Source organism: Pseudorca crassidens, chromosome 11 (genome assembly GCF_039906515.1).
Source record: "Pseudorca crassidens isolate mPseCra1 chromosome 11, mPseCra1.hap1, whole genome shotgun sequence".
In the NCBI taxonomy this organism is placed as follows: Eukaryota; Metazoa; Chordata; class Mammalia; order Artiodactyla; family Delphinidae; genus Pseudorca; species Pseudorca crassidens.
The window spans coordinates 31,703,684-31,843,629 of NC_090306.1; positions in this window are offsets into that span (position 1 = coordinate 31,703,684).

Genomic DNA, 139,946 nt, shown 5'->3' on the forward strand with positions numbered 1-139,946 from the left:
GGGCCTCGAAGTTGCTCAGCCGCCCCATAGGGGTCTGGAGGTACTCGGTGAACTTGGAGGGAAAGTGGTGCATACCCGAGAGGCCTAGGAGTCCTCCAAAGTGTACTACTTCCTTTAAAATAAAGCCTCTAAGCTACTGAGAACTCATGGAGACAGCTGCCTGCCTCCCTTTCTGCACGGCTACTAGGGGCCTACGCTGGAGGCAACTTGTCACGTTGAGGTTCCCTCTAGCTCTAGAGCTTGGCAGGCGGACCAGAGCCGCGGCCATGGAAGCACCTGGTTTAGACAGAGCAGACTCATAACGTTCCCCGAAGCACTCTGACAGGGCTAACAGGCCTGTCGAGAGCAGGGAATGTCAGGTAGCTTCAAGGCAGCATGAACGCAGCCTCCAAACGGGAAAGCAAGGCTACTTGCAGCAGGCCCCCGTTTCCGTGGGCGCACTCAGCAGACATCCCCGTGGTTTCTCACAAGCCCAAAGAGACACAGGTTACCCTGAGTTTCCTTCCCTGAATCAACTTCTCGAAGTAGGGTGTTCTGCGTCAAGCGAACTGCTTCAACCAAGGAACGCCGTAGCTGCTCCTCTGGGCCTGTGGCTATTCAAAGCCTGCAGTGCCACAGGAGGAAGGGGACGTACATGGCAGTAAGAACGCAAGCCGACTCTCTCTGGGAGGCACGGTGACTTCAGGCAGGAGGTCCTAGGTGGACTGCGAAGCAGAGGGTTTCTCTGAGTTCAGCTCAGCCTAGGGTAATGCGTAAGACTTCGACGCCATGTGGGACGTGCCAGAACGGTGTCCGTGAACGTGTGCGAGTGCTGAGTACCTTAAGCTGCTCCCAAGGAGAGTGCAGCGCGTTTCCCTACGATCGGCATACACAGAGGGGCTCTAAAGTGTTACGGGCCTGGATGTTGCTTAGCAGACCCAGGTGGGCCTGGCGGTACTCAGTGTTCCTGCCGGGAACAGGGGGCCCGCGCCAGCCTCCTAGGTGTCCAGAAAACCCTGCTGCCGTTGAAGGTGCCCAGAGCCGAGGCCACCGCCTCATGGAAACTGCTGCACGCCTCCGCTTCTGCACCGCCACTCGGGGCCTTACTTCCAGGCCTGTGTTCGTGCTGGGCGTGCCGTTAGCGACACGGCATGGTAAGATGCTGACTTTCTCCTCGGGCAGAGTGACTTCAGGTACGAGGTCCTCGAAGTATTCAAAGCACAGTGCTTTCCCACGGCAGCTCACACAAGGGCCATGACAAAGTCGGACTCACCCGAAATGCTGTCCTGAGGCTGTTCGAGGGCTCTGGAAATGTAGCGCTCCTCGCGGGACGTCCAGTGTGTAGCCCATCGCGCGGCTCGCACAGAGGGCCTCCGCGGGTGGGGGGGTTCAACCAATGGGCCTCGAAGTGCTCAGCCGCCCCACAGGGGTCTGGAGGTACTCGGTGAACTTGGAGGGAAAGTGATGCATACCCGAGGGGCCTAGGAGTCCTCCAAAGTGTACTACTTCCTTTAAAATAAAGCCTCTAAGAGACTGAGAACTCATGGAGACAGCTGCCTGCCTCCCTTTCTGCACGGCTACTAGGGGCCTACGCTGGAGGCAACTTGTCACGTTGAGGTTCCCTCTAGCTCTAGAGCTTGGCAGGCGGACCAGAGCCGCGGCCATGGAAGCACCTGGTTTAGACAGAGCAGACTCATAACGTTCCCCGAAGCACTCTGACAGGGCTAACAGGCCTGTCGAGAGCAGGGAATGTCAGGTAGCTTCAAGGCAGCATGAACGCAGCCTCCAAACGGGAAAGCAAGGCTACTTGCAGCAGGCCCCCGTTTCCGTGGGCGCACTCAGCAGACATCCCCGTGGTTTCTCACAAGCCCAAAGAGACACAGGTCACCCTGAGTTTCCTTCCCTGAATCAACTTCTCGAAGTAGGGTGTTCTGCGTCAAGCGAACTGCTTCAACCAAGGAACGCCGTAGCTGCTCCTCTGGGCCTGTGGCTATTCAAAGCCTGCAGTGCCACAGGAGGAAGGGGACGTACATGGCAGTAAGAACGCAAGCCGACTCTCTCTGGGAGGCACGGTGACTTCAGGCAGGAGGTCCTAGGTGGACTGCGAAGCAGAGGGTTTCTCTGAGTTCAGCTCAGCCTAGGGTAATGCGTAAGACTTCGAGGCCATGTGGGACGTGCCAGAACGGTGTCCGTGAACGTGTGCGAGTGCTGAGTACCTTAAGCTGCTCCCAAGGAGAGTGCAGCGCGTTTCCCTACGATCGGCATACACAGAGGGGCTCTAAAGGGCTACGGGCCTGGATGTTGCTTAGCAGACCCAGGTGGGCCTGGCGGTACTCAGTGTTCCTGCCGGGAACAGGGGGCCCGCGCCAGCCTCCTAGGTGTCCAGAAAACCCTGCTGCCGTTGAAGGTGCCCAGAGCCGAGGCCACCGCCTCATGGAAACTGCTGCACGCCTCCGCTTCTGCACCGCCACTCGGGGCCTTACTTCCAGGCCTGTGTTCGTGCTGGGCGTGCCGTTAGCGACACGGCATGGTAAGATGCTGACTTTCTCCTCGGGCAGAGTGACTTCAGGTACGAGGTCCTCGAAGTATTCAAAGCACAGTGCTTTCCCACGGCAGCTCACACAAGGGCCATGACAAAGTCGGACTCACCCGAAATGCTGTCCTGAGGCTGTTCGAGGGCTCTGGAAATGTAGCGCTCCTCGCGGGACGTCCAGTGTGTAGCCCATCGCGCGGCACGCACAGAGGGCCTCCGCGGGTGGGGGGGTTCAACCAATGGGCCTCGAAGTGCTCAGCCGCCCCACAGGGGTCTGGAGGTACTCGGTGAACTTGGAGGGAAAGTGATGCATACCCGAGGGGCCTAGGAGTCCTCCAAAGTGTACTACTTCCTTTAAAATAAAGCCTCTAAGCGACTGAGAACTCATGGAGACAGCTGCCTGCCTCCCTTTCTGCACGGCTACTAGGGGCCTACGCTGGAGGCAACTTGTCACGTTGAGGTTCCCTCTAGCTCTAGAGCTTGGCAGGCGGACCAGAGCCGCGGCCATGGAAGCACCTGGTTTAGACAGAGCAGACTCATAACGTTCCCCGAAGCACTCTGACAGGGCTAACAGGCCTGTCGAGAGCAGGGAATGTCAGGTAACTTCAAGGCAGCATGAACGCAGCCTTCCAAACGGGAAAGCAAGGCTACTTGCAGCAGGCCCCCGTTTCCGTGGGCGCACTCAGCAGACATCCCCGTGGTTTCTCACAAGCCCAAAGAGACACAGGTCACCCTGAGTTTCCTTCCCTGAATCAACTTCTCGAAGTAGGGTGTTCTGCGTCAAGCGAACTGCCTCAACCAAGGAACGCCGTAGCTGCTCCTCTGGGCCTGTGGCTATTCAAAGCCTGCAGTGCCACAGGAGGAAGGGGACGTACATGGCAGTAAGAACGCAAGCCGACTCTCTCTGGGAGGCACGGTGACTTCAGGCAGGAGGTCCTAGGTGGACTGCGAAGCCGAGGGTTTCTCTGAGTTCAGCTCAGCCTAGGGTAATGCGTAAGACTTCGAGGCCATGTGGGACGTGCCAGAACGGTGTCCGTGAACGTGTGCGAGTGCTGAGTACCTTACGCTGCTCCCAAGGGGAGTGCAGCGCGTTTCCCTACGATCGGCATACACAGAGGGGCTCTAAAGGGCTACGGGCCTGGATGTTGCTTAGCAGACCCAGGTGGGCCTGGCGGTACTCAGTGTTCCTGCCGGGAACAGGGGGCCCGCGCCAGCCTCCTAGGTGTCCAGAAAACCCTGCTGCCGTTGAAGGTGCCTAGAGCCGAGGCCTCCGCCTCATGGAAACTGCTGCACGCCTCCGCTTCTGCACCGCCACTCGGGGCCTTACTTCCAGGCCTGTGTTCGTGCTGGGCCTGCCGTTAGCGACACGGCATGGTAAGATGCTGACTTTCTCCTCGGGCAGAGTGACTTCAGGTACGAGGTCCTCGAAGTATTCAAAGCACAGTGCTTTCCCACGGCAGCTCACACAAGGGCCATGACAAAGTCGGACTCACCCGAAATGCTGTCCTGAGGCTGTTCGAGGGCTCTGGAAATGTAGCGCTCCTCGCGGGACGTCCAGTGTGTAGCCCATCGCGCGGCACGCACAGAGGGCCTCCGCGGGTGGGGGGGTTCAACCAATGGGCCTCGAAGTGCTCAGCCGCCCCACAGGGGTCTGGAGGTACTCGGTGAACTTGGAGGGAAAGTGATGCATACCCGAGGGGCCTAGGAGTCCTCCAAAGTGTACTACTTCCTTTAAAATAAAGCCTCTAAGCGACTGAGAACTCATGGAGACAGCTGCCTGCCTCCCTTTCTGCACGGCTACTAGGGGCCTACGCTGGAGGCAACTTGTCACGTTGAGGTTCCCTCTAGCTCTAGAGCTTGGCAGGCGGACCAGAGCCACGGCCATGGAAGCACCTGGTTTAGACAGAGCAGACTCATAACGTTCCCCGAAGCACTCTGACAGGGCTAACAGGCCTGTCGAGAGCAGGGAATGTCAGGTAGCTTCAAGGCAGCATGAACGCAGCCTTCAAACGGGAAAGCAAGGCTACTTGCAGCAGGCCCCCGTTTCCGTGGGCGCACTCAGCAGACATCCCCGTGGTTTCTCACAAGCCCAAAGAGACACAGGTCACCCTGAGTTTCCTTCCCTGAATCAACTTCTCGAAGTAGGGTGTTCTGCATCAAGCGAACTGCCTCAACCAAGGAACGCCGTAGCTGCTCCTCTGGGCCTGTGGCTATTCAAAGCCTGCAGTGCCACAGGAGGAAGGGGACGTACATGGCAGTAAGAACGCAAGGCGACTCTCTCTGGGAGGCACGGTGACTTCAGGCAGGAGGTCCTAGGTGGACTGCGAAGCAGAGGGTTTCTCTGAGTTCAGCTCAGCCTAGGGTAATGCGTAAGACTTCGACGCCATGTGGGACGTGCCAGAACGGTGTCCGTGAACGTGTGCGAGTGCTGAGTACCTTAAGCTGCTCCCAAGGAGAGTGCAGCGCGTTTCCCTACGATCGGCATACACAGAGGGGCTCTAAAGGGCTACGGGCCTGGATGTTGCTTAGCAGACCCAGGTGGGCCTGGCGGTACTCAGTGTTCCTGCCGGGAACAGGGGGCCCGCGCCAGCCTCCTAGGTGTCCAGAAAACCCTGCTGCCGTTGAAGGTGCCCAGAGCCGAGGCCACCGCCTTATGGAAACTGCTGCACGCCTCCGCTTCTGCACCGCCACTCGGGGCCTTACTTCCAGGCCTGTGTTCGTGCTGGGCGTGCCGTTAGCGACACGGCATGGTAAGATGCTGACTTTCTCCTCGGGCAGAGTGACTTCAGGTACGAGGTCCTCGAAGTATTCAAAGCACAGTGCTTTCCCACGGCAGCTCACACAAGGGCCATGACAAAGTCGGACTCACCCGAAATGCTGTCCTGAGGCTGTTCGAGGGCTCTGGAAATGTAGCGCTCCTCGCGGGACGTCCAGTGTGTAGCCCAACGCGCGGCACGCACAGAGGGCCTCCGCGGGTGGGGGGGTTCAACCAATGTGCCTCAAAGTGCTCAGCTGCCCCACAGGGGTCTGGAGGTACTCGGTGAACTTGGAGGGAAAGTGATGCATACCCGAGGGGCCTAGGAGTCCTCCAAAGTGTACTACTTCCTTTAAAATAAAGCCTCTAAGCGACTGAGAACTCATGGAGACAGCTGCCTGCCTCCCTTTCTGCACGGCTACTAGGGGCCTACGCTGGAGGCAACTTGTCACGTTGAGGTTCCCTCTAGCTCTAGAGCTTGGCAGGCGGACCAGAGCCGCGGCAATGGAAGCACCTGGTTTAGACAGAGCAGACTCATAACGTTCCCCGAAGCACTCTGACAGGGCTAACAGGCCTGTCGAGAGCAGGGAATGTCAGGTAGCTTCAAGGCAGCATGAACGCAGCCTTCCAAATGGGAAAGCAAGGCTACTTGCAGCAGGCCCCCGTTTCCGTGGGCGCACTCAGCAGACATCCCCATGGTTTCTCACAAGCCCAAAGAGACACAGGTCACCCTGAGTTTCCTTCCCTGAATCAACTTCTCGAAGTAGGGTGTTCTGCGTCAAGCGAACTGCTTCAACCAAGGAACGCCGTAGCTGCTCCTCTGGGCCTGTGGCTATTCAAAGCCTGCAGTGCCACAGGAGGAAGGGGACGTACATGGCAGTAAGAAGGCAAGCCGACTCTCTCTGGGAGGCTCGGTGACTTCATGCAGGAGGTCCTAGGTGGACTGCGAAGCCGAGGGTTTCTCTGAGTTCAGCTCAGCCTAGGGTAATGCGTAAGACTTCGACGCCATGTGGGACGTGCCAGAACGGTGTCCGTGAACGTGTGCGAGTGCTGAGTACCTTAAGCTGCTCCCAAGGAGAGTGCAGCGCGTTTCCCTACGATCGGCATACACAGAGGAGCTCTAAAGGGCTACGGGCCTGGATGTTGCTTAGCAGACCCAGGTGGGCCTGGCGGTACTCAGTGTTCCTGCCGGGAACAGGGGGCCCGCGCCAGCCTCCTAGGTGTCCAGAAAACCCTGCTGCCGTTGAAGGTGCCCAGAGCCGAGGCCACCGCCTTATGCAAACTGCTGCACGCCTCCGCTTCTGCACCGCCACTCGGGGCCTTACTTCCAGGCCTGTGTTCGTGCTGGGCGTGCCGTTAGCGACACGGCATGGTAAGATGCTGACTTTCTCCTCGGGCAGAGTGACTTCAGGTACGAGGTCCTCGAAGTATTCAAAGCACAGTGCTTTCCCACGGCAGCTCACACAAGGGCCATGACAAAGTCGGACTCACCCGAAATGCTGTCCTGAGGCTGTTCGAGGGCTCTGGAAATGTAGCGCTCCTCGCGGGACGTCCAGTGTGTAGCCCATCGCGCGGCACGCACAGAGGGCCTCTGCGGGTGGGGGGGTTCAACCAATGGGCCTCGAAGTGCTCAGCCGCCCCACAGGGGTCTGGAGGTACTCGGTGAACTTGGAGGGAAAGTGATGCATACCCGAGGGGCCTAGGAGTCCTCCAAAGTGTACTACTTCCTTTAAAATAAAGCCTCTAAGCGACTGAGAACTCATGGAGACAGCTGCCTGCCTCCCTTTCTGCACGGCTACTAGGGGCCTACGCTGGAGGCAACTTGTCACGTTGAGGTTCCCTCTAGCTCTAGAGCTTGGCAGGCGGACCAGAGCCGCGGCCATGGAAGCACCTGGTTTAGACAGAGCAGACTCATAACGTTCCCCGAAGCACTCTGACAGGGCTAACAGGCCTGTCGAGAGCAGGGAATGTCAGGTAGCTTCAAGGCAGCATGAACGCAGCCTTCCAAACGGGAAAGCAAGGCTACTTGCAGCAGGCCCCCGTTTCCGTGGGCGCACTCAGCAGACATCCCCGTGGTTTCTCACAAACCCAAAGAGACACAGGTCACCCTGAGTTTCCTTCCCTGAATCAACTTCTCGAAGTAGGGTGTTCTGCATCAAGCGAACTGCCTCAACCAAGGAACGCCGTAGCTGCTCCTCTGGGCCTGTGGCTATTCAAAGCCTGCAGTGCCACAGGAGGAAGGGGACGTACATGGCAGTAAGAACGCAAGGCGACTCTCTCTGGGAGGCACGGTGACTTCAGGCAGGAGGTCCTAGGTGGACTGCGAAGCAGAGGGTTTCTCTGAGTTCAGCTCAGCCTAGGGTAATGCGTAAGACTTCGACGCCATGTGGGACGTGCCAGAACGGTGTCCGTGAACGTGTGCGAGTGCTGAGTACCTTAAGCTGCTACCAAGGGGAGTGCAGCGCGTTTCCCTACGATCGGCATACACAGAGGGGCTCTAAAGGGCTACGGGCCTGGATGTTGCTTAGCAGACCCAGGTGGGCCTGGCGGTACTCAGTGTTCCTGCCGGGAACAGGGGGCCCGCGCCAGCCTCCTAGGTGTCCAGAAAACCCTGCTGCCGTTGAAGGTGCCCAGAGCCGAGGCCACCGCCTCATGGAAACTGCTGCACGCCTCCGCTTCTGCACCGCCACTCGGGGCCTTACTTCAAGACCTGTGTTCGTGCTGGGCCTGCCGTTAGCGACACGGCATGGTAAGATGCTGACTTTCTCCTCGGGCAGAGTGACTTCAGGTACGAGCTCCTCGAAGTATTCAAAGCACAGTGCTTTCCCACGGCAGCTCACACAAGGGCCATGACAAAGTCGGACTCACCCGAAATGCTGTCCTGAGGCTGTTCGAGGGCTCTGGAAATGTAGCGCTCCTCGCGGGACGTCCAGTGTGTAGCCCATCGCGCGGCACGCACAGAGGGCCTCCGCGGGTGGGGGGGTTCAACCAATGGGCCTCGAAGTGCTCAGCCGCCCCACAGGGGTCTGGAGGTACTCGGTGAACTTGGAGGGAAAGTGATGCATACCCGAGGGGCCTAGGAGTCCTCCAAAGTGTACTACTTCCTTTAAAATAAAGCCTCTAAGCGACTGAGAACTCATGGAGACAGCTGCCTGCCTCCCTTTCTGCACGGCTACTAGGGGCCTACGCTGGAGGCAACTTGTCACGTTGAGGTTCCCTCTAGCTCTAGAGCTTGGCAGGCGGACCAGAGCCGCGGCCATGGAAGCACCTGGTTTAGACAGAGCAGACTCATAACGTTCCCCGAAGCACTCTGACAGGGCTAACAGGCCTGTCGAGAGCAGGGAATGTCAGGTAGCTTCAAGGCAGCATGAACGCAGCCTCCAAACGGGAAAGCAAGGCTACTTGCAGCAGGCCCCCGTTTCCGTGGGCGCACTCAGCAGACATCCCCGTGGTTTCTCACAAGCCCAAAGAGACACAGGTCACCCTGAGTTTCCTTCCCTGAATCAACTTCTCGAAGTAGGGTGTTCTGCGTCAAGCGAACTGCTTCAACCAAGGAACGCCGTAGCTGCTCCTCTGGGCCTGTGGCTATTCAAAGCCTGCAGTGCCACAGGAGGAAGGGGACGTACATGGCAGTAAGAACGCAAGCCGACTCTCTCTGGGAGGCACGGTGACTTCAGGCAGGAGGTCCTAGGTGGACTGCGAAGCAGAGGGTTTCTCTGAGTTCAGCTCAGCCTAGGGTAATGCGTAAGACTTCGACGCCATGTGGGACGTGCCAGAACGGTGTCCGTGAACGTGTGCGAGTGCTGAGTACCTTAAGGTGCTCCCAAGGAGAGTGCAGCGCGTTTCCCTACGCTGCGCATACACAGAGGGGCTCTAAAGGGCTACGGGCCTGGATGTTGCTTAGCAGACCCAGGTGGGCCTGGCGGTACTCAGTGTTCCTGCCGGGAACAGGGGGCCCGCGCCAGCCTCCTAGGTGTCCAGAAAACCCTGCTGCCGTTGAAGGTGCCCAGAGCCGAGGCCACCGCCTCATGGAAACTGCTGCACGCCTCCGCTTCTGCACCGCCACTCGGGGCCTTACTTCCAGGCCTGTGTTCGTGCTGGGCGTGCCGTTAGCGACACGGCATGGTAAGATGCTGACTTTCTCCTCGGGCAGAGTGACTTCAGGTACGAGGTCCTCGAAGTATTCAAAGCACAGTGCTTTCCCACGGTAGCTCACACAAGGGCCATGACAAAGTCGGACTCACCCGAAATGCTGTCCTGAGGCTGTTCGAGGGCTCTGGAAATGTAGCGCTCCTCGCGGGACGTCCAGTGTGTAGCCCATCGCGCGGCACGCACAGAGGGCCTCCGCGGGTGGGGGGGTTCAACCAATGGGCCTCGAAGTGCTCAGCCGCCCCACAGGGGTCTGGAGGTACTCGGTGAACTTGGAGGGAAAGTGATGCATACCCGAGGGGCCTAGGAGTCCTCCAAAGTGTACTACTTCCTTTAAAATAAAGCCTCTAAGCGACTGAGAACTCATGGAGACAGCTGCCTGCCTCCCTTTCTGCACGGCTACTAGGGGCCTACGCTGGAGGCAACTTGTCACGTTGAGGTTCCCTCTAGCTCTAGAGCTTGGCAGGCGGACCAGAGCCGCGGCCATGGAAGCACCTGGTTTAGACAGAGCAGACTCATAACGTTCCCCGAAGCACTCTGACAGGGCTAACAGGCCTGTCGAGAGCAGGGAATGTCAGGTAGCTTCAAGGCAGCATGAACGCAGCCTTCCAAACGGGAAAGCAAGGCTACTTGCAGCAGGCCCCCGTTTCCGTGGGCGCACTCAGCAGACATCCCCGTGGTTTCTCACAAGCCCAAAGAGACACACGTCACCCTGAGTTTCCTTCCCTGAATCAACTTCTCGAAGTAGGGTGTTCTGCATCAAGCGAACTGCCTCAACCAAGGAACGCCGTAGCTGCTCCTCTGGGCCTGTGGCTATTCAAAGCCTGCAGTGCCACAGGAGGAAGGGGACGTACATGGCAGTAAGAACGCAAGCCGACTCTCTCTGGGAGGCACGGTGACTTCAGGCAGGAGGTCCTAGGTGGACTGCGAAGCCGAGGGTTTCTCTGAGTTCAGCTCAGCCTAGGGTAATGCGTAAGACTTCGACGCCATGTGGGACGTGCCAGAACGGTGTCCGTGAACGTGTGCGAGTGCTGAGTACCTTACGCTGCTCCCAAGGGGAGTGCAGCGCGTTTCCCTACGATCGGCATACACAGAGGGGCTCTAAAGGGCTACGGGCCTGGATGTTGCTTAGCAGACCCAGGTGGGCCTGGCGGTACTCAGTGTTCCTGCCGGGAACAGGGGGCCCGCGCCAGCCTCCTAGGTGTCCAGAAAACCCTGCTGCCGTTGAAGGTGCCTAGAGCCGAGGCCTCCGCCTCATGGAAACTGCTGCACGCCTCCGCTTCTGCACCGCCACTCGGGGCCTTACTTCCAGGCCTGTGTTCGTGCTGGGCCTGCCGTTAGCGACACGGCATGGTAAGATGCTGACTTTCTCCTCGGGCAGAGTGACTTCAGGTACGAGGTCCTCGAAGTATTCAAAGCACAGTGCTTTCCCACGGCAGCTCACACAAGGGCCATGACAAAGTCGGACTCACCCGAAATGCTGTCCTGAGGCTGTTCGAGGGCTCTGGAAATGTAGCGCTCCTCGCGGGACGTCCAGTGTGTAGCCCATCGCGCGGCACGCACAGAGGGCCTCCGCGGGTGGGGGGGTTCAACCAATGGGCCTCGAAGTGCTCAGCCGCCCCACAGGGGTCTGGAGGTACTCGGTGAACTTGGAGGGAAAGTGATGCATACCCGAGGGGCCTAGGAGTCCTCCAAAGTGTACTACTTCCTTTAAAATAAAGCCTCTAAGCGACTGAGAACTCATGGAGACAGCTGCCTGCCTCCCTTTCTGCACGGCTACTAGGGGCCTACGCTGGAGGCAACTTGTCACGTTGAGGTTCCCTCTAGCTCTAGAGCTTGGCAGGCGGACCAGAGCCGCGGCCATGGAAGCACCTGGTTTAGACAGAGCAGACTCATAACGTTCCCCGAAGCACTCTGACAGGGCTAACAGGCCTGTCGAGAGCAGGGAATGTCAGGTAGCTTCAAGGCAGCATGAACGCAGCCTTCCAAACGGGAAAGCAAGGCTACTTGCAGCAGGCCCCCGTTTCCGTGGGCGCACTCAGCAGACATCCCCGTGGTTTCTCACAAGCCCAAAGAGACACAGGTCACCCTGAGTTTCCTTCCCTGAATCAACTTCTCGAAGTAGGGTGTTCTGCATCAAGCGAACTGCCTCAACCAAGGAACGCCGTAGCTGCTCCTCTGGGCCTGTGGCTATTCAAAGCCTGTAGTGCCACAGGAGGAAGGGGACGTACATGGCAGTAAGAACGCAAGCCGACTCTCTCTGGGAGGCACGGTGACTTCAGGCAGGAGGTCCTAGGTGGACTGCGAAGCCGAGGGTTTCTCTGAGTTCAGCTCAGCCTAGGGTAATGCGTAAGACTTCGACGCCATGTGGGACGTGCCAGAACGATGTCCGTGAACGTGTGCGAGTGCTGAGTACCTTACGCTGCTCCCAAGGGGAGTGCAGCGCGTTTCCCTACGATCGGCATACACAGAGGGGCTCTAAAGGGCTACGGGCCTGGATGTTGCTTAGCAGACCCAGGTGGGCCTGGCGGTACTCAGTGTTCCTGCCGGGAACAGTGGGCCCGCGCCAGCCTCCTAGGTGTCCAGAAAACCCTGCTGCCGTTGAAGGTGCCCAGAGCCGAGGCCACCGCCTCATGGAAACTGCTGCACGCCTCCGCTTCTGCACCGCCACTCGGGGCCTTACTTCCAGGCCTGTGTTCGTGCTGGGCGTGCCGTTAGCGACACGGCATGGTAAGATGCTGACTTTCTCCTCGGGCAGAGTGACTTCAGGTACGAGGTCCTCGAAGTATTCAAAGCACAGTGCTTTCCCACGGCAGCTCACACAAGGGCCATGACAAAGTCGGACTCACCCGAAATGCTGTCCTGAGGCTGTTCGAGGGCTCTGGAAATGTAGCGCTCCTCGCGGGACGTCCAGTGTGTAGCCCATCGCGCGGAACGCACAGAGGGCCTCCGGGGGTGGTGGGTGTGGTCAACCAATGGGCCTCGAAGTTGCTCAGCCGCCCCACAGGGGTCTGGAGGTACTCGGTGAACTTGGAGGGAAAGTGGTGCATACCCGAGAGGCCTAGGAGTCCTCCAAAGTGTACTACTTCCTTTAAAATAAAGCCTCTAAGCGACTGAGAACTCATGGAGACAGCTGCCTGCCTCCCTTTCTGCACGGCTACTAGGGGCCTACGCTGGAGGCAACTTGTCACGTTGAGGTTCCCTCTAGCTCTAGAGCTTGGCAGGCGGACCAGAGCCGCGGCCATGGAAGCACCTGGTTTAGACAGAGCAGACTCATAACGTTCCCCGAAGCACTCTGACAGGGCTAACAGGCCTGTCGAGAGCAGGGAATGTCAGGTAGCTTCAAGGCAGCATGAACGCAGCCTTCCAAACGGGAAAGCAAGGCTACTTACAGCAGGCCCCCGTTTCCGTGGGCGCACTCAGCAGACATCCCCGTGGTTTCTCACAAGCCCAAAGAGACACAGGTCACCCTGAGTTTCCTTCCCTGAATCAACTTCTCGAAGTAGGGTGTTCTGCATCAAGCGAACTGCTTCAACCAAGGAACGCGTAGCTGCTCCTCTGGGCCTGTGGCTATTCAAAGCCTGCAGTGCCACAGGAGGAAGGGGACGTACATGGCAGTAAGAACGCAAGCCGACTCTCTCTGGGAGGCACGGTGATTTTAGGCAGGAGGTCCTAGGTGGACTGCGAAGCAGAGGGTTTCTCTGAGTTCAGCTCAGCCTAGGGTAATGCGTAAGACTTCGACGCCATGTGGGACGTGCCAGAACGGTGTCCGTGAACGTGTGCGAGTGCTGAGTACCTTAAGCTGCTCCCAAGGAGAGTGCAGCGCGTTTCCCTACGATCGGCATACACAGAGGGGCTCTAAAGGGCTACGGGCCTGGATGTTGCTTAGCAGACCCAGGTGGGCCTGGCGGTACTCAGTGTTCCTGCCGGGAACAGGGGGCCCGCGCCAGCCTCCTAGGTGTCCAGAAAACCCTGCTGCCGTTGAAGGTGCCCAGAGCCGAGGCCACCGCCTCATGGAAACTGATGCACGCCTCCGCTTCTGCACCGCCACTCGGGGCCTTACTTCCAGGCCTGTGTTCGTGCTGGGCCTGCCGTTAGCGACACGGCATTGTAAGATGCTGACTTTCTCCTCGGGCAGAGTGACTTCAGGTACGAGGTCCTCGAAGTATTCAAAGCACAGTGCTTTCCCACGGCAGCTCACACAAGGGCCATGACAAAGTCGGACTCACCCGAAATGCTGTCCTGAGGCTGTTCGAGGGCTCTGGAAATGTAGCGCTCCTCGAGGGACGTCCAGTGTGTAGCCCATCGCGCGGCACGCACAGAGGGCCTCCGCGGGTGGGGGGGTTCAACCAATGGGCCTCGAAGTGCTCAGCCGCCCCACAGGGGTCTGGAGGTACTCGGTGAACTTGGAGGGAAAGTGATGCATACCCGAGGGGCCTAGGAGTCCTCCAAAGTGTACTACTTCCTTTAAAATAAAGCCTCTAAGCGACTGAGAACTCATGGAGACAGCTGCCTGCCTCCCTTTCTGCACGGCTACTAGGGGCCTACGCTGGAGGCAACTTGTCACGTTGAGGTTCCCTCTAGCTCTAGAGCTTGGCAGGCGGACCAGAGCCGCGGCCATGGAAGCACCTGGTTTAGACAGAGCAGACTCATAACGTTCCCCGAAGCACTCTGACAGGGCTAACAGGCCTGTCGAGAGCAGGGAATGTCAGGTAGCTTCAAGGCAGCATGAACGCAGCCTTCCAAACGGGAAAGCAAGACTACTTGCAGCAGGCCCCCGTTTCCGTGGGCGCACTCAGCAGACATCCCCGTGGTTTCTCACAAGCCCAAAGAGACACAGGTCACCCTGAGTTTCCTTCCCTGAATCAACTTCTCGAAGTAGGGTGTTCTGCATCAAGCGAACTGCCTCAACCAAGGAACGCCGTAGCTGCTCCTCTGGGCCTGTGGCTATTCAAAGCCTGCAGTGCCACAGGAGGAAGGGGACGTACATGGCAGTAAGAACGCAAGCCGACTCTCTCTGGGAGGCACGGTGACTTCAGGCAGGAGGTCCTAGGTGGACTGCGAAGCCGAGGGTTTCTCTGAGTTCAGCTCAGCCTAGGGTAATGCGTAAGACTTCGACGCCATGTGGGACGTGCCAGAACGATGTCCGTGAACGTGTGCGAGTGCTGAGTACCTTACGCTGCTCCCAAGGGGAGTGCAGCGCGTTTCCCTACGATCGGCATACACAGAGGGGCTCTAAAGGGCTACGGGCCTGGATGTTGCTTAGCAGACCCAGGTGGGCCTGGCGGTACTCAGTGTTCCTGCCGGGAACAGGGGGCCCGCGCCAGCCTCCTAGGTGTCCAGAAAACCCTGCTGCCGTTGAAGGTGCCTAGAGCCGAGGCCTCCGCCTCATGGAAACTGCTGCACGCCTCCGCTTCTGCACCGCCACTCGGGGCCTTACTTCCAGGCCTGTGTTCGTGCTGGGCCTGCCGTTAGCGACACGGCATGGTAAGATGCTGACTTTCTCCTCGGGCAGAGTGACTTCAGGTACGAGGTCCTCGAAGTATTCAAAGCACAGTGCTTTCCCACGGCAGCTCACACAAGGGCCATGACAAAGTCGGACTCACCCGAAATGCTGTCCTGAGGCTGTTCGAGGGCTCTGGAAATGTAGCGCTCCTCGCGGGACGTCCAGTGTGTAGCCCATCGCGCGGCACGCACAGAGGGCCTCCGCGGGTGGGGGGGTTCAACCAATGGGCCTCGAAGTGCTCAGCCGCCCCACAGGGGTCTGGAGGTACTCGGTGAACTTGGAGGGAAAGTGATGCATACCCGAGGGGCCTAGGAGTCCTCCAAAGTGTACTACTTCCTTTAAAATAAAGCCTCTAAGCGACTGAGAACTCATGGAGACAGCTGCCTGCCTCCCTTTCTGCACGGCTACTAGGGGCCTACGCTGGAGGCAACTTGTCACGTTGAGGTTCCCTCTAGCTCTAGAGCTTGGCAGGCGGACCAGAGCCGCGGCCATGGAAGCACCTGGTTTAGACAGAGCAGACTCATAACGTTCCCCGAAGCACTCTGACAGGGCTAACAGGCCTGTCGAGAGCAGGGAATGTCAGGTAGCTTCAAGGCAGCATGAACGCAGCCTTCCAAACGGGAAAGCAAGGCTACTTGCAGCAGGCCCCCGTTTCCGTGGGCGCACTCAGCAGACATCCCCGTGGTTTCTCACAAGCCCAAAGAGACACAGGTCACCCTGAGTTTCCTTCCCTGAATCAACTTCTCGAAGTAGGGTGTTCTGCGTCAAGCGAACTGCTTCAACCAAGGAACGCCGTAGCTGCTCCTCTGGGCCTGTGGCTATTCAAAGCCTGCAGTGCCACAGGAGGAAGGGGACGTACATGGCAGTAAGAACGCAAGCCGACTCTCTCTGGGAGGCACGGTGACTTCAGGCAGGAGGTCCTAGGTGGACTGCGAAGCCGAGGGTTTCTCTGAGTTCAGCTCAGCCTAGGGTAATGCGTAAGACTTCGACGCCATGTGGGACGTGCCAGAACGATGTCCGTGAACGTGTGCGAGTGCTGAGTACCTTACGCTGCTCCCAAGGGGAGTGCAGCGCGTTTCCCTACGATCGGCATACACAGAGGGGCTCTAAAGGGCTACGGGCCTGGATGTTGCTTAGCAGACCCAGGTGGGCCTGGCGGTACTCAGTGTTCCTGCCGGGAACAGTGGGCCCGCGCCAGCCTCCTAGGTGTCCAGAAAACCCTGCTGCCGTTGAAGGTGCCCAGAGCCGAGGCCACCGCCTCATGGAAACTGCTGCACGCCTCCGCTTCTGCACCGCCACTCGGGGCCTTACTTCCAGGCCTGTGTTCGTGCTGGGCGTGCCGTTAGCGACACGGCATGGTAAGATGCTGACTTTCTCCTCGGGCAGAGTGACTTCAGGTACGAGGTCCTCGAAGTATTCAAAGCACAGTGCTTTCCCACGGCAGCTCACACAAGGGCCATGACAAAGTCGGACTCACCCGAAATGCTGTCCTGAGGCTGTTCGAGGGCTCTGGAAATGTAGCGCTCCTCGCGGGACGTCCAGTGTGTAGCCCATCGCGCGGAACGCACAGAGGGCCTCCGGGGGTGGTGGGTGTGGTCAACCAATGGGCCTCGAAGTTGCTCAGCCGCCCCACAGGGGTCTGGAGGTACTCGGTGAACTTGGAGGGAAAGTGGTGCATACCCGAGAGGCCTAGGAGTCCCCCAAAGTGTACTACTTCCTTTAAAATAAAGCCTCTAAGCGACTGAGAACTCATGGAGACAGCTGCCTGCCTCCCTTTCTGCACGGCTACTAGGGGCCTACGCTGGAGGCAACTTGTCACGTTGAGGTTCCCTCTAGCTCTAGAGCTTGGCAGGCGGACCAGAGCCGCGGCCATGGAAGCACCTGGTTTAGACAGAGCAGACTCATAACGTTCCCCGAAGCACTCTGACAGGGCTAACAGGCCTGTCGAGAGCAGGGAATGTCAGGTAGCTTCAAGGCAGCATGAACGCAGCCTTCCAAACGGGAAAGCAAGGCTACTTACAGCAGGCCCCCGTTTCCGTGGGCGCACTCAGCAGACATCCCCGTGGTTTCTCACAAGCCCAAAGAGACACAGGTCACCCTGAGTTTCCTTCCCTGAATCAACTTCTCGAAGTAGGGTGTTCTGCATCAAGCGAACTGCTTCAACCAAGGAACGCCGTAGTTGCTCCTCTGGGCCTGTGGCTATTCAAAGCCTGCAGTGCCACAGGAGGAAGGGGACGTACATGGCAGTAAGAACGCAAGCCGACTCTCTCTGGGAGGCACGGTGACTTCAGGCAGGAGGTCCTAGGTGGACTGCGAAGCAGAGGGTTTCTCTGAGTTCAGCTCAGCCTAGGGTAATGCGTAAGACTTCGACGCCATGTGGGACGTGCCAGAACGGTGTCCGTGAACGTGTGCGAGTGCTGAGTACCTTAAGCTGCTCCCAAGGGGAGTGCAGCGCGTTTCCCTACGATCGGCATACACAGAGGGGCTCTAAAGGGCTACGGGCCTGGATGTTGCTTAGCAGACCCAGGTGGGCCTGGCGGTACTCAGTGTTCCTGCCGGGAACAGGGGGCCCGCGCCAGCCTCCTAGGTGTCCAGAAAACCCTGCTGCCGTTGAAGGTGCCCAGAGCCGAGGCCACCGCCTCATGGAAACTGATGCACGCCTCCGCTTCTGCACCGCCACTCGGGGCCTTACTTCCAGGCCTGTGTTCGTGCTGGGCGTGCCGTTAGCGACACGGCATGGTAAGATGCTGACTTTCTCCTCGGGCAGAGTGACTTCAGGTACGAGGTCCTCGAAGTATTCAAAGCACAGTGCTTTCCCACGGCAGCTCACACAAGGGCCATGACAAAGTCGGACTCACCCGAAATGCTGTCCTGAGGCTGTTCGAGGGCTCTGGAAATGTAGCGCTCCTCGAGGGACGTCCAGTGTGTAGCCCATCGCGCGGCACGCACAGAGGGCCTCCGCGGGTGGGGGGGTTCAACCAATGGGCCTCGAAGTGCTCAGCCGCCCCACAGGGGTCTGGAGGTACTCGGTGAACTTGGAGGGAAAGTGATGCATACCCGAGGGGCCTAGGAGTCCTCCAAAGTGTACTACTTCCTTTAAAATAAAGCCTCTAAGCGACTGAGAACTCATGGAGACAGCTGCCTGCCTCCCTTTCTGCACGGCTACTAGGGGCCTACGCTGGAGGCAACTTGTCACGTTGAGGTTCCCTCTAGCTCTAGAGCTTGGCAGGCGGACCAGAGCCGCGGCCATGGAAGCACCTGGTTTAGACAGAGCAGACTCATAACGTTCCCCGAAGCACTCTGACAGGGCTAACAGGCCTGTCGAGAGCAGGGAATGTCAGGTAGCTTCAAGGCAGCATGAACGCAGCCTTCCAAACGGGAAAGCAAGGCTACTTGCAGCAGGCCCCCGTTTCCGTGGGCGCACTCAGCAGACATCCCCGTGGTTTCTCACAAGCCCAAAGAGACACAGGTCACCCTGAGTTTCCTTCCCTGAATCAACTTCTCGAAGTAGGGTGTTCTGCGTCAAGCGAACTGCTTCAACCAAGGAACGCCGTAGCTGCTCCTCTGGGCCTGTGGCTATTCAAAGCCTGCAGTGCCACAGGAGGAAGGGGACGTACATGGCAGTAAGAACGCAAGCCGACTCTCTCTGGGAGGCTCGGTGACTTCAGGCAGGAGGTCCTAGGTGGACTGCGAAGCAGAGGGTTTCTCTGAGTTCAGCTCAGCCTAGGGTAATGCGTAAGACTTCGACGCCATGTGGGACGTGCCAGAACGGTGTCCGTGAACGTGTGCGAGTGCTGAGTACCTTACGCTGCTCCCAAGGGGAGTGCAGCGCGTTTCCCTACGATCGGCATACACAGAGGGTCTCTAAAGGGCTACGGGCCTGGATGTTGCTTAGCAGACCCAGGTGGGCCTGGCGGTACTCAGTGTTCCTGCCGGGAACAGGGGGCCCGCGACAGCCTCCTAGGTGTCCAGAAAACCCTGCTGCCGTTGAAGGTGCCTAGAGCCGAGGCCTCCGCCTCATGGAAACTGCTGCACGCCTCCGCTTCTGCACCGCCACTCGGGGCCTTACTTCCAGGCCTGTGTTCGTGCTGGGCCTGCCGTTAGCGACAAGACATGGTAAGATGCTGACTTTCTCCTCGGGCAGAGTGACTTCAGGTACGAGGTCCTCGAAGTATTCAAAGCACAGTGCTTTCCCACGGCAGCTCACACAAGGGCCATGACAAAGTCGGACTCACCCGAAATGCTGTCCTGAGGCTGTTCGAGGGCTCTGGAAATGTAGCGCTCCTCGCGGGACGTCCAGTGTGTAGCCCATCGCGCGGCACGCACAGAGGGCCTCCGCGGGTGGGGGGGTTCAACCAATGGGCCTCGAAGTGCTCAGCCGCCCCACAGGGGTCTGGAGGTACTCGGTGAACTTGGAGGGAAAGTGATGCATACCCGAGGGGCCTAGGAGTCCTCCAAAGTGTACTACTTCCTTTAAAATAAAGCCTCTAAGCGACTGAGAACTCATGGAGACAGCTGCCTGCCTCCCTTTCTGCACGGCTACTAGGGGCCTACGCTGGAGGCAACTTGTCACGTTGAGGTTCCCTCTAGCTCTAGAGCTTGGCAGGCGGACCAGAGCCGCGGCCATGGAAGCACCTGGTTTAGACAGAGCAGACTCATAACGTTCCCCGAAGCACTCTGACAGGGCTAACAGGCCTGTCGAGAGCAGGGAATGTCAGGTAGCTTCAAGGCAGCATGAACGCAGCCTTCCAAACGGGAAAGCAAGGCTACTTGCAGCAGGCCCCCGTTTCCGTGGGCGCACTCAGCAGACATCCCCGTGGTTTCTCACAAGCCCAAAGAGACACAGGTCACCCTGAGTTTCCTTCCCTGAATCAACTTCTCGAAGTAGGGTGTTCTGCGTCAAGCGAACTGCTTCAACCAAGGAACGCCGTAGCTGCTCCTCTGGGCCTGTGGCTATTCAAAGCCTGCAGTGCCACAGGAGGAAGGGGACGTACATGGCAGTAAGAACGCAAGCCGACTCTCTCTGGGAGGCACGGTGACTTCAGGCAGGAGGTCCTAGGTGGACTGCGAAGCCGAGGGTTTCTCTGAGTTCAGCTCAGCCTAGGGTAATGCGTAAGACTTCGACGCCATGTGGGACGTGCCAGAACGGTGTCCGTGAACGTGTGCGAGTGCTGAGTACCTTAAGCTGCTCCCAAGGAGAGTGCAGCACATTTCCCTACGCTGGGCATACACAGAGGAGCTCTAAAGGGCTACGGGCCTGGATGTTGCTTAGCAGACCCAGGTGGGCCTGGCGGTACTCAGTGTTCCTGCCGGGAACAGGGGACCCGTGCCAGCCTCCTAGGTGTCCAGAAAACCCTGCTGCCGTTGAAGGTGCCCAGAGCCGAGGCCTCCGCCTCATGGAAACTGCTGCACGCCTCCGCTTCTGCACCGCCACTCGGGGCCTTACTTCCAGGTCTGTGTTCGTGCTGGGCGTGCCGTTAGCGACACGGCATGGTAAGATGCTGACTTTCTCCTCGGGCAGAGTGACTTCAGGTACGAGGTCCTCGAAGTATTCAAAGCACAGTGTTTTCCCACGGCAGCTCACACAAGGGCCATGACAAAGTCGGACTCACCCGAAATGCTGTCCTGAGGCTGTTCGAGGGCTCTGGAAATGTAGCGCTCCTCGCGGGACGTCCTGTGTGTAGCCCATCGCGCGGCACACACAGAGGGCCTCCGCGGGTGGGGGGGTAAAACCAAAGGGCCTCGAAGTTGCTCAGCCGCCCCACAGGGGTCTGGAGGTACTCGGTGAACTTGGAGGGAAAGTGATGCATACCCGAGGGGCCTAGGAGTCCTCCAAAGTGTACTACTTCCTTTAAAATAAAGCCTCTAAGCGACTGAGAACTCATGGAGACAGCTGCCTGCCTCCCTTTCTGCACGGCTACTAGGGGCCTACGCTGGAGGCAACTTGTCACGTTGAGGTTCCCTCTAGCTCTAGAGCTTGGCAGGCGGACCAGAGCTGCGGCCATGGAAGCACCTGGTTTAGACAGAGCAGACTCATAACGTTCCCCGAAGCACTCTGACAGGGCTAACAGGCCTGTCGAGAGCAGGGAATGTCAGGTAGCTTCAAGGCAGCATGAACGCAGCCTTCCAAACGGGAAAGCAAGGCTACTTGCAGCAGGCCCCCGTTTCCGTGGGCGCACTCAGCAGACATCCCCGTGGTTTCTCACAAGCCCAAAGAGACACAGGTCACCCTGAGTTTCCTTCCCTGAATCAACTTCTCGAAGTAGGGTGTTCTGCATCAAGCGAACTGCTTCAACCAAGGAACGCCGTAGCTGCTCCTCTGGGCCTGTGGCTATTCAAAGCCTGCAGTGCCACAGGAGGAAGGGGACATACATGGCAGTAAGAACGCAAGCCGACTCTCTCTGGGAGGCACGGTGACTTCAGGCAGGAGGTCCTAGGTGGACTGCGAAGCAGAGGGTTTCTATGAGTTCAGCTCAGCCTAGGGTAATGCGTAAGACTTCGACGCCATGTGGGACGTGCCAGAACAGTGTCCGTGAACGTGTGCGAGTGCTGAGTACCTTACGCTGCTCCCAAGGGGAGTGCAGCGTGTTTACCAATGCTGGGCATACACAGAGGGGTTCTAAAGGGCTACGGGCCTGGATGTTGCTTAGCAGACCCAGGTGGGCCTGGCGGTACTCAGTGTTCCTGCCGGGAACAGGGGACCCGTGCCAGCCTCCTAGGTGTCCAGAAAACCCTGCTGCCGTTGAAGGTGCCCAGAGCCGAGGCCTCCGCCTCATGGAAACTGCTGCACGCCTCCGCTTCTGCACCGCCACTCGGGGCCTTACTTCCAGGTCTGTGTTCGTGCTGGGCCTGCCGTTAGCGACACGGCATGGTAAGATGCTGACTTTCTCCTCGGGCAGAGTGACTTCAGGTACGAGGTCCTCGAAGTATTCAAAGCACAGTGCTTTCCCACGGCAGCTCACACAAGGGCCATGACAAAGTCGGACTCACCCGAAATGCTGTCCTGAGGCTGTTCGAGGGCTCTGGAAATGTAGCGCTCCTCGCGGGACGTCCAGTGTGTAGCCCATCGCGCGGCACGCACAGAGGGCCTCCGCGGGTGGGGGGGTTCAACCAATGGGCCTCGAAGTGCTCAGCCGCCCCACAGGGGTCTGGAGGTACTCGGTGAACTTGGAGGGAAAGTGATGCATACCCGAGGGGCCTAGGAGTCCTCCAAAGTGTACTACTTCCTTTAAAATAAAGCCTCTAAGCGACTGAGAACTCATGGAGACAGCTGCCTGCCTCCCTTTCTGCACGGCTACTAGGGGCCTACGCTGGAGGCAACTTGTCACGTTGAGGTTCCCTCTAGCTCTAGAGCTTGGCAGGCGGACCAGAGCCGCGGCCATGGAAGCACCTGGTTTAGACAGAGCAGACTCATAACGTTCCCCGAAGCACTCTGACAGGGCTAACAGGCCTGTCGAGAGCAGGGAATGTCAGGTAGCTTCAAGGCAGCATGAACGCAGCCTCCAAACGGGAAAGCAAGGCTACTTGCAGCAGGCCCCCGTTTCCGTGGGCGCACTCAGCAGACATCCCCGTGGTTTCTCACAAGCCCAAAGAGACACAGGTCACCCTGAGTTTCCTTCCCTGAATCAACTTCTCGAAGTAGGGTGTTCTGCGTCAAGCGAACTGCTTCAACCAAGGAACGCCGTAGCTGCTCCTCTGGGCCTGTGGCTATTCAAAGCCTGCAGTGCCACAGGAGGAAGGGGACGTACATGGCAGTAAGAACGCAAGCCGACTCTCTCTGGGAGGCACGGTGACTTCAGGCAGGAGGTCCTAGGTGGACTGCGAAGCAGAGGGTTTCTCTGAGTTCAGCTCAGCCTAGGGTAATGCGTAAGACTTCGACGCCATGTGGGACGTGCCAGAACGGTGTCCGTGAACGTGTGCGAGTGCTGAGTACCTTAAGCTGCTCCCAAGGAGAGTGCAGCGCGTTTCCCTACGATCGGCATACACAGAGGGGCTCTAAAGGGCTACGGGCCTGGATGTTGCTTAGCAGACCCAGGTGGGCCTGGCGGTACTCAGTGTTCCTGCCGGGAACAGGGGGCCCGCGCCAGCCTCCTAGGTGTCCAGAAAACCCTGCTGCCGTTGAAGGTGCCCAGAGCCGAGGCCACCGCCTCATGGAAACTGCTGCACGCCTCCGCTTCTGCACCGCCACTCGGGGCCTTACTTCCAGGCCTGTGTTCGTGCTGGGCGTGCCGTTAGCGACACGGCATGGTAAGATGCTGACTTTCTCCTCGGGCAGAGTGACTTCAGGTAGAGGTCCTCAAAGTATTCAAAGCACAGTGCTTTCCCACGGCAGCTCACACAAGGGCCATGACAAAGTCGGACTCACCCGAAATGCTGTCCTGAGGCTGTTCGAGGGCTCTGGAAATGTAGCGCTCCTCGCGGGACGTCCAGTGTGTAGCCCATCGCGCGGCACGCACAGAGGGCCTCCGCGGGTGGGGGGGTTCAACCAATGGGCCTCGAAGTGCTCAGCCGCCCCACAGGGGTCTGGAGGTACTCGGTGAACTTGGAGGGAAAGTGATGCATACCCGAGGGGCCTAGGAGTCCTCCAAAGTGTACTACTTCCTTTAAAATAAAGCCTCTAAGCGACTGAGAACTCATGGAGACAGCTGCCTGCCTCCCTTTCTGCACGGCTACTAGGGGCCTACGCTGGAGGCAACTTGTCACGTTGAGGTTCCCTCTAGCTCTAGAGCTTGGCAGGCGGACCAGAGCCGCGGCCATGGAAGCACCTGGTTTAGACAGAGCAGACTCATAACGTTCCCCGAAGCACTCTGACAGGGCTAACAGGCCTGTCGAGAGCAGGGAATGTCAGGTAGCTTCAAGGCAGCATGAACGCAGCCTTCCAAACGGGAAAGCAAGGCTACTTGCAGCAGGCCCCCGTTTCCGTGGGCGCACTCAGCAGACATCCCCGTGGTTTCTCACAAACCCAAAGAGACACAGGTCACCCTGAGTTTCCTTCCCTGAATCAACTTCTCGAAGTAGGGTGTTCTGCATCAAGCGAACTGCCTCAACCAAGGAACGCCGTAGCTGCTCCTCTGGGCCTGTGGCTATTCAAAGCCTGCAGTGCCACAGGAGGAAGGGGACGTACATGGCAGTAAGAACGCAAGCCGACTCTCTCTGGGAGGCACGGTGACTTCAGGCAGGAGGTCCTAGGTGGACTGCGAAGCAGAGGGTTTCTATGAGTTCAGCTCAGCCTAGGGTAATGCGTAAGACTTCGACGCCATGTGGGACGTGCCAGAACGGTGTCCGTGAACGTGTGCGAGTGCTGAGTACCTTACGCTGCTCCCAAGGGGAGTGCAGCGTGTTTCCCAATGCTGGGCATACACAGAGGGGCTCTAAAGGGCTACGGGCCTGGATGTTGCTTAGCAGACCCAGGTGGGCCTGGCGGTACTCAGTGTTCCTGCCGGGAACAGGGGACCCGTGCCAGCCTCCTAGGTGTCCAGAAAACCCTGCTGCCGTTGAAGGTGCCCAGAGCCGAGGCCTCCGCCTCATGGAAACTGCTGCACGCCTCCGCTTCTGCACCGCCACTCGGGGCCTTACTTCCAGGTCTGTGTTCGTGCTGGGCCTGCCGTTAGCGACACGGCATGGTAAGATGCTGACTTTCTCCTCGGGCAGAGTGACTTCAGGTACGAGGTCCTCGAAGTATTCAAAGCACAGTGCTTTCCCACGGCAGCTCACACAAGGGCCATGACAAAGTCGGACTCACCCGAAATGCTGTCCTGAGGCTGTTCGAGGGCTCTGGAAATGTAGCGCTCCTCGCGGGACGTCCAGTGTGTAGCCCATCGCGCGGCACGCACAGAGGGCCTCCGCGGGTGGGGGGGTTCAACCAATGGGCCTCGAAGTGCTCAGCCGCCCCACAGGGGTCTGGAGGTACTCGGTGAACTTGGAGGGAAAGTGATGCATACCCGAGGGGCCTAGGAGTCCTCCAAAGTGTACTACTTCCTTTAAAATAAAGCCTCTAAGCGACTGAGAACTCATGGAGACAGCTGCCTGCCTCCCTTTCTGCACGGTTACTAGGGGCCTACGCTGGAGGCAACTTGTCACGTTGAGGTTCCCTCTAGCTCTAGAGCTTGGCAGGCGGACCAGAGCCGCGGCCATGGAAGCACCTGGTTTAGACAGAGCAGACTCATAACGTTCCCCGAAGCACTCTGACAGGGCTAACAGGCCTGTCGAGAGCAGGGAATGTCAGGTAGCTTCAAGGCAGCCTGAACGCAGCCTTCCAAACGGGAAAGCAAGGCTACTTGCAGCAGGCCCCCGTTTCCGTGGGCGCACTCAGCAGACATCCCCGTGGTTTCTCACAAGCCCAAAGAGACACAGGTCACCCTGAGTTTCCTTCCCTGAATCAACTTCTCGAAGTAGGGTGTTCTGCGTCAAGCGAACTGCCTCAACCAAGGAACGCCGTAGCTGCTCCTCTGGGCCTGTGGCTATTCAAAGCCTGCAGTGCCACAGGAGGAAGGGGACGTACATGGCAGTAAGAACGCAAGCCGACTCTCTCTGGGAGGCTCGGGGACTTCAGGCAGGAGGTCCTAGGTGGAATGCGAAGCCGAGGGTTTCTCTGAGTTCAGCTCAGCCTAGGGTAATGCGTAAGACTTCGACACCATGTGGGACGTGCCAGAACGGTGTCCGTGAACGTGTGCGAGTGCTGAGTACCTTACGCTGCTCCCAAGGGGAGTGCAGCGCGTTTCCCTACGATCGGCATACACAGAGGGGCTCTAAAGGGCTACGGGCCTGGATGTTGCTTAGCAGACCCAGGTGGGCCTGGCGGTACTCAGTGTTCCTGCCGGGAACAGGGGGCCCGCGCCAGCCTCCTAGGTGTCCAGAAAACCCTGCTGCCGTTGAAAGTGCCCAGAGCGGAGGCCTCCGCCTCATGGAAACTGCTGCACGCCTCCGCTTCTGCACCGCCACTCGGGGCCTTACTTCCAGGCCTGTGTTCGTGCTGGGCGAGCCGTTAGCGACACGGCATGGTAAGATGCTGACTTTCTCCTCGGGCAGAGTGACTTCAGGTACGAGGTCCTCGAAGTATTCAAAGCACAGTGTTTTCCCACGGCAGCTCACACAAGGGCCATGAACAAAGTCGGACTCACCCGAAATGCTGTCCTGAGGCTGTTCGAGGTCTCTGGAAATGTAGCGCTCCTCGCGGGACGTCCAGTGTGTAGCCCATCGCGCGGCACGCACAGAGGGCCTCTGGTGGTGGTGGGTGTGGTCAACCAATGGGCCTCGAAGTTGCTCAGCTGCCCCACAGGGGTCTGGAGGTACTCGGTGAACTTGGAGGGAAAGTGGTGCATACCCGAGAGGCCTAGGAGTCCTCCAATGTGTACTACTTCCTTTAAAATAAAGCCTCTAAGCGACTGAGAACTCATGGAGACAGCTGCCTGCCTCCCTTTCTGCACGGCTACTAGGGGCCTACGCTGGAGGCAACTTGTCACGTTGAGGTTCCCTCTAGCTCTAGAGCTTGGCAGGCGGACCAGAGCCGCGGCCATGGAAGCACCTGGTTTAGACAGAGCAGACTCATAACGTTCCCCGAAGCACTCTGACAGGGCTAACAGGCCTGTCGAGAGCAGGGAATGTCAGGTAGCTTCAAGGCAGCATGAACGCAGCCTCCAAACGGGAAAGCAAGGCTACTTGCAGCAGGCCCCCGTTTCCGTGGGCGCACTCAGCAGACATCCCCGTGGTTTCTCACAAGCCCAAAGAGACACAGGTCACCCTGAGTTTCCTTCCCTGAATCAACTTCTCGAAGTAGGGTGTTCTGCGTCAAGCGAACTGCTTCAACCAAGGAACGCCGTAGCTGCTCCTCTGGGCCTGTGGCTATTCAAAGCCTGCAGTGCCACAGGAGGAAGGGGACGTACATGGCAGTAAGAACGCAAGCCGACTCTCTCTGGGAGGCACGGTGACTTCAGGCAGGAGGTCCTAGGTGGACTGCGAAGCAGAGGGTTTCTCTGAGTTCAGCTCAGCCTAGGGTAATGCGTAAGACTTCGACGCCATGTGGGACGTGCCAGAACGGTGTCCGTGAACGTGTGCGAGTGCTGAGTACCTTAAGCTGCTCCCAAGGAGAGTGCAGCGCGTTTCCCTACGATCGGCATACACAGAGGGGCTCTAAAGGGCTACGGGCCTGGATGTTGCTTAGCAGACCCAGGTGGGCCTGGCGGTACTCAGTGTTCCTGCCGGGAACAGGGGGCCCGCGCCAGCCTCCTAGGTGTCCAGAAAACCCTGCTGCCGTTGAAGGTGCCCAGAGCCGAGGCCACCGCCTCATGGAAACTGCTGCACGCCTCCGCTTCTGCACCGCCACTCGGGGCCTTACTTCCAGGCCTGTGTTCGTGCTGGGCGTGCCGTTAGCGACACGGCATGGTAAGATGCTGACTTTCTCCTCGGGCAGAGTGACTTCAGGTAGAGGTCCTCAAAGTATTCAAAGCACAGTGCTTTCCCACGGCAGCTCACACAAGGGCCATGACAAAGTCGGACTCACCCGAAATGCTGTCCTGAGGCTGTTCGAGGGCTCTGGAAATGTAGCGCTCCTCGCGGGACGTCCAGTGTGTAGCCCATCGCGCGGCACGCACAGAGGGCCTCCGCGGGTGGGGGGGTTCAACCAATGGGCCTCGAAGTGCTCAGCCGCCCCACAGGGGTCTGGAGGTACTCGGTGAACTTGGAGGGAAAGTGATGCATACCCGAGGGGCCTAGGAGTCCTCCAAAGTGTACTACTTCCTTTAAAATAAAGCCTCTAAGCGACTGAGAACTCATGGAGACAGCTGCCTGCCTCCCTTTCTGCACGGCTACTAGGGGCCTACGCTGGAGGCAACTTGTCACGTTGAGGTTCCCTCTAGCTCTAGAGCTTGGCAGGCGGACCAGAGCCGCGGCCATGGAAGCACCTGGTTTAGACAGAGCAGACTCATAACGTTCCCCGAAGCACTCTGACAGGGCTAACAGGCCTGTCGAGAGCAGGGAATGTCAGGTAGCTTCAAGGCAGCATGAACGCAGCCTTCCAAACGGGAAAGCAAGGCTACTTGCAGCAGGCCCCCGTTTCCGTGGGCGCACTCAGCAGACATCCCCGTGGTTTCTCACAAACCCAAAGAGACACAGGTCACCCTGAGTTTCCTTCCCTGAATCAACTTCTCGAAGTAGGGTGTTCTGCATCAAGCGAACTGCCTCAACCAAGGAACGCCGTAGCTGCTCCTCTGGGCCTGTGGCTATTCAAAGCCTGCAGTGCCACAGGAGGAAGGGGACGTACATGGCAGTAAGAACGCAAGCCGACTCTCTCTGGGAGGCACGGTGACTTCAGGCAGGAGGTCCTAGGTGGACTGCGAAGCAGAGGGTTTCTCTGAGTTCAGCTCAGCCTAGGGTAATGCGTAAGACTTCGACGCCATGTGGGACGTGCCAGAACGGTGTCCGTGAACGTGTGCGAGTGCTGAGTACCTTACGCTGCTCCCAAGGGGAGTGCAGCGTGTTTCCCAATGCTGGGCATACACAGAGGGGCTCTAAAGGGCTACGGGCCTGGATGTTGCTTAGCAGACCCAGGTGGGCCTGGCGGTACTCAGTGTTCCTGCCGGGAACAGGGGACCCGTGCCAGCCTCCTAGGTGTCCAGAAAACCCTGCTGCCGTTGAAGGTGCCCAGAGCCGAGGCCTCCGCCTCATGGAAACTGCTGCACGCCTCCGCTTCTGCACCGCCACTCGGGGCCTTACTTCCAGGTCTGTGTTCGTGCTGGGCCTGCCGTTAGCGACACGGCATGGTAAGATGCTGACTTTCTCCTCGGGCAGAGTGACTTCAGGTACGAGGTCCTCGAAGTATTCAAAGCACAGTGCTTTCCCACGGCAGCTCACACAAGGGCCATGACAAAGTCGGACTCACCCGAAATGCTGTCCTGAGGCTGTTCGAGGGCTCTGGAAATGTAGCGCTCCTCGCGGGACGTCCAGTGTGTAGCCCATCGCGCGGCACGCACAGAGGGCCTCCGCGGGTGGGGGGGTTCAACCAATGGGCCTCGAAGTGCTCAGCCGCCCCACAGGGGTCTGGAGGTACTCGGTGAACTTGGAGGGAAAGTGATGCATACCCGAGGGGCCTAGGAGTCCTCCAAAGTGTACTACTTCCTTTAAAATAAAGCCTCTAAGCGACTGAGAACTCATGGAGACAGCTGCCTGCCTCCCTTTCTGCACGGCTACTAGGGGCCTACGCTGGAGGCAACTTGTCACGTTGAGGTTCCCTCTAGCTCTAGAGCTTGGCAGGCGGACCAGAGCCGCGGCCATGGAAGCACCTGGTTTAGACAGAGCAGACTCATAACGTTCCCCGAAGCACTCTGACAGGGCTAACAGGCCTGTCGAGAGCAGGGAATGTCAGGTAGCTTCAAGGCAGCATGAACGCAGCCTCCAAACGGGAAAGCAAGGCTACTTGCAGCAGGCCCCCGTTTCCGTGGGCGCACTCAGCAGACATCCCCGTGGTTTCTCACAAGCCCAAAGAGACACAGGTCACCCTGAGTTTCCTTCCCTGAATCAACTTCTCGAAGTAGGGTGTTCTGCGTCAAGCGAACTGCTTCAACCAAGGAACGCCGTAGCTGCTCCTCTGGGCCTGTGGCTATTCAAAGCCTGCAGTGCCACAGGAGGAAGGGGACGTACATGGCAGTAAGAACGCAAGCCGACTCTCTCTGGGAGGCACGGTGACTTCAGGCAGGAGGTCCTAGGTGGACTGCGAAGCAGAGGGTTTCTCTGAGTTCAGCTCAGCCTAGGGTAATGCGTAAGACTTCGACGCCATGTGGGACGTGCCAGAACGGTGTCCGTGAACGTGTGCGAGTGCTGAGTACCTTAAGCTGCTCCCAAGGAGAGTGCAGCGCGTTTCCCTACGATCGGCATACACAGAGGGGCTCTAAAGGGCTACGGGCCTGGATGTTGCTTAGCAGACCCAGGTGGGCCTGGCGGTACTCAGTGTTCCTGCCGGGAACAGGGGGCCCGCGCCAGCCTCCTAGGTGTCCAGAAAACCCTGCTGCCGTTGAAGGTGCCCAGAGCCGAGGCCACCGCCTCATGGAAACTGCTGCACGCCTCCGCTTCTGCACCGCCACTCGGGGCCTTACTTCCAGGCCTGTGTTCGTGCTGGGCGTGCCGTTAGCGACACGGCATGGTAAGATGCTGACTTTCTCCTCGGGCAGAGTGACTTCAGGTAGAGGTCCTCAAAGTATTCAAAGCACAGTGCTTTCCCACGGCAGCTCACACAAGGGCCATGACAAAGTCGGACTCACCCGAAATGCTGTCCTGAGGCTGTTCGAGGGCTCTGGAAATGTAGCGCTCCTCGCGGGACGTCCAGTGTGTAGCCCATCGCGCGGCACGCACAGAGGGCCTCCGCGGGTGGGGGGGTTCAACCAATGGGCCTCGAAGTGCTCAGCCGCCCCACAGGGGTCTGGAGGTACTCGGTGAACTTGGAGGGAAAGTGATGCATACCCGAGGGGCCTAGGAGTCCTCCAAAGTGTACTACTTCCTTTAAAATAAAGCCTCTAAGCGACTGAGAACTCATGGAGACAGCTGCCTGCCTCCCTTTCTGCACGGCTACTAGGGGCCTACGCTGGAGGCAACTTGTCACGTTGAGGTTCCCTCTAGCTCTAGAGCTTGGCAGGCGGACCAGAGCCGCGGCCATGGAAGCACCTGGTTTAGACAGAGCAGACTCATAACGTTCCCCGAAGCACTCTGACAGGGCTAACAGGCCTGTCGAGAGCAGGGAATGTCAGGTAGCTTCAAGGCAGCATGAACGCAGCCTTCCAAACGGGAAAGCAAGGCTACTTGCAGCAGGCCCCCGTTTCCGTGGGCGCACTCAGCAGACATCCCCGTGGTTTCTCACAAACCCAAAGAGACACAGGTCACCCTGAGTTTCCTTCCCTGAATCAACTTCTCGAAGTAGGGTGTTCTGCATCAAGCGAACTGCCTCAACCAAGGAACGCCGTAGCTGCTCCTCTGGGCCTGTGGCTATTCAAAGCCTGCAGTGCCACAGGAGGAAGGGGACGTACATGGCAGTAAGAACGCAAGCCGACTCTCTCTGGGAGGCACGGTGACTTCAGGCAGGAGGTCCTAGGTGGACTGCGAAGCAGAGGGTTTCTATGAGTTCAGCTCAGCCTAGGGTAATGCGTAAGACTTCGACGCCATGTGGGACGTGCCAGAACGGTGTCCGTGAACGTGTGCGAGTGCTGAGTACCTTACGCTGCTCCCAAGGGGAGTGCAGGTTTTTTCCCAATGCTGGGCATACACAGAGGGGCTCTAAAGGGCTACGGGCCTGGATGTTGCTTAGCAGACCCAGGTGGGCCTGGCGGTACTCAGTGTTCCTGCCGGGAACAGGGGACCCGTGCCAGCCTCCTAGGTGTCCAGAAAACCCTGCTGCCGTTGAAGGTGCCCAGAGCCGAGGCCTCCGCCTCATGGAAACTGCTGCACGCCTCCGCTTCTGCACCGCCACTCGGGGCCTTACTTCCAGGTCTGTGTTCGTGCTGGGCCTGCCGTTAGCGACACGGCATGGTAAGATGCTGACTTTCTCCTCGGGCAGAGTGACTTCAGGTACGAGGTCCTCGAAGTATTCAAAGCACAGTGCTTTCCCACGGCAGCTCACACAAGGGCCATGACAAAGTCGGACTCACCCGAAATGCTGTCCTGAGGCTGTTCGAGGGCTCTGGAAATGTAGCGCTCCTCGCGGGACGTCCAGTGTGTAGCCCATCGCGCGGCACGCACAGAGGGCCTCCGCGGGTGGGGGGGTTCAACCAATGGGCCTCGAAGTGCTCAGCCGCCCCACAGGGGTCTGGAGGTACTCGGTGAACTTGGAGGGAAAGTGATGCATACCCGAGGGGCCTAGGAGTCCTCCAAAGTGTACTACTTCCTTTAAAATAAAGCCTCTAAGCGACTGAGAAATCATGGAGACAGCTGCCTCCCTCCCTTTCTGCACGGCTACTAGGGGCCTACGCTGGAGGCAACTTGTCACGTTGAGATTCCCTCTAGCTCTAGAGCTTGGCAGGCGGACCAGAGCCGCGGCCATGGAAGCACCTGGTTTAGACAGAGCAGACTCATAACGTTCCCCGAAGCACTCTGACAGGGCTAACAGGCCTGTCGAGAGCAGGGAATGTCAGGTAGCTTCAAGGCAGCATGAACGCAGCCTTCCAAACGGGAAAGCAAGGCTACTTGCAGCAGGCCCCCGTTTCCGTGGGCGCACTCAGCAGACATCCCCGTGGTTTCTCACAAGCCCAAAGAGACACAGGTCACCCTGAGTTTCCTTCCCTGAATCAACTTCTCGAAGTAGGGTGTTCTGCATCAAGCGAACTGCCTCAACCAAGGAACGCCGTAGCTGCTCCTCTGGGCCTGTGGCTAATCAAAGCCTGCAGTGCCACAGGAGGAAGGGGACGTACATGGCAGTAAGAACGCAAGCCGACTCTCTCTGGGAGGCACGGTGACTTCAGGCAGGAGGTCCTAGGTAGACTGCGAGGCAGAGGGTTTCTCTGAGTTCAGCTCAGCCTAGGGTAATGCGTAAGACTTCGACGCCATGTGGGACGTGCCAGAACGGTGTCCGTGAACGTGTGCGAGTGCTGAGTACCTTAAGCTGCTCCCAAGGAGAGTGCAGCACATTTCCCTACGCTGGGCATACACAGAGGAGCTCTAAAGGGCTACGGGCCTGGATGTTGCTTAGCAGACCCAGGTGGGCCTGGCGGTACTCAGTGTTCCTGCCGGGAACAGGGGGCCCGTGCCAGCCTCCTAGGTGTCCAGAAAACCCTGCTGCCGTTGAAGGTGCCCAGAGCCGAGGCCTCCGCCTCATGGAAACTGCTGCACGCCTCCGCTTCTGCACCGCCACTCGGGGCCTTACTTCCAGGCCTGTGTTCGTGCTGGGCGTGCCGTTAGCGACACGGCATGGTAAGATGCTGACTTTCTCCTCGGGCAGAGTGACTTCAGGTACGAGGTCCTCGAAGTATTCAAAGCACAGTGTTTTCCCACGGCAGCTCACACAAGGGCCATGACAAAGTCGGACTCACCCGAAATGCTGTCCTGAGGCTGTTCGAGGGCTCTGGAAATGTAGCGCTCCTCGCGGGACGTCCTGTGTGTAGCCCATCGCGCGGCACACACAGAGGGCCTCCGCGGGTGGGGGGGTAAAACCAAAGGGCCTCGAAGTTGCTCAGCCGCCCCACAGGGGTCTGGAGGTACTCGGTGAACTTGGAGGGAAAGTGATGCATACCCGAGGGGCCTAGGAGTCCTCCAAAGTGTACTACTTCCTTTAAAATAAAGCCTCTAAGCGACTGAGAACTCATGGAGACAGCTGCCTGCCTCCCTTTCTGCACGGCTACTAGGGGCCTACGCTGGAGGCAACTTGTCACGTTGAGGTTCCCTCTAGCTCTAGAGCTTGGCAGGCGGACCAGAGCTGCGGCCATGGAAGCACCTGGTTTAGACAGAGCAGACTCATAACGTTCCCCGAAGCACTCTGACAGGGCTAACAGGCCTGTCGAGAGCAGGGAATGTCAGGTAGCTTCAAGGCAGCCTGAACGCAGCCTTCCAAACGGGAAAGCAAGGCTACTTGCAGCAGGCCCCCGTTTCCGTGGGCGCACTCAGCAGACATCCCCGTGGTTTCTCACAAGCCCAAAGAGACACAGGTCACCCTGAGTTTCCTTCCCTGAATCAACTTCTCGAAGTAGGGTGTTCTGCGTCAAGCGAACTGCTTCAACCAAGGAACGCCGTAGCTGCTCCTCTGGGCCTGTGGCTATTCAAAGCCTGCAGTGCCACAGGAGGAAGGGGACGTACATGGCAGTAAGAACGCAAGCCGACTCTCTCTGGGAGGCACGGTGACTTCAGGCAGGAGGTCCTAGGTGGACTGCGAAGCCGAGGGTTTCTCTGAGTTCAGCTCAGCCTAGGGTAATGCGTAAGACTTCGACGCCATGTGGGACGTGCCAGAACGGTGTCCGAGAACGTGTGCGAGTGCTGAGTACCTTAAGCTGCTCCCAAGGAGAGTGCAGCGCGTTTCCCTACGATCGGCATACACAGAGGGGCTCTAAAGGGCTACGGGCCTGGATGTTGCTTAGCAGACCCAGGTGGGCCTGGCGGTACTCAGTGTTCCTGCCGGGAACAGGGGGCCCGCGCCAGCCTCCTAGGTGTCCAGAAAACCCTGCTGCCGTGGAAGGTGCCCAGAGCCGAGGCCACCGCCTCATGGAAACTGCTGCACGCCTCCGCTTCTGCACCGCCACTCGGGGCCTTACTTCCAGGCCTGTGTTCGTGCTGGGCGTGCCGTTAGCGACACGGCATGGTAAGATGCTGACTTTCTCCTCGGGCAGAGTGACTTCAGGTAGAGGTCCTCAAAGTATTCAAACCACAGTGCTTTCCCACGGCAGCTCACACAAGGGCCATGACAAAGTCGGACTCACCCGAAATGCTGTCCTGAGGCTGTTCGAGGGCTCTGGAAATGTAGCGCTCCTCGCGGGACGTCCAGTGTGTAGCCCATCGCGCGGCACGCACAGAGGGCCTCCGCGGGTGGGGGGATTCAACCATTGGGCCTCGAAGTGCTCAGCCGCCCCACAGGGGTCTGGAGGTACTCGGTGAACTTGGAGGGAAAGTGATGCATACCCGAGGGGCCTAGGAGTCCTCCAAAGTGTACTACTTCCTTTAAAATAAAGCCTCTAAGCGACTGAGAACTCATGGAGACAGCTGCCTGCCTCCCTTTCTGCACGGCTACTAGGGGCCTACGCTGGAGGCAACTTGTCACGTTGAGGTTCCCTCTAGCTCTAGAGCTTGGCAGGCGGACCAGAGCCGCGGCCATGGAAGCACCTGGTTTAGACAGAGCAGACTCATAACGTTCCCCGAAGCACTCTGACAGGGCTAACAGGCCTGTCGAGAGCAGGGAATGTCAGGTAGCTTCAAGGCAGCATGAACGCAGCCTTCCAAACGGGAAAGCAAGGCTACTTGCAGCAGGCCCCCGTTTCCGTGGGCGCACTCAGCAGACATCCCCGTGGTTTCTCACAAACCCAAAGAGACACAGGTCACCCTGAGTTTCCTTCCCTGAATCAACTTCTCGAAGTAGGGTGTTCTGCATCAAGCGAACTGCCTCAACCAAGGAACGCCGTAGCTGCTCCTCTGGGCCTGTGGCTATTCAAAGCCTGCAGTGCCACAGGAGGAAGGGGACGTACATGGCAGTAAGAACGCAAGCCGACTCTCTCTGGGAGGCACGGTGACTTCAGGCAGGAGGTCCTAGGTGGACTGCGAAGCAGAGGGTTTCTATGAGTTCAGCTCAGCCTAGGGTAATGCGTAAGACTTCGACGCCATGTGGGACGTGCCAGAACGGTGTCCGTGAACGTGTGCGAGTGCTGAGTACCTTACGCTGCTCCGAAGGGGAGTGCAGCGCGTTTCCCTACGATCGGCATACACAGAGGGGCTCTAAAGGGCTACGGGCCTGGATGTTGCTTAGCAGACCCAGGTGGGCCTGGCGGTACTCAGTGTTCCTGCCGGGAACAGGGGACCCGTGCCAGCCTCCTAGGTGTCCAGAAAACCCTGCTGCCGTTGAAGGTGCCCAGAGCCGAGGCCTCCGCCTCATGGAAACTGCTGCACGCCTCCGCTTCTGCACCGCCACTCGGGGCCTTACTTCCAGGTCTGTGTTCGTGCTGGGCCTGCCGTTAGCGACACGGCATGGTAAGATGCTGACTTTCTCCTCGGGCAGAGTGACTTCAGGTACGAGGTCCTCGAAGTATTCAAAGCACAGTGTTTTCCCACGGCAGCTCACACAAGGGCCATGACAAAGTCGGACTCACCCGAAATGCTGTCCTGAGGCTGTTCGAGGGCTCTGGAAATGTAGCGCTCCTCGCGGGACGTCCTGTGTGTAGCCCATCGCGCGGCACGCACAGAGGGCCCCCGCGGGTGGGGGGGTAAAACCAAAGGGCCTCGAAGTGCTCAGCCGCCCCACAGGGGTCTGGAGGTACTCGGTGAACTTGGAGGGAAAGTGATGCATACCCGAGGGGCCTAGGAGTCCTCCAAAGTGTACTACTTCCTTTAAAATAAAGCCTCTAAGCGACTGAGAACTCATGGAGACAGCTGCCTGCCTCCCTTTCTGCACGGCTACTAGGGGCCTACGCTGGAGGCAACTTGTCACGTTGAGGTTCCCTCTAGCTCTAGAGCTTGGCAGGCGGACCAGAGCTGCGGCCATGGAAGCACCTGGTTTAGACAGAGCAGACTCATAACGTTCCCCGAAGCACTCTGACAGGGCTAACAGGCCTGTCGAGAGCAGGGAATGTCAGGTAGCTTCAAGGCAGCATGAACGCAGCCTTCCAAAGGGGAAAGCAAGGCTACTTGCAGCAGGCCCCCGTTTCCGTGGGCGCACTCAGCAGACATCCCCGTGGTTTCTCACAAGCCCAAAGAGACACAGGTCACCCTGAGTTTCCTTCCCTGAATCAACTTCTCGAAGTAGGGTGTTCTGCGTCAAGCGAACTGCTTCAACCAAGGAACGCCGTAGCTGCTCCTCTGGGCCTGTGGCTATTCAAAGCCTGCAGTGCCACAGGAGGAAGGGGACGTACATGGCAGTAAGAACGCAAGCCGACTCTCTCTGGGAGGCACGGTGACTTCAGGCACGAGGTCCTAGGTGGACTGCGAAGCCGAGGGTTTCTCTGAGTTCAGCTCAGCCTAGGGTAATGCGTAAGACTTCGACGCCATGTGGGACGTGCCAGAACGGTGTCCGAGAACGTGTGCGAGTGCTGAGTACCTTAAGCTGCTCCCAAGGAGAGTGCAGCGCGTTTCCCTACGATCGGCATACACAGAGGGGCTCTAAAGGGCTACGGGCCTGGATGTTGCTTAGCAGACCCAGGTGGGCCTGGCGGTACTCAGTGTTCCTGCCGGGAACAGGGGGCCCGCGCCAGCCTCCTAGGTGTCCAGAAAACCCTGCTGCCGTTGAAGGTGCCCAGAGCCGAGGCCTCCGCCTCATGGAAACTGCTGCACTCCTCCGCTTCTGCACCGCCACTCGGGGCCTTACTTCCAGGCCTGAGTTCATGTTGGGCGTGCCGTTAGCGACACGGCATGGTAAGATGCTGACTTTCTCCTCGGGCAGAGTGACTTCAGGTACGAGGTCCTCGAAGTATTCAAAGCACAGTGTTTTCCCACGGCAGCTAACACAAGGGTCAAGACAAAGTCGGACTCACCCGAAATGCTGTCCTGAGGCTGTTCGAGGGCTCTGGAAATGTAGCGCTCCTCGCGGGACGTCCAGTGTGTAGCCCATCGCGCGGCACGCACAGAGGGCCTCCGGGGGTGGTGGGTGTGGTCAACCAATGGGCCTCGAAGTTGCTCAGCCGCCCCACAGGGGTCTGGAGGTACTCGGTGAACTTGGAGGGAAAGTGGTGCATACCCGAGAGGCCTAGGAGTCCTCCAAAGTGTACTACTTCCTTTCAAATAAAGCCTCTAAGCTACTGAGAACTCATGGAGACAGCTGCCTGCTTTCCTTTCTGCACGGCTACTAGGGGCCTACGCTGGAGGCAACTTGTCACGTTGAGGTTCCCTCTAGCTCTAGAGCTTGGCAGGCGGACCAGAGCCGCGGCCATGGAAGCACCTGGTTTAGACAGAGCAGACTCATAACGTTCCCCGAAGCACTCTGACAGGGCTAACAGGCCTGTCGAGAGCAGGGAATGTCAGGTAGCTTCAAGGCAGCATGAACGCAGCCTCCAAACGGGAAAGCAAGGCTACTTGCAGCAGGCCCCCGTTTCCGTGGGCGCACTCAGCAGACATCCCCGTGGTTTCTCACAAGCCCAAAGAGACACAGGTCACCCTGAGTTTCCTTCCCTGAATCAACTTCTCGAAGTAGGGTGTTCTGCATCAAGCGAACTGCTTCAACTAAGGAACGCCGTAGCTGCTCCTCTGGGCCTGTGGCTATTCAAAGTCTGCAGTGCCACAGGAGGAAGGGGACGTACATGGCAGTAAGAACGCAAGCCGACTCTCTCTGGGAGGCACGGTGACTTCAGGCAGGAGGTCCTAGGTGGACTGCGAAGCCGAGGGTTTCTCTGAGTTCAGCTCAGCCTAGGGTAATGCGTAAGACTTCGACGCCATGTGGGACGTGCCAGAACGGTGTCCGTGAACGTGTGCGAATGCTGCGTACCTTACGCTGCTCCCAAGGAGAGTGAAGCGCGTTTCCCTACGCTGGGCATACACAGAGGAGCTCTAAAGGGCTACGGGCCTGGATGTTGCTTAGCAGACCCAGGTGGGCCTGGCGGTACTCAGTGTTCCTGCCGGGAACAGGGGGCCCGTGCGAGCCTCCTAGGTGTCCAGAAAACCCTGCTGCCGTTGAAGGTGCCCAGAGCCGAGGCCTCCGCCTCATGGAAACTGCTGCACGCCTCCGCTTCTGCACCGCCACTCGGGGCCTTACTTCCAGGACTGTGTTCGAGCTGGGCCTGCCGTCAGCGACACGGCATGGTAAGATGCTGACTTTCTCCTCGGGCAGAGTGACTTCAGGTACGAGCTCCTCGAAGTATTCAAAGCACAGTGCTTTCCCACGGCAGCTCACACAAGGGCCATGACAAAGTCGGACTCACCCGAAATGCTGTCCTGAGGCTGTTCGAGGGCTCTGGAAATGTAGCGCTCCTCGCGGGACGTCCAGTGTGTAGCCCATCGCGCGGCACGCACAGAGGGCCTCCGCGGGTGGGGGGGTTCAACCAAAGGGCCTCGAAGTGCTCAGCCGCCCCACAGGGGTCTGGAGGTACTCGGTGAACTTGGAGGGAAAGTGATGCATACCCGAGGGGCCTTGGAGTCCTCCAAAGTGTATTACTTCCTTTAAAATAAAGCCTCTAAGCGACTGAGAACTCATGGAGACAGCTGCCTGCCTCCCTTTCTGCACGGCTACTAGGGGCCTACGCTGGAGGCAACTTGTCACGTTGAGGTTCCCTCTAGCTCTAGAGCTTGGCAGGCGGACCAGAGCCGCGGCCATGGAAGCACCTGGTTTAGACAGAGCAGACTCATAACGTTCCCCGAAGCACTCTGACAGGGCTAACAGGCCTGTCGAGAGCAGGGAATGTCAGGTAGCTTCAAGGCAGCATGAACGCAGCCTTCCAAACGGGAAAGCAAGGCTACTTGCAGCAGGCCCCCGTTTCCGTGGGCGCACTCAGCAGACATCCCCGTGGTTTCTCAGAAGTCCAAAGAGACACAGGTCACCCTGAGTTTCCTTCCCTGAATCAACTTCTCGAAGTAGGGTGTTCTGCATCAAGCGAACTGCTTCAACCAAGGAACGCCGTAGCTGCTCCTCTGGGCCTGTGGCTATTCAAAGCCTGCAGTGCCACAGGAGGAAGGGGACGTACATGGCAGTAAGAACGCAAGCCGACTCTCTCTGGGAGGCACGGTGACTTCAGGCAGGAGGTCCTAGGTGGACTGCGAAGCAGAGGGTTTCTATGAGTTCAGCTCAGCCTAGGGTAATGCGTAAGACTTCGACGCCATGTGGGACGTGCCAGAACGGTGTCCGTGAACGTGTGCGAGTGCTGAGTACCTTACGCTGCTCCCAAGGGGAGTGCAGCCTGTTTCCCTACGCTGGGCATACACAGAGGGGCTCTAAAGGGCTACGAGCCTGGATGTTGCTTAGCAGACCCAGGTGGGCCTGGCGGTACTCAGTGTTCCTGCCGGGAACAGGGGGCCCGTGCCAGCCTCCTAGGTGTCCAGAAAACCCTGCGGCCGTTGAAGGTGCCCAGAGCCGAGGCCTCCGCCTCATGGAAACTGCTGCACGCCTCCGCTTCTGCACCGCCACTCGGGGCCTTACTTCCAGGCCTGTGTTCGTGCTGGGCCTGCCGTTAGCGACACGGCATGGTAAGATGCTGACTTTCTCCTCGGGCAGAGTGACTTCAGGTACGAGGTCCTCGAAGTATTCAAAGCACAGTGCTTTCCCACGGCAGCTCACACAAGGGCCATGACAAAGTCGGACTCACCCGAAATGCTGTCCTGAGGCTGTTCGAGGGCTCTGGAAATGTAGCGCTCCTCGCGGGACGTCCAGTGTGTAGCCCATCGCGCGGCACGCACAGAGGGCCTCCGGGGGTGGTGGGTGTGGTCAACCAATGGGCCTCGAAGTTGCTCAGCCGCCCCACAGGGGTCTGGAGGTACTCGGTGAACTTGGAGGGAAAGTGGTGCATACCCGAGAGGCCTAGGAGTCCTCCAAAGTGTACTACTTCCTTTCAAATAAAGCCTCTAAGCTACTGAGAACTCATGGAGACAGCTGCCTGCCTCCCTTTCTGCACGGCTACTAGGGGCCTACGCTGGAGGCAACTTGTCACGTTGAGGTTCCCTCTAGCTCTAGAGCTTGGCAGGCGGACCAGAGCCGTGGCCATGGAAGCACCTGGTTTAGACAGAGCAGACTCATAACGTTCCCCGAAGCACTCTGACAGGGCTAACAGGCCTGTCGAGAGCAGGGAATGTCAGGTAGCTTCAAGGCAGCATGAACGCAGCCTTCCAAACGGGAAAGCAAGGCTACTTGCAGCAGGCCCCCGTTTCCGTGGGCGCACTCAGCAGACATCCCCGTGGTTTCTCACAAGCCCAAAGAGACACAGGTCACCCTGAGTTTCCTTCCCTGAATCAACTTCTCGAAGTAGGGTGTTCTGCATCAAGCGAACTGCTTCAACCAAGGAACGCCGTAGCTGCTCCTCTGGGCCTGTGGCTATTCAAAGCCTGCAGTGCCACAGGAGGAAGGGGACGTACATGGCAGTAAGAACGCAAGCCGACTCTCTCTGGGAGGCACGGTGACTTCAGGCAGGAGGTCCTAGGTGGACTGCGAAGCCGAGGGTTTCTCTGAGTTCAGCTCAGCCTAGGGTAATGCGTAAGACTTCGACGCCATGTGGGACGTGCCAGAACGGTGTCCGTGAACGTGTGCGAGTGCTGAGTACCTTAAGCTGCTCCCAAGGAGAGTGCAGCGCGTTTCCCTACGCTGGGCATACACAGAGGAGCTCTAAAGGGCTACGGGCCTGGATGTTGCTTAGCAGACCCAGGTGGGCCTGGCGGTACTCAGTGTTCCTGCCGGGAACAGGGGGCCCGCGCCAGCCTCCTAGGTGTCCAGAAAACCCTGCTGCCGTTGAAGGTGCCCAGAGCCGAGGCCACCGCCTCATGGAAACTGCTGCACGCCTCCGCTTCTGCACCGCCACTCGGGGCCTTACTTCCAGGCCTGTGTTCGTGCTGGGCCTGCCGTTAGCGACACGGCATGGTAAGATGCTGACTTTCTCCTCGGGCCAAGTGACTTCAGGTAGAGGTCCTCAAAGTATTCAAAGCACAGTGCTTTCCCACGGCAGCTCACACAAGGGCCATGACAAAGTCGGACTCACCCGAAATGCTGTCCTGAGGCTGTTCGAGGGCTCTGGAAATGTAGCGCTCCTCGCGGGACGTCCAGTGTGTAGCCCATCGCGCGGCACGCACAGAGGGCCTCCGCGGGTGGGGGGGTTCAACCAATGGGCCTCGAAGTGCTCAGCCGCCCCACAGGGGTCTGGAGGTACTCGGTGAACTTGGAGGGAAAGTGATGCATACCCGAGGGGCCTAGGAGTCCTCCAAAGTGTACTACTTCCAATTAAAATAAAGCCTCTAAGCGACTGAGAACTCATGGAGACAGCTGCCTGCCTCCCTTTCTGCACGGCTACTAGGGGCCTACGCTGGAGGCAACTTGTCACGTTGAGGTTCCCTCTAGCTCTAGAGCTTGGCAGGCGGACCAGAGCCGCGGCCATGGAAGCACCTGGTTTAGACAGAGCAGACTCATAACGTTCCCCGAAGCACTCTGACAGGGCTAACAGGCCTGTCGAGAGCAGGGAATGTCAGGTAGCTGCAAGGCAGCATGAACGCAGCCTTCCAAATGGGAAAGCAAGGCTACTTGCAGCAGGCCCCCGTTTCCGTGGGCGCACTCAGCAGACATCCCCATGGTTTCTCACAAGCCCAAAGAGACACAGGTCACCCTGAGTTTCCTTCCCTGAATCAACTTCTCGAAGTAGGGTGTTCTGCGTCAAGCGAACTGCTTCAACCAAGGAACGCCGTAGCTGCTCCTCTGGGCCTGTGGCTATTCAAAGCCTGCAGTGCCACAGGAGGAAGGGGACGTACATGGCAGTAAGAAGGCAAGCCGACTCTCTCTGGGAGGCTCGGTGACTTCAGGCAGGAGGTCCTAGGTGGACTGCGAAGCAGAGGGTTTCTCTGAGTTCAGCTCAGCCTAGGGTAATGCGTAAGACTTCGACGCCATGTGGGACGTGCCAGAACGGTGTCCGTGAACGTGTGCGAGTGCTGAGTACCTTAAGCTGCTCCCAAGGAGAGTGCAGCGCGTTTCCCTACGCTGCGCATACACAGAGGAGCTCTAAAGGGCTACGGGCCTGGATGTTGCTTAGCAGACCCAGGTGGGCCTGGCGGTACTCAGTGTTCCTGCCGGGAACAGGGGGCCCGCGCCAGCCTCCTAGGTGTCCAGAAAACCCTGCTGCCGTTGAAGGTGCCCAGAGCCGAGGCCACCGCCTCATGGAAACTGCTGCACGCCTCCGCTTCTGCACCGCCACTCGGGGCCTTACTTCCAGGCCTGTGTTCGTGCTGGGCCTGCCGTTAGCGACACGGCATGGTAAGATGCTGACTTTCTCCTCGGGCAGAGTGACTTCAGGTATGAGGTCCTCGAAGTATTCAAAGCACAGTGCTTTCCCACGGCAGCTCACACAAGGGCCATGACAAAGTCGGACTCACCCGAAATGCTGTCCTGAGGCTGTTCGAGGGCTCTGGAAATGTAGCGCTCCTCGCGGGACGTCCAGTGTGTAGCCCATCGCGCGGCACGCACAGAGGGCCTCCGCGGGTGGGGGGGGTTCAACCAATGGGCCTCGAAGTGCTCAGCCGCCCCACAGGGGTCTGGAGGTACTCGGTGAACTTGGAGGGAAAGTGATGCATACCCGAGGGGCCTAGGAGTCCTCCAAAGTGTACTACTTCCTTTAAAATAAAGCCTCTAAGCGACTGAGAACTCATGGAGACAGCTGCCTGCCTCCCTTTCTGCACGGCTACTAGGGGCCTACGCTGGAGGCAACTTGTCACGTTGAGGTTCCCTCTAGCTCTAGAGCTTGGCAGGCGGACCAGAGCCGCGGCCATGGAAGCACCTGGTTTAGACAGAGCAGACTCATAACGTTCCCCGAAGCACTCTGACAGGGCTAACAGGCCTGTCGAGAGCAGGGAATGTCAGGTAGCTTCAAGGCAGCATGAACGCAGCCTCCAAACGGGAAAGCAAGGCTACTTGCAGCAGGCCCCCGTTTCCGTGGGCGCACTCAGCAGACATCCCCGTGGTTTCTCACAAGCCCAAAGAGACACAGGTCACCCTGAGTTTCCTTCCCTGAATCAACTTCTCGAAGTAGGGTGTTCTGCGTCAAGCGAACTGCTTCAACCAAGGAACGCCGTAGCTGCTCCTCTGGGCCTGTGGCTATTCAAAGCCTGCAGTGCCACAGGAGGAAGGGGACGTACATGGCAGTAAGAACGCAAGCCGACTCTCTCTGGGAGGCACGGTGACTTCAGGCAGGAGGTCCTAGGTGGACTGCGAAGCAGAGGGTTTCTCTGAGTTCAGCTCAGCCTAGGGTAATGCGTAAGACTTCGACGCCATGTGGGACGTGCCAGAACGGTGTCCGTGAACGTGTGCGAGTGCTGAGTACCTTACGCTGCTCCCAAGGGGAGTGCAGCGCGTTTCCCTACGATCGGCATACACAGAGGGGCTCTAAAGGGCTACGGGCCTGGATGTTGCTTAGCAGACCCAGGTGGGCCTGGCGGTACTCAGTGTTCCTGCCGGGAACAGGGGGCCCGCGCCAGCCTCCTAGGTGTCCAGAAAACCCTGCTGCCGTTGAAGGTGCCTAGAGCCGAGGCCTCCGCCTCATGGAAACTGCTGCACGCCTCCGCTTCTGCACCGCCACTCGGGGCCTTACTTCCAGGCCTGTGTTCGTGCTGGGCCTGCCGTTAGCGACACGGCATGGTAAGATGCTGACTTTCTCCTCGGGCAGAGTGACTTCAGGTACGAGGTCCTCGAAGTATTCAAAGCACAGTGCTTTCCCACGGCAGCTCACACAAGGGCCATGACAAAGTCGGACTCACCCGAAATGCTGTCCTGAGGCTGTTCGAGGGCTCTGGAAATGTAGCGCTCCTCGCGGGACGTCCAGTGTGTAGCCCATCGCGCGGCACGCACAGAGGGCCTCCGCGGGTGGGGGGGTTCAACCAATGGGCCTCGAAGTGCTCAGCCGCCCCACAGGGGTCTGGAGGTACTCGGTGAACTTGGAGGGAAAGTGATGCATACCCGAGGGGCCTAGGAGTCCTCCAAAGTGTACTACTTCCTTTAAAATAAAGCCTCTAAGCGACTGAGAACTCATGGAGACAGCTGCCTGCCTCCCTTTCTGCACGGCTACTAGGGGCCTACGCTGGAGGCAACTTGTCACGTTGAGGTTCCCTCTAGCTCTAGAGCTTGGCAGGCGGACCAGAGCCGTGGCCATGGAAGCACCTGGTTTAGACAGAGCAGACTCATAACGTTCCCCGAAGCACTCTGACAGGGCTAACAGGCCTGTCGAGAGCAGGGAATGTCAGGTAGCTTCAAGGCAGCATGAACGCAGCCTTCCAAACGGGAAAGCAAGGCTACTTGCAGCAGGCCCCCGTTTCCGTGGGCGCACTCAGCAGACATCCCCGTGGTTTCTCACAAGCCCAAAGAGACACAGGTCACCCTGAGTTTCCTTCCCTGAATCAACTTATCGAAGTAGGGTGTTCTGCATCAAGCGAACTGCTTCAACCAAGGAACGCCGTAGCTGCTCCTCTGGGCCTGTGGCTATTCAAAGCCTGCAGTGCCACAGGAGGAAGGGGACGTACATGGCAGTAAGAACGCAAGCCGACTCTCTCTGGGAGGCACGGTGACTTCAGGCAGGAGGTCCTAGGTGGACTGCGAAGCCGAGGGTTTCTCTGAGTTCAGCTCAGCCTAGGGTAATGCGTAAGACTTCGACGCCATGTGGGACGTGCCAGAACGGTGTCCGTGAACGTGTGCGAGTGCTGAGTACCTTAAGCTGCTCCCAAGGAGAGTGCAGCGCGTTTCCCTACGCTGGGCATACACAGAGGAGCTCTAAAGGGCTACGGGCCTGGATGTTGCTTAGCAGACCCAGGTGGGCCTGGCGGTACTCAGTGTTCCTGCCGGGAACAGGGGGCCCGCGCCAGCCTCCTAGGTGTCCAGAAAACCCTGCTGCCGTTGAAGGTGCCCAGAGCCGAGGCCACCGCCTCATGGAAACTGCTGCACGCCTCCGCTTCTGCACCGCCACTCGGGGCCTTACTTCCAGGCCTGTGTTCGTGCTGGGCCTGCCGTTAGCGACACGGCATGGTAAGATGCTGACTTTCTCCTCGGGCCAAGTGACTTCAGGTAGAGGTCCTCAAAGTATTCAAAGCACAGTGCTTTCCCACGGCAGCTCACACAAGGGCCATGACAAAGTCGGACTCACCCGAAATGCTGTCCTGAGGCTGTTCGAGGGCTCTGGAAATGTAGCGCTCCTCGCGGGACGTCCAGTGTGTAGCCCATCGCGCGGCACGCACAGAGGGCCTCCGCGGGTGGGGGGGTTCAACCAATGGGCCTCGAAGTGCTCAGCCGCCCCACAGGGGTCTGGAGGTACTCGGTGAACTTGGAGGGAAAGTGATGCATACCCGAGGGGCCTAGGAGTCCTCCAAAGTGTACTACTTCCAATTAAAATAAAGCCTCTAAGCGACTGAGAACTCATGGAGACAGCTGCCTGCCTCCCTTTCTGCACGGCTACTAGGGGCCTACGCTGGAGGCAACTTGTCACGTTGAGGTTCCCTCTAGCTCTAGAGCTTGGCAGGCGGACCAGAGCCGCGGCCATGGAAGCACCTGGTTTAGACAGAGCAGACTCATAACGTTCCCCGAAGCACTCTGACAGGGCTAACAGGCCTGTCGAGAGCAGGGAATGTCAGGTAGCTGCAAGGCAGCATGAACGCAGCCTTCCAAATGGGAAAGCAAGGCTACTTGCAGCAGGCCCCCGTTTCCGTGGGCGCACTCAGCAGACATCCCCATGGTTTCTCACAAGCCCAAAGAGACACAGGTCACCCTGAGTTTCCTTCCCTGAATCAACTTCTCGAAGTAGGGTGTTCTGCGTCAAGTGAACTGCTTCAACCAAGGAACGCCGTAGCTGCTCCTCTGGGCCTGTGGCTATTCAAAGCCTGCAGTGCCACAGGAGGAAGGGGACGTACATGGCAGTAAGAACGCAAGCCGACTCTCTCTGGGAGGCACGGTGACTTCAGGCAGGAGGTCCTAGGTAGACTGCGAAGCCGAGGGTTTCTCTGAGTTCAGCTCAGCCTAGGGTAATGCGTAAGACTTCGACGCCATGTGGGACGTGCCAGAACGATGTCCGTGAACGTGTGCGAGTGCTGAGTACCTTACGCTGCTCCCAAGGGGAGTGCAGCGCGTTTCCCTACGATCGGCATACACAGAGGGGCTCTAAAGGGCTACGGGCCTGGATGTTGCTTAGCAGACCCAGGTGGGCCTGGCGGTACTCAGTGTTCCTGCCGGGAACAGTGGGCCCGCGCCAGCCTCCTAGGTGTCCAGAAAACCCTGCTGCCGTTGAAGGTGCCCAGAGCCGAGGCCACCGCCTCATGGAAACTGCTGCACGCCTCCGCTTCTGCACCGCCACTCGGGGCCTTACTTCCAGGCCTGTGTTCGTGCTGGGCCTGCCGTTAGCGACACGGCATGGTAAGATGCTGACTTTCTCCTCGGGCAGAGTGACTTCAGGTACGAGGTCCTCGAAGTATTCAAAGCACAGTGCTTTCCCACGGCAGCTCACACAAGGGCCATGACAAAGTCGGACTCACCCGAAATGCTGTCCTGAGGCTGTTCGAGGGCTCTGGAAATGTAGCGCTCCTCGCGGGACGTCCAGTGTGTAGCCCATCTCGCGGCACGCACAGAGGGCCTCCGCGGGTGGGGGGGTTCAACCAATGGGCCTCGAAGTGCTCAGCCGCCCCACAGGGGTCTGGAGGTACTCGGTGAACTTGGAGGGAAAGTGGTGCATACCCGAGAGGCCTAGGAGTCCTCCAAAGTGTACTACTTCCTTTAAAATAAAGCCTCTAAGCGACTGAGAACTCATGGAGACAGCTGCCTGCCTCCCTTTCTGCACGGCTACTAGGGGCCTACGCTGGAGGCAACTTGTCACGTTGAGGTTCCCTCTAGCTCTAGAGCTTGGCAGGCGGACCAGAGCCGCGGCCATGGAAGCACCTGGTTTAGACAGAGCAGACTCATAACGTTCCCCGAAGCACTCTGACAGGGCTAACAGGCCTGTCGAGAGCAGGGAATGTCAGGTAGCTTCAAGGCAGCATGAACGCAGCCTTCCAAACGGGAAAGCAAGGCTACTTGCAGCAGGCCCCCGTTTCCGTGGGCGCACTCAGCAGACATCCCCGTGGTTTCTCACAAGCCCAAAGAGACACAGGTCACCCTGAGTTTCCTTCCCTGAATCAACTTCTCGAAGTAGGGTGTTCTGCATCAAGCGAACTGCCTCAACCAAGGAACGCCGTAGCTGCTCCTCTGGGCCTGTGGCTAATCAAAGCCTGCAGTGCCACAGGAGGAAGGGGACGTACATGGCAGTAAGAACGCAAGCCGACTCTCTCTGGGAGGCACGGTGACTTCAGGCAGGAGGTCCTAGGTAGACTGCGAGGCAGAGGGTTTCTCTGAGTTCAGCTCAGCCTAGGGTAATGCGTAAGACTTCGACGCCATGTGGGACGTGCCAGAACGGTGTCCGTGAACGTGTGCGAGTGCTGAGTACCTTAAGCTGCTCCCAAGGAGAGTGCAGCGCGTTTCCCTACGATCGGCATACACAGAGGGGCTCTAAAGGGCTACGGGCCTGGATGTTGCTTAGCAGACCCAGGTGGGCCTGGCGGTACTCAGTGTTCCTGCCGGGAACAGGGGGCCCGCGCCAGCCTCCTAGGTGTCCAGAAAACCCTGCTGCCGTTGAAGGTGCCCAGAGCCGAGGCCACCGCCTCATGGAAACTGCTGCACGCCTCCGCTTCTGCACCGCCACTCGGGGCCTTACTTCCAGGCCTGTGTTCGTGCTGGGCGTGCCGTTAGCGACACGGCATGGTAAGATGCTGACTTCCTCCTCGGGCAGAGTGACTTCAGGTAGAGGTCCTCAAAGTATTCAAAGCACAGTGCTTTCCCACGGCAGCTCACACAAGGGCCATGACAAAGTCGGACTCACCCGAAATGCTGTCCTGAGGCTGTTCGAGGGCTCTGGAAATGTAGCGCTCCTCGCGGGACGTCCAGTGTGTAGCCCATCGCGCGGCACGCACAGAGGGCCTCCGCGGGTGGGGGGGTTCAACCAATGGGCCTCGAAGTGCTCAGCCGCCCCACAGGGGTCTGGAGGTACTCGGTGAACTTGGAGGGAAAGTGATGCATACCCGAGGGGCCTAGGAGTCCTCCAAAGTGTACTACTTCCTTTAAAATAAAGCCTCTAAGCGACTGAGAACTCATGGAGACAGCTGCCTGCCTCCCTTTCTGCACGGCTACTAGGGGCCTACGCTGGAGGCAACTTGTCACGTTGAGGTTCCCTCTAGCTCTAGAGCTTGGCAGGCGGACCAGAGCCGCGGCCATGGAAGCACCTGGTTTAGACAGAGCAGACTCATAACGTTCCCCGAAGCACTCTGACAGGGCTAACAGGCCTGTCGAGAGCAGGGAATGTCAGGTAGCTTCAAGGCAGCATGAACGCAGCCTTCCAAACGGGAAAGCAAGGCTACTTGCAGCAGGCCCCCGTTTCCGTGGGCGCACTCAGCAGACATCCCCGTGGTTTCTCACAAACCCAAAGAGACACAGGTCACCCTGAGTTTCCTTCCCTGAATCAACTTCTCGAAGTAGGGTGTTCTGCATCAAGCGAACTGCCTCAACCAAGGAACGCCGTAGCTGCTCCTCTGGGCCTGTGGCTATTCAAAGCCTGCAGTGCCACAGGAGGAAGGGGACGTACATGGCAGTAAGAACGCAAGCCGACTCTCTCTGGGAGGCACGGTGACTTCAGGCAGGAGGTCCTAGGTGGACTGCGAAGCAGAGGGTTTCTATGAGTTCAGCTCAGCCTAGGGTAATGCGTAAGACTTCGACGCCATGTGGGACGTGCCAGAACGGTGTCCGTGAACGTGTGCGAGTGCTGAGTACCTTACGCTGCTCCCAAGGGGAGTGCAGCGTGTTTCCCAATGCTGGGCATACACAGAGGGGCTCTAAAGGGCTACGGGCCTGGATGTTGCTTAGCAGACCCAGGTGGGCCTGGCGGTACTCAGTGTTCCTGCCGGGAACAGGGGACCCGTGCCAGCCTCCTAGGTGTCCAGAAAACCCTGCTGCCGTTGAAGGTGCCCAGAGCCGAGGCCTCCGCCTCATGGAAACTGCTGCACGCCTCCGCTTCTGCACCGCCACTCGGGGCCTTACTTCCAGGTCTGTGTTCGTGCTGGGCCTGCCGTTAGCGACACGGCATGGTAAGATGCTGACTTTCTCCTCGGGCAGAGTGACTTCAGGTACGAGGTCCTCGAAGTATTCAAAGCACAGTGCTTTCCCACGGCAGCTCACACAAGGGCCATGACAAAGTCGGACTCACCCGAAATGCTGTCCTGAGGCTGTTCGAGGGCTCTGGAAATGTAGCGCTCCTCGCGGGACGTCCAGTGTGTAGCCCATCGCGCGGCACGCACAGAGGGCCTCCGCGGGTGGGGGGGTTCAACCAATGGGCCTCGAAGTGCTCAGCCGCCCCACAGGGGTCTGGAGGTACTCGGTGAACTTGGAGGGAAAGTGATGCATACCCGAGGGGCCTAGGAGTCCTCCAAAGTGTACTACTTCCTTTAAAATAAAGCCTCTAAGCGACTGAGAACTCATGGAGACAGCTGCCTGCCTCCCTTTCTGCACGGCTACTAGGGGCCTACGCTGGAGGCAACTTGTCACGTTGAGGTTCCCTCTAGCTCTAGAGCTTGGCAGGCGGACCAGAGCCGCGGCCATGGAAGCACCTGGTTTAGACAGAGCAGACTCATAACGTTCCCCGAAGCACTCTGACAGGGCTAACAGGCCTGTCGAGAGCAGGGAATGTCAGGTAGCTTCAAGGCAGCCTGAACGCAGCCTTCCAAACGGGAAAGCAAGTCTACTTGCAGCAGGCCCCCGTTTCCGTGGGCGCACTCAGCAGACATCCCCGTGGTTTCTCACAAGCCCAAAGAGACACAGGTCACCCTGAGTTTCCTTCCCTGAATCAACTTCTCGAAGTAGGGTGTTCTGCGTCAAGCGAACTGCCTCAACCAAGGAACGCCGTAGCTGCTCCTCTGGGCCTGTGGCTATTCAAAGCCTGCAGTGCCACAGGAGGAAGGGGACGTACATGGCAGTAAGAACGCAAGCCGACTCTCTCTGGGAGGCTCGGGGACTTCAGGCAGGAGGTCCTAGGTGGAATGCGAAGCCGAGGGTTTCTCTGAGTTCAGCTCAGCCTAGGGTAATGCGTAAGACTTCGACACCATGTGGGACGTGCCAGAACGGTGTCCGTGAACGTGTGCGAGTGCTGAGTACCTTACGCTGCTCCCAAGGGGAGTGCAGCGCGTTTCCCTACGATCGGCATACACAGAGGGGCTCTAAAGGGCTACGGGCCTGGATGTTGCTTAGCAGACCCAGGTGGGCCTGGCGGTACTCAGTGTTCCTGCCGGGAACAGGGGGCCCGCGCCAGCCTCCTAGGTGTCCAGAAAACCCTGCTGCCGTTGAAAGTGCCCAGAGCGGAGGCCTCCGCCTCATGGAAACTGCTGCACGCCTCCGCTTCTGCACCGCCACTCGGGGCCTTACTTCCAGGCCTGTGTTCGTGCTGGGCGAGCCGTTAGCGACACGGCATGGTAAGATGCTGACTTTCTCCTCGGGCAGAGTGACTTCAGGTACGAGGTCCTCGAAGTATTCAAAGCACAGTGTTTTCCCACGGCAGCTCACACAAGGGCCATGAACAAAGTCGGACTCACCCGAAATGCTGTCCTGAGGCTGTTCGAGGTCTCTGGAAATGTAGCGCTCCTCGCGGGACGTCCAGTGTGTAGCCCATCGCGCGGCACGCACAGAGGGCCTCTGGTGGTGGTGGGTGTGGTCAACCAATGGGCCTCGAAGTTGCTCAGCTGCCCCACAGGGGTCTGGAGGTACTCGGTGAACTTGGAGGGAAAGTGGTGCATACCCGAGAGGCCTAGGAGTCCTCCAAAGTGTACTACTTCCTTTAAAATAAAGCCACTAAGTGACTGAGAACTCATGGAGACAGCTGCCTGCCTCCCTTTCTGCACGGCTACTAGGGGCCTACGCTGGAGGCAACTTGTCACGTTGAGGTTCCCTCTAGCTCTAGAGCTTGGCAGGCGGACCAGAGCCGCGGCCATGGAAGCACCTGGTTTAGACAGAGCAGACTCATAACGTTCCCCGAAGCACTCTGACAGGGCTAACAGGCCTGTCGAGAGCAGGGAATGTCAGGTAGCTTCAAGGCAGCATGAACGCAGCCTCCAAACGGGAAAGCAAGGCTACTTGCAGCAGGCCCCCGTTTCCGTGGGCGCACTCAGCAGACATCCCCGTGGTTTCTCACAAGCCCAAAGAGACACAGGTCACCCTGAGTTTCCTTCCCTGAATCAACTTCTCGAAGTAGGGTGTTCTGCGTCAAGCGAACTGCTTCAACCAAGGAACGCCGTAGCTGCTCCTCTGGGCCTGTGGCTATTCAAAGCCTGCAGTGCCACAGGAGGAAGGGGACGTACATGGCAGTAAGAACGCAAGCCGACTCTCTCTGGGAGGCACGGTGACTTCAGGCAGGAGGTCCTAGGTGGACTGCGAAGCAGAGGGTTTCTCTGAGTTCAGCTCAGCCTAGGGTAATGCGTAAGACTTCGACGCCATGTGGGACGTGCCAGAACGGTGTCCGTGAACGTGTGCGAGTGCTGAGTACCTTAAGCTGCTCCCAAGGAGAGTGCAGCGCGTTTCCCTACGATCGGCATACACAGAGGGGCTCTAAAGGGCTACGGGCCTGGATGTTGCTTAGCAGACCCAGGTGGGCCTGGCGGTACTCAGTGTTCCTGCCGGGAACAGGGGGCCCGCGCCAGCCTCCTAGGTGTCCAGAAAACCCTGCTGCCGTTGAAGGTGCCCAGAGCCGAGGCCACCGCCTCATGGAAACTGCTGCACGCCTCCGCTTCTGCACCGCCACTCGGGGCCTTACTTCCAGGCCTGTGTTCGTGCTGGGCGTGCCGTTAGCGACACGGCATGGTAAGATGCTGACTTTCTCCTCGGGCAGAGTGACTTCAGGTAGAGGTCCTCAAAGTATTCAAAGCACAGTGCTTTCCCACGGCAGCTCACACAAGGGCCATGACAAAGTCGGACTCACCCGAAATGCTGTCCTGAGGCTGTTCGAGGGCTCTGGAAATGTAGCGCTCCTCGCGGGACGTCCAGTGTGTAGCCCATCGCGCGGCACGCACAGAGGGCCTCCGCGGGTGGGGGGGTTCAACCAATGGGCCTCGTAGTGCTCAGCCGCCCCACAGGGGTCTGGAGGTACTCGGTGAACTTGGAGGGAAAGTGATGCATACCCGAGGGGCCTAGGAGTCCTCCAAAGTGTACTACTTCCTTTAAAATAAAGCCTCTAAGCGACTGAGAACTCATGGAGACAGCTGCCTGCCTCCCTTTCTGCACGGCTACTAGGGGCCTACGCTGGAGGCAACTTGTCACGTTGAGGTTCCCTCTAGCTCTAGAGCTTGGCAGGCGGACCAGAGCCGCGGCCATGGAAGCACCTGGTTTAGACAGAGCAGACTCATAACGTTCCCCGAAGCACTCTGACAGGGCTAACAGGCCTGTCGAGAGCAGGGAATGTCAGGTAGCTTCAAGGCAGCATGAACGCAGCCTTCCAAACGGGAAAGCAAGGCTACTTGCAGCAGGCCCCCGTTTCCGTGGGCGCACTCAGCAGACATCCCCGTGGTTTCTCACAAACCCAAAGAGACACAGGTCACCCTGAGTTTCCTTCCCTGAATCAACTTCTCGAAGTAGGGTGTTCTGCATCAAGCGAACTGCCTCAACCAAGGAACGCCGTAGCTGCTCCTCTGGGCCTGTGGCTATTCAAAGCCTGCAGTGCCACAGGAGGAAGGGGACGTACATGGCAGTAAGAACGCAAGCCGACTCTCTCTGGGAGGCACGGTGACTTCAGGCAGGAGGTCCTAGGTGGACTGCGAAGCAGAGGGTTTCTATGAGTTCAGCTCAGCCTAGGGTAATGCGTAAGACTTCGACGCCATGTGGGACGTGCCAGAACGGTGTCCGTGAACGTGTGCGAGTGCTGAGTACCTTACGCTGCTCCCAAGGGGAGTGCAGCGTGTTTCCCAATGCTGGGCATACACAGAGGGGCTCTAAAGGGCTACGGGCCTGGATGTTGCTTAGCAGACCCAGGTGGGCCTGGCGGTACTCAGTGTTCCTGCCGGGAACAGGGGACCCGTGCCAGCCTCCTAGGTGTCCAGAAAACCCTGCTGCCGTTGAAGGTGCCCAGAGCCGAGGCCTCCGCCTCATGGAAACTGCTGCACGCCTCCGCTTCTGCACCGCCACTCGGGGCCTTACTTCCAGGTCTGTGTTCGTGCTGGGCCTGCCGTTAGCGACACGGCATGGTAAGATGCTGACTTTCTCCTCGGGCAGAGTGACTTCAGGTACGAGGTCCTCGAAGTATTCAAAGCACAGTGCTTTCCCACGGCAGCTCACACAAGGGCCATGACAAAGTCGGACTCACCCGAAATGCTGTCCTGAGGCTGTTCGAGGGCTCTGGAAATGTAGCGCTCCTCGCGGGACGTCCAGTGTGTAGCCCATCGCGCGGCACGCACAGAGGGCCTCCGCGGGTGGGGGGGTTCAACCAATGGGCCTCGAAGTGCTCAGCCGCCCCACAGGGGTCTGGAGGTACTCGGTGAACTTGGAGGGAAAGTGATGCATACCCGAGGGGCCTAGGAGTCCTCCAAAGTGTACTACTTCCTTTAAAATAAAGCCTCTAAGCGACTGAGAAATCATGGAGACAGCTGCCTCCCTCCCTTTCTGCACGGCTACTAGGGGCCTACGCTGGAGGCAACTTGTCACGTTGAGATTCCCTCTAGCTCTAGAGCTTGGCAGGCGGACCAGAGCCGCGGCCATGGAAGCACCTGGTTTAGACAGAGCAGACTCATAACGTTCCCCGAAGCACTCTGACAGGGCTAACAGGCCTGTCGAGAGCAGGGAATGTCAGGTAGCTTCAAGGCAGCATGAACGCAGCCTTCCAAACGGGAAAGCAAGGCTACTTGCAGCAGGCCCCCGTTTCCGTGGGCGCACTCAGCAGACATCCCCGTGGTTTCTCACAAGCCCAAAGAGACACAGGTCACCCTGAGTTTCCTTCCCTGAATCAACTTCTCGAAGTAGGGTGTTCTGCATCAAGCGAACTGCCTCAACCAAGGAACGCCGTAGCTGCTCCTCTGGGCCTGTGGCTAATCAAAGCCTGCAGTGCCACAGGAGGAAGGGGACGTACATGGCAGTAAGAACGCAAGCCGACTCTCTCTGGGAGGCACGGTGACTTCAGGCAGGAGGTCCTAGGTAGACTGCGAGGCAGAGGGTTTCTCTGAGTTCAGCTCAGCCTAGGGTAATGCGTAAGACTTCGACGCCATGTGGGACGTGCCAGAACGGTGTCCGTGAACGTGTGCGAGTGCTGAGTACCTTAAGCTGCTCCCAAGGAGAGTGCAGCACATTTCCCTACGCTGGGCATACACAGAGGAGCTCTAAAGGGCTACGGGCCTGGATGTTGCTTAGCAGACCCAGGTGGGCCTGGCGGTACTCAGTGTTCCTGCCGGGAACAGGGGGCCCGTGCCAGCCTCCTAGGTGTCCAGAAAACCCTGCTGCCGTTGAAGGTGCCCAGAGCCGAGGCCTCCGCCTCATGGAAACTGCTGCACGCCTCCGCTTCTGCACCGCCACTCGGGGCCTTACTTCCAGGCCTGTGTTCGTGCTGGGCGTGCCGTTAGCGACACGGCATGGTAAGATGCTGACTTTCTCCTCGGGCAGAGTGACTTCAGGTACGAGGTCCTCGAAGTATTCAAAGCACAGTGTTTTCCCACGGCAGCTCACACAAGGGCCATGACAAAGTCGGACTCACCCGAAATGCTGTCCTGAGGCTGTTCGAGGGCTCTGGAAATGTAGCGCTCCTCGCGGGACGTCCTGTGTGTAGCCCATCGCGCGGCACACACAGAGGGCCTCCGCGGGTGGGGGGGTAAAACCAAAGGGCCTCGAAGTTGCTCAGCCGCCCCACAGGGGTCTGGAGGTACTCGGTGAACTTGGAGGGAAAGTGATGCATACCCGAGGGGCCTAGGAGTCCTCCAAAGTGTACTACTTCCTTTAAAATAAAGCCTCTAAGCGACTGAGAACTCATGGAGACAGCTGCCTGCCTCCCTTTCTGCACGGCTACTAGGGGCCTACGCTGGAGGCAACTTGTCACGTTGAGGTTCCCTCTAGCTCTAGAGCTTGGCAGGCGGACCAGAGCTGCGGCCATGGAAGCACCTGGTTTAGACAGAGCAGACTCATAACGTTCCCCGAAGCACTCTGACAGGGCTAACAGGCCTGTCGAGAGCAGGGAATGTCAGGTAGCTTCAAGGCAGCATGAACGCAGCCTTCCAAACGGGAAAGCAAGGCTACTTGCAGCAGGCCCCCGTTTCCGTGGGCGCACTCAGCAGACATCCCCGTGGTTTCTCACAAGCCCAAAGAGACACAGGTCACCCTGAGTTTCCTTCCCTGAATCAACTTCTCGAAGTAGGGTGTTCTGCATCAAGCGAACTGCTTCAACCAAGGAACGCCGTAGCTGCTCCTCTGGGCCTGTGGCTATTCAAAGCCTGCAGTGCCACAGGAGGAAGGGGACATACATGGCAGTAAGAACGCAAGCCGACTCTCTCTGGGAGGCACGGTGACTTCAGGCAGGAGGTCCTAGGTGGACTGCGAAGCAGAGGGTTTCTATGAGTTCAGCTCAGCCTAGGGTAATGCGTAAGACTTCGACGCCATGTGGGACGTGCCAGAACGGTGTCCGTGAACGTGTGCGAGTGCTGAGTACCTTACGCTGCTCCCAAGTGGAGTGCAGCGTGTTTACCAATGCTGGGCATACACAGAGGGGCTCTAAAGGGCTACGGGCCTGGATGTTGCTTAGCAGACCCAGGTGGGCCTGGCGGTACTCAGTGTTCCTGCCGGGAACAGGGGACCCGTGCCAGCCTCCTAGGTGTCCAGAAAACCCTGCTGCCGTTGAAGGTGCCCAGAGCCGAGGCCTCCGCCTCATGGAAACTGCTGCACGCCTCCGCTTCTGCACCGCCACTCGGGGCCTTACTTCCAGGTCTGTGTTCGTGCTGGGCCTGCCGTTAGCGACACGGCATGGTAAGATGCTGACTTTCTCCTCGGGCAGAGTGACTTCAGGTACGAGGTCCTCGAAGTATTCAAAGCACAGTGCTTTCCCACGGCAGCTCACACAAGGGCCATGACAAAGTCGGACTCACCCGAAATGCTGTCCTGAGGCTGTTCGAGGGCTCTGGAAATGTAGCGCTCCTCGCGGGACGTCCAGTGTGTAGCCCATCGCGCGGCACGCACAGAGGGCCTCCGCGGGTGGGGGGGTTCAACCAATGGGCCTCGAAGTGCTCAGCCGCCCCACAGGGGTCTGGAGGTACTCGGTGAACTTGGAGGGAAAGTGATGCATACCCGAGGGGCCTAGGAGTCCTCCAAAGTGTACTACTTCCTTTAAAATAAAGCCTCTAAGCGACTGAGAACTCATGGAGACAGCTGCCTGCCTCCCTTTCTGCACGGCTACTAGGGGCCTACGCTGGAGGCAACTTGTCACGTTGAGGTTCCCTCTAGCTCTAGAGCTTGGCAGGCGGACCAGAGCCGCGGCCATGGAAGCACCTGGTTTAGACAGAGCAGACTCATAACGTTCCCCGAAGCACTCTGACAGGGCTAACAGGCCTGTCGAGAGCAGGGAATGTCAGGTAGCTTCAAGGCAGCATGAACGCAGCCTTCCAAACGGGAAAGCAAGGCTACTTGCAGCAGGCCCCCGTTTCCGTGGGCGCACTCAGCAGACATCCCCGTGGTTTCTCACAAGCCCAAAGAGACACAGGTCACCCTGAGTTTCCTTCCCTGAATCAACTTCTCGAAGTAGGGTGTTCTGCATCAAGCGAACTGCCTCAACCAAGGAACGCCGTAGCTGCTCCTCTGGGCCTGTGGCTAATCAAAGCCTGCAGTGCCACAGGAGGAAGGGGACGTACATGGCAGTAAGAACGCAAGCCGACTCTCTCTGGGAGGCACGGTGACTTCAGGCAGGAGGTCCTAGGTAGACTGCGAGGCAGAGGGTTTCTCTGAGTTCAGCTCAGCCTAGGGTAATGCGTAAGACTTCGACGCCATGTGGGACGTGCCAGAACGGTGTCCGTGAACGTGTGCGAGTGCTGAGTACCTTAAGCTGCTCCCAAGGAGAGTGCAGCACATTTCCCTACGCTGGGCATACACAGAGGAGCTCTAAAGGGCTACGGGCCTGGATGTTGCTTAGCAGACCCAGGTGGGCCTGGCGGTACTCAGTGTTCCTGCCGGGAACAGGGGGCCCGTGCCAGCCTCCTAGGTGTCCAGAAAACCCTGCTGCCGTTGAAGGTGCCCAGAGCCGAGGCCTCCGCCTCATGGAAACTGCTGCACGCCTCCGCTTCTGCACCGCCACTCGGGGCCTTACTTCCAGGCCTGTGTTCGTGCTGGGCGTGCCGTTAGCGACACGGCATGGTAAGATGCTGACTTTCTCCTCGGGCAGAGTGACTTCAGGTACGAGGTCCTCGAAGTATTCAAAGCACAGTGTTTTCCCACGGCAGCTCACACAAGGGCCATGACAAAGTCGGACTCACCCGAAATGCTGTCCTGAGGCTGTTCGAGGGCTCTGGAAATGTAGCGCTCCTCGCGGGACGTCCAGTGTGTAGCCCATCGCGCGGCACGCACAGAGGGCCTCCGCGGGTGGGGGGGTAAAACCAAAGGGCCTCGAAGTGCTCAGCCGCCCCACAGGGGTCTGGAGGTACTCGGTGAACTTGGAGGGAAAGTGATGCATACCCGAGGGGCCTAGGAGTCCTCCAAAGTGTACTACTTCCTTTAAAATAAAGCCTCTAAGCGACTGAGAACTCATGGAGACAGCTGCCTGCCTCCCTTTCTGCACGGCTACTAGGGTCCTACGCTGGAGGCAACTTGTCACGTTGAGGTTCCCTCTAGCTCTAGAGCTTGGCAGGCGGGCCAGAGCTGCGGCCATGGAAGCACCTGGTTTAGACAGAGCAGACTCATAACGTTCCCCGAAGCACTCTGACAGGGCTAACAGGCCTGTCGAGAGCAGGGAATGTCAGGTAGCTTCAAGGCAGCATGAACGCAGCCTTCCAAATGGGAAAGCAAGGCTACTTGCAGCAGGCCCCCGTTTCCGTGGGCGCACTCAGCAGACATCCCCGTGGTTTCTCACAAGCCCAAAGAGACACAGGTCACCCTGAGTTTCCTTCCCTGAATCAACTTCTCGAAGTAGGGTGTTCTGCGTCAAGCGAACTGCTTCAACCAAGGAACGCCGTAGCTGCTCCTCTGGGCCTGTGGCTATTCAAAGCCTGCAGTGCCACAGGAGGAAGGGGACGTACATGGCAGTAAGAACGCAAGCCGACTCTCTCTGGGAGGCACGGTGACTTCAGGCAGGAGGTCCTAGGTGGACTGCGAAGCCGAGGGTTTCTCTGAGTTCAGCTCAGCCTAGGGTAATGCGTAAGACTTCGACGCCATGTGGGACGTGCCAGAACGGTGTCCGAGAACGTGTGCGAGTGCTGAGTACCTTAAGCTGCTCCCAAGGAGAGTGCAGCGCGTTTCCCTACGATCGGCATACACAGAGGGGCTCTAAAGGGCTACGGGCCTGGATGTTGCTTAGCAGACCCAGGTGGGCCTGGCGGTACTCAGTGTTCCTGCCGGGAACAGGGGGCCCGCGCCAGCCTCCTAGGTGTCCAGAAAACCCTGCTGCCGTGGAAGGTGCCCAGAGCCGAGGCCACCGCCTCATGGAAACTGCTGCACGCCTCCGCTTCTGCACCGCCACTCGGGGCCTTACTTCCAGGCCTGTGTTCGTGCTGGGCGTGCCGTTAGCGACACGGCATGGTAAGATGCTGACTTTCTCCTCGGGCAGAGTGACTTCAGGTAGAGGTCCTCAAAGTATTCAAACCACAGTGCTTTCCCACGGCAGCTCACACAAGGGCCATGACAAAGTCGGACTCACCCGAAATGCTGTCCTGAGGCTGTTCGAGGGCTCTGGAAATGTAGCGCTCCTCGCGGGACGTCCAGTGTGTAGCCCATCGCGCGGCACGCACAGAGGGCCTCCGCGGGTGGGGGGGTTCAACCATTGGGCCTCGAAGTGCTCAGCCGCCCCACAGGGGTCTGGAGGTACTCGGTGAACTTGGAGGGAAAGTGATGCATACCCGAGGGGCCTAGGAGTCCTCCAAAGTGTACTACTTCCTTTAAAATAAAGCCTCTAAGCGACTGAGAACTCATGGAGACAGCTGCCTGCCTCCCTTTCTGCACGGCTACTAGGGGCCTACGCTGGAGGCAACTTGTCACGTTGAGGTTCCCTCTAGCTCTAGAGCTTGGCAGGCGGACCAGAGCCGCGGCCATGGAAGCACCTGGTTTAGACAGAGCAGACTCATAACGTTCCCCGAAGCACTCTGACAGGGCTAACAGGCCTGTCGAGAGCAGGGAATGTCAGGTAGCTTCAAGGCAGCATGAACGCAGCCTTCCAAACGGGAAAGCAAGGCTACTTGCAGCAGGCCCCCGTTTCCGTGGGCGCACTCAGCAGACATCCCCGTGGTTTCTCACAAACCCAAAGAGACACAGGTCACCCTGAGTTTCCTTCCCTGAATCAACTTCTCGAAGTAGGGTGTTCTGCATCAAGCGAACTGCCTCAACCAAGGAACGCCGTAGCTGCTCCTCTGGGCCTGTGGCTATTCAAAGCCTGCAGTGCCACAGGAGGAAGGGGACGTACATGGCAGTAAGAACGCAAGCCGACTCTCTCTGGGAGGCACGGTGACTTCAGGCAGGAGGTCCTAGGTGGACTGCGAAGCAGAGGGTTTCTATGAGTTCAGCTCAGCCTAGGGTAATGCGTAAGACTTCGACGCCATGTGGGACGTGCCAGAACGGTGTCCGTGAACGTGTGCGAGTGCTGAGTACCTTACGCTGCTCCGAAGGGGAGTGCAGCGCGTTTCCCTACGATCGGCATACACAGAGGGGCTCTAAAGGGCTACGGGCCTGGATGTTGCTTAGCAGACCCAGGTGGGCCTGGCGGTACTCAGTGTTCCTGCCGGGAACAGGGGACCCGTGCCAGCCTCCTAGGTGTCCAGAAAACCCTGCTGCCGTTGAAGGTGCCCAGAGCCGAGGCCTCCGCCTCATGGAAACTGCTGCACGCCTCCGCTTCTGCACCGCCACTCGGGGCCTTACTTCCAGGTCTGTGTTCGTGCTGGGCCTGCCGTTAGCGACACGGCATGGTAAGATGCTGACTTTCTCCTCGGGCAGAGTGACTTCAGGTACGAGGTCCTCGAAGTATTCAAAGCACAGTGTTTTCCCACGGCAGCTCACACAAGGGCCATGACAAAGTCGGACTCACCCGAAATGCTGTCCTGAGGCTGTTCGAGGGCTCTGGAAATGTAGCGCTCCTCGCGGGACGTCCTGTGTGTAGCCCATCGCGCGGCACGCACAGAGGGCCCCCGCGGGTGGGGGGGTAAAACCAAAGGGCCTCGAAGTGCTCAGCCGCCCCACAGGGGTCTGGAGGTACTCGGTGAACTTGGAGGGAAAGTGATGCATACCCGAGGGGCCTAGGAGTCCTCCAAAGTGTACTACTTCCTTTAAAATAAAGCCTCTAAGCGACTGAGAACTCATGGAGACAGCTGCCTGCCTCCCTTTCTGCACGGCTACTAGGGGCCTACGCTGGAGGCAACTTGTCACGTTGAGGTTCCCTCTAGCTCTAGAGCTTGGCAGGCGGACCAGAGCTGCGGCCATGGAAGCACCTGGTTTAGACAGAGCAGACTCATAACGTTCCCCGAAGCACTCTGACAGGGCTAACAGGCCTGTCGAGAGCAGGGAATGTCAGGTAGCTTCAAGGCAGCATGAACGCAGCCTTCCAAATGGGAAAGCAAGGCTACTTGCAGCAGGCCCCCGTTTCCGTGGGCGCACTCAGCAGACATCCCCGTGGTTTCTCACAAGCCCAAAGAGACACAGGTCACCCTGAGTTTCCTTCCCTGAATCAACTTCTCGAAGTAGGGTGTTCTGCGTCAAGCGAACTGCTTCAACCAAGGAACGCCGTAGCTGCTCCTCTGGGCCTGTGGCTATTCAAAGCCTGCAGTGCCACAGGAGGAAGGGGACGTACATGGCAGTAAGAACGCAAGCCGACTCTCTCTGGGAGGCACGGTGACTTCAGGCACGAGGTCCTAGGTGGACTGCGAAGCCGAGGGTTTCTCTGAGTTCAGCTCAGCCTAGGGTAATGCGTAAGACTTCGACGCCATGTGGGACGTGCCAGAACGGTGTCCGAGAACGTGTGCGAGTGCTGAGTACCTTAAGCTGCTCCCAAGGAGAGTGCAGCGCGTTTCCCTACGATCGGCATACACAGAGGGGCTCTAAAGGGCTACGGGCCTGGATGTTGCTTAGCAGACCCAGGTGGGCCTGGCGGTACTCAGTGTTCCTGCCGGGAACAGGGGGCCCGCGCCAGCCTCCTAGGTGTCCAGAAAACCCTGCTGCCGTTGAAGGTGCCCAGAGCCGAGGCCTCCGCCTCATGGAAACTGCTGCACTCCTCAGCTTCTGCACCGCCACTCGGGGCCTTACTTCCAGGCCTGAGTTCATGTTGGGCGTGCCGTTAGCGACACGGCATGGTAAGATGCTGACTTTCTCCTCGGGCAGAGTGACTTCAGGTACGAGGTCCTCGAAGTATTCAAAGCACAGTGCTTTCCCACGGCAGCTCACACAAGGGCCATGACAAAGTCGGACTCACCCGAAATGCTGTCCTGAGGCTGTTCGAGGGCTCTGGAAATGTAGCGCTCCTCGCGGGACGTCCAGTGTGTAGCCCATCGCGCGGCACGCACAGAGGGCCTCCGCGGGTGGGGGGGTTCAACCAATGGGCCTCGAAGTGCTCAGCCGCCCCACAGGGGTCTGGAGGTACTCGGTGAACTTGGAGGGAAAGTGATGCATACCCGAGGGGCCTAGGAGTCCTCCAAAGTGTACTACTTCCTTTAAAATAAAGCCTCTAAGCGACTGAGAACTCATGGAGACAGCTGCCTGCCTCCCTTTCTGCACGGCTACTAGGGGCCTACGCTGGAGGCAACTTGTCACGTTGAGGTTCCCTCTAGCTCTAGAGCTTGGCAGGCGGACCAGAGCCGCGGCCATGGAAGCACCTGGTTTAGACAGAGCAGACTCATAACGTTCCCCGAAGCACTCTGACAGGGCTAACAGGCCTGTCGAGAGCAGGGAATGTCAGGTAGCTTCAAGGCAGCATGAACTCAGCCTCCAAACGGGAAAGCAAGGCTACTTGCAGCAGGCCCCCGTTTCCGTGGGCGCACTCAGCAGACATCCCCGTGGTTTCTCACAAGCCCAAAGAGACACAGGTCACCCTGAGTTTCCTTCCCTGAATCAACTTCTCGAAGTAGGGTGTTCTGCATCAAGCGAACTGCCTCAACCAAGGAACGCCGTAGCTGCTCCTCTGGGCCTGTGGCTATTCAAAGCCTGCAGTGCCACAGGAGGAAGGGGACGTACATGGCAGTAAGAACGCAAGCCGACTCTCTCTGGGAGGCACGGTGACTTCAGGCAGGAGGTCCTAGGTGGACTGCGAAGCCGAGGGTTTCTCTGAGTTCAGCTCAGCCTAGGGTAATGCGTAAGACTTCGACGCCATGTGGGACGTGCCAGAACGGTGTCCGTGAACGTGTGCGAGTGCTGAGTACCTTACGCTGCTCCCAAGGGGAGTGCAGCGTGTTTCCCAATGCTGGGCATACACAGAGGGGCTCTAAAGGGCTACGGGCCTGGATGTTGCTTAGCAGACCCAGGTGGGCCTGGCGGTACTCAGTGTTCCTGCCGGGAACAGGGGACCCGTGCCAGCCTCCTAGGTGTCCAGAAAACCCTGCTGCCGTTGAAGGTGCCCAGAGCCGAGGCCTCCGCCTCATGGAAACTGCTGCACGCCTCCGCTTCTGCACCGCCACTCGGGGCCTTACTTCCAGGTCTGTGTTCGTGCTGGGCGTGCCGTTAGCAACACGGCATGGTAAGATGCTGACTTTCTCCTCGGGCAGAGTGACTTCAGGTACGAGGTCCTCGAAGTATTCAAAGCACAGTGCTTTCCCACGGCAGCTCACACAAGGGCCATGACAAAGTCGGACTCACCCGAAATGCTGTCCTGAGGCTGTTCGAGGGCTCTGGAAATGTAGCGCTCCTCGCGGGACGTCCAGTGTGTAGCCCATCGCGCGGCACGCACAGAGGGCCTCCGTGGGTGGGGGGGTTCAACCAATGGGCCTCGAAGTGCTCAGCCGCCCCACAGGGGTCTGGAGGTACTCGGTGAACTTGGAGGGAAAGTGATGCATACCCGAGGGGCCTAGGAGTCCTCCAAAGTGTACTACTTCCTTTAAAATAAAGCCTCTAAGCGACTGAGAACTCATGGAGACAGCTGCCTGCCTCCCTTTCTGCACGGCTACTAGGGGCCTACGCTGGAGGCAACTTGTCACGTTGAGGTTCCCTCTAGCTCTAGAGCTTGGCAGGCGGACCAGAGCCGCGGCCATGGAAGCACCTGGTTTAGACAGAGCAGACTCATAACGTTCCCCGAAGCACTCTGACAGGGCTAACAGGCCTGTCGAGAGCAGGGAATGTCAGGTAGCTTCAAGGCAGCATGAACGCAGCCTTCCAAACGGGAAAGCAAGGCTACTTGCAGCAGGCCCCCGTTTCCGTGGGCGCACTCAGCAGACATCCCCGTGGTTTCTCACAAGCCCAAAGAGACACAGGTCACCCTGAGTTTCCTTCCCTGAATCAACTTCTCGAAGTAGGGTGTTCTGCATCAAGCGAACTGCTTCAACCAAGAAACGCCGTAGCTGCTCCTCTGGGCCTGTGGCTAATCAAAGCCTGCAGTGCCACAGGAGGAAGGGGACGTACATGGCAGTAAGAACGCAAGCCGACTCTCTCTGGGAGGCACGGTGACTTCAGGCAGGAGGTCCTAGGTAGACTGCGAGGCAGAGGGTTTCTCTGAGTTCAGCTCAGCCTAGGGTAATGCGTAAGACTTCGACGCCATGTGGGACGTGCCAGAACGGTGTCCGTGAACGTGTGCGAGTGCTGAGTACCTTAAGCTGCTCCCAAGGAGAGTGCAGCACATTTCCCTACGCTGGGCATACACAGAGGAGCTCTAAAGGGCTACGGGCCTGGATGTTGCTTAGCAGACCCAGGTGGGCCTGGCGGTACTCAGTGTTCCTGCCGGAAACAGGGGGCCCGTGCCAGCCTCCTAGTTGTCCAGAAAACCCTGCTGCCGTTGAAGGTGCCCAGAGCCGAGGCCTCCGCCTCATGGAAACTGCTGCACGCCTCCGCTTCTGCACCGCCACTCGGGGCCTTACTTCCAGGCCTGTGTTCGTGCTGGGCGTGCCGTTAGCGACACGGCATGGTAAGATGCTGACTTTCTCCTCGGGCAGAGTGACTTCAGGTACGAGGTCCTCGAAGTATTCAAAGCACAGTGTTTTCCCACGGCAGCTCACACAAGGGCCATGACAAAGTCGGACTCACCCGAAATGCTGTCCTGAGGCTGTTCGAGGGCTCTGGAAATGTAGCGCTCCTCGCGGGACGTCCTGTGTGTAGCCCATCGCGCGGCACGCACAGAGGGCCTCCGCGGGTGGGGGGGTAAAACCAAAGGGCCTCGAAGTGCTCAGCCGCCCCACAGGGGTCTGGAGGTACTCGGTGAACTTGGAGGGAAAGTGATGCATACCCGAGGGGCCTAGGAGTCCTCCAAAGTGTACTACTTCCTTTAAAATAAAGCCTCTAAGCGACTGAGAACTCATGGAGACAGCTGCCTGCCTCCCTTTCTGCACGGCTACTAGGGGCCTACGCTGGAGGCAACTTGTCACGTTGAGGTTCCCTCTAGCTCTAGAGCTTGGCAGGCGGACCAGAGCTGCGGCCATGGAAGCACCTGGTTTAGACAGAGCAGACTCATAACGTTCCCCGAAGCACTCTGACAGGGCTAACAGGCCTGTCGAGAGCAGGGAATGTCAGGTAGCTTCAAGGCAGCATGAACGCAGCCTTCCAAATGGGAAAGCAAGGCTACTTGCAGCAGGCCCCCGTTTCCGTGGGCGCACTCAGCAGACATCCCCGTGGTTTCTCACAAGCCCAAAGAGACACAGGTCACCCTGAGTTTCCTTCCCTGAATCAACTTCTCGAAGTAGGGTGTTCTGCGTCAAGCGAACTGCTTCAACCAAGGAACGCCGTAGCTGCTCCTCTGGGCCTGTGGCTATTCAAAGCCTGCAGTGCCACAGGAGGAAGGGGACGTACATGGCAGTAAGAACGCAAGCCGACTCTCTCTGGGAGGCACGGTGACTTCAGGCAGGAGGTCCTAGGTGGACTGCGAAGCCGAGGGTTTCTCTGAGTTCAGCTCAGCCTAGGGTAATGCGTAAGACTTCGACGCCATGTGGGACGTGCCAGAACGGTGTCCGAGAACGTGTGCGAGTGCTGAGTACCTTAAGCTGCTCCCAAGGAGAGTGCAGCGCGTTTCCCTACGATCGGCATACACAGAGGGGCTCTAAAGGGCTACGGGCCTGGATGTTGCTTAGCAGACCCAGGTGGGCCTGGCGGTACTCAGTGTTCCTGCCGGGAACAGGGGGCCCGCGCCAGCCTCCTAGGTGTCCAGAAAACCCTGCTGCCGTGGAAGGTGCCCAGAGCCGAGGCCACCGCCTCATGGAAACTGCTGCATGCCTCCGCTTCTGCACCGCCACTCGGGGCCTTACTTCCAGGCCTGTGTTCGTGATGGGCGTGCCGTTAGCGACACGGCATGGTAAGATGCTGACTTTCTCCTCGGGCAGAGTGACTTCAGGTAGAGGTCCTCAAAGTATTCAAACCACAGTGCTTTCCCACGGCAGCTCACACAAGGGCCATGACAAAGTCGGACTCACCCGAAATGCTGTCCTGAGGCTGTTCGAGGGCTCTGGAAATGTAGCGCTCCTCGCGGGACGTCCAGTGTGTAGCCCATCGCGCGGCACGCACAGAGGGCCTCCGCGGGTGGGGGGGTTCAACCAATGGGCCTCGAAGTGCTCAGCCGCCCCACAGGGGTCTGGAGGTACTCGGTGAACTTGGAGGGAAAGTGATGCATACCCGAGGGGCCTAGGAGTCCTCCAAAGTGTACTACTTCCTTTAAAATAAAGCCTCTAAGCGACTGAGAACTCATGGAGACAGCTGCCTGCCTCCCTTTCTGCACGGCTACTAGGGGCCTACGCTGGAGGCAACTTGTCACGTTGAGATTCCCTCTAGCTCTAGAGCTTGGCAGGCGGACCAGAGCCGCGGCCATGGAAGCACCTGGTTTAGACAGAGCAGACTCATAACGTTCCCCGAAGCACTCTGACAGGGCTAACAGGCCTGTCGAGAGCAGGGAATGTCAGGTAGCTTCAAGGCAGCATGAACGCAGCCTTCCAAACGGGAAAGCAAGGCTACTTGCAGCAGGCCCCCGTTTCCGTGGGTGCACTCAGCAGACATCCCCGTGGTTTCTCACAAACCCAAAGAGACACAGGTCACCCTGAGTTTCCTTCCCTGAATCAACTTCTCGAAGTAGGGTGTTCTGCATCAAGCGAACTGCCTCAACCAAGGAACGCCGTAGCTGCTCCTCTGGGCCTGTGGCTATTCAAAGCCTGCAGTGCCACAGGAGGAAGGGGACGTACATGGCAGTAAGAACGCAAGCCGACTCTCTCTGGGAGGCACGGTGACTTCAGGCAGGAGGTCCTAGGTGGACTGCGAAGCAGAGGGTTTCTATGAGTTCAGCTCAGCCTAGGGTAATGCGTAAGACTTCGACGCCATGTGGGACGTGCCAGAACGGTGTCCGTGAACGTGTGCGAGTGCTGAGTACCTTACACTGCTCCGAAGGGGAGTGCAGCGCGTTTCCCTACGATCGGCATACAGAGAGGGGCTCTAAAGGGCTACGGGCCTGGATGTTGCTTAGCAGACCCAGGTGGGCCTGGCGGTACTCAGTGTTCCTGCCGGGAACAGGGGACCCGTGCCAGCCTCCTAGGTGTCCAGAAAACCCTGCTGCCGTTGAAGGTGCCCAGAGCCGAGGCCACCGCCTCATGGAAACTGCTGCACGCCTCCGCTTCTGCACCGCCACTCGGGGCCTTACTTCCAGGCCTGTGTTCGTGCTGGGCCTGCCGTTAGCGACACGGCATGGTAAGATGCTGACTTTCTCCTCGGGCAGAGTGACTTCAGGTACGAGGTCCTCGAAGTATTCAAAGCACAGTGCTTTCCCACGGCAGCTCACACAAGGGCCATGACAAAGTCGGACTCACCCGAAATGCTGTCCTGAGGCTGTTCGAGGGCTCTGGAAATGTAGCGCTCCTCGCGGGACGTCCAGTGTGTAGCCCATCGCGCGGCACGCACAGAGGGCCTCCGCGGGTGGGGGGGTTCAACCAATGGGCCTCGAAGTGCTCAGCCGCCCCACAGGGGTCTGGAGGTACTCGGTGAACTTGGAGGGAAAGTGATGCATACCCGAGGGGCCTAGGAGTCCTCCAAAGTGTACTACTTCCTTTAAAATAAAGCCTCTAAGCGACTGAGAACTCATGGAGACAGCTGCCTGCCTCCCTTTCTGCACGGCTACTAGGGGCCTACGCTGGAGGCAACTTGTCACGTTGAGGTTCCCTCTAGCTCTAGAGCTTGGCAGGCGGACCAGAGCCGCGGCCATGGAAGCACCTGGTTTAGACAGAGCAGACTCATAACGTTCCCCGAAGCACTCTGACAGGGCTAACAGGCCTGTCGAGAGCAGGGAATGTCAGGTAGCTTCAAGGCAGCATGAACGCAGCCTTCCAAACGGGAAAGCAAGGCTACTTGCAGCAGGCCCCCGTTTCCGTGGGCGCACTCAGCAGACATCCCCGTGGTTTCTCACAAGCCCAAAGAGACACAGGTCACCCTGAGTTTCCTTCCCTGAATCAACTTCTCGAAGTAGGGTGTTCTGCATCAAGCGAACTGCCTCAACCAAGGAACGCCGTAGCTGCTCCTCTGGGCCTGTGGCTAATCAAAGCCTGCAGTGCCACAGGAGGAAGGGGACGTACATGGCAGTAAGAACGCAAGCCGACTCTCTCTGGGAGGCACGGTGACTTCAGGCAGGAGGTCCTAGGTACACTGCGAGGCAGAGGGTTTCTCTGAGTTCAGCTCAGCCTAGGGTAATGCGTAAGACTTCGACGCCATGTGGGACGTGCCAGAACGGTGTCCGTGAACGTGTGCGAGTGCTGAGTACCTTAAGCTGCTCCCAAGGAGAGTGCAGCACATTTCCCTACGCTGGGCATACACAGAGGAGCTCTAAAGGGCTACGGGCCTGGATGTTCCTTAGCAGACCCAGGTGGGCCTGGCGGTACTCAGTGTTCCTGCCGGGAACAGGGGGCCCGTGCCAGCCTCCTAGGTGTCCAGAAAACCCTGCTGCCGTTGAAGGTGCCCAGAGCCGAGGCCTCCGCCTCATGGAAACTGCTGCACGCCTCCGCTTCTGCACCGCCACTCGGGGCCTTACTTCCAGGCCTGTGTTCGTGCTGGGCGTGCCGTTAGCGACACGGCATGGTAAGATGCTGACTTTCTCTTCGGGCAGAGTGACTTCAGGTACGAGGTCCTCGAAGTATTCAAAGCACAGTGTTTTCCCACGGCAGCTCACACAAGGGCCATGACAAAGTCGGATTCACCCGAAATGCTGTCCTGAGGCTGTTCGAGGGCTCTGGAAATGTAGCGCTCCTCGCGGGACGTCCTGTGTGTAGCCCATCGCGCGGCACGCACAGAGGGCCTCCGCGGGTGGGGGGGTTCAACCAATGGGCCTCGAAGTGCTCAGCCGCTCCACAGGGGTCTGGAGGTACTCGGTGAACTTGGAGGGAAAGTGATGCATACCCGAGGGGCCTAGGAGTCCTCCAAAGTGTACTACTTCCTTTAAAATAAAGCCTCTAAGCGACTGAGAACTCATGGAGACAGCTGCCTGCCTCCCTTTCTGCACGGCTACTAGGGGCCTACGCTGGAGGCAACTTGTCACGTTGAGGTTCCCTCTAGCTCTAGAGCTTGGCAGGCGGACCAGAGCCGCGGCCATGGAAGCACCTGGTTTAGACAGAGCAGACTCATAACGTTCCCCGAAGCACTCTGACAGGGCTAACAGGCCTGCCGAGAACAGGGAATGTCAGGTAGCTTCAAGGCAGCATGAACGCAGCCTCCAAACGGGAAAGCAAGGCTACTTGCAGCAGGCCCCCGTTTCCGTGGGCGCACTCAGCAGACATCCCCGTGGTTTCTCACAAGCCCAAAGAGACACAGGTCACCCTGAGTTTCCTTCCCTGAATCAACTTCTCGAAGTAGGGTGTTCTGCATCAAGCGAACTGCTTCAACTAAGGAACGCCGTAGCTGCTCCTCTGGGCCTGTGGCTATTCAAAGTCTGCAGTGCCACAGGAGGAAGGGGACGTACATGGCAGTAAGAACGCAAGCCGACTGTCTCTGGGAGGCACGGTGACTTCAGGCAGGAGGTCCTAGGTGGACTGCGAAGCCGAGGGTTTCTCTGAGTTCAGCTCAGCCTAGGGTAATGCGTAAGACTTCGACGCCATGTGGGACGTGCCAGAACGGTGTCCGAGAACGTGTGCGAGTGCTGAGTACCTTAAGCTGCTCCCAAGGAGAGTGCAGCGCGTTTCCCTACGATCGGCATACACAGAGGGGCTCTAAAGGGCTACGGGCCTGGATGTTGCTTAGCAGACCCAGGTGGGCCTGGCGGTACTCAGTGTTCCTGCCGGGAACAGGGGGCCCGCGCCAGCCTCCTAGGTGTCCAGAAAACCCTGCTGCCGTGGAAGGTGCCCAGAGCCGAGGCCACCGCCTCATGGAAACTGCTGCATGCCTCCGCTTCTGCACCGCCACTCGGGGCCTTACTTCCAGGCCTGTGTTCGTGATGGGCGTGCCGTTAGCGACACGGCATGGTAAGATGCTGACTTTCTCCTCGGGCAGAGTGACTTCAGGTAGAGGTCCTCAAAGTATTCAAACCACAGTGCTTTCCCACGGCAGCTCACACAAGGGCCATGACAAAGTCGGACTCACCCGAAATGCTGTCCTGAGGCTGTTCGAGGGCTCTGGAAATGTAGCGCTCCTCGCGGGACGTCCAGTGTGTAGCCCATCGCGCGGCACGCACAGAGGGCCTCCGCGGGTGGGGGGGTTCAACCAATGGGCCTCGAAGTGCTCAGCCGCCCCACAGGGGTCTGGAGGTACTCGGTGAACTTGGAGGGAAAGTGATGCATACCCGAGGGGCCTAGGAGTCCTCCAAAGTGTACTACTTCCTTTAAAATAAAGCCTCTAAGCGACTGAGAACTCATGGAGACAGCTGCCTGCCTCCCTTTCTGCACGGCTACTAGGGGCCTACGCTGGAGGCAACTTGTCACGTTGAGATTCCCTCTAGCTCTAGAGCTTGGCAGGCGGACCAGAGCCGCGGCCATGGAAGCACCTGGTTTAGACAGAGCAGACTCATAACGTTCCCCGAAGCACTCTGACAGGGCTAACAGGCCTGTCGAGAGCAGGGAATGTCAGGTAGCTTCAAGGCAGCATGAACGCAGCCTTCCAAACGGGAAAGCAAGGCTACTTGCAGCAGGCCCCCGTTTCCGTGGGTGCACTCAGCAGACATCCCCGTGGTTTCTCACAAACCCAAAGAGACACAGGTCACCCTGAGTTTCCTTCCCTGAATCAACTTCTCGAAGTAGGGTGTTCTGCATCAAGCGAACTGCCTCAACCAAGGAACGCCGTAGCTGCTCCTCTGGGCCTGTGGCTATTCAAAGCCTGCAGTGCCACAGGAGGAAGGGGACGTACATGGCAGTAAGAACGCAAGCCGACTCTCTCTGGGAGGCACGGTGACTTCAGGCAGGAGGTCCTAGGTGGACTGCGAAGCAGAGGGTTTCTATGAGTTCAGCTCAGCCTAGGGTAATGCGTAAGACTTCGACGCCATGTGGGACGTGCCAGAACGGTGTCCGTGAACGTGTGCGAGTGCTGAGTACCTTACACTGCTCCGAAGGGGAGTGCAGCGCGTTTCCCTACGATCGGCATACAGAGAGGGGCTCTAAAGGGCTACGGGCCTGGATGTTGCTTAGCAGACCCAGGTGGGCCTGGCGGTACTCAGTGTTCCTGCCGGGAACAGGGGACCCGTGCCAGCCTCCTAGGTGTCCAGAAAACCCTGCTGCCGTTGAAGGTGCCCAGAGCCGAGGCCACCGCCTCATGGAAACTGCTGCACGCCTCCGCTTCTGCACCGCCACTCGGGGCCTTACTTCCAGGCCTGTGTTCGTGCTGGGCCTGCCGTTAGCGACACGGCATGGTACGATGCTGACTTTCTCCTCGGGCAGAGTGACTTCAGGTACGAGGTCCTCGAAGTATTCAAAGCACAGTGCTTTCCCACGGCAGCTCACACAAGGGCCATGACAAAGTCGGACTCACCCGAAATGCTGTCCTGAGGCTGTTCGAGGGCTCTGGAAATGTAGCGCTCCTCGCGGGACGTCCAGTGTGTAGCCCATCGCGCGGCACGCACAGAGGGCCTCCGCGGGTGGGGGGGTTCAACCAATGGGCCTCGAAGTGCTCAGCCGCCCCACAGGGGTCTGGAGGTACTCGGTGAACTTGGAGGGAAAGTGATGCATACCCGAGGGGCCTAGGAGTCCTCCAAAGTGTACTACTTCCTTTAAAATAAAGCCTCTAAGCGACTGAGAACTCATGGAGACAGCTGCCTGCCTCCCTTTCTGCACGGCTACTAGGGGCCTACGCTGGAGGCAACTTGTCACGTTGAGGTTCCCTCTAGCTCTAGAGCTTGGCAGGCGGACCAGAGCCGCGGCCATGGAAGCACCTGGTTTAGACAGAGCAGACTCATAACGTTCCCCGAAGCACTCTGACAGGGCTAACAGGCCTGTCGAGAGCAGGGAATGTCAGGTAGCTTCAAGGCAGCATGAACGCAGCCTTCCAAACGGGAAAGCAAGGCTACTTGCAGCAGGCCCCCGTTTCCGTGGGCGCACTCAGCAGACATCCCCGTGGTTTCTCACAAGCCCAAAGAGACACAGGTCACCCTGAGTTTCCTTCCCTGAATCAACTTCTCGAAGTAGGGTGTTCTGCATCAAGCGAACTGCCTCAACCAAGGAACGCCGTAGCTGCTCCTCTGGGCCTGTGGCTAATCAAAGCCTGCAGTGCCACAGGAGGAAGGGGACGTACATGGCAGTAAGAACGCAAGCCGACTCTCTCTGGGAGGCACGGTGACTTCAGGCAGGAGGTCCTAGGTACACTGCGAGGCAGAGGGTTTCTCTGAGTTCAGCTCAGCCTAGGGTAATGCGTAAGACTTCGACGCCATGTGGGACGTGCCAGAACGGTGTCCGTGAACGTGTGCGAGTGCTGAGTACCTTAAGCTGCTCCCAAGGAGAGTGCAGCACATTTCCCTACGCTGGGCATACACAGAGGAGCTCTAAAGGGCTACGGGCCTGGATGTTCCTTAGCAGACCCAGGTGGGCCTGGCGGTACTCAGTGTTCCTGCCGGGAACAGGGGGCCCGTGCCAGCCTCCTAGGTGTCCAGAAAACCCTGCTGCCGTTGAAGGTGCCCAGAGCCGAGGCCTCCGCCTCATGGAAACTGCTGCACGCCTCCGCTTCTGCACCGCCACTCGGGGCCTTACTTCCAGGCCTGTGTTCGTGCTGGGCGTGCCGTTAGCGACACGGCATGGTAAGATGCTGACTTTCTCTTCGGGCAGAGTGACTTCAGGTACGAGGTCCTCGAAGTATTCAAAGCACAGTGTTTTCCCACGGCAGCTCACACAAGGGCCATGACAAAGTCGGATTCACCCGAAATGCTGTCCTGAGGCTGTTCGAGGGCTCTGGAAATGTAGCGCTCCTCGCGGGACGTCCTGTGTGTAGCCCATCGCGCGGCACGCACAGAGGGCCTCCGCGGGTGGGGGGGTTCAACCAATGGGCCTCGAAGTGCTCAGCCGCTCCACAGGGGTCTGGAGGTACTCGGTGAACTTGGAGGGAAAGTGATGCATACCCGAGGGGCCTAGGAGTCCTCCAAAGTGTACTACTTCCTTTAAAATAAAGCCTCTAAGCGACTGAGAACTCATGGAGACAGCTGCCTGCCTCCCTTTCTGCACGGCTACTAGGGGCCTACGCTGGAGGCAACTTGTCACGTTGAGGTTCCCTCTAGCTCTAGAGCTTGGCAGGCGGACCAGAGCCGCGGCCATGGAAGCACCTGGTTTAGACAGAGCAGACTCATAACGTTCCCCGAAGCACTCTGACAGGGCTAACAGGCCTGCCGAGAACAGGGAATGTCAGGTAGCTTCAAGGCAGCATGAACGCAGCCTCCAAACGGGAAAGCAAGGCTACTTGCAGCAGGCCCCCGTTTCCGTGGGCGCACTCAGCAGACATCCCCGTGGTTTCTCACAAGCCCAAAGAGACACAGGTCACCCTGAGTTTCCTTCCCTGAATCAACTTCTCGAAGTAGGGTGTTCTGCATCAAGCGAACTGCTTCAACTAAGGAACGCCGTAGCTGCTCCTCTGGGCCTGTGGCTATTCAAAGTCTGCAGTGCCACAGGAGGAAGGGGACGTACATGGCAGTAAGAACGCAAGCCGACTGTCTCTGGGAGGCACGGTGACTTCAGGCAGGAGGTCCTAGGTGGACTGCGAAGCCGAGGGTTTCTCTGAGTTCAGCTCAGCCTAGGGTAATGCGTAAGACTTCGACGCCATGTGGGACGTGCCAGAACGGTGTCCGTGAACGTGTGCGAGTGCTGAGTACCTTACGCTGCTCCCAAGGAGAGTGCAGCGCGTTTCCCTAAGCTGGGCATACACAGAGGAGCTCTAAAGGGCTACGGGCCTGGATGTTGCTTAGCAGACCCAGGTGGGCCTGGCGGTACTCAGTGTTCCTGCCGGGAACAGGGGGCCCGTGCCAGCCTCCTAGGTGTCCAGAAAACCCTGCTGCCGTTGAAGGTGCCCAGAGCCGAGGCCTCCGCCTCATGGAAACTGCTGCACGCCTCCGCTTCTGCACCGCCACTCGGGGCCTTACTTCCAGGCCTGTGTTCGTGCTGGGCGTGCCGTTAGCGACACGGCATGGTAAGATGGTGACTTTCTCCTCGGGCAGAGTGACTTCAGGTACGAGGTCCTCGAAGTATTCAAAGCACAGTGTTTTCCCACGGCAGCTCACACAAGGGCCATGACAAAGTCGGACTCACCCGAAATGCTGTCCTGAGGCTGTTCGAGGGCTCTGGAAATGTAGCGCTCCTCGAGGGACGTCCAGTGTGTAGCCCATCTCGCGGCACGCACAGAGGGCCTCCGCGGGTGGGGGGGTTCAACCAATGGGCCTCGAAGTGCTCAGCCGCTCCACAGGGGTCTGGAGGTACTCGGTGAACTTGGAGGGAAAGTGATGCATACCCGAGGGGCCTAGGAGTCCTCCAAAGTGTACTACTTCCTTTAAAATAAAGCCTCTAAGCGACTGAGAACTCATGGAGACAGCTGCCTGCCTCCCTTTCTGCACGGCTACTAGGGGCCTACGCTGGAGGCAACTTGTCACGTTGAGGTTCCCTCTAGCTCTAGAGCTTGGCAGGCGGACCAGAGCCGCGGCCATGGAAGCACCTGGTTTAGACAGAGCAGACTCATAACGTTCCCCGAAGCACTCTGACAGGGCTAACAGGCCTGTCGAGAGCAGGGAATGTCAGGTAGTTTCAAGGCAACATGAACGCAGCCTCCAAACGGGAAAGCAAGGCTACTTGCAGCAGGCCCCCGTTTCCGAGGGCGCACTCAGCAGACATCCCCGTGGTTTCTCACAAGCCCAAAGAGACACAGGTCACCCTGAGTTTCCTTCCCTGAATCAACTTCTCGAAGTAGGGTGTTCTGCATCAAGCGAACTGCTTCAACTAAGGAACGCCGTAGCTGCTCCTCTGGGCCTGTGGCTATTCAAAGTCTGCAGTGCCACAGGAGGAAGGGGACGTACATGGCAGTAAGAACGCAAGCCGACTGTCTCTGGGAGGCACGGTGACTTCAGGCAGGAGGTCCTAGGTGGACTGCGAAGCCGAGGGTTTCTCTGAGTTCAGCTCAGCCTAGGGTAATGCGTAAGACTTCGACGCCATGTGGGACGTGCCAGAACGGTGTCCGTGAACGTGTGCGAGTGCTGAGTACCTTAAGCTGCTCCCAAGGAGAGTGCAGCGCGTTTCCCTACGCTGGGCATACACAGAGGAGCTCTAAAGGGCTACGGGCCTGGATGTTGCTTAGCAGACCCAGGTGGGCCTGGCGGTACTCAGTGTTCCTGCCGGGAACAGGGGGCCCGTGCCAGCCTCCTAGGTGTCCAGAAAACCCTGCTGCCGTTGAAGGTGCCCAGAGCCGAGGCCACCGCCTCATGGAAACTGCTGCACGCCTCCGCTTCTGCACCGCCACTCGGGGCCTTACTTCCAGGCCTGTGTTCGTGCTGGGCCTGCCGTTAGCGACACGGCATGGTAAGATGCTGACTTTCTCCTCGGGCAGAGTGACTTCAGGTACGAGGTCCTCGAAGTATTCAAAGCACAGTGCTTTCCCACGGCAGCTCACACAAGGGCCATGACAAAGTCGGACTCACCCGAAATGCTGTCCTGAGGCTGTTCGAGGGCTCTGGAAATGTAGCGCTCCTCGCGGGACGTCCAGTGTGTAGCCCATCGCGCGGCATGCACAGAGGGCCTCCGGGGGTGGTGGGTGTGGTCAACCACTGGGCCTCGAAGTTGCTCAGCCGCCCCACAGGGGTCTGGAGGTACTCGGTGAACTTGGAGGGAAAGTGATGCATACCCGAGGGGCCTAGGAGTCCTCCAAAGTGTACTACTTCCTTTAAAATAAAGCCTCTAAGCGACTGAGAACTCATGGAGACAGCTGCCTGCCTCCCTTTCTGCACGGCTACTAGGGGCCTACGCTGGAGGCAACTTGTCACGTTGAGGTTCCCTCTAGCTCTAGAGCTTGGCAGGCGGACCAGAGCCGCGGCCATGGAAGCACCTGGTTTAGACAGAGCAGACTCATAACGTTCCCCGAAGCACTCTGACAGGGCTAACAGGCCTGCCGAGAACAGGGAATGTCAGGTAGCTTCAAGGCAGCATGAAAGCAGCCTTCCAAACGGGAAAGCAAGGCTACTTGCAGCAGGCCCCCGTTTCCGTGGGCGCACTCAGCAGACATCCCCGTGGTTTCTCACAAGCCCAAAGAGACACAGGTCACCCTGAGTTTCCTTCCCTGAATCAACTTCTCGAAGTAGGGTGTTCTGCATCAAGCGAACTGCTTCAACCAAGGAACGCCGTAGCTGCTCCTCTGGGCCTGTGGCTATTCAAAGCCTGCAGTGCCACAGGAGGAAGGGGACGTACATGGCAGTAAGAACGCAAGCCGACTGTCTCTGGGAGGCACGGTGACTTCAGGCAGGAGGTCCTAGGTGGACTGCGAAGCCGAGGGTTTCTCTGAGTTCAGCTCAGCCTAGGGTAATGCGTAAGACTTCGACGCCATGTGGGACGTGCCAGAACGGTGTCCGTGAACGTGTGCGAGTGCTGATTACCTTACGCTGCTCCCAAGGAGAGTGCAGCGCGTTTCCCTAAGCTGGGCATACACAGAGGAGCTCTAAAGGGCTACGGGCCTGGATGTTGCTTAGCAGACCCAGGTGGGCCTGGCGGTACTCAGTGTTCCTGCCGGGAACAGGGGGCCCGCGCCAGCCTCCTAGGTGTCCAGAAAACCCTGCTGCCGTTGAAGGTGCCCAGAGCCGAGGCCTCCGCCTCATGGAAACTGCTGCACGCCTCCGCTACTGCACCGCCACTCGGGGCCTTACTTCCAGGCCTGTGTTCGTGCTGGGCGTGCCGTTAGCGACACGGCATGGTAAGATGCTGACTTTCTCCTCGGGCAGAGTGACTTCAGGTACGAGGTCCTCGAAGTATTCAAAGCACAGTGCTTTCCCACGGCAGCTCACACAAGGGCCATGACAAAGTCGGACTCACCCGAAATGCTGTCCTGAGGCTGTTCGAGGGCTCTGGAAATGTAGCGCTCCTCGAGGGACGTCCAGTGTGTAGCCCATCGCGCGGCACGCACAGAGGGCCTCCGGGGGTGGTGGGGGGTGTTCAACCAATGGGCCTCGAAGTGGCTCAGCCGCCCCACAGGGGTCTGGAAGTACTCGGTGAACTTGGAGGGAAAGTGATGCATACCCGAGGGGCCTAGGAGTCCTCCAAAGTGTACTACTTCCTTTAAAATAAAGCCTCTAAGCGACTGAGAACTCATGGAGACAGCTGCCTGCCTCCCTTTCTGCACGGCTACTAGGGGCCTACGCTGGAGGCAACTTGTCACGTTGAGGTTCCCTCTAGCTCTAGAGCTTGGCAGGCGGACCAGAGCCGCGGCCATGGAAGCACCTGGTTTAGACAGAGCAGACTCATAACGTTCCCTGAAGCACTCTGACAGGGCTAACAGGCCTGTCGAGAGCAGGGAATGTCAGGTAGCTTCAAGGCAGCATGAACGCAGCCTTCCAAACGGGAAAGCAAGGCTACTTGCAGCAGGCCCCCGTTTCTGTGGGGGCACACAGCAGACATCCCCGTGGTTTCTCACAAGCCCAAAGAGACACAGGTCACCCTGAGTTTCCTTCCCTGAATCAACTTCTCGAAGTTGGGTGTTCTGCATCAAGCGAACTGCTTCAACCAAGGAACGCCGTAGCTGCTCCTCTGGGCCTGTGGCTATTCAAAGCCTGCAGTGCCACAGGAGGAAGGGGACGTACATGGCAGTAAGAACGCAAGCCGACTCTCTCTGGGAGGCACGGTGACTTCAGGCAGGAGGTCCTAGGTGGACTGCGAAGCCGAGGGTTTCTCTGAGTTCAGCTCAGCCTAGGGTAATGCGTAAGACTTCGACGCCATGTGGGACGTGCCAGAACGGTGTCCGTGAACGTGTGCGAGTGCTGAGTACCTTACGCTGCTCCCAAGGAGAGTGCAGCGCGTTTCCCTAAGCTGGGCATAAACAGAGGAGCTCTAAAGGGCTACGGGCCTGGATGTTGCTTAGCAGACCCAGGTGGGCCTGGCGGTACTCAGTGTTCCTGCCGGGAACAGGGGGCCCGCGCCAGCCTCCTAGGTGTCCAGAAAACCCTGCTGCCGTTGAAGGTGCCCAGAGCCGAGGCCTCCGCCTCATGGAAACTGCTGCATGCCTCCGCTTCTGCACCGCCACTCGGGGCCTTACTTCCAGGCCTGTGTTCGAGCTGGGCCTGCCGTTAGCGACACGGCATGGTAAGATGCTGACTTTCTCCTCGGGCAGAGTGACTTCAGGTACGAGGTCCTCGAAGTATTCAAAGCACAGTGTTTTCCCACGGCAGCTCACACAAGGGCCATGACAAAGTCGGACTCACCCGAAATGCTGTCCTGAGGCTGTTCGAGGGCTCTGGAAATGTAGCGCTCCTCGCGGGACGTCCAGTGTGTAGCCCATCGCGCGGCACGCACAGAGGGCCTCCGGGGGTGGTGGGTGTGGTCAACCAATGGGCCTCGAAGTTGCTCAGCCGCCCCACAGGGGTCTGGAGGTACTCGGTGAACTTGGAGGGAAAGTGATGCATACCCGAGGGGCCTAGGAGTCCTCCAAAGTGTACTACTTCCTTTAAAATAAAGCCTCTAAGCGACTGAGAACTCATGGAGACAGCTGCCTCCCTCCCTTTCTGCACGGCTACTAGGGGCCTACGCTGGAGGCAACTTGTCACGTTGAGGTTCCCTCTAGCTCTAGAGCTTGGCAGGCGGACCAGAGCCGCGGCCATGGAAGCACCTGGTTTAGACAGAGCAGACTCATAACGTTCCCCGAAGCACTCTGACAGGGCTAACAGGCCTGTCGAGAGCAGGGAATGTCAGGTAGCTTCAAGGCAGCATGAACGCAGCCTCCAAACGGGAAAGCAAGGCTACTTGCAGCAGGCCCCCGTTTCCGTGGGCGCACTCAGCAGACATCCCCGTGGTTTCTCACAAGCCCAAAGAGACACAGGTCACCCTGAGTTTCCTTCCCTGAATCAACTTCTCGAAGTAGGGTGTTCTGCGTCAAGCGAACTGCCTCAACCAAGGAACGCCGTAGCTGCTCCTCTGGGCCTGTGGCTATTCAAAGCCTGCAGTGCCACAGGAGGAAGGGGACGTACATGGCAGTAAGAACGCAAGCCGACTCTCTCTGGGAGGCTCGGGGACTTCAGGCAGGAGGTCCTAGGTGGAATGCGAAGCCGAGGGTTTCTCTGAGTTCAGCTCAGCCTAGGGTAATGCGTAAGACTTCGACGCCATGTGGGACGTGCCAGAACGGTGTCCGTGAACGTGTGCGAGTGCTGAGTACCTTACGCTGATCCCAAGGGGAGTGCAGCGCGTTTCCCTACGATCGGCATACACAGAGGGGCTCTAAAGGGCCACGGGCCTGGATGTTGCTTAGCAGACCCAGGTGGGCCTGGCGGTACTCAGTGTTCCTGCCGGGAACAGGGGGCCCGCGCCAGCCTCCTAGGTGTCCAGAAAACCCTACTGCCGTTGAAAGTGCCCAGAGCGGAGGCCTCCGCCTCATGGAAACTGCTGCACGCCTCCGCTTCTGCACCGCCACTCGGGGCCTTACTTCCAGGCCTGTGTTCGTGCTGGGCGAGCCGTTAGCGACACGGCATGGTAAGATGCTGACTTTCTCCTCGGGCAGAGTGACTTCAGGTACGAGGTCCTCGAAGTATTCAAAGCACAGTGTTTTCCCACGGCAGCTCACACAAGGGCCATGAACAAAGTCGGACTCACCCGAAATGCTGTCCTGAGGCTGTTCGAGGTCTCTGGAAATGTAGCGCTCCTCGCGGGACGTCCAGTGTGTAGCCCATCGCGTGGCACGCACAGAGGGCCTCTGGTGGTGGTGGGTGTGGTCAACCAATGGGCCTCGAAGTTGCTCAGCTTCCCCACAGGGGTCTGGAGGTACTCGGTGAACTTGGAGGGAAAGTGGTGCATACCCGAGAGGCCTAGGAGTCCTCCAAAGTGTACTACTTCCTTTAAAATAAAGCCTCTAAGCGACTGAGAACTCATGGAGACAGCTGCCTGCCTCCCTTTCTGCACGGCTACTAGGGGCCTACGCTGGAGGCAACTTGTCACGTTGAGGTTCCCTCTAGCTCTAGAGCTTGGCAGGCGGACCAGAGCCGCGGCCATCGAAGCACCTGGTTTAGACAGAGCAGACTCATAACGTTCCCCGAAGCACTCTGACAGGGCTAACAGGCCTGTCGAGAGCAGGGAATGTCAGGTAGCTTCAAGGCAGCATGAACGCAGCCTTCCAAACGGGAAAGCAAGGCTACTTGCAGCAGGCCCCCGTTTCCGTGGGCGCACTCAGCAGACATCCCCGTGGTTTCTCACAAACCCAAAGAGACACAGGTCACCCTGAGTTTCCTTCCCTGAATCAACTTCTCGAAGTAGGGTGTTCTGCATCAAGCGAACTGCCTCAACCAAGGAACGCCGTAGCTGCTCCTCTGGGCCTGTGGCTATTCAAAGCCTGCAGTGCCACAGGAGGAAGGGGACGTACATGGCAGTAAGAACGCAAGCCGACTCTCTCTGGGAGGCACGGTGACTTCAGGCAGGAGGTCCTAGGTGGACTGCGAAGCAGAGGGTTTCTATGAGTTCAGCTCAGCCTAGGGTAATGCGTAAGACTTCGACGCCATGTGGGACGTGCCAGAACGGTGTCCGTGAACGTGTGCGAGTGCTGAGTACCTTACGCTGCTCCCAAGGGGAGTGCAGCGTGTTTCCCAATGCTGGGCATACACAGAGGGGCTCTAAAGGGCTACGGGCCTGGATGTTGCTTAGCAGACCCAGGTGGGCCTGGCGGTACTCAGTGTTCCTGCCGGGAACAGGGGACCCGTGCCAGCCTCCTACGTGTCCAGAAAACCCTGCTGCCGTTGAAGGTGCCCAGAGCCGAGGCCTCCGCCTCATGGAAACTGCTGCACGCCTCCGCTTCTGCACCGCCACTCGGGGCCTTACTTCCAGGTCTGTGTTCGTGCTGGGCCTGCCGTTAGCGACACGGCATGGTAAGATGCTGACTTTCTCCTCGGGCAGAGTGACTTCAGGTACGAGGTCCTCGAAGTATTCAAAGCACAGTGCTTTCCCACGGCAGCTCACACAAGGGCCATGACAAAGTCGGACTCACCCGAAATGCTGTCCTGAGGCTGTTCGAGGGCTCTGGAAATGTAGCGCTCCTCGCGGGACGTCCAGTGTGTAGCCCATCGCGCGGCACGCACAGAGGGCCTCCGCGGGTGGGGGGGTTCAACCAATGGGCCTCGAAGTGCTCAGCCGCCCCACAGGGGTCTGGAGGTACTCGGTGAACTTGGAGGGAAAGTGATGCATACCCGAGGGGCCTAGGAGTCCTCCAAAGTGTACTACTTCCTTTAAAATAAAGCCTCTAAGCGACTGAGAACTCATGGAGACAGCTGCCTCCCTCCCTTTCTGCACGGCTACTAGGGGCCTACGCTGGAGGCAACTTGTCACGTTGAGGTTCCCTCTAGCTCTAGAGCTTGGCAGGCGGACCAGAGCCGCGGCCATGGAAGCACCTGGTTTAGACAGAGCAGACTCATAACGTTCCCCGAAGCACTCTGACAGGGCTAACAGGCCTGTCGAGAGCAGGGAATGTCAGGTAGCTTCAAGGCAGCATGAACGCAGCCTTCCAAACGGGAAAGCAAGGCTACTTGCAGCAGGCCCCCGTTTCCGTGGGCGCACTCAGCAGACATCCCCGTGGTTTCTCACAAGCCCAAAGAGACACAGGTCACCCTGAGTTTCCTTCCCTGAATCAACTTCTCGAAGTAGGGTGTTCTGCATCAAGCGAACTGCCTCAACCAAGGAACGCCGTAGCTGCTCCTCTGGGCCTGTGGCTATTCAAAGCCTGCAGTGCCACAGGAGGAAGGGGACGTACATGGCAGTAAGAACGCAAGCCGACTCTCTCTGGGAGGCACGGTGACTTCAGGCAGGAGGTCCTAGGTGGACTGCGAAGCAGAGGGTTTCTATGAGTTCAGCTCAGCCTAGGGTAATGCGTAAGACTTCGACGCCATGTGGGACGTGCCAGAACGGTGTCCGTGAACGTGTGCGAGTGCTGAGTACCTTACGCTGCTCCCAAGGAGAGTGCAGCGCGTTTCCCTACGATCGGCATACACAGAGGGGCTCTAAAGGGCTACGGGCCTGGATGTTGCTTAGCAGACCCAGGTGGGCCTGGCGGTACTCAGTGTTCCTGCCGGGAACAGGGGGCCCGCGCCAGCCTCCTAGGTGTCCAGAAAACCCTGCTGCCGTTGAAGGTGCCCAGAGCCGAGGCCACCGCCTCATGGAAACTGCTGCACGCCTCCGCTTCTGCACCGCCACTCGGGGCCTTACTTCCAGGCCTGTGTTCGTGCTGGGCGTGCCGTTAGCGACACGGCATGGTAAGATGCTGACTTTCTCCTCGGGCAGAGTGACTTCAGGTAGAGGTCCTCAAAGTATTCAAAGCACAGTGCTTTCCCACGGCAGCTCACACAAGGGCCATGACAAAGTCGGACTCACCCGAAATGCTGTCCTGAGCCTGTTCGAGGGCTCTGGAAATGTAGCGCTCCTCGCGGGACGTCCAGTGTGTAGCCCATCGCGCGGCACGCACAGAGGGCCTCCGCGGGTGGGGGGGTTCAACCAATGGGCCTCGAAGTGCTCAGCCGCCCCACAGGGGTCTGGAGGTACTCGGTGAACTTGGAGGGAAAGTGATGCATACCCGAGGGGCCTAGGAGTCCTCCAAAGTGTACTACTTCCTTTAAAATAAAGCCTCTAAGCGACTGAGAACTCATGGAGACAGCTGCCTGCCTCCCTTTCTGCACGGCTACTAGGGGCCTACGCTGGAGGCAACTTGTCACGTTGAGGTTCCCTCTAGCTCTAGAGCTTGGCAGGCGGACCAGAGCCGCGGCCATGGAAGCACCTGGTTTAGACAGAGCAGACTCATAACGTTCCCCGAAGCACTCTGACAGGGCTAACAGGCCTGTCGAGAGCAGGGAATGTCAGGTAGCTTCAAGGCAGCATGAACGCAGCCTTCCAAACGGGAAAGCAAGGCTACTTGCAGCAGGCCCCCGTTTCCGTGGGCGCACTCAGCAGACATCCCCGTGGTTTCTCACAAGCCCAAAGAGACACAGGTCACCCTGAGTTTCCTTCCCTGAATCAACTTCTCGAAGTTGGGTGTTCTGCATCAAGCGAACTGCTTCAACCAAGGAACGCCGTAGCTGCTCCTCTGGGCCTGTGGCTATTCAAAGCCTGCAGTGCCACAGGAGGAAGGGGACGTACATGGCAGTAAGAACGCAAGCCGACTCTCTCTGGGAGGCACGGTGACTTCAGGCAGGAGGTCCTAGGTGGACTGCGAAGCCGAGGGTTTCTCTGAGTTCAGCTCAGCCTAGGGTAATGCGTAAGACTTCGACGCCATGTGGGACGTGCCAGAACGGTGTCCGTGAACGTGTGCGAGTGCTGAGTACCTTACGCTGCTCCCAAGGAGAGTGCAGCGCGTTTCCCTAAGCTGGGCATAAACAGAGGGGCTCTAAAGGGCTACGGGCCTGGATGTTGCTTAGCAGACCCAGGTGGGCCTGGCGGTACTCAGTGTTCCTGCCGGGAACAGGGGGCCCGCGCCAGCCTCCTAGGTGTCCAGAAAACCCTGCTGCCGTTGAAAGTGCCCAGAGCGGAGGCCTCCGCCTCATGGAAACTGCTGCACGCCTCCGCTTCTGCACCGCCACTCGGGGCCTTACTTCCAGGCCTGTGTTCGTGCTGGGCGAGCCGTTAGCGACACGGCATGGTAAGATGCTGACTTTCTCCTCGGGCAGAGTGACTTCAGGTACGAGGTCCTCGAAGTATTCAAAGCACAGTGTTTTCCCACGGCAGCTCACACAAGGGCCATGAACAAAGTCGGACTCACCCGAAATGCTGTCCTGAGGCTGTTCGAGGTCTCTGGAAATGTAGCGCTCCTCGCGGGACGTCCAGTGTGTAGCCCATCGCGTGGCACGCACAGAGGGCCTCTGGTGGTGGTGGGTGTGGTCAACCAATGGGCCTCGAAGTTGCTCAGCTGCCCCACAGGGGTCTGGAGGTACTCGGTGAACTTGGAGGGAAAGTGGTGCATACCCGAGAGGCCTAGGAGTCCTCCAAAGTGTACTACTTCCTTTAAAATAAAGCCTCTAAGCGACTGAGAACTCATGGAGACAGCTGCCTGCCTCCCTTTCTGCACGGCTACTAGGGGCCTACGCTGGAGGCAACTTGTCACGTTGAGGTTCCCTCTAGCTCTAGAGCTTGGCAGGCGGACCAGAGCCGCGGCCATGGAAGCACCTGGTTTAGACAGAGCAGACTCATAACGTTCCCCGAAGCACTCTGACAGGGCTAACAGGCCTGTCGAGAGCAGGGAATGTCAGGTAGCTTCAAGGCAGCATGAACGCAGCCTTCCAAACGGGAAAGCAAGGCTACTTGCAGCAGGCCCCCGTTTCCGTGGGCGCACTCAGCAGACATCCCCGTGGTTTCTCACAAACCCAAAGAGACACAGGTCACCCTGAGTTTCCTTCCCTGAATCAACTTCTCGAAGTAGGGTGTTCTGCATCAAGCGAACTGCCTCAACCAAGGAACGCCGTAGCTGCTCCTCTGGGCCTGTGGCTATTCAAAGCCTGCAGTGCCACAGGAGGAAGGGGACGTACATGGCAGTAAGAACGCAAGCCGACTGTCTCTGGGAGGCACGGTGACTTCAGGCAGGAGGTCCTAGGTGGACTGCGAAGCCGAGGGTTTCTATGAGTTCAGCTCAGCCTAGGGTAATGCGTAAGACTTCGACGCCATGTGGGACGTGCCAGAACGGTGTCCGTGAACGTGTGCGAGTGCTGAGTACCTTACGCTGCTCCCAAGGGGAGTGCAGCGTGTTTCCCAATGCTGGGCATACACAGAGGGGCTCTAAAGGGCTACGGGCCTGGATGTTGCTTAGCAGACCCAGGTGGGCCTGGCGGTACTCAGTGTTCCTGCCGGGAACAGGGGACCCGTGCCAGCCTCCTAGGTGTCCAGAAAACCCTGCTGCCGTTGAAGGTGCCCAGAGCCGAGGCCTCCGCCTCATGGAAACTGCTGCACGCCTCCGCTTCTGCACCGCCACTCGGGGCCTTACTTCCAGGTCTGTGTTCGTGCTGGGCCTGCCGTTAGCGACACGGCATGGTAAGATGCTGACTTTCTCCTCGGGCAGAGTGACTTCAGGTACGAGGTCCTCGAAGTATTCAAAGCACAGTGCTTTCCCACGGCAGCTCACACAAGGGCCATGACAAAGTCGGACTCACCCGAAATGCTGTCCTGAGGCTGTTCGAGGGCTCTGGAAATGTAGCGCTCCTCGCGGGACGTCCAGTGTGTAGCCCATCGCGCGGCACGCACAGAGGGCCTCCGCGGGTGGGGGGGTTCAACCAATGGGCCTCGAAGTGCTCAGCCGCCCCACAGGGGTCTGGAGGTACTCGGTGAACTTGGAGGGAAAGTGATGCATACCCGAGGGGCCTAGGAGTCCTCCAAAGTGTACTACTTCCTTTAAAATAAAGCCTCTAAGCGACTGAGAACTCATGGAGACAGCTGCCTCCCTCCCTTTCTGCACGGCTACTAGGGGCCTACGCTGGAGGCAACTTGTCACGTTGAGGTTCCCTCTAGCTCTAGAGCTTGGCAGGCGGACCAGAGCCGCGGCCATGGAAGCACCTGGTTTAGACAGAGCAGACTCATAACGTTCCCCGAAGCACTCTGACAGGGCTAACAGGCCTGTCGAGAGCAGGGAATGTCAGGTAGCTTCAAGGCAGCATGAACGCAGCCTTCCAAACGGGAAAGCAAGGCTACTTGCAGCAGGCCCCCGTTTCCGTGGGCGCACTCAGCAGACATCCCCGTGGTTTCTCACAAGCCCAAAGAGACACAGGTCACCCTGAGTTTCCTTCCCTGAATCAACTTCTCGAAGTAGGGTGTTCTGCATCAAGCGAACTGCCTCAACCAAGGAACGCCGTAGCTGCTCCTCTGGGCCTGTGGCTATTCAAAGCCTGCAGTGCCACAGGAGGAAGGGGACATACATGGCAGTAAGAACGCAAGCCGACTCTCTCTGGGAGGCACGGTGACTTCAGGCAGGAGGTCCTAGGTGGACTGCGAAGCAGAGGGTTTCTATGAGTTCAGCTCAGCCTAGGGTAATGCGTAAGACTTCGACGCCATGTGGGACGTGCCAGAACGGTGTCCGTGAACGTGTGCGAGTGCTGAGTACCTTACGCTGCTCCCAAGGAGAGTGCAGCGCGTTTCCCTACGATCGGCATACACAGAGGGGCTCTAAAGGGCTACGGGCCTGGATGTTGCTTAGCAGACCCAGGTGGGCCTGGCGGTACTCAGTGTTCCTGCCGGGAACAGGGGGCCCGCGCCAGCCTCCTAGGTGTCCAGAAAACCCTGCTGCCGTTGAAGGTGCCCAGAGCCGAGGCCACCGCCTCATGGAAACTGCTGCACGCCTCCGCTTCTGCACCGCCACTCGGGGCCTTACTTCCAGGCCTGTGTTCGTGCTGGGCGTGCCGTTAGCGACACGGCATGGTAAGATGCTGACTTTCTCCTCGGGCAGAGTGACTTCAGGTAGAGGTCCTCAAAGTATTCAAAGCACAGTGCTTTCCCACGGCAGCTCACACAAGGGCCATGACAAAGTCGGACTCACCCGAAATGCTGTCCTGAGGCTGTTCGAGGGCTCTGGAAATGTAGCGCTCCTCGCGGGACGTCCAGTGTGTAGCCCATCGCGCGGCACGCACAGAGGGCCTCCGCGGGTGGGGGGTTCAACCAATGGGCCTCGAAGTGCTCAGCCGCCCCACAGGGGTCTGGAGGTACTCGGTGAACTTGGAGGGAAAGTGATGCATACCCGAGGGGCCTAGGAGTCCTCCAAAGTGTACTACTTCCTTTAAAATAAAGCCTCTAAGCGACTGAGAACTCATGGAGACAGCTGCCTGCCTCCCTTTCTGCACGGCTACTAGGGGCCTACGCTGGAGGCAACTTGTCACGTTGAGGTTCCCTCTAGCTCTAGAGCTTGGCAGGCGGACCAGAGCCGCGGCCATGGAAGCACCTGGTTTAGACAGAGCAGACTCATAACGTTCCCCGAAGCACTCTGACAGGGCTAACAGGCCTGTCGAGAGCAGGGAATGTCAGGTAGCTTCAAGGCAGCATGAACGCAGCCTTCCAAACGGGAAAGCAAGGCTACTTGCAGCAGGCCCCCGTTTCCGTGGGCGCACTCAGCAGACATCCCCGTGGTTTCTCACAAGCCCAAAGAGACACAGGTCACCCTGAGTTTCCTTCCCTGAATCAACTTCTCGAAGTAGGGTGTTCTGCATCAAGCGAACTGCCTCAACCAAGGAACGCCGTAGCTGCTCCTCTGGGCCTGTGGCTAATCAAAGCCTGCAGTGCCACAGGAGGAAGGGGACGTACATGGCAGTAAGAACGCAAGCCGACTCTCTCTGGGAGGCACGGTGACTTCAGGCAGGAGGTCCTAGGTAGACTGCGAGGCAGAGGGTTTCTCTGAGTTCAGCTCAGCCTAGGGTAATGCGTAAGACTTCGACGCCATGTGGGACGTGCCAGAACGGTGTCCGTGAACGTGTGCGAGTGCTGAGTACCTTAAGCTGCTCCCAAGGAGAGTGCAGCACATTTCCCTACGCTGGGCATACACAGAGGAGCTCTAAAGGGCTACGGGCCTGGATGTTGCTTAGCAGACCCAGGTGGGCCTGGCGGTACTCAGTGTTCCTGCCGGGAACAGGGGGCCCGTGCCAGCCTCCTAGGTGTCCAGAAAACCCTGCTGCCGTTGAAGGTGCCCAGAGCCGAGGCCTCCGCCTCATGGAAACTGCTGCACGCCTCCGCTTCTGCACCGCCACTCGGGGCCTTACTTCCAGGCCTGTGTTCGTGCTGGGCGTGCCGTTAGCGACACGGCATGGTAAGATGCTGACTTTCTCCTCGGGCAGAGTGACTTCAGGTACGAGGTCCTCGAAGTATTCAAAGCACAGTGTTTTCCCACGGCAGCTCACACAAGGGCCATGACAAAGTCGGACTCACCCGAAATGCTGTCCTGAGGCTGTTCGAGGGCTCTGGAAATGTAGCGCTCCTCGCGGGACGTCCTGTGTGTAGCCCATCGCGCGGCACGCACAGAGGGCCTCCGCGGGTGGGGGGGTAAAACCAAAGGGCCTCGAAGTGCTCAGCCGCCCCACAGGGGTCTGGAGGTACTCGGTGAACTTGGAGGGAAAGTGATGCATACCCGAGGGGCCTAGGAGTCCTCCAAAGTGTACTACTTCCTTTAAAATAAAGCCTCTAAGCGACTGAGAACTCATGGAGACAGCTGCCTGCCTCCCTTTCTGCACGGCTACTAGGGGCCTACGCTGGAGGCAACTTGTCACGTTGAGGTTCCCTCTAGCTCTAGAGCTTGGCAGGCGGACCAGAGCCGCGGCCATGGAAGCACCTGGTTTAGACAGAGCAGACTCATAACGTTCCCCGAAGCACTCTGACAGGGCTAACAGGCCTGTCGAGAGCAGGGAATGTCAGGTAGCTTCAAGGCAGCATGAACGCAGCCTTCCAAATGGGAAAGCAAGGCTACTTGCAGCAGGCCCCCGTTTCCGTGGGCGCACTCAGCAGACATCCCCGTGGTTTCTCACAAGCCCAAAGAGACACAGGTCACCCTGAGTATCCTTCCCTGAATCAACTTCTCGAAGTAGGGTGTTCTGCGTCAAGCGAACTGCTTCAACCAAGGAACGCCGTAGCTGCTCCTCTGGGCCTGTGGCTATTCAAAGCCTGCAGTGCCACAGGAGGAAGGGGACGTACATGGCAGTAAGAACGCAAGCCGACTCTCTCTGGGAGGCACGGTGACTTCAGGCAGGAGGTCCTAGGTGGACTGCGAAGCCGAGGGTTTCTCTGAGTTCAGCTCAGCCTAGGGTAATGCGTAAGACTTCGACGCCATGTGGGACGTGCCAGAACGGTGTCCGAGAACGTGTGCGAGTGCTGAGTACCTTAAGCTGCTCCCAAGGAGAGTGCAGCGCGTTTCCCTACGATCGGCATACACAGAGGGGCTCTAAAGGGCTACGGGCCTGGATGTTGCTTAGCAGACCCAGGTGGGCCTGGCGGTACTCAGTGTTCCTGCCGGGAACAGGGGGCCCGCGCCAGCCTCCTAGGTGTCCAGAAAACCCTGCTGCCGTTGAAGGTGCCCAGAGCCGAGGCCACCGCCTCATGGAAACTGCTGCACGCCTCCGCTTCTGCACCGCCACTCGGGGCCTTACTTCCAGGCCTGTGTTCGTGCTGGGCGTGCCGTTAGCGACACGGCATGGTAAGATGCTGACTTTCTCCTCGGGAAGAGTGACTTCAGGTAGAGGTCCTCAAAGTATTCAAACCACAGTGCTTTCCCACGGCAGCTCACACAAGGGCCATGACAAAGTCGGACTCACCCGAAATGCTGTCCTGAGGCTGTTCGAGGGCTCTGGAAATGTAGCGCTCCTCGCGGGACGTCCAGTGTGTAGCCCATCGCGCGGCACGCACAGAGGGCCTCCGGGGGTGGTGGGTGTGGTCAACCAATGGGCCTCGAAGTTGCTCAGCCGCCCCACAGGGGTCTGGAGGTACTCGGTGAACTTGGAGGGAAAGTGGTGCATACCCGAGAGGCCTAGGAGTCCTCCAAAGTGTACTACTTCCTTTCAAATAAAGCCTCTAAGCTACTGAGAACTCATGGAGACAGCTGCCTGCCTCCCTTTCTGCACGGCTACTAGGGGCCTACGCTGGAGGCAACTTGTCACGTTGAGGTTCCCTCTAGCTCTAGAGCTTGGCAGGCGGACCAGAGCCGTGGCCATGGAAGCACCTGGTTTAGACAGAGCAGACTCATAACGTTCCCCGAAGCACTCTGACAGGGCTAACAGGCCTGTCGAGAGCAGGGAATGTCAGGTAGCTTCAAGGCAGCATGAACGCAGCCTTCCAAACGGGAAAGCAAGGCTAGTTGCAGCAGGCCCCCGTTTCCGTGGGCGCACTCAGCAGACATCCCCGTGGTTTCTCACAAGCCCAAAGAGACACAGGTCACCCTGAGTTTCCTTCCCTGAATCAACTTATCGAAGTAGGGTGTTCTGCATCAAGCGAACTGCTTCAACCAAGGAACGCCGTAGCTGCTCCTCTGGGCCTGTGGCTATTCAAAGCCTGCAGTGCCACAGGAGGAAGGGGACGTACATGGCAGTAAGAACGCAAGCCGACTCTCTCTGGGAGGCACGGTGACTTCAGGCAGGAGGTCCTAGGTGGACTGCGAAGCCGAGGGTTTCTCTGAGTTCAGCTCATCCTAGGGTAATGCGTAAGACTTCGACGCCATGTGGGACGTGCCAGAACGGTGTCCGTGAACGTGTGCGAGTGCTGAGTACCTTAAGCTGCTCCCAAGGAGAGTGCAGCGCGTTTCCCTACGCTGGGCATACACAGAGGAGCTCTAAAGGGCTACGGGCCTGGATGTTGCTTAGCAGACCCAGGTGGGCCTGGCGGTACTCAGTGTTCCTGCCGGGAACAGGGGGCCCGCGCCAGCCTCCTAGGTGTCCAGAAAACCCTGCTGCCGTTGAAGGTGCCCAGAGCCGAGGCCACCGCCTCATGGAAACTGCTGCACGCCTCCGCTTCTGCACCGCCACTCGGGGCCTTACTTCCAGGCCTGTGTTCGTGCTGGGCCTGCCGTTAGCGACACGGCATGGTAAGATGCTGACTTTCTCCTCGGGCCAAGTGACTTCAGGTAGAGGTCCTCAAAGTATTCAAAGCACAGTGCTTTCCCACGGCAGCTCACACAAGGGCCATGACAAAGTCGGACTCACCCGAAATGCTGTCCTGAGGCTGTTCGAGGGCTCTGGAAATGTAGCGCTCCTCGCGGGACGTCCAGTGTGTAGCCCATCGCGCGGCACGCACAGAGGGCCTCCGCGGGTGGGGGGGTTCAACCAATGGGCCTCGAAGTGCTCAGCCGCCCCACAGGGGTCTGGAGGTACTCGGTGAACTTGGAGGGAAAGTGATGCATACCCGAGGGGCCTAGGAGTCCTCCAAAGTGTACTACTTCCAATTAAAATAAAGCCTCTAAGCGACTGAGAACTCATGGAGACAGCTGCCTGCCTCCCTTTCTGCACGGCTACTAGGGGCCTACGCTGGAGGCAACTTGTCACGTTGAGGTTCCCTCTAGCTCTAGAGCTTGGCAGGCGGACCAGAGCCGCGGCCATGGAAGCACCTGGTTTAGACAGAGCAGACTCATAACGTTCCCCGAAGCACTCTGACAGGGCTAACAGGCCTGTCGAGAGCAGGGAATGTCAGGTAGCTGCAAGGCAGCATGAACGCAGCCTTCCAAATGGGAAAGCAAGGCTACTTGCAGCAGGCCCCCGTTTCCGTGGGCGCACTCAGCAGACATCCCCATGGTTTCTCACAAGCCCAAAGAGACACAGGTCACCCTGAGTTTCCTTCCCTGAATCAACTTCTCGAAGTAGGGTGTTCTGCGTCAAGCGAACTGCTTCAACCAAGGAACGCCGTAGCTGCTCCTCTGGGCCTGTGGCTATTCAAAGCCTGCAGTGCCACAGGAGGAAGGGGACGTACATGGCAGTAAGAAGGCAAGCCGACTCTCTCTGGGAGGCTCGGTGACTTCAGGCAGGAGGTCCTAGGTGGACTGCGAAGCAGAGGGTTTCTCTGAGTTCAGCTCAGCCTAGGGTAATGCGTAAGACTTCGACGCCATGTGGGACGTGCCAGAACGGTGTCCGTGAACGTGTGCGAGTGCTGAGTACCTTAAGCTGCTCCCAAGGAGAGTGCAGCGCGTTTCTCTACGCTGCGCATACACAGAGGAGCTCTAAAGGGCTACGGGCCTGGATGTTGCTTAGCAGACCCAGGTGGGCCTGGCGGTACTCAGTGTTCCTGCCGGGAACAGGGGGCCCGCGCCAGCCTCCTAGGTGTCCAGAAAACCCTGCTGCCGTTGAAGGTGCCCAGAGCCGAGGCCACCGCCTCATGGAAACTGCTGCACGCCTCCGCTTCTGCACCGCCACTCGGGGCCTTACTTCCAGGCCTGTGTTCGTGCTGGGCGTGCCGTTAGCGACACGGCATGGTAAGATGCTGACTTTCTCCTCGGGCAGAGTGACTTCAGGTACGAGGTCCTCGAAGTATTCAAAGCACAGTGCTTTCCCACGGCAGCTCACACAAGGGCCATGACAAAGTCGGACTCACCCGAAATGCTGTCCTGAGGCTGTTCGAGGGCTCTGGAAATGTAGCGCTCCTCGCGGGACGTCCAGTGTGTAGCCCATCGCGCGGCACGCACAGAGGGCCTCCGCGGGTGGGGGGGGTTCAACCAATGGGCCTCGAAGTGCTCAGCCGCCCCACAGGGGTCTGGAGGTACTCGGTGAACTTGGAGGGAAAGTGATGCATACCCGAGGGGCCTAGGAGTCCTCCAAAGTGTACTACTTCCTTTAAAATAAAGCCTCTAAGCGACTGAGAACTCATGGAGACAGCTGCCTGCCTCCCTTTCTGCACGGCTACTAGGGGCCTACGCTGGAGGCAACTTGTCACGTTGAGGTTCCCTCTAGCTCTAGAGCTTGGCAGGCGGACCAGAGCCGCGGCCATGGAAGCACCTGGTTTAGACAGAGCAGACTCATAACGTTCCCCGAAGCACTCTGACAGGGCTAACAGGCCTGTCGAGAGCAGGGAATGTCAGGTAGCTTCAAGGCAGCATGAACGCAGCCTCCAAACGGGAAAGCAAGGCTACTTGCAGCAGGCCCCCGTTTCCGTGGGCGCACTCAGCAGACATCCCCGTGGTTTCTCACAAGCCCAAAGAGACACAGGTCACCCTGAGTTTCCTTCCCTGAATCAACTTCTCGAAGTAGGGTGTTCTGCGTCAAGCGAACTGCTTCAACCAAGGAACGCCGTAGCTGCTCCTCTGGGCCTGTGGCTATTCAAAGCCTGCAGTGCCACAGGAGGAAGGGGACGTACATGGCAGTAAGAACGCAAGCCGACTCTCTCTGGGAGGCACGGTGACTTCAGGCAGGAGGTCCTAGGTGGACTGCGAAGCAGAGGGTTTCTCTGAGTTCAGCTCAGCCTAGGGTAATGCGTAAGACTTCGACGCCATGTGGGACGTGCCAGAACGGTGTCCGTGAACGTGTGCGAGTGCTGAGTACCTTACGCTGCTCCCAAGGGGAGTGCAGCGCGTTTCCCTACGATCGGCATACACAGAGGGGCTCTAAAGGGCTACGGGCCTGGATGTTGCTTAGCAGACCCAGGTGGGCCTGGCGGTACTCAGTGTTCCTGCCGGGAACAGGGGGCCCGCGCCAGCCTCCTAGGTGTCCAGAAAACCCTGCTGCCGTTGAAGGTGCCCAGAGCCGAGGCCACCGCCTCATGGAAACTGCTGCACGCCTCCGCTTCTGCACCGCCACTCGGGGCCTTACTTCCAGGCCTGTGTTCGTGCTGGGCCTGCCGTTAGCGACACGGCATGGTAAGATGCTGACTTTCTCCTCGGGCAGAGTGACTTCAGGTACGAGGTCCTCGAAGTATTCAAAGCACAGTGCTTTCCCACGGCAGCTCACACAAGGGCCATGACAAAGTCGGACTCACCCGAAATGCTGTCCTGAGGCTGTTCGAGGGCTCTGGAAATGTAGCGCTCCTCGCGGGACGTCCAGTGTGTAGCCCATCGCGCGGCACGCACAGAGGGCCTCCGCGGGTGGGGGGGTTCAACCAATGGGCCTCGAAGTGCTCAGCCGCCCCACAGGGGTCTGGAGGTACTCGGTGAACTTGGAGGGAAAGTGATGCATACCCGAGGGGCCTAGGAGTCCTCCAAAGTGTACTACTTCCTTTAAAATAAAGCCTCTAAGCGACTGAGAACTCATGGAGACAGCTGCCTGCCTCCCTTTCTGCACGGCTACTAGGGGCCTACGCTGGAGGCAACTTGTCACGTTGAGGTTCCCTCTAGCTCTAGAGCTTGGCAGGCGGACCAGAGCCGCGGCCATGGAAGCACCTGGTTTAGACAGAGCAGACTCATAACGTTCCCCGAAGCACTCTGACAGGGCTAATAGGCCTGTCGAGAGCAGGGAATGTCAGGTAGCTTCAAGGCAGCATGAACGCAGCCTCCAAACGGGAAAGCAAGGCTACTTGCAGCAGGCCCCCGTTTCCGTGGGCGCACTCAGCAGACATCCCCGTGGTTTCTCACAAGCCCAAAGAGACACAGGTCACCCTGAGTTTCCTTCCCTGAATCAACTTCTCGAAGTAGGGTGTTCTGCGTCAAGCGAACTGCTTCAACCAAGGAACGCCGTAGCTGCTCCTCTGGGCCTGTGGCTATTCAAAGCCTGCAGTGCCACAGGAGGAAGGGGACGTACATGGCAGTAAGAACGCAAGCCGACTCTCTCTGGGAGGCACGGTGACTTCAGGCAGGAGGTCCTAGGTGGACTGCGAAGCAGAGGGTTTCTCTGAGTTCAGCTCAGCCTAGGGTAATGCGTAAGACTTCGACGCCATGTGGGACGTGCCAGAACGGTGTCCGTGAACGTGTGCGAGTGCTGAGTACCTTACGCTGCTCCCAAGGGGAGTGCAGCGTGTTTCCCAATGCTGGGCATACACAGAGGGGCTCTAAAGGGCTACGGGCCTGGATGTTGCTTAGCAGACCCAGGTGGGCCTGGCGGTACTCAGTGTTCCTGCCGGGAACAGGGGACCCGTGCCAGCCTCCTAGGTGTCCAGAAAACCCTGCTGCCGTTGAAGGTGCCCAGAGCCGAGGCCTCCGCCTGATGGAAACTGCTGCACGCCTCCGCTTCTGCACCGCCACTCGGGGCCTTACTTCCAGGTCTGTGTTCGTGCTGGGCCTGCCGTTAGCGACACTGCATGGTAAGATGCTGACTTTCTCCTCGGGCAGAGTGACTTCAGGTACGAGGTCCTCGAAGTATTCAAAGCACAGTGCTTTCCCACGGCAGCTCACACAAGGGCCATGACAAAGTCGGACTCACCCGAAATGCTGTCCTGAGGCTGTTCGAGGGCTCTGGAAATGTAGCGCTCCTCGCGGGACGTCCAGTGTGTAGCCCATCGCGCGGCACGCACAGAGGGCCTCCGCGGGTGGGGGGATTCAACCAATGGGCCTCGAAGTGCTCAGCCGCCCCACAGGGGTCTGGAGGTACTCGGTGAACTTGGAGGGAAAGTGATGCATACCCGAGGGGCCTAGGAGTCCTCCAAAGTGTACTACTTCCTTTAAAATAAAGCCTCTAAGCGACTGAGAACTCATGGAGACAGCTGCCTGCCTCCCTTTCTGCACGGCTACTAGGGGCCTACGCTGGAGGCAACTTGTCACGTTGAGGTTCCCTCTAGCTCTAGAGCTTGGCAGGCGGACCAGAGCCGCGGCCATGGAAGCACCTGGTTTAGACAGAGCAGACTCATAACGTTCCCCGAAGCACTCTGACAGGGCTAACAGGCCTGTCGAGAGCAGGGAATGTCAGGTAGCTTCAAGGCAGCATGAACGCAGCCTTCCAAACGGGAAAGCAAGGCTACTTGCAGCAGGCCCCCGTTTCCGTGGGCGCACTCAGCAGACATCCCCGTGGTTTCTCACAAGCCCAAAGAGACACAGGTCACCCTGAGTTTCCTTCCCTGAATCAACTTCTCGAAGTAGGGTGTTCTGCATCAAGCGAACTGCCTCAACCAAGAAACGCCGTAGCTGCTCCTCTGGGCCTGTGGCTAATCAAAGCCTGCAGTGCCACAGGAGGAAGGGGACGTACATGGCAGTAAGAACGCAAGCCGACTCTCTCTGGGAGGCACGGTGACTTCAGGCAGGAGGTCCTAGGTAGACTGCGAGGCAGAGGGTTTCTCTGAGTTCAGCTCAGCCTAGGGTAATGCGTAAGACTTCGACGCCATGTGGGACGTGCCAGAACGGTGTCCGTGAACGTGTGCGAGTGCTGAGTACCTTAAGCTGCTCCCAAGGAGAGTGCAGCGCATTTCCCTTCGCTGGGCATACACAGAGGAGCTCTAAAGGGCTACGGGCCTGGATGTTGCTTAGCAGACCCAGGTGGGCCTGGCGGTACTCAGTGTTCCTGCCGGGAACAGGGGGCCCGCGCCAGCCTCCTAGGTGTCCAGAAAACCCTGCTGCCGTTGAAGGTGCCCAGAGCCGAGGCCTCCGCCTCATGGAAACTGCTGCACGCCTCCGCTTCTGCACCGCCACTCGGGGCCTTACTTCCAGGCCTGTGTTCGTGCTGGGCGTGCCGTTAGCGACACGGCATGGTAAGATGCTGACTTTCTCCTCGGGCAGAGTGACTTCAGGTACGAGGTCCTCGAAGTATTCAAAGCACAGTGCTTTCCCACGGCAGCTCACACAAGGGCCATGACAAAGTCGGACTCACCCGAAATGCTGTCCTGAGGCTGTTCGAGGGCTCTGGAAATGTAGCGCTCCTCGCGGGACGTCCAGTGTGTAGCCCATCGCGCGGCACGCACAGAGGGCCTCCGCGGGTGGGGGGGTTCAACCAATGGGCCTCGAAGTGCTCAGCCGCCCCACAGGGGTCTGGAGGTACTCGGTGAACTTGGAGGGAAAGTGATGCATACCCGAGGGGCCTAGGAGTCCTCCAAAGTGTACTACTTCCTTTAAAATAAAGCCTCTAAGCGACTGAGAACTCATGGAGACAGCTGCCTGCCTCCCTTTCTGCACGGCTACTAGGGGCCTACGCTGGAGGCAACTTGTCACGTTGAGGTTCCCTCTAGCTCTAGAGCTTGGCAGGCGGACCAGAGCCGCGGCCATGGAAGCACCTGGTTTAGACAGAGCAGACTCATAACGTTCCCCGAAGCACTCTGACAGGGCTAACAGGCCTGTCGAGAGCAGGGAATGTCAGGTAGCTTCAAGGCAGCATGAACTCAGCCTCCAAACGGGAAAGCAAGGCTACTTGCAGCAGGCCCCCGTTTCCGTGGGCGCACTCAGCAGACATCCCCGTGGTTTCTCACAAGCCCAAAGAGACACAGGTCACCCTGAGTTTCCTTCCCTGAATCAACTTCTCGAAGTAGGGTGTTCTGCGTCAAGCGAACTGCTTCAACCAAGGAACGCCGTAGCTGCTCCTCTGGGCCTGTGGCTATTCAAAGCCTGCAGTGCCACAGGAGGAAGGGGACGTACATGGCAGTAAGAACGCAAGCCGACTCTCTCTGGGAGGCGCGGTGACTTCAGGCAGGAGGTCCTAGGTGGACTGCGAAGCAGAGGGTTTCTCTGAGTTCAGCTCAGCCTAGGGTAATGCGTAAGACTTCGACGCCATGTGGGACGTGCCAGAACGGTGTCCGTGAACGTGTGCGAGTGCTGAGTACCTTAAGCTGCTCCGAAGGAGAGTGCAGCGCGTTTCCCTACGATCGGCATACACAAAGGGGCTCTAAAGGGCTACGGGCCTGGATGTTGCTTAGCAGACCCAGGTGGGCCTGGCGGTACTCAGTGTTCCTGCCGGGAACAGGGGGCCCGCGCCAGCCTCCTAGGTGTCCAGAAAACCCTGCTGCCGTTGAAGGTGCCCAGAGCCGAGGCCACCGCCTCATGGAAACTGCTGCACGCCTCCGCTTCTGCACCGCCACTCGGGGCCTTACTTCCAGGCCTGTGTTCGTGCTGGGCCTGCCGTTAGCGACACGGCATGGTAAGATGCTGACTTTCTCCTCGGGCAGAGTGACTTCAGGTACGAGGTCCTCGAAGTATTCAAAGCACAGTGCTTTCCCACGGCAGCTCACACAAGGGCCATGACAAAGTCGGACTCACCCGAAATGCTGTCCTGAGGCTGTTCGAGGGCTCTGGAAATGTAGCGCTCCTCGCGGGACGTCCAGTGTGTAGCCCATCGCGCGGCACGCACAGAGGGCCTCCGCGGGTGGGGGGGTTCAACCAATGGGCCTCGAAGTGCTCAGCCGCCCCACAGGGGTCTGGAGGTACTCGGTGAACTTGGAGGGAAAGTGATGCATACCCGAGGGGCCTAGGAGTCCTCCAAAGTGTACTACTTCCTTTAAAATAAAGCCTCTAAGCGACTGAGAACTCATGGAGACAGCTGCCTGCCTCCCTTTCTGCACGGCTACTAGGGGCCTACGCTGGAGGCAACTTGTGACGTTGAGGTTCCCTCTAGCTCTAGAGCTTGGCAGGCGGACCAGAGCCGCGGCCATGGAAGCACCTGGTTTAGACAGAGCAGACTCATAACGTTCCCCGAAGCACTCTGACAGGGCTAACAGGCCTGTCGAGAGCAGGGAATGTCAGGTAGCTTCAAGGCAGCATGAACGCAGCCTCCAAACGGGAAAGCAAGGCTACTTGCAGCAGGCCCCCGTTTCCGTGGGCGCACTCAGCAGACATCCCCGTGGTTTCTCACAAGCCCAAAGAGACACAGGTCACCCTGAGTTTCCTTCCCTGAATCAACTTCTCGAAGTAGGGTGTTCTGCGTCAAGCGAACTGCTTCAACCAAGGAACGCCGTAGCTGCTCCTCTGGGCCTGTGGCTATTCAAAGCCTGCAGTGCCACAGGAGGAAGGGGACGTACATGGCAGTAAGAACGCAAGCCGACTCTCTCTGGGAGGCACGGTGACTTCAGGCAGGAGGTCCTAGGTGGACTGCGAAGCAGAGGGTTTCTCTGAGTTCAGCTCAGCCTAGGGTAATGCGTAAGACTTCGACGCCATGTGGGACGTGCCAGAACGGTGTCCGTGAACGTGTGCGAGTGCTGAGTACCTTACGCTGCTCCCAAGGGGAGTGCAGCGCGTTTCCCTACGATCGGCATACACAGAGGGGCTCTAAAGGGCTACGGGCCTGGATGTTGCTTAGCAGACCCAGGTGGGCCTGGCGGTACTCAGTGTTCCTGCCGGGAACAGGGGGCCTGCGCCAGCCTCCTAGGTGTCCAGAAAACCCTGCTGCCGTTGAAGGTGCCCAGAGCCGAGGCCACCGCCTCATGGAAACTGCTGCACGCCTCCGCTTCTGCACCGCCACTCGGGGCCTTACTTCCAGGCCTGTGTTCGTGCTGGGCCTGCCGTTAGCGACACGGCATGGTAAGATGCTGACTTTCTCCTCGGGCAGAGTGACTTCAGGTACGAGGTCCTCGAAGTATTCAAAGCACAGTGCTTTCCCACGGCAGCTCACACAAGGGCCATGACAAAGTCGGACTCACCCGAAATGCTGTCCTGAGGCTGTTCGAGGGCTCTGGAAATGTAGCGCTCCTCGCGGGACGTCCAGTGTGTAGCCCATCGCGCGGCACGCACAGAGGGCCTCCGCGGGTGGGGGGGTTCAACCAATGGGCCTCGAAGTGCTCAGCCGCCCCACAGGGGTCTGGAGGTACTCGGTGAACTTGGAGGGAAAGTGATGCATACCCGAGGGGCCTAGGAGTCCTCCAAAGTGTACTACTTCCTTTAAAATAAAGCCTCTAAGCGACTGAGAACTCATGGAGACAGCTGCCTGCCTCCCTTTCTGCACGGCTACTAGGGGCCTACGCTGGAGGCAACTTGTCACGTTGAGGTTCCCTCTAGCTCTAGAGCTTGGCAGGCGGACCAGAGCCGCGGCCATGGAAGCACCTGGTTTAGACAGAGCAGACTCATAACGTTCCCCGAAGCACTCTGACAGGGCTAACAGGCCTGTCGAGAGCAGGGAATGTCAGGTAGCTTCAAGGCAGCATGAACTCAGCCTCCAAACGGGAAAGCAAGGCTACTTGCAGCAGGCCCCCGTTTCCGTGGGCGCACTCAGCAGACATCCCCGTGGTTTCTCACAAGCCCAAAGAGACACAGGTCACCCTGAGTTTCCTTCCCTGAATCAACTTCTCGAAGTAGGGTGTTCTGCGTCAAGCGAACTGCTTCAACCAAGGAACGCCGTAGCTGCTCCTCTGGGCCTGTGGCTATTCAAAGCCTGCAGTGCCACAGGAGGAAGGGGACGTACATGGCAGTAAGAACGCAAGCCGACTCTCTCTGGGAGGCACGGTGACTTCAGGCAGGAGGTCCTAGGTGGACTGCGAAGCAGAGGGTTTCTCTGAGTTCAGCTCAGCCTAGGGTAATGCGTAAGACTTCGACGCCATGTGGGACGTGCCAGAACGGTGTCCGTGAACGTGTGCGAGTGCTGAGTACCTTAAGCTGCTCCGAAGGAGAGTGCAGCGCGTTTCCCTACGATCGGCATACACAAAGGGGCTCTAAAGGGCTACGGGCCTGGATGTTGCTTAGCAGACCCAGGTGGGCCTGGCGGTACTCAGTGTTCCTGCCGGGAACAGGGGGCCCGCGCCAGCCTCCTAGGTGTCCAGAAAACCCTGCTGCCGTTGAAGGTGCCCAGAGCCGAGGCCACCGCCTCATGGAAACTGCTGCACGCCTCCGCTTCTGCACCGCCACTCGGGGCCTTACTTCCAGGCCTGTGTTCGTGCTGGGCCTGCCGTTAGCGACACGGCATGGTAAGATGCTGACTTTCTCCTCGGGCAGAGTGACTTCAGGTACGAGGTCCTCGAAGTATTCAAAGCACAGTGCTTTCCCACGGCAGCTCACACAAGGGCCATGACAAAGTCGGACTCACCCGAAATGCTGTCCTGAGGCTGTTCGAGGGCTCTGGAAATGTAGCGCTCCTCGCGGGACGTCCAGTGTGTAGCCCATCGCGCGGCACGCACAGAGGGCCTCCGCGGGTGGGGGGGTTCAACCAATGGGCCTCGAAGTGCTCAGCCGCCCCACAGGGGTCTGGAGGTACTCGGTGAACTTGGAGGGAAAGTGATGCATACCCGAGGGGCCTAGGAGTCCTCCAAAGTGTACTACTTCCTTTAAAATAAAGCCTCTAAGCGACTGAGAACTCATGGAGACAGCTGCCTGCCTCCCTTTCTGCACGGCTACTAGGGGCCTACGCTGGAGGCAACTTGTGACGTTGAGGTTCCCTCTAGCTCTAGAGCTTGGCAGGCGGACCAGAGCCGCGGCCATGGAAGCACCTGGTTTAGACAGAGCAGACTCATAACGTTCCCCGAAGCACTCTGACAGGGCTAACAGGCCTGTCGAGAGCAGGGAATGTCAGGTAGCTTCAAGGCAGCATGAACGCAGCCTCCAAACGGGAAAGCAAGGCTACTTGCAGCAGGCCCCCGTTTCCGTGGGCGCACTCAGCAGACATCCCCGTGGTTTCTCACAAGCCCAAAGAGACACAGGTCACCCTGAGTTTCCTTCCCTGAATCAACTTCTCGAAGTAGGGTGTTCTGCGTCAAGCGAACTGCTTCAACCAAGGAACGCCGTAGCTGCTCCTCTGGGCCTGTGGCTATTCAAAGCCTGCAGTGCCACAGGAGGAAGGGGACGTACATGGCAGTAAGAACGCAAGCCGACTCTCTCTGGGAGGCACGGTGACTTCAGGCAGGAGGTCCTAGGTGGACTGCGAAGCAGAGGGTTTCTCTGAGTTCAGCTCAGCCTAGGGTAATGCGTAAGACTTCGACGCCATGTGGGACGTGCCAGAACGGTGTCCGTGAACGTGTGCGAGTGCTGAGTACCTTACGCTGCTCCCAAGGGGAGTGCAGCGCGTTTCCCTACGATCGGCATACACAGAGGGGCTCTAAAGGGCTACGGGCCTGGATGTTGCTTAGCAGACCCAGGTGGGCCTGGCGGTACTCAGTGTTCCTGCCGGGAACAGGGGGCCTGCGCCAGCCTCCTAGGTGTCCAGAAAACCCTGCTGCCGTTGAAGGTGCCCAGAGCCGAGGCCACCGCCTCATGGAAACTGCTGCACGCCTCCGCTTCTGCACCGCCACTCGGGGCCTTACTTCCAGGCCTGTGTTCGTGCTGGGCCTGCCGTTAGCGACACGGCATGGTAAGATGCTGACTTTCTCCTCGGGCAGAGTGACTTCAGGTACGAGGTCCTCGAAGTATTCAAAGCACAGTGCTTTCCCACGGCAGCTCACACAAGGGCCATGACAAAGTCGGACTCACCCGAAATGCTGTCCTGAGGCTGTTCGAGGGCTCTGGAAATGTAGCGCTCCTCGCGGGACGTCCAGTGTGTAGCCCATCGCGCGGCACGCACAGAGGGCCTCCGCGGGTGGGGGGGTTCAACCAATGGGCCTCGAAGTGCTCAGCCGCCCCACAGGGGTCTGGAGGTACTCGGTGAACTTGGAGGGAAAGTGATGCATACCCGAGGGGCCTAGGAGTCCTCCAAAGTGTACTACTTCCTTTAAAATAAAGCCTCTAAGCGACTGAGAACTCATGGAGACAGCTGCCTGCCTCCCTTTCTGCACGGCTACTAGGGGCCTACGCTGGAGGCAACTTGTCACGTTGAGGTTCCCTCTAGCTCTAGAGCTTGGCAGGCGGACCAGAGCCGCGGCCATGGAAGCACCTGGTTTAGACAGAGCAGACTCATAACGTTCCCCGAAGCACTCTGACAGGGCTAACAGGCCTGTCGAGAGCAGGGAATGTCAGGTAGCTTCAAGGCAGCATGAACTCAGCCTCCAAACGGGAAAGCAAGGCTACTTGCAGCAGGCCCCCGTTTCCGTGGGCGCACTCAGCAGACATCCCCGTGGTTTCTCACAAGCCCAAAGAGACACAGGTCACCCTGAGTTTCCTTCCCTGAATCAACTTCTCGAAGTAGGGTGTTCTGCGTCAAGCGAACTGCTTCAACCAAGGAACGCCGTAGCTGCTCCTCTGGGCCTGTGGCTATTCAAAGCCTGCAGTGCCACAGGAGGAAGGGGACGTACATGGCAGTAAGAACGCAAGCCGACTCTCTCTGGGAGGCACGGTGACTTCAGGCAGGAGGTCCTAGGTGGACTGCGAAGCAGAGGGTTTCTCTGAGTTCAGCTCAGCCTAGGGTAATGCGTAAGACTTCGACGCCATGTGGGACGTGCCAGAACGGTGTCCGTGAACGTGTGCGAGTGCTGAGTACCTTAAGCTGCTCCGAAGGAGAGTGCAGCGCGTTTCCCTACGATCGGCATACACAAAGGGGCTCTAAAGGGCTACGGGCCTGGATGTTGCTTAGCAGACCCAGGTGGGCCTGGCGGTACTCAGTGTTCCTGCCGGGAACAGGGGGCCCGCGCCAGCCTCCTAGGTGTCCAGAAAACCCTGCTGCCGTTGAAGGTGCCCAGAGCCGAGGCCACCGCCTCATGGAAACTGCTGCACGCCTCCGCTTCTGCACCGCCACTCGGGGCCTTACTTCCAGGCCTGTGTTCGTGCTGGGCCTGCCGTTAGCGACACGGCATGGTAAGATGCTGACTTTCTCCTCGGGCAGAGTGACTTCAGGTACGAGGTCCTCGAAGTATTCAAAGCACAGTGCTTTCCCACGGCAGCTCACACAAGGGCCATGACAAAGTCGGACTCACCCGAAATGCTGTCCTGAGGCTGTTCGAGGGCTCTGGAAATGTAGCGCTCCTCGCGGGACGTCCAGTGTGTAGCCCATCGCGCGGCACGCACAGAGGGCCTCCGCGGGTGGGGGGGTTCAACCAATGGGCCTCGAAGTGCTCAGCCGCCCCACAGGGGTCTGGAGGTACTCGGTGAACTTGGAGGGAAAGTGATGCATACCCGAGGGGCCTAGGAGTCCTCCAAAGTGTACTACTTCCTTTAAAATAAAGCCTCTAAGCGACTGAGAACTCATGGAGACAGCTGCCTGCCTCCCTTTCTGCACGGCTACTAGGGGCCTACGCTGGAGGCAACTTGTCACGTTGAGGTTCCCTCTAGCTCTAGAGCTTGGCAGGCGGACCAGAGCCGCGGCCATGGAAGCACCTGGTTTAGACAGAGCAGACTCATAACGTTCCCCGAAGCACTCTGACAGGGCTAACAGGCCTGTCGAGAGCAGGGAATGTCAGGTAGCTTCAAGGCAGCATGAACGCAGCCTCCAAACGGGAAAGCAAGGCTACTTGCAGCAGGCCCCCGTTTCCGTGGGCGCACTCAGCAGACATCCCCGTGGTTTCTCACAAGCCCAAAGAGACACAGGTCACCCTGAGTTTCCTTCCCTGAATCAACTTCTCGAAGTAGGGTGTTCTGCGTCAAGCGAACTGCTTCAACCAAGGAACGCCGTAGCTGCTCCTCTGGGCCTGTGGCTATTCAAAGCCTGCAGTGCCACAGGAGGAAGGGGACGTACATGGCAGTAAGAACGCAAGCCGACTCTCTCTGGGAGGCACGGTGACTTCAGGCAGGAGGTCCTAGGTGGACTGCGAAGCAGAGGGTTTCTCTGAGTTCAGCTCAGCCTAGGGTAATGCGTAAGACTTCGACGCCATGTGGGACGTGCCAGAACGGTGTCCGTGAACGTGTGCGAGTGCTGAGTACCTTACGCTGCTCCCAAGGGGAGTGCAGCGCGTTTCCCTACGATCGGCATACACAGAGGGGCTCTAAAGGGCTACGGGCCTGGATGTTGCTTAGCAGACCCAGGTGGGCCTGGCGGTACTCAGTGTTCCTGCCGGGAACAGGGGGCCCGCGCCAGCCTCCTAGGTGTCCAGAAAACCCTGCTGCCGTTGAAGGTGCCCAGAGCCGAGGCCACCGCCTCATGGAAACTGCTGCACGCCTCCGCTTCTGCACCGCCACTCGGGGCCTTACTTCCAGGCCTGTGTTCGTGCTGGGCGTGCCGTTAGCGACACGGCATGGTAAGATGCTGACTTTCTCCTCGGGCAGAGTGACTTCAGGTACGAGGTCCTCGAAGTATTCAAAGCACAGTGCTTTCCCACGGCAGCTCACACAAGGGCCATGACAAAGTCGGACTCACCCGAAATGCTGTCCTGAGGCTGTTCGAGGGCTCTGGAAATGTAGCGCTCCTCGCGGGACGTCCAGTGTGTAGCCCATCGCGCGGCACGCACAGAGGGCCTCCGCGGGTGGGGGGGTTCAACCAATGGGCCTCGAAGTGCTCAGCCGCCCCACAGGGGTCTGGAGGTACTCGGTGAACTTGGAGGGAAAGTGATGCATACCCGAGGGGCCTAGGAGTCCTCCAAAGTGTACTACTTCCTTTAAAATAAAGCCTCTAAGCGACTGAGAACTCATGGAGACAGCTGCCTGCCTCCCTTTCTGCACGGCTACTAGGGGCCTACGCTGGAGGCAACTTGTCACGTTGAGGTTCCCTCTAGCTCTAGAGCTTGGCAGGCGGACCAGAGCCGCGGCCATGGAAGCACCTGGTTTAGACAGAGCAGACTCATAACGTTCCCCGAAGCACTCTGACAGGGCTAACAGGCCTGTCGAGAGCAGGGAATGTCAGGTAGCTTCAAGGCAGCATGAACTCAGCCTCCAAACGGGAAAGCAAGGCTACTTGCAGCAGGCCCCCGTTTCCGTGGGCGCACTCAGCAGACATCCCCGTGGTTTCTCACAAGCCCAAAGAGACACAGGTCACCCTGAGTTTCCTTCCCTGAATCAACTTCTCGAAGTAGGGTGTTCTGCGTCAAGCGAACTGCTTCAACCAAGGAACGCCGTAGCTGCTCCTCTGGGCCTGTGGCTATTCAAAGCCTGCAGTGCCACAGGAGGAAGGGGACGTACATGGCAGTAAGAACGCAAGCCGACTCTCTCTGGGAGGCACGGTGACTTCAGGCAGGAGGTCCTAGGTGGACTGCGAAGCAGAGGGTTTCTCTGAGTTCAGCTCAGCCTAGGGTAATGCGTAAGACTTCGACGCCATGTGGGACGTGCCAGAACGGTGTCCGTGAACGTGTGCGAGTGCTGAGTACCTTAAGCTGCTCCCAAGGAGAGTGCAGCGCGTTTCCCTACGATCGGCATACACAAAGGGGCTCTAAAGGGCTACGGGCCTGGATGTTGCTTAGCAGACCCAGGTGGGCCTGGCGGTACTCAGTGTTCCTGCCGGGAACAGGGGGCCCGCGCCAGCCTCCTAGGTGTCCAGAAAACCCTGCTGCCGTTGAAGGTGCCCAGAGCCGAGGCCACCGCCTCATGGAAACTGCTGCACGCCTCCGCTTCTGCACCGCCACTCGGGGCCTTACTTCCAGGCCTGTGTTCGTGCTGGGCGTGCCGTTAGCGACACGGCATGGTAAGATGCTGACTTTCTCCTCGGGCAGAGTGACTTCAGGTACGAGGTCCTCGAAGTATTCAAAGCACAGTGCTTTCCCACGGCAGCTCACACAAGGGCCATGACAAAGTCGGACTCACCCGAAATGCTGTCCTGAGGCTGTTCGAGGGCTCTGGAAATGTAGCGCTCCTCGCGGGACGTCCAGTGTGTAGCCCATCGCGCGGCACGCACAGAGGGCCTCCGCGGGTGGGGGGGTTCAACCAATGGGCCTCGAAGTGCTCAGCCGCCCCACAGGGGTCTGGAGGTACTCGGTGAACTTGGAGGGAAAGTGATGCATACCCGAGGGGCCTAGGAGTCCTCCAAAGTGTACTACTTCCTTTAAAATAAAGCCTCTAAGCGACTGAGAACTCATGGAGACAGCTGCCTGCCTCCCTTTCTGCACGGCTACTAGGGGCCTACGCTGGAGGCAACTTGTCACGTTGAGGTTCCCTCTAGCTCTAGAGCTTGGCAGGCGGACCAGAGCCGCGGCCATGGAAGCACCTGGTTTAGACAGAGCAGACTCATAACGTTCCCCGAAGCACTCTGACAGGGCTAACAGGCCTGTCGAGAGCAGGGAATGTCAGGTAGCTTCAAGGCAGCATGAACGCAGCCTCCAAACGGGAAAGCAAGGCTACTTGCAGCAGGCCCCCGTTTCCGTGGGCGCACTCAGCAGACATCCCCGTGGTTTCTCACAAGCCCAAAGAGACACAGGTCACCCTGAGTTTCCTTCCCTGAATCAACTTCTCGAAGTAGGGTGTTCTGCGTCAAGCGAACTGCTTCAACCAAGGAACGCCGTAGCTGCTCCTCTGGGCCTGTGGCTATTCAAAGCCTGCAGTGCCACAGGAGGAAGGGGACGTACATGGCAGTAAGAACGCAAGCCGACTCTCTCTGGGAGGCACGGTGACTTCAGGCAGGAGGTCCTAGGTGGACTGCGAAGCAGAGGGTTTCTCTGAGTTCAGCTCAGCCTAGGGTAATGCGTAAGACTTCGAGGCCATGTGGGACGTGCCAGAACGGTGTCCGTGAACGTGTGCGAGTGCTGAGTACCTTAAGCTGCTCCCAAGGAGAGTGCAGCGCGTTTCCCTACGATCGGCATACACAGAGGGGCTCTAAAGGGCTACGGGCCTGGATGTTGCTTAGCAGACCGAGGTGGGCCTGGCGGTACTCAGTGTTCCTGCCGGGAACAGGGGGCCCGCGCCAGCCTCCTAGGTGTCCAGAAAACCCTGCTGCCGTTGAAGGTGCCCAGAGCCGAGGCCACCGCCTCATGGAAACTGCTGCACGCCTCCGCTTCTGCACCGCCACTCGGGGCCTTACTTCCAGGCCTGTGTTCGTGCTGGGCGTGCCGTTAGCGACACGGCATGGTAAGATGCTGACTTTCTCCTCGGGCAGAGTGACTTCAGGTACGAGGTCCTCGAAGTATTCAAAGCACAGTGCTTTCCCACGGCAGCTCACACAAGGGCCATGACAAAGTCGGACTCACCCGAAATGCTGTCCTGAGGCTGTTCGAGGGCTCTGGAAATGTAGCGCTCCTCGCGGGACGTCCAGTGTGTAGCCCATCGCGCGGCACGCACAGAGGGCCTCCGCGGGTGGGGGGGTTCAACCAATGGGCCTCGAAGTGCTCAGCCGCCCCACAGGGGTCTGGAGGTACTCGGTGAACTTGGAGGGAAAGTGATGCATACCCGAGGGGCCTAGGAGTCCTCCAAAGTGTACTACTTCCTTTAAAATAAAGCCTCTAAGCGACTGAGAACTCATGGAGACAGCTGCCTGCCTCCCTTTCTGCACGGCTACTAGGGGCCTACGCTGGAGGCAACTTGTCACGTTGAGGTTCCCTCTAGCTCTAGAGCTTGGCAGGCGGACCAGAGCCGCGGCCATGGAAGCACCTGGTTTAGACAGAGCAGACTCATAACGTTCCCCGAAGCACTCTGACAGGGCTAACAGGCCTGTCGAGAGCAGGGAATGTCAGGTAGCTTCAAGGCAGCATGAACGCAGCCTTCCAAATGGGAAAGCAAGGCTACTTGCAGCAGGCCCCCGTTTCCGTGTGCGCACTCAGCAGACATCCCCGTGGTTTCTCACAAGCCCAAAGAGACACAGGTCACCCTGAGTTTCCTTCCCTGAATCAACTTCTCGAAGTAGGGTGTTCTGCGTCAAGCGAACTGCTTCAACCAAGGAACGCCGTATCTGCTCCTCTGGGCCTGTGGCTATTCAAAGCCTGCAGTGCCACAGGAGGAAGGGGACGTACATGGCAGTAAGAAGGCAAGCCGACTCTCTCTGGGAGGCTCGGTGACTTCAGGCAGGAGGTCCTAGGTGGACTGCGAAGCAGAGGGTTTCTCTGAGTTCAGCTCAGCCTAGGGTAATGCGTAAGACTTCGACGCCATGTGGGACGTGCCAGAACGGTGTCCGTGAACGTGTGCGAGTGCTGAGTACCTTAAGCTGCTCCCAAGGGGAGTGCAGCGCGTTTCCCTACGCTGCGCATACACAGAGGAGCTCTAAAGGGCTACGGGCCTGGATGTTGCTTAGCAGACCCAGGTGGGCCTGGCGGTACTCAGTGTTCCTGCCGGGAACAGGGGGCCCGCGCCAGCCTCCTAGGTGTCCAGAAAACCCTGCTGCCGTTGAAGGTGCCCAGAGCCGAGGCCACCGCCTCATGGAAACTGATGCACGCCTCCGCTTCTGCACCGCCACTCGGGGCCTTACTTCCAGGCCTGTGTTCGTGCTGGGCGTGCCGTTAGCGACACGGCATTGTAAGATGCTGACTTTCTCCTCGGGCAGAGTGACTTCAGGTACGAGGTCCTCGAAGTATTCAAAGCACAGTGCTTTCCCACGGCAGCTCACACAAGGGCCATGACAAAGTCGGACTCACCCGAAATGCTGTCCTGAGGCTGTTCGAGGGCTCTGGAAATGTAGCGCTCCTCGCGGGACGTCCAGTGTGTAGCCCATCGCGCGGCACGCACAGAGGGCCTCCGGGGGTGGGGGGTGTGGTCAACCAATGGGCCTCGAAGTTGCTCAGCCGCCCCATAGGGGTCTGGAGGTACTCGGTGAACTTGGAGGGAAAGTGGTGCATACCCGAGAGGCCTAGGAGTCCTCCAAAGTGTACTACTTCCTTTAAAATAAAGCCTCTAAGCTACTGAGAACTCATGGAGACAGCTGCCTGCCTCCCTTTCTGCACGGCTACTAGGGGCCTACGCTGGAGGCAACTTGTCACGTTGAGGTTCCCTCTAGCTCTAGAGCTTGGCAGGCGGACCAGAGCCGCGGCCATGGAAGCACCTGGTTTAGACAGAGCAGACTCATAACGTTCCCCGAAGCACTCTGACAGGGCTAACAGGCCTGTCGAGAGCAGGGAATGTCAGGTAGCTTCAAGGCAGCATGAACGCAGCCTCCAAACGGGAAAGCAAGGCTACTTGCAGCAGGCCCCCGTTTCCGTGGGCGCACTCAGCAGACATCCCCGTGGTTTCTCACAAGCCCAAAGAGACACAGGTTACCCTGAGTTTCCTTCCCTGAATCAACTTCTCGAAGTAGGGTGTTCTGCGTCAAGCGAACTGCTTCAACCAAGGAACGCCGTAGCTGCTCCTCTGGGCCTGTGGCTATTCAAAGCCTGCAGTGCCACAGGAGGAAGGGGACGTACATGGCAGTAAGAACGCAAGCCGACTCTCTCTGGGAGGCACGGTGACTTCAGGCAGGAGGTCCTAGGTGGACTGCGAAGCAGAGGGTTTCTCTGAGTTCAGCTCAGCCTAGGGTAATGCGTAAGACTTCGACGCCATGTGGGACGTGCCAGAACGGTGTCCGTGAACGTGTGCGAGTGCTGAGTACCTTACGCTGCTCCCAAGGGGAGTGCAGCGCGTTTCCCTACGATCGGCATACACAGAGGGGCTCTAAAGGGTTACGGGCCTGGATGTTGCTTAGCAGACCCAGGTGGGCCTGGCGGTACTCAGTGTTCCTGCCGGGAACAGGGGGCCCGCGCCAGCCTCCTAGGTGTCCAGAAAACCCTGCTGCCGTTGAAGGTGCCCAGAGCCGAGGCCACCGCCTCATGGAAACTGCTGCACGCCTCCGCTTCTGCACCGCCACTCGGGGCCTTACTTCCAGGCCTGTGTTCGTGCTGGGCGTGCCGTTAGCGACACGGCATGGTAAGATGCTGACTTTCTCCTCGGGCAGAGTGACTTCAGGTACGAGGTCCTCGAAGTATTCAAAGCACAGTGCTTTCCCACGGCAGCTCACACAAGGGCCATGACAAAGTCGGACTCACCCGAAATGCTGTCCTGAGGCTGTTCGAGGGCTCTGGAAATGTAGCGCTCCTCGCGGGACGTCCAGTGTGTAGCCCATCGCGCGGCTCGCACAGAGGGCCTCCGCGGGTGGGGGGGTTCAACCAATGGGCCTCGAAGTGCTCAGCCGCCCCACAGGGGTCTGGAGGTACTCGGTGAACTTGGAGGGAAAGTGATGCATACCCGAGGGGCCTAGGAGTCCTCCAAAGTGTACTACTTCCTTTAAAATAAAGCCTCTAAGCGACTGAGAACTCATGGAGACAGCTGCCTGCCTCCCTTTCTGCACGGCTACTAGGGGCCTACGCTGGAGGCAACTTGTCACGTTGAGGTTCCCTCTAGCTCTAGAGCTTGGCAGGCGGACCAGAGCCGCGGCCATGGAAGCACCTGGTTTAGACAGAGCAGACTCATAACGTTCCCCGAAGCACTCTGACAGGGCTAACAGGCCTGTCGAGAGCAGGGAATGTCAGGTAGCTTCAAGGCAGCATGAACGCAGCCTCCAAACGGGAAAGCAAGGCTACTTGCAGCAGGCCCCCGTTTCCGTGGGCGCACTCAGCAGACATCCCCGTGGTTTCTCACAAGCCCAAAGAGACACAGGTCACCCTGAGTTTCCTTCCCTGAATCAACTTCTCGAAGTAGGGTGTTCTGCGTCAAGCGAACTGCTTCAACCAAGGAACGCCGTAGCTGCTCCTCTGGGCCTGTGGCTATTCAAAGCCTGCAGTGCCACAGGAGGAAGGGGACGTACATGGCAGTAAGAACGCAAGCCGACTCTCTCTGGGAGGCACGGTGACTTCAGGCAGGAGGTCCTAGGTGGACTGCGAAGCAGAGGGTTTCTCTGAGTTCAGCTCAGCCTAGGGTAATGCGTAAGACTTCGACGCCATGTGGGACGTGCCAGAACGGTGTCCGTGAACGTGTGCGAGTGCTGAGTACCTTAAGCTGCTCCCAAGGAGAGTGCAGCGCGTTTCCCTACGATCGGCATACACAGAGGGGCTCTAAAGGGCTACGGGCCTGGATGTTGCTTAGCAGACCCAGGTGGGCCTGGCGGTACTCAGTGTTCCTGCCGGGAACAGGGGGCCCGCGCCAGCCTCCTAGGTGTCCAGAAAACCCTGCTGCCGTTGAAGGTGCCCAGAGCCGAGGCCACCGCCTCATGGAAACTGCTGCACGCCTCCGCTTCTGCACCGCCACTCGGGGCCTTACTTCCAGGCCTGTGTTCGTGCTGGGCGTGCCGTTAGCGACACGGCATGGTAAGATGCTGACTTTCTCCTCGGGCAGAGTGACTTCAGGTACGAGGTCCTCGAAGTATTCAAAGCACAGTGCTTTCCCACGGCAGCTCACACAAGGGCCATGACAAAGTCGGACTCACCCGAAATGCTGTCCTGAGGCTGTTCGAGGGCTCTGGAAATGTAGCGCTCCTCGCGGGACGTCCAGTGTGTAGCCCATCGCGCGGCACGCACAGAGGGCCTCCGCGGGTGGGGGGGTTCAACCAATGGGCCTCGAAGTGCTCAGCCGCCCCACAGGGGTCTGGAGGTACTCGGTGAACTTGGAGGGAAAGTGATGCATACCCGAGGGGCCTAGGAGTCCTCCAAAGTGTACTACTTCCTTTAAAATAAAGCCTCTAAGCGACTGAGAACTCATGGAGACAGCTGCCTGCCTCCCTTTCTGCACGGCTACTAGGGGCCTACGCTGGAGGCAACTTGTCACGTTGAGGTTCCCTCTAGCTCTAGAGCTTGGCAGGCGGACCAGAGCCGCGGCCATGGAAGCACCTGGTTTAGACAGAGCAGACTCATAACGTTCCCCGAAGCACTCTGACAGGGCTAACAGGCCTGTCGAGAGCAGGGAATGTCAGGTAACTTCAAGGCAGCATGAACGCAGCCTTCCAAACGGGAAAGCAAGGCTACTTGCAGCAGGCCCCCGTTTCCGTGGGCGCACTCAGCAGACATCCCCGTGGTTTCTCACAAGCCCAAAGAGACACAGGTCACCCTGAGTTTCCTTCCCTGAATCAACTTCTCGAAGTAGGGTGTTCTGCGTCAAGCGAACTGCTTCAACCAAGGAACGCCGTAGCTGCTCCTCTGGGCCTGTGGCTATTCAAAGCCTGCAGTGCCACAGGAGGAAGGGGACGTACATGGCAGTAAGAAGGCAAGCCGACTCTCTCTGGGAGGCTCGGTGACTTCAGGCAGGAGGTCCTAGGTGGACTGCGAAGCAGAGGGTTTCTCTGAGTTCAGCTCAGCCTAGGGTAATGCGTAAGACTTCGACGCCATGTGGGACGTGCCAGAACGGTGTCCGTGAACGTGTGCGAGTGCTGAGTACCTTAAGCTGCTCCCAAGGAGAGTGCAGCGCGTTTCCCTACGCTGCGCATACACAGAGGAGCTCTAAAGGGCTACGGGCCTGGATGTTGCTTAGCAGACCCAGGTGGGCCTGGCGGTACTCAGTGTTCCTGCCGGGAACAGGGGGCCCGCGCCAGCCTCCTAGGTGTCCAGAAAACCCTGCTGCCGTTGAAGGTGCCTAGAGCCGAGGCCTCCGCCTCATGGAAACTGCTGCACGCCTCCGCTTCTGCACCGCCACTCGGGGCCTTACTTCCAGGCCTGTGTTCGTGCTGGGCCTGCCGTTAGCGACACGGCATGGTAAGATGCTGACTTTCTCCTCGGGCAGAGTGACTTCAGGTACGAGGTCCTCGAAGTATTCAAAGCACAGTGCTTTCCCACGGCAGCTCACACAAGGGCCATGACAAAGTCGGACTCACCCGAAATGCTGTCCTGAGGCTGTTCGAGGGCTCTGGAAATGTAGCGCTCCTCGCGGGACGTCCAGTGTGTAGCCCATCGCGCGGCACGCACAGAGGGCCTCCGCGGGTGGGGGGGTTCAACCAATGGGCCTCGAAGTGCTCAGCCGCCCCACAGGGGTCTGGAGGTACTCGGTGAACTTGGAGGGAAAGTGATGCATACCCGAGGGGCCTAGGAGTCCTCCAAAGTGTACTACTTCCTTTAAAATAAAGCCTCTAAGCGACTGAGAACTCATGGAGACAGCTGCCTGCCTCCCTTTCTGCACGGCTACTAGGGGCCTACGCTGGAGGCAACTTGTCACGTTGAGGTTCCCTCTAGCTCTAGAGCTTGGCAGGCGGACCAGAGCCGCGGCCATGGAAGCACCTGGTTTAGACAGAGCAGACTCATAACGTTCCCCGAAGCACTCTGACAGGGCTAACAGGCCTGTCGAGAGCAGGGAATGTCAGGTAGCTTCAAGGCAACATGAACGCAGCCTTCAAACGGGAAAGCAAGGCTACTTGCAGCAGGCCCCCGTTTCCGTGGGCGCACTCAGCAGACATCCCCGTGGTTTCTCACAAGCCCAAAGAGACACAGGTCACCCTGAGTTTCCTTCCCTGAATCAACTTCTCGAAGTAGGGTGTTCTGCATCAAGCGAACTGCCTCAACCAAGGAACGCCGTAGCTGCTCCTCTGGGCCTGTGGCTATTCAAAGCCTGCAGTGCCACAGGAGGAAGGGGACGTACATGGCAGTAAGAACGCAAGCCGACTCTCTCTGGGAGGCACGGTGACTTCAGGCAGGAGGTCCTAGGTGGACTGCGAAGCCGAGGGTTTCTCTGAGTTCAGCTCAGCCTAGGGTAATGCGTAAGACTTCGACGCCATGTGGGACGTGCCAGAACGGTGTCCGTGAACGTGTGCGAGTGCTGAGTACCTTAAGCTGCTCCCAAGGAGAGTGCAGCGCGTTTCCCTACGATCGGCATACACAGAGGGGCTCTAAAGGGCTACGGGCCTGGATGTTGCTTAGCAGACCCAGGTGGGCCTGGCAGTACTCAGTGTTCCTGCCGGGAACAGGGGGCCCGCGCCAGCCTCCTAGGTGTCCAGAAAACCCTGCTGCCGTTGAAGGTGCCCAGAGCCGAGGCCACCGCCTCATGGAAACTGCTGCACGCCTCCGCTTCTGCACCGCCACTCGGGGCCTTACTTCCAGGCCTGTGTTCGTGCTGGGCGTGCCGTTAGCGACACGGCATGGTAAGATGCTGACTTTCTCCTCGGGCAGAGTGACTTCAGGTACGAGGTCCTCGAAGTATTCAAAGCACAGTGCTTTCCCACGGCAGCTCACACAAGGGCCATGACAAAGTCGGACTCACCCGAAATGCTGTCCTGAGGCTGTTCGAGGGCTCTGGAAATGTAGCGCTCCTCGCGGGACGTCCAGTGTGTAGCCCATCGCGCGGCACGCACAGAGGGCCTCCGCGGGTGGGGGGGTTCAACCAATGGGCCTCGAAGTGCTCAGCCGCCCCACAGGGGTCTGGAGGTACTCGGTGAACTTGGAGGGAAAGTGATGCATACCCGAGGGGCCTAGGAGTCCTCCAAAGTGTACTACTTCCTTTAAAATAAAGCCTCTAAGCGACTGAGAACTCATGGAGACAGCTGCCTGCCTCCCTTTCTGCACGGCTACTAGGGGCCTACGCTGGAGGCAACTTGTCACGTTGAGGTTCCCTCTAGCTCTAGAGCTTGGCAGGCGGACCAGAGCCGCGGCCATGGAAGCACCTGGTTTAGACAGAGCAGACTCATAACGTTCCCCGAAGCACTCTGACAGGGCTAACAGGCCTGTCGAGAGCAGGGAATGTCAGGTAGCTTCAAGGCAGCATGAACGCAGCCTCCAAACGGGAAAGCAAGGCTACTTGCAGCAGGCCCCCGTTTCCGTGGGCGCACTCAGCAGACATCCCCGTGGTTTCTCACAAGCCCAAAGAGACACAGGTTACCCTGAGTTTCCTTCCCTGAATCAAATTCTCGAAGTAGGGTGTTCTGCGTCAAGCGAACTGCTTCAACCAAGGAACGCCGTAGCTGCTCCTCTGGGCCTGTGGCTATTCAAAGCCTGCAGTGCCACAGGAGGAAGGGGACGTACATGGCAGTAAGAACGCAAGCCGACTCTCTCTGGGAGGCACGGTGACTTCAGGCAGGAGGTCCTAGGTGGACTGCGAAGCAGAGGGTTTCTCTGAGTTCAGCTCAGCCTAGGGTAATGCGTAAGACTTCGACGCCATGTGGGACGTGCCAGAACGGTGTCCGTGAACGTGTGCGAGTGCTGAGTACCTTAAGCTGCTCCCAAGGAGAGTGCAGCGCGTTTCCCTACGATCGGCATACACAGAGGGGCTCTAAAGGGTTACGGGCCTGGATGTTGCTTAGCAGACCCAGGTGGGCCTGGCGGTACTCAGTGTTCCTGCCGGGAACAGGGGGCCCGCGCCAGCCTCCTAGGTGTCCAGAAAACCCTGCTGCCGTTGAAGGTGCCCAGAGCCGAGGCCACCGCCTCATGGAAACTGCTGCACGCCTCCGCTTCTGCACCGCCACTCGGGGCCTTACTTCCAGGCCTGTGTTCGTGCTGGGCGTGCCGTTAGCGACACGGCATGGTAAGATGCTGACTTTCTCCTCGGGCAGAGTGACTTCAGGTACGAGGTCCTCGAAGTATTCAAAGCACAGTGCTTTCCCACGGCAGCTCACACAAGGGCCATGACAAAGTCGGACTCACCCGAAATGCTGTCCTGAGGCTGTTCGAGGGCTCTGGAAATGTAGCGCTCCTCGCGGGACGTCCAGTGTGTAGCCCATCGCGCGGCTCGCACAGAGGGCCTCCGCGGGTGGGGGCGTTCAACCAATGGGCCTCGAAGTGCTCAGCCGCCCCACAGGGGTCTGGAGGTACTCGGTGAACTTGGAGGGAAAGTGATGCATACCCGAGGGGCCTAGGAGTCCTCCAAAGTGTACTACTTCCTTTAAAATAAAGCCTCTAAGCGACTGAGAACTCATGGAGACAGCTGCCTGCCTCCCTTTCTGCACGGCTACTAGGGGCCTACGCTGGAGGCAACTTGTCACGTTGAGGTTCCCTCTAGCTCTAGAGCTTGGCAGGCGGACCAGAGCCGCGGCCATGGAAGCACCTGGTTTAGACAGAGCAGACTCATAACGTTCCCCGAAGCACTCTGACAGGGCTAACAGGCCTGTCGAGAGCAGGGAATGTCAGGTAGCTTCAAGGCAGCATGAACGCAGCCTCCAAACGGGAAAGCAAGGCTACTTGCAGCAGGCCCCCGTTTCCGTGGGCGCACTCAGCAGACATCCCCGTGGTTTCTCACAAGCCCAAAGAGACACAGGTCACCCTGAGTTTCCTTCCCTGAATCAACTTCTCGAAGTAGGGTGTTCTGCGTCAAGCGAACTGCTTCAACCAAGGAACGCCGTAGCTGCTCCTCTGGGCCTGTGGCTATTCAAAGCCTGCAGTGCCACAGGAGGAAGGGGACGTACATGGCAGTAAGAACGCAAGCCGACTCTCTCTGGGAGGCACGGTGACTTCAGGCAGGAGGTCCTAGGTGGACTGCGAAGCCGAGGGTTTCTCTGAGTTCAGCTCAGCCTAGGGTAATGCGTAAGACTTCGACGCCATGTGGGACGTGCCAGAACGGTGTCCGTGAACGTGTGCGAGTGCTGAGTACCTTAAGCTGCTCCCAAGGAGAGTGCAGCACATTTCCCTACGATCGGCATACACAGAGGGGCTCTAAAGGGCTACGGGCCTGGATGTTGCTTAGCAGACCCAGGTGGGCCTGGCGGTACTCAGTGTTCCTGCCGGGAACAGGGGGCCCGCGCCAGCCTCCTAGGTGTCCAGAAAACCCTGCTGCCGTTGAAGGTGCCTAGAGCCGAGGCCTCCGCCTCATGGAAACTGCTGCACGCCTCCGCTTCTGCACCGCCACTCGGGGCCTTACTTCCAGGCCTGTGTTCGTGCTGGGCCTGCCGTTAGCGACACGGCATGGTAAGATGCTGACTTTCTCCTCGGGCAGAGTGACTTCAGGTACGAGGTCCTCGAAGTATTCAAAGCACAGTGCTTTCCCACGGCAGCTCACACAAGGGCCATGACAAAGTCGGACTCACCCGAAATGCTGTCCTGAGGCTGTTCGAGGGCTCTGGAAATGTAGCGCTCCTCGCGGGACGTCCAGTGTGTAGCCCATCGCGCGGCACGCACAGAGGGCCTCCGCGGGTGGGGGGGTTCAACCAATGGGCCTCGAAGTGCTCAGCCGCCCCACAGGGGTCTGGAGGTACTCGGTGAACTTGGAGGGAAAGTGATGCATACCCGAGGGGCCTAGGAGTCCTCCAAAGTGTACTACTTCCTTTAAAATAAAGTCTCTAAGCGACTGAGAACTCATGGAGACAGCTGCCTGCCTCCCTTTCTGCACGGCTACTAGGGGCCTACGCTGGAGGCAACTTGTCACGTTGAGGTTCCCTCTAGCTCTAGAGCTTGGCAGGCGGACCAGAGCCGCGGCCATGGAAGCACCTGGTTTAGACAGAGCAGACTCATAACGTTCCCCGAAGCACTCTGACAGGGCTAACAGGCCTGTCGAGAGCAGGGAATGTCAGGTAGCTTCAAGGCAGCATGAACGCAGCCTTCCAAACGGGAAAGCAAGGCTACTTGCAGCAGGCCCCCGTTTCCGTGGGCGCACTCAGCAGACATCCCCGTGGTTTCTCACAAGCCCAAAGAGACACAGGTCACCCTGAGTTTCCTTCCCTGAATCAACTTCTCGAAGTAGGGTGTTCTGCATCAAGCGAACTGCCTCAACCAAGGAACGCCGTAGCTGCTCCTCTGGGCCTGTGGCTATTCAAAGCCTGCAGTGCCACAGGAGGAAGGGGACGTACATGGCAGTAAGAACGCAAGCCGACTCTCTCTGGGAGGCACGGTGACTTCAGGCAGGAGGTCCTAGGTGGACTGCGAAGCCGAGGGTTTCTCTGAGTTCAGCTCAGCCTAGGGTAATGCGTAAGACTTCGACGCCATGTGGGACGTGCCAGAACGATGTCCGTGAACGTGTGCGAGTGCTGAGTACCTTACGCTGCTCCCAAGGGGAGTGCAGCGCGTTTCCCTACGATCGGCATACACAGAGGGGCTCTAAAGGGCTACGGGCCTGGATGTTGCTTAGCAGACCCAGGTGGGCCTGGCGGTACTCAGTGTTCCTGCCGGGAACAGTGGGCCCGCGCCAGCCTCCTAGGTGTCCAGAAAACCCTGCTGCCGTTGAAGGTGCCTAGAGCCGAGGCCTCCGCCTCATGGAAACTGCTGCACGCCTCCGCTTCTGCACCGCCACTCGGGGCCTTACTTCCAGGCCTGTGTTCGTGCTGGGCCTGCCGTTAGCGACACGGCATGGTAAGATGCTGACTTTCTCCTCGGGCAGAGTGACTTCAGGTACGAGGTCCTCGAAGTATTCAAAGCACAGTGCTTTCCCACGGCAGCTCACACAAGGGCCATGACAAAGTCGGACTCACCCGAAATGCTGTCCTGAGGCTGTTCGAGGGCTCTGGAAATGTAGCGCTCCTCGCGGGACGTCCAGTGTGTAGCCCATCGCGCGGCACGCACAGAGGGCCTCCGCGGGTGGGGGGGTTCAACCAATGGGCCTCGAAGTGCTCAGCCGCCCCACAGGGGTCTGGAGGTACTCGGTGAACTTGGAGGGAAAGTGATGCATACCCGAGGGGCCTAGGAGTCCTCCAAAGTGTACTACTTCCTTTAAAATAAAGCCTCTAAGCGACTGAGAACTCATGGAGACAGCTGCCTGCCTCCCTTTCTGCACGGCTACTAGGGGCCTACGCTGGAGGCAACTTGTCACGTTGAGGTTCCCTCTAGCTCTAGAGCTTGGCAGGCGGACCAGAGCCGCGGCCATGGAAGCACCTGGTTTAGACAGAGCAGACTCATAACGTTCCCCGAAGCACTCTGACAGGGCTAACAGGCCTGTCGAGAGCAGGGAATGTCAGGTAGCTTCAAGGCAGCATGAACGCAGCCTTCCAAAAGGGAAAGCAAGGCTACTTGCAGCAGGCCCCCGTTTCCGTGGGCAAACTCAGCAGACATCCCCGTGGTTTCTCACAAGCCCAAAGAGACACAGGTCACCCTGAGTTTCCTTCCCTGAATCAACTTCTCGAAGTAGGGTGTTCTGCATCAAGCGAACTGCCTCAACCAAGGAACGCCGTAGCTGCTCCTCTGGGCCTGTGGCTATTCAAAGCCTGCAGTGCCACAGGAGGAAGGGGACGTACATGGCAGTAAGAACGCAAGCCGACTCTCTCTGGGAGGCACGGTGACTTCAGGCAGGAGGTCCTAGGTGGACTGCGAAGCCGAGGGTTTCTCTGAGTTCAGCTCAGCCTAGGGTAATGCGTAAGACTTCGACGCCATGTGGGACGTGCCAGAACGATGTCCGTGAACGTGTGCGAGTGCTGAGTACCTTACGCTGCTCCCAAGGGGAGTGCAGCGCGTTTCCCTACGATCGGCATACACAGAGGGGCTCTAAAGGGCTACGGGTCTGGATGTTGCTTAGCAGACCCAGGTGGGCCTGGCGGTACTCAGTGTTCCTGCCGGGAACAGTGGGCCCGCGCCAGCCTCCTAGGTGTCCAGAAAACCCTGCTGCCGTTGAAGGTGCCCAGAGCCGAGGCCACCGCCTCATGGAAACTGCTGCACGCCTCCGCTTCTGCACCGCCACTCAGGGCCTTACTTCCAGGCCTGTGTTCGTGCTGGGCGTGCCGTTAGCGACACGGCATGGTAAGATGCTGACTTTCTCCTCGGGCAGAGTGACTTCAGGTACGAGGTCCTCGAAGTATTCAAAGCACAGTGCTTTCCCACGGCAGCTCACACAAGGGCCATGACAAAGTCGGACTCACCCGAAATGCTGTCCTGAGGCTGTTCGAGGGCTCTGGAAATGTAGCGCTCCTCGCGGGACGTCCAGTGTGTAGCCCATCGCGCGGCTCGCACAGAGGGCCTCCGCGGGTGGGGGCGTTCAACCAATGGGCCTCGAAGTGCTCAGCCGCCCCACAGGGGTCTGGAGGTACTCGGTGAACTTGGAGGGAAAGTGATGCATACCCGAGGGGCCTAGGAGTCCTCCAAAGTGTACTACTTCCTTTAAAATAAAGCCTCTAAGCGACTGAGAACTCATGGAGACAGCTGCCTGCCTCCCTTTCTGCACGGCTACTAGGGGCCTACGCTGGAGGCAACTTGTCACGTTGAGGTTCCCTCTAGCTCTAGAGCTTGGCAGGCGGACCAGAGCCGCGGCCATGGAAGCACCTGGTTTAGACAGAGCAGACTCATAACGTTCCCCGAAGCACTCTGACAGGGCTAACAGGCCTGTCGAGAGCAGGGAATGTCAGGTAGCTTCAAGGCAGCATGAACGCAGCCTCCAAACGGGAAAGCAAGGCTACTTGCAGCAGGCCCCCGTTTCCGTGGGCGCACTCAGCAGACATCCCCGTGGTTTCTCACAAGCCCAAAGAGACACAGGTCACCCTGAGTTTCCTTCCCTGAATCAACTTCTCGAAGTAGGGTGTTCTGCGTCAAGCGAACTGCTTCAACCAAGGAACGCCGTAGCTGCTCCTCTGGGCCTGTGGCTATTCAAAGCCTGCAGTGCCACAGGAGGAAGGGGACGTACATGGCAGTAAGAACGCAAGCCGACTCTCTCTGGGAGGCACGGTGACTTCAGGCAGGAGGTCCTAGGTGGACTGCGAAGCAGAGGGTTTCTCTGAGTTCAGCTCAGCCTAGGGTAATGCGTAAGACTTCGACGCCATGTGGGACGTGCCAGAACGGTGTCCGTGAACGTGTGCGAGTGCTGAGTACCTTAAGCTGCTCCCAAGGAGAGTGCAGCACATTTCCCTACGATCGGCATACACAGAGGGGCTCTAAAGGGCTACGGGCCTGGATGTTGCTTAGCAGACCCAGGTGGGCCTGGCGGTACTCAGTGTTCCTGCCGGGAACAGGGGGCCCGCGCCAGCCTCCTAGGTGTCCAGAAAACCCTGCTGCCGTTGAAGGTGCCTAGAGCCGAGGCCTCCGCCTCATGGAAACTGCTGCACGCCTCCGCTTCTGCACCGCCACTCGGGGCCTTACTTCCAGGCCTGTGTTCGTGCTGGGCCTGCCGTTAGCGACACGGCATGGTAAGATGCTGACTTTCTCCTCGGGCAGAGTGACTTCAGGTACGAGGTCCTCGAAGTATTCAAAGCACAGTGCTTTCCCACGGCAGCTCACACAAGGGCCATGACAAAGTCGGACTCACCCGAAATGCTGTCCTGAGGCTGTTCGAGGGCTCTGGAAATGTAGCGCTCCTCGCGGGATGTCCAGTGTGTAGCCCATCGCGCGGCACGCACAGAGGGCCTCCGCGGGTGGGGGGGTTCAACCAATGGGCCTCGAAGTGCTCAGCCGCCCCACAGGGGTCTGGAGGTACTCGGTGAACTTGGAGGGAAAGTGATGCATACCCGAGGGGCCTAGGAGTCCTCCAAAGTGTACTACTTCCTTTAAAATAAAGCCTCTAAGCGACTGAGAACTCATGGAGACAGCTGCCTGCCTCCCTTTCTGCACGGCTACTAGGGGCCTACGCTGGAGGCAACTTGTCACGTTGAGGTTCCCTCTAGCTCTAGAGCTTGGCAGGCGGACCAGAGCCGCGGCCATGGAAGCACCTGGTTTAGACAGAGCAGACTCATAACGTTCCCCGAAGCACTCTGACAGGGCTAACAGGCCTGTCGAGAGCAGGGAATGTCAGGTAGCTTCAAGGCAGCATGAACTCAGCCTCCAAACGGGAAAGCAAGGCTACTTGCAGCAGGCCCCCGTTTCCGTGGGCGCACTCAGCAGACATCCCCGTGGTTTCTCACAAGCCCAAAGAGACACAGGTCACCCTGAGTTTCCTTCCCTGAATCAACTTCTCGAAGTAGGGTGTTCTGCGTCAAGCGAACTGCTTCAACCAAGGAACGCCGTAGCTGCTCCTCTGGGCCTGTGGCTATTCAAAGCCTGCAGTGCCACAGGAGGAAGGGGACGTACATGGCAGTAAGAACGCAAGCCGACTCTCTCTGGGAGGCACGGTGACTTCAGGCAGGAGGTCCTAGGTGGACTGCGAAGCAGAGGGTTTCTCTGAGTTCAGCTCAGCCTAGGGTAATGCGTAAGACTTCGACGCCATGTGGGACGTGCCAGAACGGTGTCCGTGAACGTGTGCGAGTGCTGAGTACCTTAAGCTGCTCCGAAGGAGAGTGCAGCGCGTTTCCCTACGATCGGCATACACAAAGGGGCTCTAAAGGGCTACGGGCCTGGATGTTGCTTAGCAGACCCAGGTGGGCCTGGCGGTACTCAGTGTTCCTGCCGGGAACAGGGGGCCCGCGCCAGCCTCCTAGGTGTCCAGAAAACCCTGCTGCCGTTGAAGGTGCCCAGAGCCGAGGCCACCGCCTCATGGAAACTGCTGCACGCCTCCGCTTCTGCACCGCCACTCGGGGCCTTACTTCCAGGCCTGTGTTCGTGCTGGGCCTGCCGTTAGCGACACGGCATGGTAAGATGCTGACTTTCTCCTCGGGCAGAGTGACTTCAGGTACGAGGTCCTCGAAGTATTCAAAGCACAGTGCTTTCCCACGGCAGCTCACACAAGGGCCATGACAAAGTCGGACTCACCCGAAATGCTGTCCTGAGGCTGTTCGAGGGCTCTGGAAATGTAGCGCTCCTCGCGGGACGTCCAGTGTGTAGCCCATCGCGCGGCACGCACAGAGGGCCTCCGCGGGTGGGGGGGTTCAACCAATGGGCCTCGAAGTGCTCAGCCGCCCCACAGGGGTCTGGAGGTACTCGGTGAACTTGGAGGGAAAGTGATGCATACCCGAGGGGCCTAGGAGTCCTCCAAAGTGTACTACTTCCTTTAAAATAAAGCCTCTAAGCGACTGAGAACTCATGGAGACAGCTGCCTGCCTCCCTTTCTGCACGGCTACTAGGGGCCTACGCTGGAGGCAACTTGTGACGTTGAGGTTCCCTCTAGCTCTAGAGCTTGGCAGGCGGACCAGAGCCGCGGCCATGGAAGCACCTGGTTTAGACAGAGCAGACTCATAACGTTCCCCGAAGCACTCTGACAGGGCTAACAGGCCTGTCGAGAGCAGGGAATGTCAGGTAGCTTCAAGGCAGCATGAACGCAGCCTCCAAACGGGAAAGCAAGGCTACTTGCAGCAGGCCCCCGTTTCCGTGGGCGCACTCAGCAGACATCCCCGTGGTTTCTCACAAGCCCAAAGAGACACAGGTCACCCTGAGTTTCCTTCCCTGAATCAACTTCTCGAAGTAGGGTGTTCTGCGTCAAGCGAACTGCTTCAACCAAGGAACGCCGTAGCTGCTCCTCTGGGCCTGTGGCTATTCAAAGCCTGCAGTGCCACAGGAGGAAGGGGACGTACATGGCAGTAAGAACGCAAGCCGACTCTCTCTGGGAGGCACGGTGACTTCAGGCAGGAGGTCCTAGGTGGACTGCGAAGCAGAGGGTTTCTCTGAGTTCAGCTCAGCCTAGGGTAATGCGTAAGACTTCGACGCCATGTGGGACGTGCCAGAACGGTGTCCGTGAACGTGTGCGAGTGCTGAGTACCTTACGCTGCTCCCAAGGGGAGTGCAGCGCGTTTCCCTACGATCGGCATACACAGAGGGGCTCTAAAGGGCTACGGGCCTGGATGTTGCTTAGCAGACCCAGGTGGGCCTGGCGGTACTCAGTGTTCCTGCCGGGAACAGGGGGCCTGCGCCAGCCTCCTAGGTGTCCAGAAAACCCTGCTGCCGTTGAAGGTGCCCAGAGCCGAGGCCACCGCCTCATGGAAACTGCTGCACGCCTCCGCTTCTGCACCGCCACTCGGGGCCTTACTTCCAGGCCTGTGTTCGTGCTGGGCCTGCCGTTAGCGACACGGCATGGTAAGATGCTGACTTTCTCCTCGGGCAGAGTGACTTCAGGTACGAGGTCCTCGAAGTATTCAAAGCACAGTGCTTTCCCACGGCAGCTCACACAAGGGCCATGACAAAGTCGGACTCACCCGAAATGCTGTCCTGAGGCTGTTCGAGGGCTCTGGAAATGTAGCGCTCCTCGCGGGACGTCCAGTGTGTAGCCCATCGCGCGGCACGCACAGAGGGCCTCCGCGGGTGGGGGGGTTCAACCAATGGGCCTCGAAGTGCTCAGCCGCCCCACAGGGGTCTGGAGGTACTCGGTGAACTTGGAGGGAAAGTGATGCATACCCGAGGGGCCTAGGAGTCCTCCAAAGTGTACTACTTCCTTTAAAATAAAGCCTCTAAGCGACTGAGAACTCATGGAGACAGCTGCCTGCCTCCCTTTCTGCACGGCTACTAGGGGCCTACGCTGGAGGCAACTTGTCACGTTGAGGTTCCCTCTAGCTCTAGAGCTTGGCAGGCGGACCAGAGCCGCGGCCATGGAAGCACCTGGTTTAGACAGAGCAGACTCATAACGTTCCCCGAAGCACTCTGACAGGGCTAACAGGCCTGTCGAGAGCAGGGAATGTCAGGTAGCTTCAAGGCAGCATGAACTCAGCCTCCAAACGGGAAAGCAAGGCTACTTGCAGCAGGCCCCCGTTTCCGTGGGCGCACTCAGCAGACATCCCCGTGGTTTCTCACAAGCCCAAAGAGACACAGGTCACCCTGAGTTTCCTTCCCTGAATCAACTTCTCGAAGTAGGGTGTTCTGCGTCAAGCGAACTGCTTCAACCAAGGAACGCCGTAGCTGCTCCTCTGGGCCTGTGGCTATTCAAAGCCTGCAGTGCCACAGGAGGAAGGGGACGTACATGGCAGTAAGAACGCAAGCCGACTCTCTCTGGGAGGCACGGTGACTTCAGGCAGGAGGTCCTAGGTGGACTGCGAAGCAGAGGGTTTCTCTGAGTTCAGCTCAGCCTAGGGTAATGCGTAAGACTTCGACGCCATGTGGGACGTGCCAGAACGGTGTCCGTGAACGTGTGCGAGTGCTGAGTACCTTAAGCTGCTCCGAAGGAGAGTGCAGCGCGTTTCCCTACGATCGGCATACACAAAGGGGCTCTAAAGGGCTACGGGCCTGGATGTTGCTTAGCAGACCCAGGTGGGCCTGGCGGTACTCAGTGTTCCTGCCGGGAACAGGGGGCCCGCGCCAGCCTCCTAGGTGTCCAGAAAACCCTGCTGCCGTTGAAGGTGCCCAGAGCCGAGGCCACCGCCTCATGGAAACTGCTGCACGCCTCCGCTTCTGCACCGCCACTCGGGGCCTTACTTCCAGGCCTGTGTTCGTGCTGGGCCTGCCGTTAGCGACACGGCATGGTAAGATGCTGACTTTCTCCTCGGGCAGAGTGACTTCAGGTACGAGGTCCTCGAAGTATTCAAAGCACAGTGCTTTCCCACGGCAGCTCACACAAGGGCCATGACAAAGTCGGACTCACCCGAAATGCTGTCCTGAGGCTGTTCGAGGGCTCTGGAAATGTAGCGCTCCTCGCGGGACGTCCAGTGTGTAGCCCATCGCGCGGCACGCACAGAGGGCCTCCGCGGGTGGGGGGGTTCAACCAATGGGCCTCGAAGTGCTCAGCCGCCCCACAGGGGTCTGGAGGTACTCGGTGAACTTGGAGGGAAAGTGATGCATACCCGAGGGGCCTAGGAGTCCTCCAAAGTGTACTACTTCCTTTAAAATAAAGCCTCTAAGCGACTGAGAACTCATGGAGACAGCTGCCTGCCTCCCTTTCTGCACGGCTACTAGGGGCCTACGCTGGAGGCAACTTGTCACGTTGAGGTTCCCTCTAGCTCTAGAGCTTGGCAGGCGGACCAGAGCCGCGGCCATGGAAGCACCTGGTTTAGACAGAGCAGACTCATAACGTTCCCCGAAGCACTCTGACAGGGCTAACAGGCCTGTCGAGAGCAGGGAATGTCAGGTAGCTTCAAGGCAGCATGAACGCAGCCTCCAAACGGGAAAGCAAGGCTACTTGCAGCAGGCCCCCGTTTCCGTGGGCGCACTCAGCAGACATCCCCGTGGTTTCTCACAAGCCCAAAGAGACACAGGTCACCCTGAGTTTCCTTCCCTGAATCAACTTCTCGAAGTAGGGTGTTCTGCGTCAAGCGAACTGCTTCAACCAAGGAACGCCGTAGCTGCTCCTCTGGGCCTGTGGCTATTCAAAGCCTGCAGTGCCACAGGAGGAAGGGGACGTACATGGCAGTAAGAACGCAAGCCGACTCTCTCTGGGAGGCACGGTGACTTCAGGCAGGAGGTCCTAGGTGGACTGCGAAGCAGAGGGTTTCTCTGAGTTCAGCTCAGCCTAGGGTAATGCGTAAGACTTCGACGCCATGTGGGACGTGCCAGAACGGTGTCCGTGAACGTGTGCGAGTGCTGAGTACCTTACGCTGCTCCCAAGGGGAGTGCAGCGCGTTTCCCTACGATCGGCATACACAGAGGGGCTCTAAAGGGCTACGGGCCTGGATGTTGCTTAGCAGACCCAGGTGGGCCTGGCGGTACTCAGTGTTCCTGCCGGGAACAGGGGGCCCGCGCCAGCCTCCTAGGTGTCCAGAAAACCCTGCTGCCGTTGAAGGTGCCCAGAGCCGAGGCCACCGCCTCATGGAAACTGCTGCACGCCTCCGCTTCTGCACCGCCACTCGGGGCCTTACTTCCAGGCCTGTGTTCGTGCTGGGCGTGCCGTTAGCGACACGGCATGGTAAGATGCTGACTTTCTCCTCGGGCAGAGTGACTTCAGGTACGAGGTCCTCGAAGTATTCAAAGCACAGTGCTTTCCCACGGCAGCTCACACAAGGGCCATGACAAAGTCGGACTCACCCGAAATGCTGTCCTGAGGCTGTTCGAGGGCTCTGGAAATGTAGCGCTCCTCGCGGGACGTCCAGTGTGTAGCCCATCGCGCGGCACGCACAGAGGGCCTCCGCGGGTGGGGGGGTTCAACCAATGGGCCTCGAAGTGCTCAGCCGCCCCACAGGGGTCTGGAGGTACTCGGTGAACTTGGAGGGAAAGTGATGCATACCCGAGGGGCCTAGGAGTCCTCCAAAGTGTACTACTTCCTTTAAAATAAAGCCTCTAAGCGACTGAGAACTCATGGAGACAGCTGCCTGCCTCCCTTTCTGCACGGCTACTAGGGGCCTACGCTGGAGGCAACTTGTCACGTTGAGGTTCCCTCTAGCTCTAGAGCTTGGCAGGCGGACCAGAGCCGCGGCCATGGAAGCACCTGGTTTAGACAGAGCAGACTCATAACGTTCCCCGAAGCACTCTGACAGGGCTAACAGGCCTGTCGAGAGCAGGGAATGTCAGGTAGCTTCAAGGCAGCATGAACTCAGCCTCCAAACGGGAAAGCAAGGCTACTTGCAGCAGGCCCCCGTTTCCGTGGGCGCACTCAGCAGACATCCCCGTGGTTTCTCACAAGCCCAAAGAGACACAGGTCACCCTGAGTTTCCTTCCCTGAATCAACTTCTCGAAGTAGGGTGTTCTGCGTCAAGCGAACTGCTTCAACCAAGGAACGCCGTAGCTGCTCCTCTGGGCCTGTGGCTATTCAAAGCCTGCAGTGCCACAGGAGGAAGGGGACGTACATGGCAGTAAGAACGCAAGCCGACTCTCTCTGGGAGGCACGGTGACTTCAGGCAGGAGGTCCTAGGTGGACTGCGAAGCAGAGGGTTTCTCTGAGTTCAGCTCAGCCTAGGGTAATGCGTAAGACTTCGACGCCATGTGGGACGTGCCAGAACGGTGTCCGTGAACGTGTGCGAGTGCTGAGTACCTTAAGCTGCTCCCAAGGAGAGTGCAGCGCGTTTCCCTACGATCGGCATACACAAAGGGGCTCTAAAGGGCTACGGGCCTGGATGTTGCTTAGCAGACCCAGGTGGGCCTGGCGGTACTCAGTGTTCCTGCCGGGAACAGGGGGCCCGCGCCAGCCTCCTAGGTGTCCAGAAAACCCTGCTGCCGTTGAAGGTGCCCAGAGCCGAGGCCACCGCCTCATGGAAACTGCTGCACGCCTCCGCTTCTGCACCGCCACTCGGGGCCTTACTTCCAGGCCTGTGTTCGTGCTGGGCGTGCCGTTAGCGACACGGCATGGTAAGATGCTGACTTTCTCCTCGGGCAGAGTGACTTCAGGTACGAGGTCCTCGAAGTATTCAAAGCACAGTGCTTTCCCACGGCAGCTCACACAAGGGCCATGACAAAGTCGGACTCACCCGAAATGCTGTCCTGAGGCTGTTCGAGGGCTCTGGAAATGTAGCGCTCCTCGCGGGACGTCCAGTGTGTAGCCCATCGCGCGGCACGCACAGAGGGCCTCCGCGGGTGGGGGGGTTCAACCAATGGGCCTCGAAGTGCTCAGCCGCCCCACAGGGGTCTGGAGGTACTCGGTGAACTTGGAGGGAAAGTGATGCATACCCGAGGGGCCTAGGAGTCCTCCAAAGTGTACTACTTCCTTTAAAATAAAGCCTCTAAGCGACTGAGAACTCATGGAGACAGCTGCCTGCCTCCCTTTCTGCACGGCTACTAGGGGCCTACGCTGGAGGCAACTTGTCACGTTGAGGTTCCCTCTAGCTCTAGAGCTTGGCAGGCGGACCAGAGCCGCGGCCATGGAAGCACCTGGTTTAGACAGAGCAGACTCATAACGTTCCCCGAAGCACTCTGACAGGGCTAACAGGCCTGTCGAGAGCAGGGAATGTCAGGTAGCTTCAAGGCAGCATGAACGCAGCCTCCAAACGGGAAAGCAAGGCTACTTGCAGCAGGCCCCCGTTTCCGTGGGCGCACTCAGCAGACATCCCCGTGGTTTCTCACAAGCCCAAAGAGACACAGGTCACCCTGAGTTTCCTTCCCTGAATCAACTTCTCGAAGTAGGGTGTTCTGCGTCAAGCGAACTGCTTCAACCAAGGAACGCCGTAGCTGCTCCTCTGGGCCTGTGGCTATTCAAAGCCTGCAGTGCCACAGGAGGAAGGGGACGTACATGGCAGTAAGAACGCAAGCCGACTCTCTCTGGGAGGCACGGTGACTTCAGGCAGGAGGTCCTAGGTGGACTGCGAAGCAGAGGGTTTCTCTGAGTTCAGCTCAGCCTAGGGTAATGCGTAAGACTTCGAGGCCATGTGGGACGTGCCAGAACGGTGTCCGTGAACGTGTGCGAGTGCTGAGTACCTTAAGCTGCTCCCAAGGAGAGTGCAGCGCGTTTCCCTACGATCGGCATACACAGAGGGGCTCTAAAGGGCTACGGGCCTGGATGTTGCTTAGCAGACCGAGGTGGGCCTGGCGGTACTCAGTGTTCCTGCCGGGAACAGGGGGCCCGCGCCAGCCTCCTAGGTGTCCAGAAAACCCTGCTGCCGTTGAAGGTGCCCAGAGCCGAGGCCACCGCCTCATGGAAACTGCTGCACGCCTCCGCTTCTGCACCGCCACTCGGGGCCTTACTTCCAGGCCTGTGTTCGTGCTGGGCCTGCCGTTAGCGACACGGCATGGTAAGATGCTGACTTTCTCCTCGGGCAGAGTGACTTCAGGTACGAGGTCCTCGAAGTATTCAAAGCACAGTGCTTTCCCACGGCAGCTCACACAAGGGCCATGACAAAGTCGGACTCACCCGAAATGCTGTCCTGAGGCTGTTCGAGGGCTCTGGAAATGTAGCGCTCCTCGCGGGACGTCCAGTGTGTAGCCCATCGCGCGGCACGCACAGAGGGCCTCCGCGGGTGGGGGGGTTCAACCAATGGGCCTCGAAGTGCTCAGCCGCCCCACAGGGGTCTGGAGGTACTCGGTGAACTTGGAGGGAAAGTGATGCATACCCGAGGGGCCTAGGAGTCCTCCAAAGTGTACTACTTCCTTTAAAATAAAGCCTCTAAGCGACTGAGAACTCATGGAGACAGCTGCCTGCCTCCCTTTCTGCACGGCTACTAGGGGCCTACGCTGGAGGCAACTTGTCACGTTGAGGTTCCCTCTAGCTCTAGAGCTTGGCAGGCGGACCAGAGCCGCGGCCATGGAAGCACCTGGTTTAGACAGAGCAGACTCATAACGTTCCCCGAAGCACTCTGACAGGGCTAACAGGCCTGTCGAGAGCAGGGAATGTCAGGTAGCTTCAAGGCAGCATGAACGCAGCCTTCCAAATGGGAAAGCAAGGCTACTTGCAGCAGGCCCCCGTTTCCGTGTGCGCACTCAGCAGACATCCCCGTGGTTTCTCACAAGCCCAAAGAGACACAGGTCACCCTGAGTTTCCTTCCCTGAATCAACTTCTCGAAGTAGGGTGTTCTGCGTCAAGCGAACTGCTTCAACCAAGGAACGCCGTATCTGCTCCTCTGGGCCTGTGGCTATTCAAAGCCTGCAGTGCCACAGGAGGAAGGGGACGTACATGGCAGTAAGAAGGCAAGCCGACTCTCTCTGGGAGGCTCGGTGACTTCAGGCAGGAGGTCCTAGGTGGACTGCGAAGCAGAGGGTTTCTCTGAGTTCAGCTCAGCCTAGGGTAATGCGTAAGACTTCGACGCCATGTGGGACGTGCCAGAACGGTGTCCGTGAACGTGTGCGAGTGCTGAGTACCTTAAGCTGCTCCCAAGGGGAGTGCAGCGCGTTTCCCTACGCTGCGCATACACAGAGGAGCTCTAAAGGGCTACGGGCCTGGATGTTGCTTAGCAGACCCAGGTGGGCCTGGCGGTACTCAGTGTTCCTGCCGGGAACAGGGGGCCCGCGCCAGCCTCCTAGGTGTCCAGAAAACCCTGCTGCCGTTGAAGGTGCCCAGAGCCGAGGCCACCGCCTCATGGAAACTGATGCACGCCTCCGCTTCTGCACCGCCACTCGGGGCCTTACTTCCAGGCCTGTGTTCGTGCTGGGCGTGCCGTTAGCGACACGGCATTGTAAGATGCTGACTTTCTCCTCGGGCAGAGTGACTTCAGGTACGAGGTCCTCGAAGTATTCAAAGCACAGTGCTTTCCCACGGCAGCTCACACAAGGGCCATGACAAAGTCGGACTCACCCGAAATGCTGTCCTGAGGCTGTTCGAGGGCTCTGGAAATGTAGCGCTCCTCGCGGGACGTCCAGTGTGTAGCCCATCGCGCGGCACGCACAGAGGGCCTCCGGGGGTGGGGGGTGTGGTCAACCAATGGGCCTCGAAGTTGCTCAGCCGCCCCATAGGGGTCTGGAGGTACTCGGTGAACTTGGAGGGAAAGTGGTGCATACCCGAGAGGCCTAGGAGTCCTCCAAAGTGTACTACTTCCTTTAAAATAAAGCCTCTAAGCTACTGAGAACTCATGGAGACAGCTGCCTGCCTCCCTTTCTGCACGGCTACTAGGGGCCTACGCTGGAGGCAACTTGTCACGTTGAGGTTCCCTCTAGCTCTAGAGCTTGGCAGGCGGACCAGAGCCGCGGCCATGGAAGCACCTGGTTTAGACAGAGCAGACTCATAACGTTCCCCGAAGCACTCTGACAGGGCTAACAGGCCTGTCGAGAGCAGGGAATGTCAGGTAGCTTCAAGGCAGCATGAACGCAGCCTCCAAACGGGAAAGCAAGGCTACTTGCAGCAGGCCCCCGTTTCCGTGGGCGCACTCAGCAGACATCCCCGTGGTTTCTCACAAGCCCAAAGAGACACAGGTTACCCTGAGTTTCCTTCCCTGAATCAACTTCTCGAAGTAGGGTGTTCTGCGTCAAGCGAACTGCTTCAACCAAGGAACGCCGTAGCTGCTCCTCTGGGCCTGTGGCTATTCAAAGCCTGCAGTGCCACAGGAGGAAGGGGACGTACATGGCAGTAAGAACGCAAGCCGACTCTCTCTGGGAGGCACGGTGACTTCAGGCAGGAGGTCCTAGGTGGACTGCGAAGCAGAGGGTTTCTCTGAGTTCAGCTCAGCCTAGGGTAATGCGTAAGACTTCGACGCCATGTGGGACGTGCCAGAACGGTGTCCGTGAACGTGTGCGAGTGCTGAGTACCTTACGCTGCTCCCAAGGGGAGTGCAGCGCGTTTCCCTACGATCGGCATACACAGAGGGGCTCTAAAGGGTTACGGGCCTGGATGTTGCTTAGCAGACCCAGGTGGGCCTGGCGGTACTCAGTGTTCCTGCCGGGAACAGGGGGCCCGCGCCAGCCTCCTAGGTGTCCAGAAAACCCTGCTGCCGTTGAAGGTGCCCAGAGCCGAGGCCACCGCCTCATGGAAACTGCTGCACGCCTCCGCTTCTGCACCGCCACTCGGGGCCTTACTTCCAGGCCTGTGTTCGTGCTGGGCGTGCCGTTAGCGACACGGCATGGTAAGATGCTGACTTTCTCCTCGGGCAGAGTGACTTCAGGTACGAGGTCCTCGAAGTATTCAAAGCACAGTGCTTTCCCACGGCAGCTCACACAAGGGCCATGACAAAGTCGGACTCACCCGAAATGCTGTCCTGAGGCTGTTCGAGGGCTCTGGAAATGTAGCGCTCCTCGCGGGACGTCCAGTGTGTAGCCCATCGCGCGGCTCGCACAGAGGGCCTCCGCGGGTGGGGGGGTTCAACCAATGGGCCTCGAAGTGCTCAGCCGCCCCACAGGGGTCTGGAGGTACTCGGTGAACTTGGAGGGAAAGTGATGCATACCCGAGGGGCCTAGGAGTCCTCCAAAGTGTACTACTTCCTTTAAAATAAAGCCTCTAAGCGACTGAGAACTCATGGAGACAGCTGCCTGCCTCCCTTTCTGCACGGCTACTAGGGGCCTACGCTGGAGGCAACTTGTCACGTTGAGGTTCCCTCTAGCTCTAGAGCTTGGCAGGCGGACCAGAGCCGCGGCCATGGAAGCACCTGGTTTAGACAGAGCAGACTCATAACGTTCCCCGAAGCACTCTGACAGGGCTAACAGGCCTGTCGAGAGCAGGGAATGTCAGGTAGCTTCAAGGCAGCATGAACGCAGCCTCCAAACGGGAAAGCAAGGCTACTTGCAGCAGGCCCCCGTTTCCGTGGGCGCACTCAGCAGACATCCCCGTGGTTTCTCACAAGCCCAAAGAGACACAGGTCACCCTGAGTTTCCTTCCCTGAATCAACTTCTCGAAGTAGGGTGTTCTGCGTCAAGCGAACTGCTTCAACCAAGGAACACCGTAGCTGCTCCTCTGGGCCTGTGGCTATTCAAAGCCTGCAGTGCCACAGGAGGAAGGGGACGTACATGGCAGTAAGAACGCAAGCCGACTCTCTCTGGGAGGCACGGTGACTTCAGGCAGGAGGTCCTAGGTGGACTGCGAAGCAGAGGGTTTCTCTGAGTTCAGCTCAGCCTAGGGTAATGCGTAAGACTTCGACGCCATGTGGGACGTGCCAGAACGGTGTCCGTGAACGTGTGCGAGTGCTGAGTACCTTAAGCTGCTCCCAAGGAGAGTGCAGCGCGTTTCCCTACGATCGGCATACACAGAGGGGCTCTAAAGGGCTACGGGCCTGGATGTTGCTTAGCAGACCCAGGTGGGCCTGGCGGTACTCAGTGTTCCTGCCGGGAACAGGGGGCCCGCGCCAGCCTCCTAGGTGTCCAGAAAACCCTGCTGCCGTTGAAGGTGCCCAGAGCCGAGGCCACCGCCTCATGGAAACTGCTGCACGCCTCCGCTTCTGCACCGCCACTCGGGGCCTTACTTCCAGGCCTGTGTTCGTGCTGGGCGTGCCGTTAGCGACACGGCATGGTAAGATGCTGACTTTCTCCTCGGGCAGAGTGACTTCAGGTACGAGGTCCTCGAAGTATTCAAAGCACAGTGCTTTCCCACGGCAGCTCACACAAGGGCCATGACAAAGTCGGACTCACCCGAAATGCTGTCCTGAGGCTGTTCGAGGGCTCTGGAAATGTAGCGCTCCTCGCGGGACGTCCAGTGTGTAGCCCATCGCGCGGCACGCACAGAGGGCCTCCGCGGGTGGGGGGGTTCAACCAATGGGCCTCGAAGTGCTCAGCCGCCCCACAGGGGTCTGGAGGTACTCGGTGAACTTGGAGGGAAAGTGATGCATACCCGAGGGGCCTAGGAGTCCTCCAAAGTGTACTACTTCCTTTAAAATAAAGCCTCTAAGCGACTGAGAACTCATGGAGACAGCTGCCTGCCTCCCTTTCTGCACGGCTACTAGGGGCCTACGCTGGAGGCAACTTGTCACGTTGAGGTTCCCTCTAGCTCTAGAGCTTGGCAGGCGGACCAGAGCCGCGGCCATGGAAGCACCTGGTTTAGACAGAGCAGACTCATAACGTTCCCCGAAGCACTCTGACAGGGCTAACAGGCCTGTCGAGAGCAGGGAATGTCAGGTAACTTCAAGGCAGCATGAACGCAGCCTTCCAAACGGGAAAGCAAGGCTACTTGCAGCAGGCCCCCGTTTCCGTGGGCGCACTCAGCAGACATCCCCGTGGTTTCTCACAAGCCCAAAGAGACACAGGTCACCCTGAGTTTCCTTCCCTGAATCAACTTCTCGAAGTAGGGTGTTCTGCGTCAAGCGAACTGCTTCAACCAAGGAACGCCGTAGCTGCTCCTCTGGGCCTGTGGCTATTCAAAGCCTGCAGTGCCACAGGAGGAAGGGGACGTACATGGCAGTAAGAAGGCAAGCCGACTCTCTCTGGGAGGCTCGGTGACTTCAGGCAGGAGGTCCTAGGTGGACTGCGAAGCAGAGGGTTTCTCTGAGTTCAGCTCAGCCTAGGGTAATGCGTAAGACTTCGACGCCATGTGGGACGTGCCAGAACGGTGTCCGTGAACGTGTGCGAGTGCTGAGTACCTTAAGCTGCTCCCAAGGAGAGTGCAGCGCGTTTCCCTACGCTGCGCATACACAGAGGAGCTCTAAAGGGCTACGGGCCTGGATGTTGCTTAGCAGACCCAGGTGGGCCTGGCGGTACTCAGTGTTCCTGCCGGGAACAGGGGGCCCGCGCCAGCCTCCTAGGTGTCCAGAAAACCCTGCTGCCGTTGAAGGTGCCTAGAGCCGAGGCCTCCGCCTCATGGAAACTGCTGCACGCCTCCGCTTCTGCACCGCCACTCGGGGCCTTACTTCCAGGCCTGTGTTCGTGCTGGGCCTGCCGTTAGCGACACGGCATGGTAAGATGCTGACTTTCTCCTCGGGCAGAGTGACTTCAGGTACGAGGTCCTCGAAGTATTCAAAGCACAGTGCTTTCCCACGGCAGCTCACACAAGGGCCATGACAAAGTCGGACTCACCCGAAATGCTGTCCTGAGGCTGTTCGAGGGCTCTGGAAATGTAGCGCTCCTCGCGGGACGTCCAGTGTGTAGCCCATCGCGCGGCACGCACAGAGGGCCTCCGCGGGTGGGGGGGTTCAACCAATGGGCCTCGAAGTGCTCAGCCGCCCCACAGGGGTCTGGAGGTACTCGGTGAACTTGGAGGGAAAGTGATGCATACCCGAGGGGCCTAGGAGTCCTCCAAAGTGTACTACTTCCTTTAAAATAAAGCCTCTAAGCGACTGAGAACTCATGGAGACAGCTGCCTGCCTCCCTTTCTGCACGGCTACTAGGGGCCTACGCTGGAGGCAACTTGTCACGTTGAGGTTCCCTCTAGCTCTAGAGCTTGGCAGGCGGACCAGAGCCGCGGCCATGGAAGCACCTGGTTTAGACAGAGCAGACTCATAACGTTCCCCGAAGCACTCTGACAGGGCTAACAGGCCTGTCGAGAGCAGGGAATGTCAGGTAGCTTCAAGGCAGCATGAACGCAGCCTTCAAACGGGAAAGCAAGGCTACTTGCAGCAGGCCCCCGTTTCCGTGGGCGCACTCAGCAGACATCCCCGTGGTTTCTCACAAGCCCAAAGAGACACAGGTCACCCTGAGTTTCCTTCCCTGAATCAACTTCTCGAAGTAGGGTGTTCTGCATCAAGCGAACTGCCTCAACCAAGGAACGCCGTAGCTGCTCCTCTGGGCCTGTGGCTATTCAAAGCCTGCAGTGCCACAGGAGGAAGGGGACGTACATGGCAGTAAGAACGCAAGCCGACTCTCTCTGGGAGGCACGGTGACTTCAGGCAGGAGGTCCTAGGTGGACTGCGAAGCCGAGGGTTTCTCTGAGTTCAGCTCAGCCTAGGGTAATGCGTAAGACTTCGACGCCATGTGGGACGTGCCAGAACGGTGTCCGTGAACGTGTGCGAGTGCTGAGTACCTTAAGCTGCTCCCAAGGAGAGTGCAGCGCGTTTCCCTACGATCGGCATACACAGAGGGGCTCTAAAGGGCTACGGGCCTGGATGTTGCTTAGCAGACCCAGGTGGGCCTGGCAGTACTCAGTGTTCCTGCCGGGAACAGGGGGCCCGCGCCAGCCTCCTAGGTGTCCAGAAAACCCTGCTGCCGTTGAAGGTGCCCAGAGCCGAGGCCACCGCCTCATGGAAACTGCTGCACGCCTCCGCTTCTGCACCGCCACTCGGGGCCTTACTTCCAGGCCTGTGTTCGTGCTGGGCGTGCCGTTAGCGACACGGCATGGTAAGATGCTGACTTTCTCCTCGGGCAGAGTGACTTCAGGTACGAGGTCCTCGAAGTATTCAAAGCACAGTGCTTTCCCACGGCAGCTCACACAAGGGCCATGACAAAGTCGGACTCACCCGAAATGCTGTCCTGAGGCTGTTCGAGGGCTCTGGAAATGTAGCGCTCCTCGCGGGACGTCCAGTGTGTAGCCCATCGCGCGGCACGCACAGAGGGCCTCCGCGGGTGGGGGGGTTCAACCAATGGGCCTCGAAGTGCTCAGCCGCCCCACAGGGGTCTGGAGGTACTCGGTGAACTTGGAGGGAAAGTGATGCATACCCGAGGGGCCTAGGAGTCCTCCAAAGTGTACTACTTCCTTTAAAATAAAGCCTCTAAGCGACTGAGAACTCATGGAGACAGCTGCCTGCCTCCCTTTCTGCACGGCTACTAGGGGCCTACGCTGGAGGCAACTTGTCACGTTGAGGTTCCCTCTAGCTCTAGAGCTTGGCAGGCGGACCAGAGCCGCGGCCATGGAAGCACCTGGTTTAGACAGAGCAGACTCATAACGTTCCCCGAAGCACTCTGACAGGGCTAACAGGCCTGTCGAGAGCAGGGAATGTCAGGTAGCTTCAAGGCAGCATGAACGCAGCCTCCAAACGGGAAAGCAAGGCTACTTGCAGCAGGCCCCCGTTTCCGTGGGCGCACTCAGCAGACATCCCCGTGGTTTCTCACAAGCCCAAAGAGACACAGGTTACCCTGAGTTTCCTTCCCTGAATCAACTTCTCGAAGTAGGGTGTTCTGCGTCAAGCGAACTGCTTCAACCAAGGAACGCCGTAGCTGCTCCTCTGGGCCTGTGGCTATTCAAAGCCTGCAGTGCCACAGGAGGAAGGGGACGTACATGGCAGTAAGAACGCAAGCCGACTCTCTCTGGGAGGCACGGTGACTTCAGGCAGGAGGTCCTAGGTGGACTGCGAAGCAGAGGGTTTCTCTGAGTTCAGCTCAGCCTAGGGTAATGCGTAAGACTTCGACGCCATGTGGGACGTGCCAGAACGGTGTCCGTGAACGTGTGCGAGTGCTGAGTACCTTAAGCTGCTCCCAAGGAGAGTGCAGCGCGTTTCCCTACGATCGGCATACACAGAGGGGCTCTAAAGGGTTACGGGCCTGGATGTTGCTTAGCAGACCCAGGTGGGCCTGGCGGTACTCAGTGTTCCTGCCGGGAACAGGGGGCCCGCGCCAGCCTCCTAGGTGTCCAGAAAACCCTGCTGCCGTTGAAGGTGCCCAGAGCCGAGGCCACCGCCTCATGGAAACTGCTGCACGCCTCCGCTTCTGCACCGCCACTCGGGGCCTTACTTCCAGGCCTGTGTTCGTGCTGGGCGTGCCGTTAGCGACACGGCATGGTAAGATGCTGACTTTCTCCTCGGGCAGAGTGACTTCAGGTACGAGGTCCTCGAAGTATTCAAAGCACAGTGCTTTCCCACGGCAGCTCACACAAGGGCCATGACAAAGTCGGACTCACCCGAAATGCTGTCCTGAGGCTGTTCGAGGGCTCTGGAAATGTAGCGCTCCTCGCGGGACGTCCAGTGTGTAGCCCATCGCGCGGCTCGCACAGAGGGCCTCCGCGGGTGGGGGCGTTCAACCAATGGGCCTCGAAGTGCTCAGCCGCCCCACAGGGGTCTGGAGGTACTCGGTGAACTTGGAGGGAAAGTGATGCATACCCGAGGGGCCTAGGAGTCCTCCAAAGTGTACTACTTCCTTTAAAATAAAGCCTCTAAGCGACTGAGAACTCATGGAGACAGCTGCCTGCCTCCCTTTCTGCACGGCTACTAGGGGCCTACGCTGGAGGCAACTTGTCACGTTGAGGTTCCCTCTAGCTCTAGAGCTTGGCAGGCGGACCAGAGCCGCGGCCATGGAAGCACCTGGTTTAGACAGAGCAGACTCATAACGTTCCCCGAAGCACTCTGACAGGGCTAACAGGCCTGTCGAGAGCAGGGAATGTCAGGTAGCTTCAAGGCAGCATGAACGCAGCCTCCAAACGGGAAAGCAAGGCTACTTGCAGCAGGCCCCCGTTTCCGTGGGCGCACTCAGCAGACATCCCCGTGGTTTCTCACAAGCCCAAAGAGACACAGGTCACCCTGAGTTTCCTTCCCTGAATCAACTTCTCGAAGTAGGGTGTTCTGCGTCAAGCGAACTGCTTCAACCAAGGAACGCCGTAGCTGCTCCTCTGGGCCTGTGGCTATTCAAAGCCTGCAGTGCCACAGGAGGAAGGGGACGTACATGGCAGTAAGAACGCAAGCCGACTCTCTCTGGGAGGCACGGTGACTTCAGGCAGGAGGTCCTAGGTGGACTGCGAAGCAGAGGGTTTCTCTGAGTTCAGCTCAGCCTAGGGTAATGCGTAAGACTTCGACGCCATGTGGGACGTGCCAGAACGGTGTCCGTGAACGTGTGCGAGTGCTGAGTACCTTAAGCTGCTCCCAAGGAGAGTGCAGCACATTTCCCTACGATCGGCATACACAGAGGGGCTCTAAAGGGCTACGGGCCTGGATGTTGCTTAGCAGACCCAGGTGGGCCTGGCGGTACTCAGTGTTCCTGCCGGGAACAGGGGGCCCGCGCCAGCCTCCTAGGTGTCCAGAAAACCCTGCTGCCGTTGAAGGTGCCTAGAGCCGAGGCCTCCGCCTCATGGAAACTGCTGCACGCCTCCGCTTCTGCACCGCCACTCGGGGCCTTACTTCCAGGCCTGTGTTCGTGCTGGGCCTGCCGTTAGCGACACGGCATGGTAAGATGCTGACTTTCTCCTCGGGCAGAGTGACTTCAGGTACGAGGTCCTCGAAGTATTCAAAGCACAGTGCTTTCCCACGGCAGCTCACACAAGGGCCATGACAAAGTCGGACTCACCCGAAATGCTGTCCTGAGGCTGTTCGAGGGCTCTGGAAATGTAGCGCTCCTCGCGGGACGTCCAGTGTGTAGCCCATCGCGCGGCACGCACAGAGGGCCTCCGCGGGTGGGGGGGTTCAACCAATGGGCCTCGAAGTGCTCAGCCGCCCCACAGGGGTCTGGAGGTACTCGGTGAACTTGGAGGGAAAGTGATGCATACCCGAGGGGCCTAGGAGTCCTCCAAAGTGTACTACTTCCTTTAAAATAAAGTCTCTAAGCGACTGAGAACTCATGGAGACAGCTGCCTGCCTCCCTTTCTGCACGGCTACTAGGGGCCTACGCTGGAGGCAACTTGTCACGTTGAGGTTCCCTCTAGCTCTAGAGCTTGGCAGGCGGACCAGAGCCGCGGCCATGGAAGCACCTGGTTTAGACAGAGCAGACTCATAACGTTCCCCGAAGCACTCTGACAGGGCTAACAGGCCTGTCGAGAGCAGGGAATGTCAGGTAGCTTCAAGGCAGCATGAACGCAGCCTTCCAAACGGGAAAGCAAGGCTACTTGCAGCAGGCCCCCGTTTCCGTGGGCGCACTCAGCAGACATCCCCGTGGTTTCTCACAAGCCCAAAGAGACACAGGTCACCCTGAGTTTCCTTCCCTGAATCAACTTCTCGAAGTAGGGTGTTCTGCATCAAGCGAACTGCCTCAACCAAGGAACGCCGTAGCTGCTCCTCTGGGCCTGTGGCTATTCAAAGCCTGCAGTGCCACAGGAGGAAGGGGACGTACATGGCAGTAAGAACGCAAGCCGACTCTCTCTGGGAGGCACGGTGACTTCAGGCAGGAGGTCCTAGGTGGACTGCGAAGCCGAGGGTTTCTCTGAGTTCAGCTCAGCCTAGGGTAATGCGTAAGACTTCGACGCCATGTGGGACGTGCCAGAACGATGTCCGTGAACGTGTGCGAGTGCTGAGTACCTTACGCTGCTCCCAAGGGGAGTGCAGCGCGTTTCCCTA